This window comes from Ambystoma mexicanum, chromosome 4p, assembly GCF_040938575.1.
Source record: "Ambystoma mexicanum isolate Mex_15411 chromosome 4p, UKY_AmexF1_1, whole genome shotgun sequence".
NCBI lineage: Eukaryota > Metazoa > Chordata > Amphibia > Caudata > Ambystomatidae > Ambystoma > Ambystoma mexicanum.
Window position 1 is genome coordinate 321,250,997 of NC_090927.1, and position 144,179 is coordinate 321,395,175.

A 144,179-nucleotide genomic window follows, 5' to 3' on the forward strand; every position below is an offset into this window, starting at 1 on the left:
GTGGGGGGCCTGGTGGAGGGTGCCCCTGGATGCTGGGGGGTGGGGGTGCATGGGGACATGAGTGGGGGCCTGGTGGAGGGTGCCCCTGGATGCTGGGGGGTGGGGGTGATAGGGGACATGAATGGGGGCCTGGTGGAGGGTGCCCCTGCACTGCTGAGGGGTGGGGGTGGTGGGAGACATGAGTTGGACATGAGTGGGGGCCTGGTGGAGGGTGCCCTGCACTGCTGGGGGGTGGGGGTGGTGGGAGACATGAGTGGGGGCCTGGTGGAGGGTGCCCTGGATGCTGGGGGGTGAGGGTGATAGGGGGACATGAGTGGGGGCCTGGTGGAGGGTGCCCCTGCACTGCTGGGGGTGGGGGTGCAGGGGCACATGAGTGGGGGCCTGGTGGAGGGTGCCCCTGGATGCTGGGGGGTGGGGGCGATAGGGGGACATGAGTGGGGGCCTGGTGGAGGGTGCCCCTGCACTGCTGAGGGGTGGGGGTGGTGGGAGAAATGAGTTGGACATGAGTGGGGGCCTGGTGGAGGGTGCCCTGCACTGCTGGGGGGTGGGGTGGTGGGAGACATGAGTGGGGGCCTGGTGGAGGGTGCCCCTGGATCCTGGGGGGTGGGGGTGATAGGGGTCATGAGTGGGGGCCTGGTGGAGGGTGCCCTGCACTGCTGGGGGGTGGGGGTGCAGGGGGACATGAGTTGGACATGAGTGGGGGCCTGGTGGAGGGTGCCCTGCACTGCTGGGGGGTGGGGGTGCAGGGGGACATGAGTGGGGGCCTGGTGGGGGCTGCCCATGGTGGCTGGGGGGTGGGGGTGGTGGGGAGACATTAGTGGGGGCCTGGTGGAGGCTGCCCCTGCACTGCTGGGGGTGGGGGTGGTGGGAGACATGAGTGGGGGCCTCGTGGAGGGTGCCCCTGGATGCTGGGGGGTGGGGGTGCAGGGGGACATGAGTGGGGGCCTGGTGGAGGGTGCCCCTGCACTGCTGGGGGGTGGGGGTGGTGGGAAACATGATTCGGGGCCTGGTGGGGATGCCCATGGTGGCTGGCGGATGGGGGTGGTGGGAGACATGGGTGGGGGCCTGGTGGGGGCTGCCCATGGTGGCTGGGGGGTGGGGGTGGTGGGAGACATGAGTGGGGGCCTGGTGGAGGGTGCCCCTATGCTGGGGGGTGGGGGTGCAGGGGGACATGAGTTAGACATGAGTGGGGGCCTGGTGGAGGGTGCCCTGGATGCTGGGGCGTGGGGGTGCAGGGGGACATGAGTTGGACATGAGTGGGGGCCTGGTGGAGGGTGCCCTGCACTGCTGGGGGTGGGGATCCAGGGGGCCATGAATGGGGGTGGAGGGTGCCCCTGGAGGTTGGGGGGTGGAGGTGATAGGGGACATGAGTGGGGGCCTGGTGGAGGGTGCCCCACACTGCTGGGGGTGGGGGTGCTGGGTGACATGAGCAGGTGTGCAGGGTAGTCCCTGTGGTGTCGGCTGCCTGCAGGGGCCGTGGAGGGTGTACAGGGAATACCTGGGAGCACACAGCCATATCGCGTGTAGAATTTCCCGCGTACCCCTGAAATACACGTACCCAGCCAAATCGCGTGTGGAAATTCCCGCGCACGTACCCGGCCAAATCGCGTGTGGGACTTCCCGCGCACCCCTGAGATCCACGTACCCAGCCAAGTCGCGTGTGGAAATTCCTGTGCACGTACCCGGTCAAATCGTGTGTGGAACTTCCTGAGCACCCCTGAAATCCACGTACCCTGCCAAATCGCGTGTGAGACTTCCCGCGCACCCCTGAGATCCATGTACCCTGCCAAGTCGCGTGTGGAAATTCCCACGCACATACCCGGCCAAATCGCGTGTGGAACTTCCCGCGCACCCCTGAAATCCACGTACCCTGCTAAATCGCGTGTGAGACTTCCCGCGCACCCCTGAGATCCACGTACCCAGCCAAGTCGCGTGTGGAAATTCACGTGCACGTACCTGGCCAAATCGCGTGTGTAACTTCCCGCGCACCCCTGAAATCCATGTACCCTGCCAAATTGCGTGTGAAAGTTCCCGCGCACCCCGCAATACACGCACACGTTATTTTTCAGTCAGCGGGTGTCCGTGTTTTTGGGTACCCCTTTGCACGTCATTTGTCCTGGAGGGCCAGAGTATAGGACATTCGTCATAGCTGTATATAGGTGCTATTTGTTGGCGCACCTTTTGGCGCACATTTATTACAGGCGCAGAGACGCTACTGCCTGCTTTCTTGTGGCGGTCGTGTTTGTGCCTGTGCGCTGGTTTCACTGTGCGCTTTTTTGCCCTATTCGATTCCATGAATACGTGTTGTAGGCGAGCGTGTGGGCGTTCCGCGCACTTGCACCCTGTACTTCCCCCGTGACGCCCACATTTTGGCAAGTTGCTCCCCATTCCGAGTGTTACGCCCAGTGTTCCGCCTACTTTTGTTGTGTGCGCCGCGCTATGTGCGATTTTCGCTGTGGCCTGTGCGATTTTTGCTGTGACCTGACGCATGCTGTTAGATGGCCTGTGCGCCAACGTGCGCCACGCACTTTTTTAGTGCACATCCGATGGTTTTCTCGCGCACGGCCTTCCATGAATCGATGTGCGCTGCTTTTCGTGCGATTTTCGCACTTGCACTGCAATTTTCGCTATTTCACTGCGAATCGCACGTTTTTGGCCACATGCGCCGCGCTAATTATTCCATGAATCGGCCTGATAGTGTTTTTGGAATAAGACGACAATTGGACTACTGTGCTGGAATGGTGAAATTCACTATAAACTCACAGGAAGATCCACAAGAATTTCTAATGTACTTACTACAAGTACTGGAAAACAAAAACATACCTATAAATGAAATCTTTACAGATTTCATACATGTGGAAACATACATGCACTCTCTGCAACAATGTGACACAAGAAGAAATCCCCAATGAACGCTTCATATATATATCAATACCAAATTGTGAATCCATTCCATTTCAGCAACTTGTACAAAATGCAAACCATGGTAGATTATGCTCTACCTGCAATTCAGATAATCGCTCCACGTTAGTAATACAAACACATAGTAAATACGTAATACTAATGCTTCTACGTTACAATGCAGATGGTACCAAAAACAACTGCAAGCTGACTGGATTCACACATGGTCAAATATCACTTGGTAAGAAAACCTTCACAACAATAGGTATAATCTACCACGCAGGAGCCACAACCAATTCAGGGCACTACACTGCATATATAAAACAGAAATGTGGATGGTTTGAATGTAATGATAGTACCATTACTCTAAAGCAGAGATTACCAGCAAATCTTACAAACGCTTATTTGATGTTCTTAAAACCAAAATCTGATAAATAAACTGTATTTAAACCTTTAAGTAAATTTGTGTTACAAAAATATAAACTGTTAGAATACTCCAAAAGCTATCTAACTGCTCAAAGATTCTACAACAACTAATCAGATAAATGAATACCACTAAATTAGACCAAAAATACACAGTTAGAATACGCCAATTGGTATCTAACTGTCCCAAAATTATAAATTTGTGTTAAAATAATATAAACTGTTAGAATACTCCAAAAGCTATCTAACAGCTCAAAGATTCTACAACAACTGATCAGATAAATGAATACCACTAAATTAGGCCAAAAAATACACAGTTAGAATACGCCAATTGGTATCTAGCTGTCCCAAAATTTAACAATATCCAAATAGATAAATCAAAACCACTAAAATATATTAAAAAATAGACAGTTAGAATACGCCAATTGGTATCTAACTGCTCCAAAATTTTATAATATCAAAACAAATGAAGAATCTGTTACTGCTCCAAAAAAAATACAACAAAGCAAAGTATAAAGCATTAGCCAGAAACAACAAGTGAACACTGAAAACAAACAAACAAATAAACTGTAGCATAACAGAAAAAGGTTTTTCTTTTAATCCAACATGGATTTTTTTTCTCCCACAGACCCAATGATTTTAGCAACAAATACAGAAACTGAGCAAATTGCACAGTACTCTGATTTGTACTCTACTAAATATGAGGGTCGAAAAAAAATAAAAGTATATTGCTTATACAATGTAATAAGTCATTACAAAATACTAATACTAACATGCTATTTTCTTTTATCACAGAAATGAAGAAGAAAAACATGGACTCCCATTACTAGAACAAACAGTAAGTATACAATAATAAGGACAACCATAGCAGTATATCACATCCATAGTATCTAATACCTTTGTTCCTTATACATTTGTTTTTCACCCAAAGTTATAAGCAAATATGAATGTGATATGCTGCAGTGGTTGTTGCCAGGGCATACAATCTTGGGTGCATGGCCAAATGGCCATGCACCCAAGACTCTATGCCCTGGCAACAACCACCGCAGCATATCACATCCATAGAGTCAAACATTTCAACTATGATCTATGGGAAACTTTTAATGTCCGCAAACAATGTGAGTGTTCTTAGACACTTTGAACTTGCCAGCAAACAATACGGACACCGTTTCCAGGACACCCCCTACGAACATTTCAGAACAACGTGATAGTTCTTACAACACTTTCAACTTAACAACGAACAATACGGACAGCGTCCTAAGGACACCCCCTACGAACATTCCAGGACACCAGGAGTGTTCTTAGAAGCGTCTTCAGAACACCACCATCTTGTTTATTTGCGAACATTTCAGGACACCGCGAGTGTTCTTAGGACACATTCAACTTGACAAAGAACAATACAGACAACGTCCTCAGGACACCCCCTACGAAAACTCCCCGGACACCGGGAGTGTTCTTAGAAGCGTCTTCAGAACACCACCATCTTGTTTATTTGCGAACATTTCAGGACACCGCGAGTGTTCTTAGGACACATTCAACTTGACAAAGAACAATACGGACAGCCTCCTCAGGACACCCCTTACGAACACTCCCCGGACACCGCGAGTGTTCTTAGAAGCGTCTTCAGAACACCCCCATTTTGTTTATTTGCGAACATTTCAGGACACCGCGAGTGTTCTTAGGACACATTCAACTTGACAGAGAACAATACGGACAGCGTCCTCAGGACACCCCCTACGAACACTCCCCGGACACTGCGAGTGTTCTTAGAAGCCTCTTCAGAACACCACCATCTTGTTTATTTGCGAACATTTCAGTACACCGCGAGTGTTCTTAGGACACATTCAACTTGACAGAGAACAATACGGACAGCGTCCTCAGGACACCCCCTACGAACACTCCCCGGACACCGCGAGTGTTCTTAGAAGCGTCTTCAGAACACCCCCATTTTGTTTATTTGCGTACATTTCAGGACACCGCGAGTGTTCTTAGGACACATTCAACGTGACAGAGAACAATACGGACAGCGTCCTCAGGACACCCCCTACGAACACTCCCCAGACACCGCAAGTGTTCTTAGAAGCGTCTTCAGAACACCCCCATTTTGTTTATTTGCAAACATTTCAGGACACCGCGAGTGTTCTTAGAACGCATTCAACTTGACAGAGAACAAAATGGACGGCGTCCTCAGAACAACCCCTACAAACATTTCAGGACACCGGGAGTGTTCTCAAAAACGTCTTCAGAACACCCCCGTTTTGTTTATTTGCGAACATTTCAGGACACCGCGCGTGTTCTTAGAACACATTCAACTTGACAGAGAACAATACGGAGTCCTCAGGACACCACCTACGAACACTCCCCGGACACTGCGAGTGTTCTTAGAACAGTTTCACTTTGCTTGCGAACAAAACGGACACATATTTACTCCTTAGAAAACCCCCTAGTCAGTTTATTTAGAACATTTCAGAACACCCGTGATGGCCGCAAACAAATCGAACACAAAAAGAATGTCTAACACATAAAAAACACAACTTTCATCCTATCTCATACACTCCCACCCTCCCCAAACACACCTACACACCCACACACTCTACAAAATACACATTTTGAACAAAGTTTCACCGCGCTGTCCGGGGACGTCCGCAAATCCAATATGGCGGGAGCTACCGAAAAATCTGACGCGCTTCACGCTCCACACCGTCCAATCAGCGAACACTTTGCATGTCCGCGAACATCACGCAAGACGATTGTCCAATCAGGACACTTTCCGCAGAGCGAACAGGGAAGTGTATCCGCAAACCGAACACAGATATCACTAATTTTTTTTTACCTACTTTTTGGTCATTTTAAAAAAAACTACTGGACGGATTTTCACCAAATTTGCAAAAGCACGCTTTCGGGACCAAGCCGCTGCTCCTGATCCAAATTTGGTGGAAATCCGTCCAGCGGTTTGGGCTGTATGCGCGAGCAAAATATTTTTCCCATTCACTCTATGGAGAGTGAGTATAATATATACAAATATGAGCATATAGAGAGAAGGTAGAGTAATACAAATAAAACTATGAGAAAGTGCTCATAACCATAATGATTATCTTCATGCACAGAAAGGATTGCTCTCTTTCAAGCCTGTATCTTCCGCTATGTAAATGTTTCATATGATGTGACAGGAACCTAAGTCTACAAATATAGTACCTTTTCAATTTTTACTTCCTGACTGTTACTGAAGAAAACTATGTGGCTTCGATATGTCAGTAAAGGATAAAAAGGGAGAGCCAGCCATGTGATGTCATCAGTGATGTCATCAATGACATTTGTGATGTCATCTTTGATGTCCTGGGTGTTAGTGTTAGCAGTGCACGGTGGCGCGAGTTATGGTTGCTTATGTTACCATAACTGGCGAATTTCAGGAGTTTTTCGGTTTTACTTTGAGCCATAACGTCCCTTTAACAAAGTTTTTTTAATATCACGCAAACAATATACAAACATGGCGTGCAAAATCCAACTTCTACAGATGGCTTTACACAGAATGTTGCAAAGTAAGAATTTATGCTCGTTCACAGTGAAGGTCAGCTGCTTCCACAACTTCTACAGATGGCTCTACACAGAATGTTGCAAAGTAAGAATTTATGCTCGTTCACAGTGAAGGTCAGCTGCTTCCATTTTTTTCTCGGGCCCCGGAGAGGCTCACGAAGCAGACTACAAGGTTGTATTGTGTTTTGACCTTGACAGACAGAGATTGTGATGAAAGACTTCTCTTGAAGGAGTGTTGCTAAAACGTAAGAGAAGATAAAGATGAAATTTCTGAAACAAAACCACTTTTATATATTATATCACTATACGAAAGATCGTTGGCACACGCAGAGTCGTATTTTGGGACTGCACCACTCGTAGACAATGGAAATTGCAATTTTACTGTAAGTAACCCTTTAGATTACTTTATACCAAATATAATTACAATAGCGTAGCATTAAAGACCGCTCAAGTTGAACTTGTTCGTTGAAAATGGCATAATGTTTTCTACCGCGCACTATCACCGCCGAATTGATCCCCTGTCGTTTAGAGGGCTCTGAAAAAGGCAGACGACACAGGGCGGGTTAATAGAAATAATTTAACCGGTCTTTAGGCGGTCAAGCGCTCTACTCGCTGTGCCACTTCACTGTAGCCTGTCAAGTGGCACAGCGAGTACAGCGCTCGCTTTGACATCCGTGCACAGCTTGCTATCGCAAGTTTGAATCCCGGCAAGGCCAAACTCAGCCTTTCATCCTTCCGTGGTCGATAAATGAGCACCACACACGGTGGTTAATAATAAGCACCGCTTACATACCTCACGGTTCTTAGCGCTATATGAATGGGAAAATATTATTATTTTATTATTAACATACTCTGTTGCACTATCTTCGATAGCAAATAGTTTCACGCCCTAATAAATAAAATGATGATTTTTAATGAAGATCGGCTGGTGAGACTAATTTATGTTTTTTAAAACAGGTACGTGGCCCCATTTTGTCTATGTCACGATTTACAGACTCCAGTGGATGGGGTCTTCAACTGCCAGGTGCAAGTCCAAATATGCAACTTCATGACCCTCACCATTTTATGGGACAATCGCCAAGGACCAATATGCCCTTATGCAGTACTAGCGGCTACAAGCAACATACCAACCAATAAGGTGGTCTAATGGCTCGTTTTTGGAGCAACCTTCCGATTATCAGAGCGACCATTTACTGCTTTTATCATAAACCAACAGCCTATCTACCGCAAAGGAACAATGCGTGGCTCCAAATAAACTTTTGCTGATCGACAGCAGAGACAATAGCAAATTGCTGAATATTCACTAAACATTTCATGTGAAATAAATGTACTTTACCAAATGTACAATCCTGCTGTTTACTTTTAAACCACGGTTTCATATTCCGAATAGTGGCGCACTGAGTTGTAAGCTGATCTAACACTCTCTGTACCGCAAAGGAACATCGCGTGTCTCAACATGAACTTTTGCGGATCGACAACAAAGACAAATGCAAATTGCTGAATATTCTCTAAACATTTGATGTCAAATAAATGTACTTTACAACATTTACAATCTTGCTCTTTGCTTTTAAATCACAGTTTCATATTCCGAATTGTGGCGTGCTGTGTTGTGACATAATGTGTGTTGTCTTCCGGGTTCTGTGTAAAGTCGCGTAGTACTAGAGACGACTGGGTGCGTTTCATTAAGCACCCTGTAACGTCACGGAGAAAGGCGGGGAATATGAATGCTTTGATAATATCAGGCTTAGGGGCGGGAGATATGATTTAGTGTCGCAAAAGCAAGTCAGCCAGGTCAATAGCGCCAGTCATAGGATTATCACATAATGTCAGCGCACACCAGCCGGATTTATTGTTTCTTTAGTGGACAAAAAGTCAGTTGACGCCCCTAGGAAATTGTTCTATTAGCGAATAAAAGGAGTGCTCTTAAAACACTTTCACCCTGACAACGAACAATACAAACAACGTTCTCAGAACACCCCCATTTTGTGTAATTGCAACCATTTCGCGACACTGCGAGTGTTCTTAGAACACATTCAACTAGACAGATTAGAATATGGACAGCGTCCTGAGGACACCCCCAGTTTGTGTATTTACGAACAATTAAGTACACCGCGACTGTTCATAGCTCATTTTTACCTTCCTTGCGAATAAAAATGACACATACTCCGTCCTCTAAACACCCCACCATTTAGTTTATTTACAAAATGTCAGAACAGCCGTGTTCTCCGCAGACAAATCGAACGCAACAAAAAGGTCTAGCATATAAAAAAACAAAACATTGAACCTATCTCATACTACCCCACCCTCCCCAAACACTCTTACACACCAACACACGGCACTAAATACAATTTTTTATCCACGTTTCACTGCGCTGTACGCGGTCGACTGCGAATACAAGATGGCGGGCGCCACAGAAAATCTGACGCGCTCCACGCCCCTCGCTGTCCAATCAGCGAACACGTCGCATGTCCGCGGACATGACGTAAGCCCATGGGCCAATCGGGGTGCTGTCCGCGGAGCGAACAGGGAAGTCCGTCCGCGAAGCGAACGCATATATCACGAATTTTTTTGCCTTACATTTTGGTCATTTTAAAAAAAACTACTGGACAGATTTACTCCAAATTTACAAAAGCACGCTTTTGGGACCAGGCCGCCGCTCCTGACGCAAATTTGGTGTAAATCCGTCCAGCGGTTCGGGCTGTAGCCATGCGCAAAGTTTTTTCCCATTCAGTGTATGGGAAAAAAAAAAGTTTTGGGACCCCCCCTATAACTTTTCCCCCCCTGGACGAATCCTCACCACACTTTGCAAAATAATTCAGAGTGACCCAACTACTTTTTTTGCAAAGTTTGGTGAGGATCCGTCCAGGGAGAGCGAAGTTATAAGCCGCCCAAAAAGTGCTCTTCCTATGGAAACAGCAACTTAACCATAACTATATATATATATATATATATTCGAAAAAAAGGAAAACCAATTTCCCAGAACCAAGATGGAACCGGGAAGCGCTGACCAGTGGAATGCACACCCAAGAACAGCAGAGAAGGTTGTCGGTGACTCTCTGCACAGAGGCAAAACACAATCCAAAGTTTTATATAAACAGAATCATGCACACACACAAGAAGACACACATATACGCTCATTATAACTCCTAATAACAAACACAATCACATTGCTTAACATTTGAAACATGCATGCATGCATACAAACAATTTTGAACGTACGCTCACATGGATTATCTGTGGCTTTAGAGGCTTTAGTCACTGGAAGGGGATTGGGAATCAGTACTCGAGATGAAGGAAAAGGAAGAGGAAAGGATCAGGAACAAATTGGACACATTTTGCAGGGGAGAAATCTGCCAATTAGAATGTGTCGACTGCAGGTTGCACTCAGCAGGTTACTACCATGTGCAGTTTCGTAATACGGGTATGACCATGTAAGCTTCAGGCTAAGCCCAGGGGACATTGGGGGCACTGGGATGGAGGAGGGCTCACATGTGTGCTAGTCCCCTCCTATGGCCCCCAACTGCAGCACCAGCTCTGCTTTATTACATTGAAATTATATTTTTTCGTAAGTGTGTGGCATACTTAAATCCCCAAAAATGCAGCACTTGGGATCTTATACAAAAAGCTGCATGTCTTTCTTACGCAGGATCTGACAACACCAAGGGGGTAATTCATGGAATTTATGCGCCGAAAAACGGGGATTTGTGCGCCATTCTGCCCGCAAATCCCCATTTGTGAAACAGGGATTTGCGGCCAGAATGACGCACAAATCCCCGTTTTTCAGCGCACAGATTCCATGAATCAGCCCCTAAATCTTCTGCAAGCAATCACATACTTTGTTTAAATACTTTTAAAAAAAGTTATATTTGTGTTATGGTTAGACAAACAAACCTTTCACAACACAGGACCATAATAAACAACAAGTTGAAAACATTTCATCACACATTCGATTTAGGAAATGTACAAAAATACATTTATTTATTAAAGAGGAATGATCGATAAAACAGTTTCACAATACAAATGTATACAATGGACGACAATATACAAGACTTCATCCACACATTCGATTAGGAAGAATATGAAAATACATTAAGAAATATTCAATAAAACACCATCTAGATGTCAAAAATGTATTATTGAATAAAATGTCAACTTACTGAATACACTATCTTTAGTGTGCATATTAGCGACTTACAACACTCCCAGTCCCCTTTAGTTTAGAGATTATCATAGTATTTATTGGGGGGAAACAGAGTTCAATAACCTAATGTCATCCAATGATAATGAAATCTGAGAACCCCCTGACTCATTGTATCATGAGGGGAAATAGCTTTATAATCACTCAGGGCATGCTCAAAGTGTAGCTGTCTCAAATCAGATAGCCCTTGGCACTCCACCAACACATGCTTCAGAGTCTCAACCTTGTTTACATTGCTACAAAAATGACAGCTACTGAGATTTCTGTCAATCTTTAAATACACACCCAGCACCTCATTTGTTGGAAATAGGTTAAAACACAACCTGAGAAATTGATCCCTCCGTGAAACATTTGGAAATGTCCTTAAATTCTCTGGAATGGTTTTAAGTGTTTTCTCTGTGCCAATATGATGAAATAGCCTACATTTTTTATATTCAAGGCCTTTGCTTATGCAATCTTCATACCAGAGCTTATGTTTGACAGAAGAAGAATTTGCAATAAGCATGTCAAATGTTGTTTCAATAGAAGTTAAAATATTGGAACAATGCTCCTGGCAAGGAGATACAATCTCATCTTGTTTTCACTGAAGTAATGTATTTATCATTTCAGGCATTGAACCCTCCTCTGCCATTAAACATCTTCTAGATAGGCAGAATATGTTCCACTTTACCAAGGCTACCAAAGATAACAGCCCCAGTTTGTATCATTTAATCAGTGCTGGCACCACTGTTGAAAGATGGAGCTCTCTTCATAAAAACAAGCCCTCAAATGGTCCTAGAAGGTATAGTAGAGGTCACTAACAAGGTTTGTGCTAAATGTGTTAAAATTGGTACAACTTAAGTTTTTCAAACTTCAACATTGGGACACCAGAAGACCCACCAAAATGTGTATTGATCTTGCTGGCTTGGGAAGCTAAACATATCGTCTTTTTCTATAAAGAAGCTATCAAACTTGAATTCTCACACCTCCCGCTGTTGTAAACCCCAAATACATAAAAGACAAAACCATTTCAAGTGTGCCTGAATTTATATGCCACTTAAAGGAGATAGTTCTCTTTTTCGGAGATCTCATAACTAAAATCTTTGTCTTGGCAGTGTTAACCAGATAATTTTTTGGGAAATAGAGTTGTAATTAATTTAGCTGCCGTTGCAACCCAATTGGAGTCTGGTTTAACAAGACCACATCATCTGCATACAGTGCCATCTTATCAGAGTGTTTCCCAGACATGGCGGGAAGGCTCTTGCTTTAGTTACAAATGCACCTATATCTGATATAAATAAATTAAAAAGAATAGATGCCAAAATACAGCCCTGTTTCAGCCTCCGCTCTTTGGGAACTTGTGCCCATAAACTCCCTTCCTTGTTTAATCTAACTCGCAGCTAAGGATCCATATGAGAGATTTAATAATCTCTAAAAAATATGGGGGGCAGCCCCATGTAAGTAATTTGTGCCACAATAATGATGTATTAATAATGTCAAAAGCTAACGCAAAATCAACAAATGCCACGTACAATGTGGAACTTTTAAAAAAAGCCCTTTCCTTAAGGAAATGTACTAGGAACCCATTCACAGCAATGCTAGAATATTTCACAAAACCGGAATGGAAAGGATCAGATTTTGAATTCTATGATGCCCATTTGAAAAGTTGAATCTGCACCAAGGAAGCAAAAACATGCCTGGTACGTCGAGCAGCACAATTTGGCGATAGTTCCTTGGATTAAGCCGGCCACCCTTTTTAAAAATAGGAAGTTTTCACAAGAAATATGGACTTGTTGATCACTTAAGATTTGTTTAAAAATTACGAAAAAAAATGTCTGCCCATAATGTCTGCCCATAATGCCCCGAGACCCTTAAAAGTGGCATTTGATAGGCCATCAAGTCCCAGGGCACGAGAACCTTGAATTCTAAGGATAAGAGAGTAAATGTCATCAACATCAAATGGAAGTTTCCCAGAAGAAGTGGTACAAGTAGTAGATTGATACTCGAACACTGGCCCCTTTGAGTATATTTCTTGAAAATGTGATACCCACACCAATTCCAAAATTAGTGTTAAAATTAAGAATTTTCCATAAATCAGAGGAATATTTGGAGGACAATGCCCTCAACATGGACTCCAAATCTCTTTGAAGTAATAAGGCTTTATAGCCACAAGCCACATGTGTACAGATCCGTTTCAGCTTTTTAGATTTAAGGTAGGTTGAAGGCGAATCATCATGTACAAGTGGCCCTTAGCAACCTCTTTGGTCTTTGAATTTCACAATCAAAAATATGCTTCCGTTTAAATTGCAATTTTCCTGGGCCCTGAACACATATGTAAAAATCTACCAGCACAGTGGAGTCATTCCTTGGACTAAAAATACACACCAGGTCAAAGTCAACCATTGCAAATTCAAGGTGACTGTTAAACTTCTTTATAGTTCTGGGATTACATATTATTAACGTGTTGCCCCCACTACTTCTAGATTTGGGGCACACGTTCATTTTAATGAACCCTGCGCCTGACATAAAATACTCCACACCGTTTGAAGGATTGAATGATCACTTAACACATAAGCACAGACCCCGAATAATACACATTTTTGAAAAAATCCCCTCTGACACAAACATGTATTCTATAAGGGCCTTCTGCTGCCCACGACTCCAAGTGTGCTGAGCCGGGATACCACCGCACACATTCCCATTTAGTTTGTGAAGGCTCCAGGTTTTCTTAAGAGATAACCAAGCCCTCCCCTGTTTTAGCAAGGTTTTTCTTTACCCATAGGGCCACTCAAGAAATCTTTGTTCATCTCTGAACATTTTGAATTTAAATCCCTGCACATTAATATACTATTAGAATTACGGTAACCATCCACTGATACAATAAGCCCTTAGTAGTGTCTAGAAAGTCCTGCTGCTTACACTATTTGGGTTCTGATAAACATTCACCAATAAAGAAAGACTAATTCCAGGGAAACATAACTCATCCCAAGATAATTTGATGGCCTGAGTAATAGGGTTGGTAAGGACCCAACAACATGCAGTCAAACCCAGGCCATTTCAAACTCCCACTAAGAGGCCCGCCGAAGGTTGAGCTCTAAGGCTCTTTATCTCAGGATTAAGGCATACCATATAGCCATCCACAAAGGGAGTTGTAGTAAGCCAAATACTTTTGTATCAGGCTGAATTCATTTTATTTCCAGTTCAAATTAAAATATATGCTGTCATCAACTTCCTTACGTTCTGCTATATGACTGAACAGTGCAGACTGCAGCAGAAAAGGGCAAGCAAAAGACAAAACAAGACACAGGTCTAGTGTTCAGCTAAAGGAAAGCTGTCAGTTTTTGTGGGACGAGGGGGAGAAGTGATAAGAGAGAGCATGTCCATCTGTGTCACAGCCTTGAGCGGTGCATATTCTAATGCAAATGACCTGTACACAATTCTAAGATTTTAATCCGAGGGATCCAGGTTGACAACATAGTATGAAGATAGGGACTTTCCTTTCCTTTTCCAATATCTGTCACCATTGGGAATGATTATACAAAAGCTAAATGTTGATCTGAACCACTTACTAAATGTTACCAAGTGGACAAGGATAACCTGCAATTTGATGCTTGGTCCAGAGGGTTATATCTTGTTTCCTGGAGTTGGGCTTGGGTATTAACGGGTGTATTTTGGTGGGGGGGCTGATGATGCGCATGCTGCCTACAGTGCACCTTCTGTTCGATGCCCTCACCATATTGACTTTTTGTTTACTATTGGTTGCCATCATGCAGTGAAGGAACAGTGGAACAGATGGCCTCAAAATTCTGGAGACAGTGATCAGAGGGTTTTCAGCAATGGGAAGGTCGGATGTATAGTAGAGAATGCATACCATTTGATGTTACAAATACCTTTTGCTATTTGTTGTATGGGCCGCATGGACAGAACTTCTGCCCTTCCCATAGCACAGCTCAGCATGGCTAGATAAGTAAAGAGTTTGCAATATATTTATTCCACAGGATCACTAGGAAAATCTGGTGAAAAGCTTCTAAGAAATTCAGAACTAATACACTCAAAAAGAAATGAAAAATACTGGCCACCCTAAGCCACGAAGGAGGGCAGATCTGAGACCCACTGTGTCATTGAAAGCAGCTAAAATATAGGAGATCTTTGCAAAAGTGATTTTCGATAAAATGATGTCGGGGCTGAAAAGAGCCTTCTTAGAGAGTGAGGCAGAAATGACTCTGAAATAAGGGGCAGACAATAAAAAAGGGCCATTTGGTGGAGGGTGCCAGTGCCACTCACCAATGTGACCACAGTGATTAAACTAAGACTGACCGCATATCCGAAACGCTCTCTGTCTGTGAGAAAACACATGACTGGCTCATGGAAAGCTTCAAACACACATCTATTTATTTATTTGTAATGCACCTGAGCCTGCATGCATCAGGGCGCAAAAAGAGTGGAATAAATCAATTCTGATACAAAAGTTCAGGTCAAAGAGTCATTCAAAGACCACTGTTTTCAATCGTTTAGTAAACGTCACAGGATTTCTCTCTGCACACAAATCTTTGGGAAGACTATTCCAAAATCCTGCTGTTTGTGCTTGGAATGACCTTCCAAGGCCCTTTACCCGTTTGCTCGGTGGGATAACCAAACAAATAGAGTCAGTGAATCTCGTCATTCTCTTAGAGCAAGAGACACTGATGGATTTCTTCAAATATGTTGGTGCATTGCTGTAAAGGTATTTACCACAGTGCAAACTTCAAAGCGATTCCTAGCCTCCACTGAAAGCAAGTGGAGGTTTTTACAGTGCGTTGAAATTTGTTACCTCTTTGGCATATATTTTGTGATGAGCACTGCATCATTTTGCATGAATTGGAGTTTTTTTGACAACCTTTACCTGCACCAGCAAATAATGCACTGCAGTAGTCTATTTGTGGCATAATCAAAGCACAGACTACTGTAGTGCAGTTTGCCTCTGAGATGATAGGCTTCACTAAACTAAGTAGCCTCAGGTGATATTGTGCTTTGTTTGTAACATTATGCACTTGCACATCTGCATTAAGGGAAGCTTCAAGCACAACTCCTAAGGTCTTAACCAACAGTACAGACCTGATGAATTAAAAAGCCTGTGTATTTATCATCAAGTACAGTACAGACCTGATGAATTAAAAAGCCTGATATTTATCATCAAGTTTCGAGCGTGCCTTTGAAGAGCCAAACATTAATAGCTCTGTCTTGGCAGCATTAAGGCACATGCCATTATTGGTCATCCAACTTTGAATGATGCCATAGATCAGAGAATTTGTATTAGAATCTTTTTCATAGTGTTTTTTATTCTTGTAATCTTATTGAATTGTTTTATTGTTACTGCTTTTACTGCTTCCTTTCATGCAATAATTGTGTGATACTTCTAAATGTGCTCTGTGCAATTTGAAACAGAAACCTAGTTGCTGCATGCACGGCAGGATGCTTGGGAACTACAGTTCTTATACTTCTGTAGTTCTTAAATTCTGAACACAGGCACAAACGCATCTGGCGCTAAAGGGCCAGTTTGTGCTGGGTCATAAAAGAAGAGGGCAGGAGAGCCCAGATAGACCATGCTTTTAACTCTGGTGCGGCTAATATCATAGAAAGTCTCACCTTTTGTACTTATAAATCTTATCATATCCTGACAATATGTCACAGAATTATCTAATTAAGCACATTCAGCGTAACCGCCTAACACGGCTGCAAGCTGAAAGGCGTGACCACGCCCCAGATCCCGCTTCGACGGTGGATACCTTCCACACTAATGTCCTCACTGCAGAATCACTGCAACTAGTAGTTGAGCCATGAAAGCCTATCACCATAGAGGCGGCGAAAGATGTTTCCCATGACCAAATAAACTCCAAGTCTATAAATAGCTGCCCTAGTGCAAGCACGCTCAATACAGTGTTACTTAATACCCGCTAGCAGGTCATGCTACAGAGGTAGCTACAGAGGTAGCTGACCACATTCTGGCAGGTGATGTAGATATTATGCTACTTACTGAAAACTGGCTGACTGAGGATGATTTACAGTCCATACGACTAGCCACACCGGTCGGCTACAAAATTTGCACTCAGACAGGTTAGGGCAAAAGGGTGGAGGGGTGGCAATAATTTATAGGGCAAGTCTTAGCTTTTTCACATCTAGTACCCTGATACTAAATGGCTGCGAGGGATTACTGGTTAGGCTTCATCTAAGCCTGACCTCTACTTTCAGCCTTCTCATTATCTACCGTCCCCCCACCACCCTACCTGATTTCCAGGAACAATTTCTAGGTTCTCATATTAAACCTCAGACTCCCTTTATAGTGGCTGGAGATGTTAACCTACGGGCAAATGATTGCTCTAATCTGGAGACAGGGAGTTTATTGAACCTTCTTGAGAGTGTGGGTTTTTAAAAACATGTTTATGTCCCGACTCATCATGCAGGTAATACATTGTACTGGATACTGAACAGAAATCAGACTATCTCACCACTAAATGTTAAAACCTGCTGCTGGTCTGACCACCACCTTGTCTCGTTCTCTTTTCTAACATCTGGCCATGTTATGGAGAGCACACATGAGTCTGAAACCCATTCTATGCTGATGTACCGGCAATGCCTAGTATGAGGCCTTTACATCTATCACTTCCCCCCAACTTCGGGCTATTCAGGACACTGATTCATTGGAATCTTACACAGTTCGGCTATGCAATATTCTAAATCAAGCTAGAACCCCTCAAACCCTGTCACTGAAAGAAAGAAGTACCTCTAAGTGCTAGACAGTGGTTCTCTCCAGATGTCCTGGCAGCTAGACAGCTTAAACAATCGACCGAAAGAGGGTGGCGGGAGTCTCCAACCAAAAACACACTGGGCCTTTACAAAGAGGCAGCTAAGTATAATTGAGACACCATTCTGGAAGTAAAAAAAGCTACATTGGAGGAGCGTATTCTTGGAGCCAAAGCTAGCACTAGACAATTGATCAACATGTTAAGTGAGCTTAAGGCGAAAAACTCAGGAATCACAACTCATTGGACAACGCATGGTGCCAGAAAATCCATGCTACCTTTGTGGATAAGGTCACCAGCACCAACGGCTTATACCACCCAACTCGCACAGGCATCAGGCGGTTGGCACAGAAACTAGTTCCTCCAGCAAAGATGCGAATGATGGAGCTGACGTCTTTTCGTTTAAGCAGGTTACAGCTGAGGAGCTATCTGCAATTGTTGAGAATTTCAAACCCACCACATGCATGGATGACATTCTTCCGGCTTACATGTTCAAAAAATACTTCCCTAGCATAGCCGCCCCAGTTACACTATTCATAAATCTCTCTTTTAGGGAAGTGAGATTTCCAGAATGCATTAAGGAGGCCTAGATTAGACTGTTACTAAAAAAAGAAGGCTTGGATCCATTGAATTACCACCCATAACTAATGTCCCTTTCGTCCTTAAGATTATTGATGAATTTGCATTTATGCAATATGATACTTTTGTTGTGGAGAGGGGCCTTCTGTCTAATGGACAGTCTGTATTCCAAAAAAAACACACAACTGAAACAGTGTTGCTGGCGGTTAAATCGACCATCTCTGAAATTGTTGATCAAGGGAAAGTGGTCATGCTGCTCCCCTTGGACCTGTGTGGCGCCTTTCAATTTAGGCGACCATGGCAGACTGGCAGTCAGGCTAAATAGGGTGGGCAGATGCTCCAGATTGGCAACCAACTGGTTTAGATCTTTCCTGGGACCCAAGAGAGCTAAACTAGCTTGAGGAGACTCCAAGTCAGAGGCGGTTTCCCTCTGCTGTGGTGTCCCCAAGGGTGTAGTGTGTCCCCAATTCTTTACAATATCTATTCCAAGTTGGTATTTGATCTCCTGGATGGTCTGGGTGTCAAATATGCAAATTATGCACACAACACTCAGATCATCCTGGACCTAACTGGCTCCTATGATGCTGACTCACAGTTAGTCGCAGGAGTCTTCAATGTCATTAAAACGTGGATGAGAGATAACTTTTTGGCATTGAATGACAAGAAGACAGAGATTCTGATTGTTGGCAATGTGGCTAAACTTAAGACTCTAGGTCCCAAGTATGAAGCATTTCTGGTCCGAGGAACTAACATCCAGGTCTACAGCCATGTTGAGACACTTAGAGTGGTCTTTGATTGCAATCTTAACTTCAATAAGCATGTTGCCTATGTAAGCTCTAGTTGTACACACACAACACACGGTGGCAGATTCGCCCATATCTTTCAGAAGCCAATAGGGCTGTGATAGCAACAGCAACCATTAATTCTAGGTTGGACTGCTGCAATGGTCTACCGGTTGGCACTACATCAGCTAATATAAAAAAATTACAGACAATACAGAACAGGGCTGTTAGAGCTGTCTGTGGTATAAGATGCAGGGACCATGTATCAAAAGCCTGTAAAAATCTACATTGGCTCCCCGTTCAACAAAGAGTCCAACTTAAAGCATTCTGCCTGGTATATAAGTGCTTTGAAGGCATTGCCTCCAGGTATTTGCAATCACACATCAAGAGACTGCCACAAAGACGAACACTGAGATCCAATGACAAGGACCTCTTGTTTCTATCACGTTTTAAACTGAAGAAATACGGGGACTCAAGCATAATGCATGGGGACCAATGATTTGGAACAATCTTACGCTGTCCATTAGGCAGCTGCCTTCCGCCACTCAGTTTAGGAAAGCTCGTTGAAGGAGGAATTTAGGTATTCCGGCTCCTCTCTATTTCTGATGCAGACCATACTATTCTTATAACCCGCTGATCCAGCGGTCCATGTTTCTTGTTTGTACTGTCATGTGAGGGCTCTGAGGCCTGCGGGCAAGTTGGCGCTTTATGAAAATTTAATAGAGTAGAATAGTCTCCACTAATATTTATAATCAGCTGAGTAGCATCAGCATAATTAGAAAAGCTTACTCCTAACGTAACTAGGAGATTGCATAGTGGACAACAGTATACGTTAAAAAGGGCTGGCGAGAGACATGCGCCTTGTGGCACACCATACTCTAGCCTCTCTGGCTTGGATAACATACTAAACATGCAACAGAAAATATATAATCATAAATCCCGGAAAAAATAAATGGCCAATAAAATCAGTATTTTGAAGCATGGCATTGGAAATATTGACCTTGAAATAAGCTGAAAATACAGGGCTCATCAGAAAGCTATTAGCCATGGAGCCAACAAACAACACGTAGCAAAAGTACCAAAACAGGGGGTTAAGGCATGTAGGGTGTCTACAGATACAAAGGTACCAAAATGAGTGACAATGCAGAAAGCAAAGGTAGCACAAAATAGAGGCCCTAAGCAACTCTTTGTGCCTAAAACATACATGGCAATGGAAAAACCGTCCTCTATACAAGGTTCACAGCAGCAAAAGACTAACTCATACATTTACTACTGTAGCAAGCCGGGCAACAGATAAGCCTCAGTTGACCTTGACAACAAATTCATCACAACATTGTGTAGTGTCAATGGACTTTGTCACACTCATTAGAACATACAACACCCCAGTGGTGCATTTCCCAAACCTGTCACACTTAGCACAACAAATTTGGCACTAGTGTTTAAACAAGGGATCACTTTGATTGCACAACGGATACAGAAACTGGTATAGGACTTTTCTCAGTTGGTCACAGACAGCCATTAGCAGTTTAAGATGCTCCTTCCACCTGGCACTTTATATGACGATATTGTTGAGGCAAGCTCCTGTGAAGGTGCAGCATGGGTCCAGGACTCGATACTTAAATCTTAAATACTGCTGTGTCTCAGTGGAGATGAAAGGGCAAGACAGTGAACCGAAACAGGCCTTCTGGAGAGGAGAAGGCAGTTTTGAACTTTGATTCTTTGTCCAAAGGTACATAGCAGTAGCCCTTTATTAGGCCGAGTTTACAAATACATATTGCTTTGTCTAAAGTCTCGACCAATTCATCTATCCATGGCATTGGACAAACATTGAACTGGGAGATTTCGTTGAGGTTTTAGATGTCAATGGTTTGGCAGACTGCAATCAGGACTATTGGTGAAGTTCAGTCACTGTATGACTTCTTAATTACGCCCAGTTCAATCATCTTTTTCTGTTCCTCACATATTATTTGTTTTCTAGCCTCTGGTAGACGATAGGGCTTTAGACTTATCACTCTCCATTGAGGTGTCTGGATTTTATAGATTACTCCTCGCGCTCATTTGGGCTTCAGGGGGAATACAACTGCCATCCCTTTAATCCCAGTGACCAGTTGTGGACAGGCCCACTGGTATGTTTACCCCATGAACTTTGATTGGCAGATATGTTTCTCTGGTGTTGTTGGCATACATTAGTAGTAGTTGTGAATTGCTGTTTTCTTTCCAAGATCTTAGTTTATTTATATGATATAGCTGGAATGTTTGGCAGATCAGATTATTGGACTAACTAGACTAGTGGGAGCCAACTTACTTGATGACATAGGGGCAGTGCAACCACAGCAGTAGTTTAATCCCCCCCCCAACACCCTGTAAAAGGTGGGTGTTGTGGCTTCCATGTTGTAGGCCTTTCCTGCCTGGTCTGAGCTTCTTATAGATGTGTTCTTCTTCGTGAACTCTTGTTTGTTCTCACCTTGGGATGGTCACTGGTCTTCCAGCTGCTGGCTCCCTTCCATTTTACCCGCAATGGCGTTCAGGACATTGACAGCTTTATACAATAGGCCAACTTGATCAGTGAGACACCTATGGATGATTGCAGGGTTTTTGAGACTATGAACAGAGCCCACAAGACATCCCAATTGTGTCCTATTTCAGTGACCAACTTCCTTTATAATGTTGTCAAACCTCTCAACTAAGCCACCGGTCTCAGCACAGTACATAGAGAACCAGATAATTTTATATTCATCATTGTCTTCATGTTGCCCATTACTATTACAGCATATAAAGTGTGTTTTCTTCAAAGTTTGTGCCTCAGCTTCTGATATCAAGTTCGTCTGAGATTTTCTAGATGCAGATGCATCCCCTGGACTTCTGCAAATTCAATGGAGGGAGGTCCCTGGAGTCCTCAGAATGGCACTCTTTCTTCATGGACCTCTGCCATTTTGCTAAACCTTTCCTCTCCTCTTTCAGCGGGTTCCAACATCTCCACCTCCTCAATAACCAGGACCAGGATTCTCTTGCATATCAGATGAGCTATGGGTTGGCCAGATCCCACAATGTAAGAAGTGTTCCCAAGGTTCAACACATTCTCTGTCAATAAATCCTGCTCCAGCATCAAGGGAATATTTATGGGCCAACCACAACATTTTGGCTACTCTTCCATAGGTCCCTTCTGGTATCTCCAATTGTAAACTGGTATGGACAATAGATTCCCTTCTCTGTGCGATGGTGACTTCTCACCTCACATTAATCACACATGCTGCATCCGGAGTTACTCTTTTGGGGATCTGGGCCATATTCATAAGTCATACAACCTTTAAGATTGTGAATGGTAGTGTGTGACCACTCTATCAGTTTCTATAGGATTACACAATGTTACCATGTGTCACAGATGGCTCAAGAAATACTCTGCGCTACAGGGATGGTTCAGAGGTTTTTATTGAATGGTTTCGCCTAGTTTTATGGCCATCACACTCTCTCATCTAAAAATCACCAATCCTTCCTAGACCTGGTGTCCCTACTCATGAGGATAGTATATACCTACTGTCAAGGTTCTGTCTTCACTATATGTAAACACCTAAAGGGTACTGTCATATCTCCCTAAACTCCCCCAGAGACTTCCTATACTAACCTTACACTATCAGTGCTGTTAGGTGACAAAACACAATTATTGGGGGTGCCTTTCAGACACACTGCCTGATTCGATCTTCTTACTATCACTCCCATGTACTCCTCTCCCCCTCTCTCTCTCTCTGATGTTCCCCTCTTACACTCCTTCATCCAACTTTACCCACCTTCACCACTTCCACTCTCTGAATATGTCTCCGTTAACCCTCCAATGTCTCTCACGTCTTCAATACCATGCCTCCAACCTTGATATCACTTCTTTCTCCAACAGACTACTAATCCTTCCTCCACACTACTATGCCTCCTCCACAGTACTACTCATTCCCACCTTCTTCTCCAGTCACTCTTTTCACTTTCAAAACTATTTCACATTCACTTCCTTTGCTCCCACCAATATGTTCACTTGTTAGTATCACAAGCACACTTACAGCACAGTACCACTTGCACTTACTAACCAATACCTCACCTGATTTACCATTTTCTACCAAACCTTTGAGTATCCTTCTTCCTTCTTCTGGTTTCTTGGTCTGTTACATCCTCCTCCTCTGAGCTCATCCAAACGACCCACAACTTCCTGTTTTGTGTGGTCCCTTTTAGCCCTCTCCCTGTCCCCTAGCCCTGTCTTCCCAGCCAAGAAGGTGTTCCATACAAGAAATGCTTCATGTAGCGCATTAAGCCAAGCCCCTTTTCTCCATTGGGGCCACTGCAGGACAACAACCGTGGTTCATGTTGTACAGTATACATGTTCATGTCACATGGCCCTGGCCTGTCATTAGCCAAATTAAGTACAGTCTTTGTGGGGTTTTGGAAAAATGCTTTAATCCTTGATTGTTTAGGGGTTTTTCAGCTTTCCTGCTGCTGTTCGATTTGGTCCTGGGGAGTGTTGCATGGCATGTCGGGCGGCAACATGGGCTCTCCACTGTGCTTCCATCCCTCGCTGGTTCCCCACTATATAGCATATGTCATGGAGCTCTGTTGAGTTACACTTCTTCTGATGGTCTCTTAGTCCGGCTGCTAAGTTGGTTTCTAGGCTGGAACAGAAAGAAAGGACCTGGCAACCATTTATGACAGGAGGCATTGCTGATGAGGATGAGTACTGCCCAGGTGTAAGCAGCCACTTGGGGAGGGGAGAGGAATTGGGGCCCTCTAAACTGCCACTGAAGAGGAAGTTGGAATCTTGCCACCACCCTCCATATCAAGTTCATGACAAGATGGAAGACCAGAAAACATTGCAATCACCCATTCTATTTTGGACGAATCCCAAGTGCGCCAATGATAGATAAGTACACTAAGAGATATCCTCTCAGTCAGCCATACCGACCTGGCACAGTGCAGATCTATGCATTTGTGAATGAAGAGCCGCAGGCCATGGTCAGAGACACCTATATGGACAGACTGGAGTAAGCACTGAGAAGCCATGTTGCTGACGTCATTAGAGACACCACAACATAGCAGCATTAGCCATGAAGCACACATGCCATCCGCACTTCGTGACACAAGCACACACTTGAATACATGAAGAACACAAGCGTACAGTTCTATAGTTAGAGGACAGATACATATAGATACTGTCATTGCTTTTATTACTGTTGCCATTAGCCAAATGCAGCAACGTAGAAACCGTGAGGCACAAGAGAACCTGAGCAAAGCTTACAGATGCTTAAACGTGAATAACCCTATGGAACTTCAGGAGCTCCTATGGGACTTGACAGAGCCAAGCGTGACTAACCTATGAAGAATATAGTATAGCATGGACATTGTAGAAATCACATTATAAGGTTTAAGAATATTACAGCAGTCCTCAGACCTCAGTCCTCACTCCTCAGTCCTCAGACCACTGAGCAAGGGACGCTCTGAGCTGATCCAAGCTGGACAGAGAGCAAGATGTGTGAGACAGGACCCGCAGCCAAGGTCAAGAGATATGGGAGACATTCCAATCCCCAGAGCAGAGCTCAATTTTGTGGTCTCCAAACATGTGACACTAGACAGTAATCACTGGTGAGAACAGAGCGCCGATCCCAGGCAGCCAGATACAGACTGCAACAAGTATGCAACAAGTGTTGCGCCGAGCAGGAGAATATTCTCATAAGGCAAAGGTGGTGCACACAAGTTACAATACAGACACATAATTGTTCTCATAACCTTGAAAAGGTGCACAGTGAGCTGAGAACCATGTTGGGTCACAGGCCTATGGATGCCAGCTCTAGCCAATCACAGTTTAGTACCCTAGGGGTGGGTAGCAAAGGGCAAGAACCAATGGTAAAACCACAACACTGCAGCAATGTTATGGTTAGTGAATTGGGGATGGGATACGCCAGCCTTCTGACATGGAAGATCCAACAGAATATCATGTATAGGTACCCATATAGGTTATCATGCTCCTGGCTGCCAATGCCATGCCACAATAGGTTTTTGGAGAGAGACCCATGTAATGACGGAGCAGTGACATGTTTCCCAGACAAAAGTGGCCTGCGCACCATTTCCTGTGTGACATGCTGTAATCTTTCTGAGTTCTTGTATTGATCCCTTTTTGTTTGGGCTGTAATAAACCCCAGTTTGAACTTGCCATTGACTGAGTCTGTGTATTCTGGGGGAAGGAGTTGGGCCACCAAGTCCTCAAACTTCCACTATTGCTCTAATATACCTGGGGTTTCTCCCCAACACCACCATCTCCATCTGGGGAATGACTGGCTTTATATTTCTCCAGGTAGGCCTCCCATCCCAGGCTGAGAGGGGTTCCTTTCCCCTCTTGACAAGGGACAAGGGTAGTTTACTGACCTTATCACATATGCCTGGAAGTCATGTGGTCTCAACAATATTGATGCCAGATCCTCAAAAAGTGCAAAATGTAAAACAATTTACACTATTGATGTTATCCTTATCATAGGCAGAAAATAAGAAAGAACAATAGTACAGCTATGATCTTGGTGCATATGCACTATGAGTGAACATAGCAGCAAGTCTATTATAAAGTCAGATATGTCTCATTGTGCATTGTCACAAGGTATGGTGCAACAAGTGAAGGAGCTCTTACCAATTTACATAGCGCCAAGACCGCTTGGGGGTCAACGTGAAATCCACAAATACATGTTATGTTTGATGCTACGTGTCATCACACATACTAGATGCCATGTTCAGCACATTGCCTTTATCTCCATCAGTTTAGCCCTGTCCGCACCATGTCTTGGTATAGACACAACGGACCATATTGCAATTCTGTGCATCATTTGGCACACAGCACTAAAGGCCCACTAGATGGTTATGTACGTTATGCCATGTTGTTTTCTTGGTAGGTGTTAACTTTGAGTGAGCAGCGAAGGATGTTTTGGCTATATGGAGGTATCTGTGATCCATCACTTGTGCACTATGTGCAAACAAGCAACATTTCTTGACACTTAAAGTATCCCCAGTGTCATTTCTTCAGGCAAATAACATCATTGGGCTTATTAAACATTGCAATATTTAAAAATGAACAATAGAAGTGAGGAGTTCTACACAATTGCCATAGAACCGGAGACTATGTTCAAAAGAAGCTGACAGCTTGTTCAGAGTATTCTGGCTCCCTGTATATGAATACCATGGTTTTCCTTATATTCGGCAAAGATGAATTCACCATATCCATCTTTGACAAGCATAGGTCACCAAACCCACAGACTACTGACTGGCCTGCACAGTAGACACAGGGCAGGCAAAATTGCTGACCACTTTCTGTGTCCAGTGGTCATTGCCTAGAAACAGAAAGTGAAACGTGGTGCGTGGTATGGCAAGAACGTACATGTAAGGAGATTATGGGGGCTTGATGTGGGGGTGTGTGGTTGTGGGCATGGAGTGTGAGGGGACGAGTTGGGTTAGGGTCCATGGGGCGGGCTCGGCATTTTGCTAGAAAGCATGGGACTGGAGCTCCACACAGTGCTCACTTTAGGGCGGTCAGGGGTGTAGAGGGGAGTGTGGGGGCAATAAATGCCCCATTAGCAAAGAGAGCAGGTGATGGGGTCAACAAAATTGATCTCCACGGGTGTCAATGCAGGAAAGGGGTTCAGTGGGCAGGATTCCGTGGGTGGCATTTGACACATGGGATATTCAGGATGGTGTGCTCCGGTGGTAACATATAGAACATAATACTATGGCCCTGATTCATGGAATTATTTCTGTGTAAAACGGATTTATGTGCCATTCTGCTCGAAAATACCCATTCGACAAACAAGGATTTGTGGGCAGAATGGCACGCAAATCCCCATTTGATAAGAGTATTTCCTATTATTATGGGATTTATTGCACAAGACCTAGCGCTGAGAAGAAGAGGACTGCTTTACAGAGGTATACAACAATACAGATACACAGCGGAGTGCATAACAACAGAACAGATACACAGCAGGGGTAGGATACAGAGGGGAACAAGGAGGGATACAGTTGTATAGGATGTCAGGGAGGAGAGGGTTGGATGATGTCTAGCAAGTCAGGTGTCATGGGGGGACACATGATGGCCTTGGTGTTGAGGAAGATAGACTCCTTGAGGAGGTGGGTCTCGAGTTCTTGTCTGAATTGTATGAGCATGGGGCAAGTCTGATGCTGATGGGGAGGAGGTTCCATAGTCTTGGGGTGTAGGAGAAGGCTTGTTTTCTGGCCCTTTCCTTTTTGCAGGGGTGTATTTCAAGTCTGCACACAGCCTGGCTTATGGTGGTGTGCTGTCTGCAGGAGATGCTGAGTTTCTCTTTGAGGTAGCTAGGTGACTTGAGGTTGAGTAGTTTATAGCCAATGCAGCAAGACTTGCAGGCAATTTGTGCATGCAGTGCAAGCTAGTGAAGGTCGATGAGGGCCCTGGTGATGTGATCATATCTGTGTAGACCCTCAAAGAGGCCTGTGGCCACATGTAGGACACATCTCATGAGCACAAGGGAGGGTGAAAGGAGGCCTTTGAGGGGGGCATTGCCCCATCCAGGTGGGATAGAACTGGTTCTTGTACAGTGGATCTAAAGCTGTCCAGAGGGAGGAAAGGCTTGTCTTTCCACAGAATGGAAAGCTGATACCAAGCTGTTTTCATAGCTATGTGTGTCTTGAAGGGGAGGTGTTTGTCAATTTGGAACCCAAGGAACTTGGCGCAGGAAGTGAGCTTGGGTGTGAAGCCTTTAGGGTTCATAGTTGATAGCCAGGTATGTATATCTGGGTGTTCAGTGTTGTTGGTGAGGAGTAGGGATTTCGTCTTGGAGGGGTTGAGCTTCAAGTATGCACAACACATCCAAGAATGGATCAGCGAGAGGCAGGTTTTGAGCATCTGGATGTCCTTGATGGAGTCGATCTTGAGGTATAGCAGTGTGTCATCAGGTGTATGTGGATGTTGTGTGTGGCTATGAGGGACCCTAGGGGCTCAGTTTATAGACTGTAGGTCACTGTGGAGAGGATCAAATCCTGTTGGACTCCACTGATGACTGGCAGCATTGGAGATCTAGAGGAGTGCATCTGAACCAACTGCTGGTGATTGGTGACATCGAACTTGAACCAACATAGGTACTGTTGGATTGGTTAACACCAATGGTGTATAGCCAAAAATCTGTTATGAAAATGAAGAGTGCAGTAAGGTCTAGTAAGCAAGTTGGTGTTGGGATATAATGTAGTAAAGGACATGGCGCATTGGTTGGCAAGTGACCCCTTGCATGACCCAGCGATTTAGGTGAATTGGGGTTGTCTGTTGTGGTTGGGGGTTTCCATGGTTGATTGGGATTGTTATTGTTATATCTGTTGTTGGTGGGACGCTTCATACCAACAACCTTAGGGACACTAGGGAAGGTATAAAAATAGGGCTGCTTATGGTTCACTATTGTGATGTGGGAGGCATGCAAGGTAGTACGCTAATGGCCAGTTATGACTTATGGGAGGCACAGATAGAAGGTGGAGTATCATTAGGCTGGGCATCTGGAAGATCAAGGGGGCCAGCCATCCACATAAAGCCAGACAAATAATACAATATCAGCACAGACACAAGATTAATGTGGCTTTCCTGCAGGAGATGCACTTGACGACTTCCACAGAGGCAGGATTTTCGCAGCAATGGGGATGCCACAGGTACTACTCCTTTATCTCCTCATATGCACAATTGATGACACAATTGATGACACATTGATCACATAGCTGTTAGCTTCCTGGCATGTTATGATCCTAACACTGATTCTCCAGAGTTTTATAATTGGGTACTAGACATACTGCCAAGGGTGTAGGGCTCTATGGTAATATGGGGAAGGGATTTTAACATAGCTCTAGATGTGCAGACAGACAGGTTCCACATGAGTACCCATCAGGATACAAAGACGGGCCAGAAAATTAAGCAGATATGCAACCTTAACAGTTTCCCGTGTGTGTAACAAATTGAGCCTATGTCTCAAAAAGGATTTTAAATAAGGACTAGCTGGACATTAGATAACATAAGGTGGTAAGGTCCCACCTCTCTTATTTTCTAAGCCTGTATCATGGCAATGCTTATACAAAGACCTGCTGTCACATGTTTTCATCCAATCTAACTTGTACAATTTCTTTTTCACCCCCTCTGGATTCACCATGATATCCTGGCTGCTCATATTCAACTCAGACAGAACCTTAAGGCACTTGATTTTAGCCAGACAGAAAGAGTCTGCTCTTTCCAGCTCAGTTGATAGAACATAAAATAAGGTATTTCCAGCCCCATACATATATTTCTATACATACTAATAGCCTTCCAAATAACTATAGTATATACAGAAAGTAATCCAATTCAAAGCTAACTATCACAGCTGGCGAACAGTTTGGGAGATGCAAGGTTAGCGCCAGATTTTCCCCTGCAATTTAACAAAGCTAAAATCTTCAAAGGAGGCACTGATCTCAAGGCCATACCAAACAGCTGAAATGACCTAGAAATTACAAAATGTAACAAGAGGAACCAGTGTGAACCTACAATACGTTTGAACAATAAGTTCCATCTGTGCACCCAATTGTGCGCCTTTCTCATAAAGCTTAGAATATAAATTAGCATGCTGGGACTCATTTGCTGAAAGGAATCTCAGGCTCCTCAAACTCTGAGCAACCTCCATATTAACACCCCCTAACATCAGGCAATAATTAACAACCTTGGTCCTTGGGCCCTTAAAACACATGACATTTTGTTTTGATGGTTAGTTTTTATGTCATTCATGACAGTATAGTTATTAAAAGTGATAAGCCGTTGCAATCCTATTTGAGTTGATCTTACAAGAAGGTATCATCACCATAGCTTAGCCATGCTAGTTGCTCCCCTGCTATTCTTGGTGGCACAAAAGCAGCAGGGTTCCGATGATCCCCCAAATCTGATAAGTACAGGTTGAACAAGCAGGAGGCCAACACGCAACCCTGCCTGAGTCCCCTGCTAGTTGTTATCTCTCCTATCATGGCGCCATTCATATCTAACCTCACTCTTAAGGAAGACTCAGCATGGAGTTGAATCGAAATAGCCAGTAGTGATTCTGGGGACTCCCATTTTTTCAATTTACCCCACCATAGCAAAAGCCTGTGCTAAGTCTACACAGTAAATAAACAGGGGAGGTGCACCCTTCTTACAAGCGCTTTGAATAAGCACATTTATGATGAGACTACTAACCGCCGTACGCATGCCTCTCTGGAATCCGGTCTTGAATTTCAAAATACAATTTGTTTTTGCCTGCCAGTCTTCAATTTTCCTCAAAATAAGGATGGAAAATATTTAAATATTTTACTATCACCATCCAGTGGCAATGGGACGGTAGCTAACTACGCTGCTGCAATCTCTCTTTTTAAAGATAGTAATATTGGTAGAAGATTTTCATGTCACAGGTGTTTTTCTGGTTTTCAAGTTGCTTTTAAGAGGTAAAGAATATGCAGAGGCCCAGATTTCAGGAGCTTCCTTCATCACCATTTTGCGTAAACCCCTTAGGAACGTGGGAATTTGAGATGGTCTTTATCACTTTCAAAATTCTTATTTCAGAAATGGGTAGAGTCCAGCACACATCAATGGATCCCAGTGGGAGATTCCCCGAATTCCCTTTATATAGTTGGATAAAGAACATCGGCCACAGCTCTTCCGTAATTGGATTAGTTTGCATGTGAACTTGGGAGCTATTCTTATTCTGAGCAAGAGCCCAAAAGTTCCAAGCATTATTTGTCCGAACAGCCTCTAACAGGCACTCTCTGTCTTTCTGTATCAACAAATAAATATGAGCCGTGGCACAATTTTTGTAATTTTGCTTTTACTTCCTTATTTTGCCCTCTTTCAGCACTGTAGCCACATACCTGTTATTAATTAATTGAATCTCCGGTCTCAGTATCCTTTTACCACTCTGCCAAGCTTCATCATATTTGTGAATCTGAGTACTAGGACTATTACGCTGCCCCTCTTTACTAATTTCTGTGATGCCATTAAAGATAAAAGTCGAGAATGTATCAGGGGAAAAGAGAGTCAATTATTGCAACAGTGTGTTAGATACCAAAACCTGCAGATCCCTAAGTTAAAGACATCGACCCGCTTTGGATTCCAAGTAACTTGAATCTTTCTCTGATTAACCTCTAGATTCCTGCAGGAATTGGAACAATATGAATTTGAAACTCATCGAATGATAGGGATCAAGAGGTGCCGGCAATAGCTGATTTGATAGGTACAGAGAAGGCCTTCAATCCAATCAAATGTCCATTCCTGTCTGGGGCTTTGAAAAAAGTGGGTCTGTGAGATGGGCTTATCTCCATGGTGAAGATAATATATAACTCACCAAAGGCCAGAATAAATATTAATGGGTGACTGTCAGGAGCCTCTCCTCTGAACTGAGTCACAAGACAGGGGTGCCCTTTGTTGTCACAGCTCTTTGCACTGGCACTGGATCCTTTGGCAGTCCAATTGAGGGAACAACACATACATAGAGGTTGTACACCCACACATTAATAATCTCCTTGTTTACAGATGACATGGTTTTATTTGTAAAGAACCCCCAAGAAAATCTGACTCCCATAATGCTCCGATCGATTTTGAGAAATACTCAGGGCTATGAATTAACTGTGACAAATCTATAATTTCTTCACTAACGGCCACCACACTGCAGTTTCAAGATAACCTGGGATTCATGTGGGAAATTAAGTGTGCTTGCTATTTGGGTACAGAGATAGGAAGAGACCCTACCCTGCAGTAGGAAATTAATTATTGGAAGGTATTGGGGGCCCTTAAAACGTACAAAGATGGAGATGACTACCCCTGTCCTTGATTGGAGGAATAGCGGTTGTCAAGATGATAGTGTTGCTCAAATTTCTCTATTCACTTGGTCTTGCCCGGCACCTTTTTAAGTCAACTTTGAAGCACACTGCTGGAGCTAGTAGGGGCTGGTAAACAGGCATGGGTAGGTTGGAATAAAATGGTAGCCCTTTGAGTGTTACGACTTGGTCTCACAGGCCCACTTCCTATCCTTTTGGTACCCTGAAAAGTCAAAATGTCCTCATGTACAAAAAGAAAGAACACTGGTTGCGCCGGCGATCTTGAGATCCGTGATAATATGTGGGTCAAGAGGGAGGCGAGTATGATAAATATTATGATATGCACCCTCAGGGCATGGGATAAAATGGCGAACAACGCTGGCATCACGCTCCTCTATCCCTTGCTTTTGCCTATTAAGAACCTGTCGAGAAGAGAGATTATACATGAGAAGAGCTGAATAGAGCTGGTCACAAAACTACGGTTTTCCATAATAGGTGATCTTTTTCTGGAGGCAAGATTCATATCGCTGGAGGCCTTTAAAGCACACTGTGGGGTGTCCCCACTGGATACCTTTATGTCTTTCAGCCTAAAGAACATTTTCAAAAACCTGTTTCCAACATTTCCAGCCTAACCTCCCACATTTACGCTATTTAAGCAATATGACCCGAGCGGCGGGGCCCATCGCGAGGGCCTTAACGAAGGCCCGGGGGCATTACCTGAGTCGGTGATGCCCCCGACACGAGGGTCATATTGCTATTCGTACCCCGGCCCGCAATATTTGTGTGGCCAGGGCACTAGAAGCAATTTTTTCTGTCCCGAAACGCTGCAGCGTTTCGGACAGAAAAAAGAAATGAAACAACCAAGAAAATGGCTGCTGAGAAAGGTAAAACGGAGTCCATTTTCCCTTTGCATTGTGGCCATCAGGAGCGGATGCGCTGAGAACAGAAGTGTTCCCAGTGCGTCCGCTCCCGAAAATAAAAAGAAGCAGAAGGTATGTGGGGTTGGGAGGGTGAAAGCGAGGGAGGGGAAAAAATAAAATAAAAACGTACCTGCGTGGAGGCGAAAAGCGGTTGGCCACGCTTCGAGTCTCTACACTGCTGGAGCCTGCCATCGTCCCCCAATGGGGACGCAGGAGCAAGAAGGTAAATGGGGTGGGGAGGGCAGGGAAGGTGGAGGAAAAAAAAAAAAAAAAACTGAAAAAGCTTACCCGAGTCCCGGGGAAGGCTCAGAGCGGGTATGGCCCCGCTTCGAGCCTCGTCATTGGCTGAGGGGCTGCCACGCCCCCGCCGAGGACAAGGTGGCTGGAATCTCGGCCGATAATCGAAGGATGCTTGGCCGGGTAAGGACCTGGCGAGAGCCAATCAGAATGCTTGTTGCATTCTGCTTGACTCTCTCCAGGTACTAATATATGATATTGTTGGTTTATTAGGGGAAGGGAAGTTGATTTTGGGATTGTACAGGAAATTCATGCAGTCCACAAACAACCACAGGGAGGAACATAAACACCACCAGTGGGAAAAAGCCCTGAGGCTGGATCTCAAAGGGGCGGACAAGTACTACATTAAGGCCCAAACCTAGTATGTAGCACTTAACATCAGTTACAAACTGATTCATTTTAAATTCCTATACCAGGTGTATTATACCCCAGGCAGATTAGAGAAATGCTACAGTCACACTCCGCATGAGTGCAAGTGCTGACAAGCCCCACAGGAGGATTTCATACACTTGGCGTGGCATTGTGGTGACATAGCGGGGCTTTGTGCACAAGTGTTTGATATAGTAAAAGGCATGATTAAAGAAGATATGGAGTGGTCCCCTGTACTGTTGGGGACAACGTGATTGAACCCCACATATTCTCAGAAACTGGTGAATTTGCTATTGGTGCTTGCGCATGGAAAAGTTGTGATGGCGTGTGGAGGGGTTCAGCACCTAGAGATAAGGACAGGCTGGAGGATGTGGCTTACTGTCATGACATGGAAATCGCCTATATCAGAACTATTCTTGCAGAGTCCTGGCACACAAATATATGGGCCCGGTATCAGAACCTTTCACTGACTGTTCCCCAACACCCAGGAACTTCAAAGTTACACAAATGTACACAATATTTGGATGCAAAGGTGGACCCACTGAACCTTAAAGTATAATCATAGGAGGGTTACCACGGTTCTGTACCCAGATCGATGTACCTCTCAGATATTGTGTTATGTTGTTGTATGAAATGCTAATAAAAGAAATATTTTGTTTTCAAAACTGGAGGCTGGTGACCCCCGAATGTTTGGACCCAGAGGTAGGTAAAATGTAAGGGCACCTGGAACTGTCCCCACCTCTGAGCTCGGACCCAGTATATGTAGCTAGGTGATCATCCCCATTTCAGTGAAAAACCATTTATCTGGTAGCTTGGGGTGGTGCCAAGACCTCTGGCCATCCCACTAGGAACGCTCAGAATCAGGCAGCAAGCTTTGCTAGAAAGTCTATACAAGCTTCAGCTATGCATGGTATATCACCTTGTGCTCAGCTGAATCTTGAGAATGTCACTGGGTGCTTACCCAGCCTGACATTAGATAGTGCATATTGGGTTCCAAAAACTTGCCCCAAGGAGTGTGAAGAGACTGGAGAGGTGCACTTATTATATTAGCAATGGACACACGTTAAATACATGTTTGGGAGGCCTCTTGCCGATGCAGTGCATCATATTGGACAATGGGTACTCATGTTACACTTGTTAATGACAAGAACTGTATTCTTGAACATAGCAGGGCCAGAGAGAGAATTTGAAAGATTCAAGATTAAGACTGGGCTTCTGAAAATCCAGTAGCGCTGTCTCATTATACGCCCCAGGCCGTTCGTAGTCTAGTCTAGACTCACTTCCCTTTCAGAAGAATCTTTCTTTCCACACGTAACTGACTCCAGATGAACAACTCTTCAGACATGAGTCTGACATGTGACTGGCTCACTGGCTAAGCAGATGTACTAAAGGACATGTGACCGGTGTCGGGATGCATGTACAGATTGGCGCCCATCCAGACTATTTAGATTGCAGAAAATATACTAAAATATGGTGAATGGGTGCAGGGAGAGGTTGCTGTTTTTCGCGGATGGGATTAATTGGCGTGAATGGAGAATTGCATAGGGGTGGGATTAACCAGTAGTGTTGCAACACAATCACATAACAGATATTACATATATATATATATATATATATATATATATATATATATATATATATATATATATATTACACGGCCCATGGTAGTGGCTGTGTAGTTATGGTTCACTTGTTGTTTCCATAGGAAGAGCACTTTTTGGGTGGCCTATAACACCGGTCCCCTTGGACGAATCCTCACCAAACTTTTTAAAAAAAAGTATATGGGCCACTCTGATTTTTTTTGTAAAGTTTGGTGAGGTTTGGTTCGGGGGGGGCAAAGTTATAGGGGGGGTTCCAAAATGTCTTTTTTTCCCATAGACTGAATGGGGGAAAAACTTTGCTCACACCTACAGCCCAAACCGCTGGACGGATTTTGACCTAATGTGAGGCAGGGGCAGTGGCATGGTCACAAAAGCGTGCTTTTGTAAATTTGGAGAAAATCCATCCAGTAGTTTATTTTAAAAATGACCAAAAAGTAAGTTAAAAAAATAGTGATATCTATGTTCGGTCCGCGGACACTTATCCCTGTTCGCTCTGCGGACAGTGTCCTGATGGTCAAACGTCTTGCGTCATGTCCGCGGACATATGACGTGTCCACTGATTGGATGGTGAAGAGCCTCAAGTGTGTCAGATTTTTGGAAACGCCCGCCATCTTGTATCCGCGGACGTCTGCGGACAGCGCAGTGTCAAATGGTGGGGAAATACAATTTTGGCAAGTGTGTTGGTCTATAAGATTGTTTTGGGATGGTGGGGGGTAAGAGATGGTTCACATATTGTATCCATTTAGGTGGTAGGCACCCCTGTTGTGTTCGTTATGTCCACGGACAGTAGCACTGTCCTTGATGTCCGCAATCATCCCATATGGGGATGTTCTAAGGACACTATACCTGTCCGTGCTGTGTGTAGGCAAGTTGAACTGTTCTAAGAATAGACACGGTGTCCGGGATGTCCACAAATAAATGAAAATGGAGGTGTCCTGAGGACACTTTACCTGTCCGTATTGTTCACAGGCAAGTAGAAACTGTTCTAAGAACACACGCGGTGTCTGGGATGTCCGCAAATAAATGAAAATGGAGGTGTCCTGAGGACACTATACCTGTAACTACGGCATTAGGGCTGCTTTTATTAGAATTGTAGTTAAGCTTTTATTTTAATTTTAAAGGGGAATCATAAAAGGGGAATTTTAAATTGTTTCATTATTTTGTGTGTATTGTATGCGATCCGTTGCTATCAGATTTCATTTGAAGCACTAGCAAGGTCTGCACGAGTGATACTTTTCACCTCGCTCTCTTTCAAGCACCGCGTTACTAAGAACTACATCTCCCTTGTTATCAGTAGTTCTTCGCGCGCAGCAAAGGACACGTCAGGCGCGTCAGCGCCGGCGCGTCTAAGCCGGTTTACTCTGGTTCACTACGGTGAGCTTCAGCTTCGCCACCCCCGTTCTCGGTCCCTTTGTTCTTCCGGGCACTTGGAGCCTCCCTGTGTTTAGGTAAGCCTGAACTAGCAACATGCTAGTGTTAGATGCAGAAAGGCAAGTGGGATCGCAGGAGGGGGCTAAAAACAACGAGGTTGAGGGAAATACTAACACTGAACCACCACAGGAGTCTATGGAGAAGTATTTGCATCTAAACATCGGTCTGCTTAATACACGTTCTTTAACAAAACATGCTATTAACATCAAAGACATGATTACCGCTAACAACTTTGACATTCTCTGTGTAACAGAAACCTGGCTTAAGGACCCACTGGGGCCTACATGTGAGCAGGCTATACCAGAAGATTACACTATTTACTTTGACAATAGATTGCAGGGTAGGGAAGGTGGGGTGGCAATCATTGCTAAGGACAGCCTCAAACTTTTTAAGGTGACTCTAGGCTTTAGTGGGTGTGAAGCATTGCACCTGAAACTGGTGTTCTCCCCCAACAACTGCCTAAACCTAATAGCTATCTATAGACCACCGGCGCTGGTCTCAGACTTTTCACTGGAACTTTGTTCATACATAAATACTGTAAACTCCGTTAATGTGTCCACGGTTATTATGGGAGACCTTAACCTCTGGTGAGGGAATAAGAAGGACAAAGGAGCCATTGTTTTGGAAAAATCCCTGAACAATCTTGACTTTAAAGTTCTTAATGAGGACCCCACTAACCCTCAGGGAAACCAGTTAGACTGGCTGTGTGGATATAATGTATCCCTGCAAGACTGCAGAACCACACCCTGCATCTGGAGCGACCACTACCTGGTATCTGCTAATTTAAAACTGCCATTTTACGCACATCAGCATAATCCCCACATCCAAGTAGTTAACAGAAATTTTAAAAATCTGAACAAGGTACAGCTTAAGTCATGTACTGAGAAAATACTGTGCTCTTTTCAGGATCACGATTCGGGTGCGAATCTTCTAGAAAAATACAATAAGCATGTTCTAGAGTTAGTGGAGACAGAGGCACCCCTCATAACCAAATTAGCTAGAAAAAATAACAACAGCCGAAAATGGTTCACCACAGAGCTCCACTCATTAAAGAAGGAAAAACGGACTCTGGAGAGATAATGGATCCTAGATAAATCTGTGGTTAGTAAAAATAATTGGAAAACAAAGGACAAGGAATACAGAGATATAATCAAGTCAGCTAAGGCTGATTTTTTCAATTCAGAAATTGAGCATGCAGACAACAAGACTAGCAAACTCTTCCATATACTGAAGAGTATTGAAAAACCTGCAATTCTTACCCCCCCCATTTACGCCAACAGAGGAGGATTGTAATACTGTTTCAAATGCTTGTCCAGCCAAAACAGAAAAAGCCCGACAAAACATCATCAAGGCTAGAACTTCTGTTAAACAGGATACTCTATCCATAGAAGCGGAGGCAACTGCTAGAGAACAGCTCTTTAAATTTGACTCCATTACAGAGGCAGAATTGTTAGAGGTGTTGAACAATATGAAACCTACCACCTGTGTAGAAAACATTTTACCTCCTAGTATCATTCTTCAACATAAAGACATTTTTGCTCCCATCCTCCTGAGAATAGTGAATGCTTCGTTTCAGGAGGGCTCAGTGCCCAAAGAACTGAAGAAGGTCACCATCACCCCACTTGTAAAAAAAGGCCGGCCTGGATCCCAAGGACCCAGCAAACCTTCGCCCAATAACTAACTCGAATTTCGTTCTTAAGCTATTAGACAAGGTAGCAACACAGCAACTGTAATGTTTTGTAGAGACCAGGAGGCCTTGCACCAGCAACAATCAGGCTTCAGAGTGTCCCATAGTACTGAGACAGCTATGCTGGATCTGCAGAATCAGATGCTGAGCTTGTTAGACAAGAATAAGTTAGGGATGCTGATGCTCCTAGATCTAAGTGCTGCTTTCGATCTGGTGGACCATCATCTCCTCATTAAGGCACTCAGAGAGAACCTGGGCTGTTGCGAAGGAGCTATTGATTGGCTACTGTCATTTCTATCGAACCGCCAAGCAAGAGTCCATTGGGGCAGCAATTTTTCTGATCCTTGTGATATCCTTTTCGGAGTTCCCCAAGGGGCCAGTTTGTCACCGATGCTGTTAAATATATACATTCGCACATTTTGCAGCATATTGGTAAAAGCTGGAGTGTCGTTTACAAATTACGTGGACGACACCCAACTTATTTTTGAATTGGCGGGGTTTCATCACGCCGCGGATAGCGAAGTGATTGCAAGGGTTTACAAGACAATAGACGACTGGATGCAGGCAAATTGGATGTGCCTAAATGACACAAAGACTGAACTGATGTTGTTCGGTTCCAGTCGTCAGTTGGCCAATCTGGGGGCAGAGTATAAATCTTTCCAAATCAAGAATGCCACCATCCTGGTGGCCCCTAAAGTGAAAACCTTGGGCATGATGGTTAACTCTGCGGTCGATTCTCATGCACAGACCAGCTATCTCCAAAAAAACACGCCATACTATCTTAGGCTAATGAAATCAATCAAGCCGTTCCTTAATGAAGGCAATCTGGCCACGATAGCCAGAGCCATTATTCTATCACGGCTCGACTATGGTAATGCTCTGCTGTTAGGGGCCTCATCCAAGGACCTATCTAGATGCCAAATGATCCAGAACAATGCGGTTAGGCTAGTCAAGAACTTGAAGAAGAAAGACCATGTTACTTCAGATAGAATATCTCTTCATTGGCTTAGAGTAGAGGAACGCATAAAGTTCAAGGCCCTCTCTTTGGTACACAAGTGCCTCTATGGCAAAGCACCAGATTACCTGAAAAAAAAAGCTTAGTGCTCTATACACCCAGGAGAAGATTACGCTCGGAGGGAAAGTGTCTTCTGGTTGTACCCAAGTTTAAGCTGAAATCTGGGTTGGGTAGATATTTTCTGGTGCTGGCTCCTAAATTGTGGAACAGCCTCCCTGAACTACTGAGGTCTGAAGCAAATCACCTTGCTTTCAGGAAGCGGTTGAAGACACACCTCTTTAGATAATGAATTGGGGCGAAAGCCGTTGTTGGGTTTTTGTCAGCCCGCAGCACTTGACATTTAATGACTGTCGCGCAGCTTCTGTGTTGTAATGTTTAAGCGCCCTGATGCCCTCGGGCTACCAGCGCTATACAAAAATAAATACATACATACACACATACCTGTCCGTATTGTTTGCAGGCAAGTAGAAACTGTTCTAAAGACACCCATGGTGTCCGCAGACATAAAAAATGCCATGAGGCCTAGGCCCTGGCTTCAACCACTGCATATCACAGCCATAGATCACACCCATAGAATCATGGGTGTGATGTATGGGTGTGATATGTTTTGACGTTGTGGCCAGAGTGTACCCAAGACCGGAGTTATAAGTACTGACTTTATAAGCTACTATGGGTGTGATATGTTGTGGTGGTTGTGGCAGGGTGCATGGGTGAAGGCTGTAGGCTGTAGGCTGTATACTCAATACTCTAGGTCCTGACCACAACCACTGCACCATATCACAGCCATAGATCACACCTATAGATTTGATTATCTTTCAAATGGTTTCAATTATATTTACTGCATGATTTGTTGACATTCGATACATTTTTTACATGAGTTTGCTACCTGGAGGAAGTATTCTTTTTCAAGTTCTGTGATACAAGAAAAGAGCATGTTAGTGTATGTATTCTATACAGACGTATTACATTTCATAATAGATATTTCAGCTTTTTTTTTAACCTTCATATTTGGTTTACAAACCAGCGTACTGTACATTTTGCTCAGTTTCTGTGTTTATTTTTGAAATCATTGGGTCTGTGGGAAAAAATAAATCCTTGTCGTATTAAAAAAACCTTTTTTGTTATGCTACAGTCTATTTGTTTGTTTCCTTTCAGTGTTTACTTCTTGTTTCTGGTTAATGTTCTATCTGTTGGATTGTTGCAGATTTCTGAAACAGTTAGATACCTATTGGCGTATTCTGTCTATTTTGTGTTACAATTTATTGGTATTCATTTATCTCTTTGGTTGTTATACAATCTTGGGCTAGTTAGATACCTGTTGGCGTATTCTAACTGTTTATAGTTTTTTCATTGATTTTTTTTTAATGTTGAAGTACAGATTAATTATTAAATTTTGGTTTTAAAAAGATTAAAAAAGCATTTGTAAGAATTGCTTGTAATCTCTGCTTTACAGTAACCATCCACATTTTTGTTGCAGATTTCTGAAGCAGTTAGATACCTGTTGGCGTAGTTTAATTGCAATTATGATTTCTTTTTATTTAGTGATATTCATTTATCTGTTTGGTTGTTGTAGGCCATGCACCCAAGACTCTAGGGCCTGGCCGCAACCACCGCAGCATATCACACACACCCATAGATCTTGTTGCAGAATTCTAACTGTCTATTTTTTGTTATAATTTAGTGGTATTGATTTATCTGTTTGGTTGTTGCAAAATCTTGGGGCGGTTAGATACCTGTTGGTGTATTCTAACTGTCTATTTTTTGTTATAATTTGTGGTATTGATTTATTTATTTGGTTGTTGCAAAATCTTGGGGCAGATAGATACCTGTTGGCGTATTCTGTTTTTTTATTGTTATAATTTAGTGGTATTCATTTTGGTTGTTATAGAATCTTGGGGCAGTAGGATACCTGTTGGCGTATTCTAACAGTTTATAGTTTTCTAATTGAAGTTTTGTTAATGTTTAAGTACAGATTAGTTATTAAATTTTGGTTTTAAGAAGATTAAATAAGCGTTTGTAAGATTTGCTGGTAATCTCTGCTTTAGAGTGATGGTACTATCATTACATTCGAACCATCCATATTTATTTTTTATATATGCAGTGTAGTGACCTGCATTGGCTGTGGCTCCTGTGTGGTAGATTATTCCTATTGTTGTGAAGGTTTTTTTACCAAGTGATACTTGACCATGTGTGAAGCCAGTCAGCTTGCAGTTGTTTTTGGTGCCATCTGCATTGTAACATAGAAGCATTAGTATTAAGTATTTACTATGTGTTTGTATTAGTAAGGTGGAGCGTTTATCTGAATTGCAGGTAGTACATAATCTGCCATGGTTTGCATGTTGTACAAGTTGCTGAAATGGAATGGATTCACAATTTGGTATGGATACATACACAAAGTGCTCGTTACGGATTTCTTCTTGTGTAACATTGTTGCAGAGAGTGCAGGTATGTTTCCACATGAATGAAAGCTGGAAGATTTCATTTATATGTATGTTTTTGTTTTCCAATACTTGTAGTAAGTACATTAGAAATTCATGTGGATCTTCTTGTGAGTTTATAGTGAAGTTCACCATTCCAGCACAGTAGTCCAATTTTTGTCTTATTCCGTGAACACTATACGTGTTGTCAGGATTGTTTGTTGCGTTTCTAAGAAGGACTCACATTTGCAAACACAATTGGTCTGCACTGTGTAAGTAAATGTCAACAATTGGTGGCAATTGAAATAGAATATTCTTTGCTACATTTGCGTAACAACTTACACCAGTTACATTTGAACATTTGAATGGACCAGGTAGTTCTGTGACCAAGTCATTTTTTCGGAGTGTATTTTGCCTCTCTGAAGAAGTACCTGAGTTACTTTGACTAATAGGTTCTTCTTTACTTATGGTAAATGATGAAGTATTAGCTTCCTTTACTCTCTTTGGAGGATTTGCAGTCAGATTATGTTGCATTTCTGTTTGAATTAGTTTTCTTTTACAACATTTTCTTTTTTGTGGAACAGGACATGCTTTTATATTGGGGGTGTATAGTGAACATAGTCTTTTGTATTCTAGAATGCAAGGAATATCAGAGTTGACTTTACTTGCATCAAAGTTGATTAGAAATAGACCGTCAAGTGTACGTACGCGTGATAGTGCTACATAGCTCATGCCTTCTTTAAAGACTGTGTTACCAATATCTGTCAATGCTTTGTCTAGAGTAAGACCTTGGGATTTATGAATGGTGACTGCATATGCAAGAGTTAGAGAAAATTGTTCTCTGCGTACATACATGTCTTTGAAGAGAAGGAATCGAGCTGTTGAGCCCGCTATCCTTTTTACTTCTGAAAGTTTGTCAAAGAGTATACTGACAAACTGAATGTTGTTGTCACATAGGTATGTTTGAAAGCCAACAACTGTACCCAGTGCCCCATTAACTAGTCTTTGCTCCACGTCCAGGATACGTTTAAGCATTACTCTACGGTTTAAGGATAATTTTCATATTTTTTCAAAGCCAGCTGTGTTGGAGATAGAATTTTCTGAGGTATTTAGTCTTGTTGTGGCTTGTTGACACATTGGTAGTGTAGTCCCATGTACGTCCAATTTGTCTGTGGAGCACATTTCAATTATTGGTTGCATTTCTTTTTTTACACTGTTTCATTGAATTTGGAACAGCTTGCAAGAGTTGTCATTAAGGCCATACAATTGACATTTTTCTGCGCTAATTGTTCCATAACATCAGTAGCACATGAGTTATCGCCATAAAGTGCATGGATGTGCCAGGTTTTTAATATTGTTTGCACTTCTTGAGATAGTACACCAACTCTAATACTTTTTAAAATGTTGGCGTAGGTGAGGTCTGTAGATTGGCGCATGTTTTCTGTTAATTCTTTGTATTGGAAATGTTGCCAAAGGTTGACATTTCCTATGCTGCCAATAGTTTTACGCCAGCGTTTGTGTCCTAAGGTTTTAAAAATAGGTTCACCTTTCACTGGTGTCAATTGAAGATCTCCGAAAACAATAATGTGTTTTCCTCCAAAGAGTTCTTCGTAGTTTGTTTTAAGTACTTCTTGCATTCTGAGATGAATCAAAGCCAACATTAGGTTGGAGACCATACTCAATTCATCTATCAGTAGCATTTTAATTTGTTTTAACACTCTTCATAGTTCCATTGCAGCTTCTGTAGAAAGTTTCTAATAATCTAATTTGTTTTGGTGTTCTACTGGAAAGAGTAGTAATCGGTGTAAAGTGACACTGCCTATGTTGTAGGTATCTAAACCTGTGGGGGCAGTTACAACAGCTGACAGTTTGTTGTTTGTCAATTGTTGAAGGAACTTGCTGATGATTTTGATTAAGAATGTTTTGCCTGAACCAGCTTCACCACTGACGTATAGTAGTATAAGTTTGTAATTTTGGCAGGTGCATTCTTTATTTTCATGTTGCACACCATGTGCAATTTCTTTTGTTACTTCTTCAAAAATGGTGTGCTGCTCTTTGTTTGGTTTTGATTGTAGTGCAGTTAAGTCTTCTGTATCTTCTTCATCGTGACACATGGTGTTTTCCACTTCTGTCATAGCTAATTCTGCTTCATTTTCTATTAGTGGCTGTCCCAGTGGTTCTTGGCTTCCTGTTACAGAAGGTTGACTACTGTCAGAAGTGTCCTTATCTAGTTGGGCCTGGAGTTCTTCTTCATGTTGCTGTTCATTTTGCAACATTGTTTTGTACTTTATAAAGTTTACATCAGTGATAGTGCTTTCCTTTGCTTTGAAAGCGTCTTCGTAGCAGTCATAATTATCTAGTAACTCTTCTTCATTTCTCCATGGTTTAAAAAGTTGTAGGAGGGACATGTAATATAGTTCTTTCTGTTGAGGAGTTTTTAATGACAATTTGATATGATTAATTAAACTTGGTTTGGTAAGTTTTACTAAGCTGCCTTCACAATCTCTCACTGTATATCTAACTTTGTTTTCATCAGGTTTTATATTATTTTTGTATGCAAAGTTTTGGGCTATGTGGTATAGACACATGTTTTCCAAAGTGGTACTCCTGTTCAGGTAGTATGTGTCTAGTAAGCTGTTTTTCAAAAGTCTTGGCTGTTTGGATCATTTTTGGCTATTGTTTCTATGTCGTCATATGATTTGAGAACTCTTTTTCTAGATTTAGCAGGACCAAGACTTAGACATACTATATTTTAAGATTTTCCATACAAAGCAGTACCGGTTAAACGATCTGCAGCTTCGTAGGCACCACATTTTCTATGAGAGAGCATTTTTATGCCTAAACTGTACAATTTCTGAGATAGTGTTTTAGTGATAGGGCAAAAACAAAGAGGTGATGGCTGGAAGGTTTAAAATTAATCTTAACCACTGGCGTTGCTCTGGGCAACCCTCCAGACCATCGTTCTTCACCTGCCAAGCTATTACAGAAGGGGAAAGACCATATGCAAATCAGACTTGGCCCCACCCCAAAAGGGGCAGTCCAGCCCGACTGCTAGGTCACATCCCTTCTGCACGAGACCACAGACATCCCCACTCATGTTTCGGCCTTTTTGGGCCTCATCAGTGAGGAGTAGCTTGGGTCTCTAGGCCCAGCAGGCACAGGACCCACATCTGGGCATACCCATCCCACTCGGGGTGACATAGCAAAAACAAAGAGGTGGTGGCTGGAAGGTTTAGAATTAATCTTAACCACTGGTGTTGCTCTGGGCAACCCTTCAGACCATCGTTCTTCACCTGCCAAGCCATTACAGAAGGGAAAAGACCATATGCAAATCAGACTTGGCCCCACCCCAAAAGGGGCAGTCCAGCCCGAACTGCTAGGTCACATCCCTTCTGCACGAGACCACAGACATCCCCACTCATGTTTCGGCCTTTTTGGGCCTCATCAGTGAGGAGTAGCTTGGGTCTCTAGGTCCAGCAGGCACGGGACCCTCGTCTGGGCATACCCGTCCCACACGGGGGGACATAGCAAAAACAAAGAGGTGATGGCTGGAAGGTTTAGAATTAATCTTAACCACTGGCGTTGCTCTGGGCAACCCTCCAGACCATCGTTCTTCGCCTGCCAAGCCATTACAGAAGGGGAAAGACCATATGCAAATCGGACTTGGCCCCACCCCAAAAGGGGCAGTCCAGACCAAACTGCTAGATGACATCCCTTCTGCACGAGACCACAAGCATCCCCAAACATGTTTTGGCCTTTCTGGGCCTCATCAGTGAGGAGTAGCTTGGGTCTCTAGGTCCAGCAGGCACGGGACCCACATCTGGGCATACCCTTCCCACTCGGGGTGACATAGCAAAAACAAAGAGGTGATGGCTGGAAGGTTTAGAATTAATCTTAACCACTGGCATTGCTCTGGGCAACCCTCCAGACCATCTTTCTTCGCATGCCAAGCCATTACAGAAGGGGAAAGACCATATGCAAATCAGACTTGGCCCCACCCCAAAAGGGGCAGTCCAGCCCGAACTGCTAGGTCAAATCCCTTCTGCACAAGACCACAAGCATCACCACTCATGTTTCGGCCTTTTTGGGCCTCATCAGTGAGGAGTAGCTTGGGTCTCTAGGCCCAGCAGGCACGGGACCCACGTCTGGGCATACCTGTCCCACTCGGGGTGACATAGCAAAAACAAAGAGGTGATGGTTGGAAGGTTTAGAATTAATCTTAACCACTGGCGTTGCTCTGGGCAACCCTCCAGACCATCGTTCTTCGCCTGCCAAGCCATTACAGAAGGGGAAAGACCATATGCAAATCAGACTTGGCCCCACCCCAAAAGGGGCAGTCCAGCCCGAACTGCTAGGTCACATCCCTTCTGCACGAGACCACAAGCATCCCCAAACATATTTCGGGCTTTTTGGGCCTCATCAGTGAGGAGCAGCTTTGGTCTCTAGGTCCAGCAGGCACGGGACCCACATCTGGGCATACCCTTCCCACTCGGGGTGAAATAGCAAAAACAAAGAGGTGATGGCCGGAAGGTTTAGAATTAACCTTAACGACTGGCGTTGCTCTGGGCAACCCTCCAGACCATCGTTCTTTGCCTGCCAAGCCATTACAGAAGGGGAAAGACCATATGCAAATCAGACTTGGCCCCACCCCAAAAGGGGCAGTCCAGCCCGAACTGCTAGGTCACATCCTTCTGCACGAGACCACAGGCATCCCCAAACATGTTTCGGCCTTTTTGGGCCTCATCAGTGAGGAGTAGCTTGGGTCTCTAGGCCCAGCAGGCACGGGACCCACATCTGGGCATACCCGTCCCACTCGGGGTGACATAGCAAAAACAAAGAGGTGATGACTGGAAGGTTTTGAATTAATCTTAACCACTGGCATTGCTCTGGGCAACCCTTCAGACCATCGTTCTTCGCATGCCAAGCCATTACAGAAGGGGAAGACCGTATGCAAATCAGACTTGGCCCCGCCCCAAAAGGGGCAGTCCAGCCCGAACTGCTAGGTCACATCCCTTCTGCACATCCCTTCTGCACGTCTGATGATAGGTCATTCCAGAGGTCTTGAAGCTCTGTTTTTTCTGCTTTTGTTAAGTATGCTGTAACATATCGTGCAACTGCAGTTGAATTGTCTGCAATGTACTGCACATCTATGTTTGCATTCCATAAGTGGGCAATGATTTCATTGTAATCATTGATATATTTTGATTCTTCTGTTCTTTTTATGTAATACATGTTCTTAGGTGATTTACCTTTAACACTATGTCTCACTGAAGACATGAAGTTGTTTACTTCACCTGTTTCTGTAACTGGTCTATGGAAAACAAACCGGCATTTGGTGTAGTATTTCCCTTTCTTTTTGTATTTGCAACAACAATATTGGCCACATTTGTGTCTTTGAAATTGTACAATTTGTGCATGAAGGTCACTGTTTGTCATTTGTGAAGGGATTTCACAAGTGACATATTTTTGGATGAACTGCAAAACAGTGGCATCACTGTCCTGACCAAATTTAGGAGCATCTTTAATCCATAAAAGCATGTCAATATGTGGTGCTCCTTTGGCTTGATATTCTTTTCTCCAAAAGAAGTGTTGCACTTCTCTGAGTGGAGGAACAGTTTTATTACAAATAAAGTGAAGCATAGCAATGAAACGATGGTGGAAATATCTTGAAACATTAACAGGATCTAGAGAGCAAAGTTCTCCAGGTGTTAGTATATCTGTTTGTTTTGTTTTTGTTTGATATGCGTAGGAAATCATGTAAATCTTCCCATGCATATTCTGCACAACTTAATGTAACAAACCAAGTGGGTGGTGCAAGGTTTCTGATCATACAACGTACATCTCTGTGACGTCGGAACCAGTATTCTTTTGTACCACGCATGTTTGCAAACAGATTTGTAATACTTGATTGTACAACCTCATCTTTTTCTTGCACTTTTTGTATTAATTGCATAGCTGACATATTTGAAAGTGGGCTCCCGATTTCAATATGTGTGCAACTCCGTAACATAGAGTTGTTAGTTCACTTTCATTTCATTTTGTCTAAATCTGGGATCTTCCGAATACATTCGTAATGAACGATATTCTGATGCTGTTATTTGAGTGGGTCTGTCATCGTATCTTCCTCCTTTGCCAGTAGGAAATAGTAGAGGAAAAGCATGTGCTTCTATGCTTTTTTCCCATGTGCTCATTGGTGATCCTTTGGTTTGTCGCATTTGGTACGTTTCTAGTGCATCATCTATGCTGTCTTTAGAGTACAATGGATGAATTGTATAATGGTCTACAATATTGGATACTGCAGCTGGATCCAGAAGTTCAAATTGACCAGTTTCTCGTGACTCATGAATTATTTCAGTTGTTCCCCTTAAGTTTTCTTCAATATTTATTTCTTTGTAGTACTCATTATTGTCTTTTAGATATTGCAAGGCTTGTCTACCTTTATGTAAGTCGACGAGTTGTTGCCAAATTATTTTGTCTTTTGTTGGTACACCATTTACTAAGATAATTAAACATTGTTCTATTGGACGTTGCACTCCTAGAGTGTGCACATTTTCTCTCAGATCTAATGGTAAACTACTTTGCCACAAATGCCTTTCACCAATTCAGAGGGAGGTAATTTTGCTGTTTTTGGTTGAAGACGTATTATTGCTTGAAATGGGTGTACTGTTTGAATTATGATGCTCTCATATAAATTAAATTGTTGTAGTTTTGTAGTGCAGTAACTGCAAAGTATTAAAGGGTCAGTTATTTCGTATTTGTTTTCTGCTATTAGGTAGAGAGCTAATTGAAACCATTTAGAATCTTCATTGTCGTCTATTTTGTATGTTATGTCTATAGTTTTTGTATTAGTTTTATAAAAAGTTCTGCATCAACACACACACATGGTTTGGTATTTCTTTTTTGTATGTGTGTAGTAGAAGGTTGCCATGTGTACAATTGTTGCTAGTTTGTTGTAAAGGTATTGCATTTTCTAAGTGGCTTTCACTTCCAAAATATTTCTTCTGGATATGGTCAATTTCTTCAAGTAGTTCTTTGACTGTACCATGTAGAAGATTGTTATTTAAATTGGCTAGAGCTAATGCAGGACTTTTAGCACAGTACAGTTTATAGACTAGATTTCTTATAGTTGGATGATGTGTTGATATCATTTTGATATGATGGAAGGTGCTTTTGCAAATTGGTCCTGAAATGCAGGTTAACAAATGTCCTTGTAGCCCTGTGTATTTACGCACTGGGCAGGTATCCATATTTTGCAGCAGTTTCATTTTGATATTGTCTTTGCCTTTCACATATTGATTGAGGAATTGGGGTAAAGATTTGAAAGATTTTTTGGGAATGTTACACATTGACATGCATGACCATTTGTATACTGGATGTTTTCGTCCACTCAATGGGGAGGTAATTCTGAGTTTTCAGGGGATTTTTTTGTAAGCAGGATTTCTTGTTCCATTATGGTATTATTAATTTTTTCATAACCTCGTCCACTGCAATGTATAGCAATTGTATTTGTTTGCTTTTGTTTGTATGCTTCTTCATTAAAATATGGTTCTGTGTTTATGGTGTGACTCCATTCACCTCCAAAGATATTTAAGAAGTTATTTTTGTTGACATTCCGTTTATTGAGAAGTCTTTTTTGTAATTTACTAATTAGTTTTGTTAGTGGTTTCATTCTTTTTAACACTAAAATAAATAATTTTCTTTTGAGTAGGACTGCACTGTCTATCAAAGCTTTTAATATTAATTTTCTACGGTAGGTTTTAAGGGTTGTGTATGATTTCTCTCCTGTTTTTAAAAGATTTTGAAGGACTCTGTGGTGGAACATTTTTGGTAAAATATTTATTTTGGTATGCTTACTTGCCATTATAGCAAGATTTATAGGAGCAGTTTTAGCAGTCGTAGTAGCTGATTTCTTGATAATCGTTTTCTGTTTCATTTTACATTTCGCTAAATGACTGTATTAGCTGTTTTGTTTGAACTTTTTGTACAAATTCTGCTAGAGATGGATGCTTATTTTCGATACTTCTTTTTTCATTTGTTCTACTTCTACGTTGTTTTCTACGGACTTGCTTTTTGGTAGGCATTCTTTGGGGTCTATTGAAAAAAATAAAGAAGGTATGGGTTGGGTTGTTCTGCGATGCATGTGTGCTGTGTGCATGAGTGTCTGAGTATGATGGTATAGATGTATGTGATAGTGTGTGATTATGTATTGGGTAGCTACAACTAGTTGGGAAGGCTATTCTTCTATTTGTGTGTTACTATACTGGGGTTCAGATGACAGTAGAAAGTAAGCTAGTGGTGAGGAGAAGCACAAATACTAAATCTAATGGTATAGCATTAAAACAGTTCTTTGTTCTGCAATACTAACATTCTAGAGGCTGAGTTATATCATTTGTGTGCCGAAAAACAGGGATTTGTGCGGCATTCTGCCTGCAAATCCCTGTTTAACAGGGATTTGTGGGCAGAATGGTACACTAATCTTTTGGTGCACAAATACCATGAATCAACCGCACAGTGTGTTTGAGTAACAGTAAGAATACTATGGTAGTATTGTACTTATTTTTTGTGTGGAAAGATTAGGTTTCTTCTGAGTTGTTGTTTGTACTTCGAATTCTGCTGCTTTTCAGGAGAGTCGTCTTCACTGTAATCGTAAAGGAAAGAAGTTAGTAATTTTGTGTGTATATAGTATGTAGTTTCCTTTGACTATGTGCAGCCTTTATATTATATTTGATTTTATTTGCATTATGTTAGTTCAACATGTTATGCAAATGAGTAGAATAGAAAGTGTATAAAACACGCTTGGTTGCTTAATGCTGTGTTATTGGATGTTAGGAGACAGAAGAAATAATGATATACTTAGTTTGCAATTTTTATAAGGTAAATGGCAGATACTATATGGAAAAGCAAGGAATGTATGCATTTGTGAAGGTGTGGGTAGTACATCAGAAGGATGTGATTTACAGGTAGTGGTGTTATTGCAATCTGGAGTTTTTCAATGTTAGTGTCTATCTGTGTGAGTGTATGAAGGTGCATGACCTTATCCTGGCTGTGTGTAATTTTAAAATACACTATTTAGTGTTTTTATACAATTATACTGTTATTTCTCCCATCTTCTAATATTATAATGTTTTAGATAGCTGTGTGTGTAAACATTTGTTTAGATAGCAAACAGGTTTGGAAGTGACAGTTCATTATAGCAGATGGAAAAAATGACAGTAAGTTCATTTTATAGGTTATACAGATTGAGTGACAGTTACTCTGTTTATATGCATTCATAAGAGTTATACTTGTACTGTGCAGAAAATATGCATACCTGTAGTTTGCATTCATGCATGTGGATATGCATGCACCTTCAAGTAGAAATCTTGGCAACTTGTACAGTAGTTTTTGTAGTAGGTGCTTTCCAATGCTATGAGACTTGTACTCAGAGTAATCTACAGTACATTTGAAGTGCTGAATTCTGATGATGCAGTTAAATGTAGAGGTCTTGAATGTGATTGGTGGATGGTTGTGTGACTGTTTAGCTGTATCCAATGAGGGAATGGCACAGAGAGTGAAGTGGAAATGGTAGAAGTGCTGTCTAGGTTACGATATGTCCGTGGACATAACGGAAGTCCGCAGACACCGCGTATTACATACAGGGATTTTGGGGTGGAGAGGCATGCAAATGAGAATGAGCAGAGGAATTGATTGGTCAGTTTGGTGGGTGTGTTGTGTAAGAAGACAGTTTGTCAGAAGGTCTTTTTCCTGAGAGAAGAACAGTTAGCTATGGCTGTGTGTTTCAGAAAACAGATTGTCTGGATTTTGGGAGACTCATGGATACATTGGTTGGAGGTGCATGCACAACGCTGTGGAGTAGCTGCAGATCTTGGTTTCCATCATGTGGAAGTGCACTGGCATGGAGTACACGGAATGAAGTGGCTAGACTTGCTACCACTCTGTGCTAGTTTGCAGACAGAGCATCATCCAGATATAATTATAATTCATTGTGGAGGGAACAGTTTGGGACATGTGTCAGGAGTTTCCTTGCAATTTGTGATGAAAGAAGGACTTGGGATGGTCATGGATATGTTTCCAAATTCCCAAGTAATTTGTTCTCGTATTGCACGAAGACAAATTTGGCTGCGTTCTTCTTCATTTGGTCCACAAATGGAGAAATCGAGGCGCAATGTCAATAAGGCTGTTTGTGCCTTTCTAAAAGATGTTGGCATGTCCTCTTTTTACAATGAAAATATTATGTTTCGTAGCACAAACATTTTTGGTAGAGATGGAGTCCATCTTACTTATGCTAGTAATCAGATTTTCTGAGAAATGTACAAAATGCATTGCATCCTTTTGTGAAATTTCAGCCAGCTTTTTCAAATGCAAAAAAATACCACAAAAGACTCTTTTCAGAGCCACCACTTCCTCCCAGAGAAAAGTGCAATAATTTTGATGCGGCAACACCCCAAAAACGCGGACTTCTAAAAAAAAAAAAAACCAGGAGCCTGCTCAATTATTTTCCCACTTCTATTTTTTGACTGTGAAAGGTGGCTCCAAAAAGAGCCTTTTTTAAAATTTTTGTTGTTTTGTATTCTTTTTGGTTTTTTACACACAACACACTAGGAGAGGAGGGGAAAGGAGGGTAAGATGGGACACCAACCACAGGGATAAGAAAGGGCGGGTAGAGAGAGTAAGATGTATGGTGGGCCTTACTTAGGTAGTGAGCAGTTCTTCTCGTGCTCTGAGACCAGAGTCTCAAAAGCACTTCAAAGTCTCTCCCCCCTGCAGAGTACTGCGTCGCAGTACATATACAAAACTGTGACCCTCGAAAGGTAAGGGTCATAAGCATTGTGAATGGCCTGTGAGGCAGCTGGAGGGAGGCGCTCTCTCACAGGGGTGTCTCTTGTGGTGAGAGGAGTGGAAACAGAGGATGAAGTAGAGGAACCCAACCTACTACGTGCGTTGCAACGTACAACCTTACGAACGGTCTGGCCCCACCGTGGAACGACTTTAGGTGACGCTTCATAGTAGTCGTACCAAAGCTGTACGAACCAAGCCTCCCACGACTCAGTACCATTTTGCACTCATTGCAGGTGAGTTTGTTTGCACGTGCCTTGCATACGTTACCATTAATGGTAAATAACCGCCACACCCAAGACTCACGGCGAGTGCTGGTAGTAGGGACTTCCACTACCTCATCCTCGTCATCCTCTTCTTCCTCCTCTGCATCCTCACGCCTGTTCCCCTCTTCAGGCCCTTGGGGAGGTGGTGGTGGTGGATGGGGTGGGGGTGGTGCCTAGGCAGATGTAGCACTAGGTGGCAGTAGAGGATCCATGGATGCCATCAGGATTCAGAAGAAAATCTGGAAAATTGGCAACAAAATGCACCGTGTTCTGTAAGGTAGCCAGAAACACAATGAGGATGAGCTCTGGGGTGTGGCCTTTTATATGGGTGCTGGTACGCGGTTCCTGGACACCCGCGCTGTCCGCGGACAGGACGAACACCCAAAAAATGCTCAAAAAGTTCTAAAAAATATGTAGAAAGTCCGGGTTATTGTCTGGGACATGTGCACATGTGCTATGGTGCATTTTTAGAATAAAATACTGTGGATTGCCCGAAAAGGTACTTTTAAAATGTTCGGGGACCCGGACAGTGTCCACAATTCAGGACACACGCTCAGCGTGGGTACGGTCACATGATGGCATCGCGAACATGTCCGCGAACGGAAGAGGTGTTTGCAGGACATCAAATGCACGGGAACGGTTGTGCGCATGCGCGTGGGTGTTCTACGGACAGTGTTCGGGTCCTGAAATTAATTAAAGTGCGACACAAGCAACGCAAACACTAACGGACAGGCGCAATGTTCGGAGAATTTACAGGTGTGGTGCGCATATGCGTAGATGTTCTTTAGGCAGTACGGACAGGTATAGAGTTCTTAGAACACCTATATTTTGGTTAATTGGACATCCCAGACACCGAGTGTGTTCTTAGAACAGTTTCAACTTGCCTACGAACACTACGGATAGGTAAAGTGTCCTTAGGACACCTCCATTTTGATTAATTGCGGACATCCCGGACACCGAGTGTGTTCTTAGGACAGTTTCAACTTGCCAGCGAACAGTACGGACAGGTACAGTGTTCTTACGACACCTCCATTTTGATTAATTGCGGATATCCCGACACCGGGATTGTTCTTAGAACAGTTTTGACTTGCTTGCGAACATTACGGACAGGCATAATGTTCTTAGAACACCTCCATTTTGGTTAATTGCGGACATCCCGGACACCTTGTGTGTTCTTAGAACAGTTTAAACTTGCCTGCGAACAGTAGAGACAGGTATAGTGTCCTTAGGATGCCCCCATTTTCGTTTTATTGCGGACATCCCGGACCCCGAATGTGTTCTTAGAACAGTTTGGAATTGCTTGCGAACATTACGGACAGTCATAATGTTCTTAGAACACCTCCATTTTGGTTAATTGCGGACATCCCGGACACCTCGTTTGTTCTTAGAACAGTTTCAACTTGCCTGCGAACAGTACGGACAGGCATAGTGTCCTTAGGACGCCCCCATTTTCATTTGATTGTGGACATTCCGGACACCCGCACCGTCCGCGGACACCTCAACTGGTTTAAAAAAAAATAATCAAAAACAAGAACTGAATTAGGACACATATAATAATTTTGCTTTATTATATATAGATGTGACATTTATGAAAGAGAAGGGGAAGCAGAAACTGAGACAAACACAGGAGAATTGGGGTTTCAAGAGGATTGATAGGAGGTGAAGAAGGGATGGAAGTCTCATCAATACGTTTTTGTTCATGGAGAGGGTTTGGGGATAATTGACTGGGATATGGAGAGGGAGGACAGGTACGTGTGGGGCAATGGTATCTCATTTTTTTCTTTCAAGTGATCCTCCACAAAGTTTTTCAAATTGTTGAAATTTGCCACGAGCATGTCCATTTTTTCTACCATGCGCTGGAGAGTCTTATCCAATATATCTTTTGGTGTACAATTTTCAATGTTTGTATGGTCTGTACAAAAAAAAAGATGTATATGTTAAGTGTATATAAAGTAATACTTATTAATTGGTTTATATAGAGAAGTGTCTACCATTAGGTTCACTATCTTCAGACATTTCCTCACGTGGGAAATTCTCCTCAAGCCACCCCAAAGTACTGGACATTTCTGTGAGAAAAGAAAATGATATCACTTTTTTTGTATCTAATACAGAAATTTTACAAATATATAATAAAAACGAAGTACACTTACTAGATTCTGGTAATTTGTGTTCTTACTGGTTTGTAGCTCTGCTGTTGCTACTAGTTGTGCAGTTTCTGTGAGGTAATTATGTTGGAAGCCTATCTTTCTTCTTTTGGTATATTCCATTTTAGTACATATTGTATTTAAATGAATGGTTGATGTGTTACATATATAGGTTACACTTCTTATTTATTACTACATATAATGTGTATGTGTGCTGGTTTGTGAACTTGTGCAGTGTTCATGTGGCATGATATAACAATTTAAGATACCCACTGACTATTTGGGTACTGTTGCTGTTGTCCGCCTCTGTCCGCGGACATACGGAGAGTCCGCGGACATCAAATTCAGTAGCAGGGGTTCAGTATGTTCTATGTTACATGTATATAAAGTCAGGGATATTATGGTCAAGCTGTGCTACTAAAAACCTATGGAATTCAGTAAAAAAACTTTGTTAAAGGGACGTTATGGTTAAGTTGCGCTACTAAAAACCTATGAAATTCAGTAAAAAAATGTTGCTAAAGGGACGTTACGGTTCCAAGTAAAACTGAAAACCCCCTGAAATTCGCCAGTTATGGTAAGTTAAACAACCATAACTCGCGCGACCACTGTGCACTGCTAAGACTAACACCCAGGACATCAAAGATGACATCACAAATGTCATTGATGACATCACTGATGACATCACATGTCTGGCTCCCCCTTTTTCCCTTTACTGACATATCTAGGGCACATGGTTTTCTTCAGTAACAGTCAGGAAATAAAAATTGAAAAGGTACTATATTTGTAGAGTTATCCCTCAAGTATTTTCTTACAGTAATTTTCTTAGGGTCCAGTCATATCATATGAAACAGGCTCGAAAGACAGCAATGGTTTCTGTGCATGAAGATAATCAGTATGGTTATCAGCACTTTCTGATAGTTCGTTTTTTTTTATTACTGTACTTTCCCTGTATATATTCATATTTGTATACATTGTACTCACACTACTTTCCTTAGGGTGCAGACACATCATGTGATACATATACATAGGGTAAATTGCACCTTTGAAACAGAGCAATCATTTCCCTGCATAAAGATAATCAGTTATGAACACTTTCTGCTACTACTGCTGCTTTTTTGCTTACTTCACTTTCCCTGTATATACTCATATTTGTATGTGTTGTTATCTCTTTGTGTTTTGTCTGCAATAATGCAATTATATAGTAAGTAGGTTTTATTAGCTACTTATTACATGTTTGACAGTATGCAAAGCTGTAATAAGAAAGTAGTTATCATTTCAGTATTCAATATGTCACAGTTATGAATATTGCACCTCCATCATGTATGCTGCACACAATGCCTATGTTTCTACATGAGTAGCTTAGTATACTTGATAGAATTTCATAATAGAATGCTATTCATATCAATGTATTGATTAATGCACTAAGTAGCTCATGATGTTTATTCCAATGATCCTTGACACTCTTTTGTGAACATTATAATAAGAATCCATTGGACAGACTTTTTATGAAAAGTAAATGCACATGTGATATCATCAGTGATGTCACATTTGTGATGTCATCTTTGATGTCTTGGGTGTTAGTCTTAGCAGTGCACAGTGGTGGCGCGAGTTATGGTTGTTTAACTTACCATAACTGGCGAATTTCAGGGGGTTTTCGGTTTTACTTGGAACCTTAACGTCCCTTTAGCAAAGTTTTTTACTGAATATATATATTCAGTGGCTGTGCAATATATATATGTATATATATATATATATACATATATATATTGCACAGCCATGGTATGGTGTTGGATGTGTAGTTATGGTTAAGTTGATAATCCCATCGGAAGAGCACTTTTTGGGTGGCTTATAACTTCGCTCTCCATGGACGGATCCTCACCAAACTTTGCAAACAAAGGTTTACGGGTCACTCTGAATCTCTTTGCAAAGATTGGTGAGGTTTGGTCCAGGGGGGGCAAAGTTATAGGGGGGGTCCCAAAATGTATTTTTTTCCCATAGACTGAATGGGGAAAAAACTTTGCTCCCGCCTACAGACCAAACCGCTCAACGGATTATCACCAAATTTGCGCCAGGAGCGGAGGTTGGTCCCGAAAGCCAGCTTTTGTAAATTTGGTGAACATCTGTCCAGTATTTATTTTTTAAAAAGATCAAAAAATAGGTCACAAAAAATGTGTGATATCTATGTCCACTCCGCAGACACACTTCCCTGTTCACTCCGCGGACAGGACACCGATTGGCTAATCAGCTTGCGTCATGTCCGCAGACATGCGAGGTGTTCGCTGATTGGCTAGAATGAAGCGTGAGGTGCGTCGTATTGTTTTGATGCACCCGCCATCTTGGATCTGCGGACATCCGAGGACAGCGCGGAGACGAACGGGAAAGAAATACAAGTTTGGCAAGTTTGTTGGTTTGTAAGAGTGCTTGGGGAGGGTGGGGGAGTAAGAGATGGGTCAAATGCTGTATTTGTTTAGGTGGCAGGCACCCCTCATGTGTTCGTCATGTCCGCGGTCACCGCGGCTGTCCGAGGACATAAAAAAATATAAGGTGGTACCCCATATAGCCAGTTAAAATGTTTGATTCTATGTGTGTGATCTATGGGTGTGATATGCTGCGGTGGTTGTGGCCAGGGCCTAGAGTCTTGGGTGCATGGCCGTAGGCCGTAGGCCGTACTCCTGTGTAAGTTCGCGGACACCTCTGCGTTACTGGTTTGGTGAAAAGCAGTTCTTTGATGGTTTAAAACTTAGGCGCCACTTAATGGAACTGCATGTAATTTTGCAATTATATTCCTAACCTGATCCCGGATGAGTCTGCAAAAGTTGGTGGGATCATGTCAAGAGGGGGCAAAATTAGAGGGGGGTCCCAAAATAATGTAAAGGCTTATAAATGAGGTGCCATTTGACAAATATACACTTAATTTGGCGAACTGATAATAGAGGTAGATAAAAATGTTTTTGTGAAGTTCGGTAGGATTTTGTCAAGAGGCGCAGAATTAGAGGGGGGGACCCAAAATATTGTAAAGGCTTATAAATGTGGTGCCATTTGACAAATCTACCAAAGGTTTGCAACAAGATTATAGATCTAGATATAAATGTTTTTGTAAAGTTTGAATGGATTTTGTCAAGTGGGGGCTAGGTTATATGACGATTGTATGTGCATCATTTGACACTTTTGAAAAAATAAAACATGCGTGGATTTCCAGCAAACTTGTGTAAGGAGCATTGAGAAGGACATGAAAGCATGGTTATGCAAATGTGCCCGTGTTTTATTTTTTGACAAGTGTCATAATGTAGGTACAAAAAAAAGCGATATACCTTGTGTGTCTGAGGTATAGCCTATGGCCATGGGCAGTGCCCAGATTGTCCGGGTCATGGAATAAGGTCATGATCCGGACAATCTGGCTACTGGCCATGACCATGAGCGTCAAAACATGGGGTTAAAGTGGCCATGTCCACCTGGGACTGGCTTTGTGGTAAAGTTATTCGAAATTGAGATAGATTTGAAAAGGAAGAAAAGTGTGCTTGTGGTAATATGGTCATAGAGTTCTCTTTTTGCCTTCTGCAGGCTGCCATTCAACGCGAAGAGGGGCCCTGTATGCAACCCTGCCTTCCCTTTCCATGTTGGACATCTTGGAAAAGGATTTTCAATCCTACACCGGGACGCCTTAGGAAGAAAAATCCAGCACCCTGGGTTCCCGATTTGGGAACCTAGGGTGCTAATGGCCTTCATCCCCCATTACAGGGGCTGGAATGGCAGGATAATGGTCCAGAGAACTCTCTATCCACCATCGCTTCGCTTGGGCTGATAACTTGGGCTGCCAGGACGGTATCCACCGGTCCATCCCTGGAACGGAGGATAAACGACACAATATTGCCATTAGCATAACACAAAATGCAAATGGAAATGTTGGAAAATCTTATTGAGTCTATTTACTTTACTGAGAAATATAAAGTAGATGAATTTTTTGTTTAGTTTTTTAACTGTGAAAGGTGGTTCCTAAAGGAACATTTCTTTTATTGTTTTTGGATGCATTTCTTTTTTTTTGCCAGGAGAGCTTAGAACAAAACGTGGGGAGGGAAATGACGGGAGAGGCCCCAAACACTAATATGGGTGGTACGGTGGACAGGGAAAAATGTTGCACATGTGTTATTTCTAAGGCAGGGGGCAGTGTTTCTCATGCTCCTTGATTACAGCATTGGTCGTGTCTCTTGGGGAGGAGGGATGGCATTACCTGATTCCATTTTAAGATAAATAGCAGTTTTGCTAAAGGTATGTACTGTATACTAGATTGTTAATGGATAAGTAGGAATAGGTGTTGGAGCTGCGCAAGAGAACTTTTGAAGTTGAAAGTTCCTAGATAAGTAGAAAATGCAGTTCCGAACAGTCCGCGAAGCACAGATTTTATCGTGAAGGACGGACGGGTTCTCGGACACGTCATCATGCCACGCGCCAGCATATGGTCATGTGGCACTTTCCGGAAGGTCTGCAATGAAGTCAGATGTTCGTAGACGCTATGGTTAAGTTGCACTAATTAAAACCTATGAAATTCAATGAAAAAACGTTGTTAAGTGGATGTTATGGTTAAGTTGCACTAATAAAAACCTATGAAATGCAATGAAAAAACTTTTTAAAGGGACGTTATGGTTAAGTGTGCTACTAAAAACCTATCAAATTCAGTGAAAAATCTTTGTTAAAGGGACGTTATGGTTACAAGTAAAACCGAAAAACCCCTGAAATTCGCCAGTTTTGGTAAGCTAAGCAACCATAACTCGCGCCACCACCGTGCACTGCAAAGAATAACACCCATGACATCAAAGGTGATTGAAGATGGACAAGAATGTTACCCACGAGAAGACAGCAGATCCAATCGGAGAATGGGCTGTATGTGATTATTAGCATGTCTGTTGTAGGCGGTAGCCAATGCGGGTGGGGGCTTAATGCTGAACATCGAGTGCATCACCTCTGGCTGCTCAGTCAGACGAGACTGCGTTCCGCTTTGCAGCCAGGCCCCCGCAGTCTCGTCTGACTCAGCAGCCAGAGGAGACCCTGCACGCACACCACTGCAGACAGGCTGCTTACTCTGCAGCTTTTACAGCCGTGCAAGCAGTGTCCTCTGTGACACCACCCTGGATCAGGCTTTTCGACCCAGATACCTCAAGCGAGAGGATTACACAGAGACCAGCCCATGCGGCTAGCGGACCTCTATTACATTGCCTGTGAAATTTATTAACCCATAACACAGATGTCATTCTGCACAGAACTCTGTCCTGAAGAAGGCCCTGTTAAACATGAGGCACACCTAGCCCTCCTAGAAACGGCTGAAACACCTGGTGTAGACACACTACTCCCCTAAAACCACAGCACATGAATGCTGTCCACATAAGCAAAACAATTGTGTGTTTCTATAATGGTTCTATGTGTTTTTACAATGTTGATTTGAATATGTACACTGCATTATGTGAATTTCTTGACAAATCCTAGTAGAGGTTGGATTTGTTGTACAGACACTATTGGAGATTGTCCCAAAAATGTTTTGGTACTGTGTGTGGTAAAGATTTCTTTGTCTGTTTGTTCTGTTTTAGCAAACCATTTTCATGTCTTTTTTCTTGAATTGTTCATTTATATCCTGATTCACACAACGTTAATATATAAAACAAATGAGATTTATCTCTAAAATACAATACTGAAGAGTGATTCCTTAAATGCAGAGGTTGACAATCCCTTGGGAGTTTCTGTTATGAGCATAGTGTCCTTGGACCTATTCATTTGTATGCTTTGTTTTCTAGTTAACCCTCATGGGTAGAATATGTTCCATACCAGGAGCCCAACCTTTTGATTCCAGAGTATGAAGACATGTTTGACAATGTTTGAAAGTATTAGAATCCTATGAGCTCTTCTCTCGCAACGTAACCTTGATCTAATACATATGTACTATATAATGAGAATTTTTTTTGCTTAAATCAATAAAGTCAAATTACAAAACAAATAAATAAACAATTCCAGAACGGTTTCTTTCTAAAAATAAAAGTATAGGAACAGTAAAACAGCTCCCGCCTACTTCAACCACTGCTAATAACAAGTAAGTGCAAACAGGTAAGACAAGCCAGTAATGGTACAGAAGTGCAGAAATCCTATGGTCAGTGCAGCACATAATTGTGCAATGTTTTCTTGCAAAGGATATCACAGGTTTAGGGTCGAACCATAGCAGTTCAAAACCAATGATTTCTCGGTGGCAGCATAACAAGGACCACCATTATCAACTGGTCAATTATCCAAGATCAGCATAGGCATCCGGATGGATAGCTTGACATGGAGAGTCTACAGCGTATTTTTTTTTCTTTTTGTTTTTAACGAAGCTGTTTATTCAAGTACCTCAGGAGAATAAACAGATTGTTCCATGGGGAAACTGTTGTCTAGGTTGATTATTCTATATTTGGGATCGCAATTCACATTGCCTTATGACTTCCTGGACAACTTGTTATTATGTCGGAAAGCTGCTGAATATGTAAGCGTTCTGATGTGTGTGTGGATACGTTCATCGTGTACCTGCCTGATTAGTGACCTTGCCAGACAGTTCATTCAATCGTGCATTCAGTAGCTCTCTTTTTCACTTCCAGATGTGCCATCAGTGACTTTTAAAACTCTGCCTTCCAGCGCCGCTCTCCATGACGCTGACGTTCACAGCATAGTGTGGTCAGATGACACACATGATATGTCAGTTAGTAAACAGTCATCTGTGAGGAGCCCGCTGCCACTTCCGTGGCCTCCTGGTACAGAGGCCTGCCCATCTAAGGAAGGGCAACATATGATACAGTTGTTAAGGCGTTTTTTTCAGCTATTTGCTACGCCTTTAATGTCGCAGCAAGGCTCCAGGTGAAGCGACTGGGGCAAAGGCAGCTGTAACTCTTGCAGCGAATCAGAGCGCCATTTATCTCTCTGCTCTGCTCTGCCTGCAGCCCAGGCCTTGATCCAGCTGGCGGCCAGCCCCTGGCAACGAGCGCAGTGTATCGGCTGTCGCCTGTACCCACTTTCAGCTTTCTTCCTAGTATCTATACAGGTCAGTACGTGCAAACGGGGTTTCAAAAGATCGCTCTTCTATAAAAAACAGAACGTGCTCTGTATATCATGGGGTCGATTCATGGAATTAATGTGCGCCGAAAATTCCCGCGCAGAGGTGCCAAAACGTGCGAATCGCAGGAAAAGTGCGAAAATCGCAGTGCAAGTGCGAAAATCGCAGGAAAACCAGCGCACAGCGATTCATGGAAGTCCGTGCGCGAGAACAACATTGGATGTGCGGTAAAAATGTGCAGGTCATCCAACAGCGTGCGCCACGGCCACTGCGAAATCGCACATAGCGCGGCGCACATCACAAAAGTAGGCGGAACACGGGGCGTAACACTGGGAATGGGGAACAACGCGTAAAAATATGGGCATCACAGGGGAAGTACAGGAGGCAAGTGTGCGGAACGCCCACACGCTCGCCTACAACCCGTATTCATGGAATCGAATAGGGCAAACCAGCGCACGGTCAAAGACGCGCACAGGGCCAAACAAGTACGCCACAAGAAAGCAGGCGGTAGCGCCCCTGCGACTGAAAAAAATGTGCGCCAAAATGTGCGCTAACAAAAAGCACCCATATACAGCCATGATGAATGGCCCATACAGTGGCCCTCTAGGACAAATGAGGTGCAAAGGGGCACCGACAAACACTGACACCCGCTGTGTGAAAAATAGCGTGTGCGCGTGTTCCTGGGTGCGCGGGAAGTTCCACACGCGATTAGCCTGGGTACGTGTACTTCGGGGTGCGCGGGAAGTTCCACACGCGATTGGCCTGGGTTGGTGGGGGTGCGTGGGAAGTTCCACACGCGATTGGCCTGGGTACGTGTACTACGGGGTGCACGGGAAGATCCACACGCGATTGGCCTGGCTAGGTGGGGGTGCGCGGGAAGTTCCACACGCGATTGGCCTGGGTACGTGTATTCCGATGTGCGCGGAAGATTGACATGCGATTTCTGCAGGGTACGTGTATTTCGGTGGTGCCGGGGAATGCTACACGTGATTTGGCCATGTGGGTCCCCCCAGGTTTTCCCTCTACACCCTCCACCGCCCATGTAGGCAGCCCACACCACAGGGTACTACCCTGCACCCCTGCTCATGTCCCACAGGCAACCCATCCACCATGGCCATGCCCACCAGCCAACCCACATGTCACCTTGCACTACTGATCACCAACACATGTCTCCCACCACCCCCACCCCCCAGCCACCAGGGGCAGCCTCCACCAGGCCCCCTCTCATGTCCCCTATTACCCCCACCCCCCAGCAGTGCAGGGGCAGCCTCCACCAGGCCCCCACTCATGTCTTCCACCCCCCTCATCCCACAGCCACCAGGGGCAGCCTCCACCAGGCCCCCGCTCATGTCTCCCACCACCCCACCCCCCAGCAGTGCAGGGGCATCCTCCACCAGGCCCCACTCATGTCTACCACCACCCCCACCCCCCAGCCACCAGGGGCAGCCTCCACCAGGCCCCCACACATGTCCCCTATTACCCCCACCCCCCAGAAGTGCAGGGGCAGCCTCCACCAGGCCCCCACTCATGTCTCCCACCACCCCCATCCCACAGCCACCAGGGGCAGCCTCCACCAGGCCCCCACTCATGTCTCCCACCACACACACCCCCCAGCAGTGCAGGGGCAGCCTCCACCAGCCCCCCACTCATGTCTCCCACCACCCCCACCCCCCAGCCACCAGGGGCAGCCTCCACCAGGCCCCCACTCATGTCTCCCACCACCCCCACCCCGCAGCAGTGCAGGGGCAGCCTCCACCAGGCCCCCACTCATGTCTCCCACCACCCCCACCCCCAGCAGTGCAGGGGCAGCCTCCACCAAGCCCCCACTCATGTCTACCACCACCCCCACCCCCCAGCCACCAGGGGCAGCCTCCACCAGGCCCCCACTCATGTCTCCCACCACCCCCGCCCCCCAGCAGTGCAGGGGCAGCCTCCACCAGGCCCCCACTCATGTCCCCTATTACCCCCATCCCCCAGCAGTGCGGGGGCAGCCTACACCAGGCCCCCACTCATCTCTACCACCACCCCCACCCCCCAGCCACCAGGGGCAGCCTCCACCAGGCCCCCACTCATGTCTACCACCACCCCCACCCCCCAGCCACCAGGGGCAGCCTCCACCAGACCCCCACTCATGTCCCCTATTACCCCCACCCCCCAGCAGTAAAGGGGCAGCCTCCACCAGGCCCCCACCCATGTCTACCACCACCCCCAGCCCCCAGCCACCAGGGGCAGCCTCCACCAGGCCCCCACTCATGTCTCCCACCACCCCCACCCCCCAGCAGTGCAGGGGCAGCCTCCACCAGGCCCCCACCCATGTCTACCACCACCCCCACCCCCCAGCCACCAGGGGCACACTCCACCAGGCCCCCACTCATGTCTCCCACCACCCCCACCCCCCAGCAGTGCAGGGGCAGCCTCCACCAGGCCCCCACCCATGTCTACCACCACCCCCACCCCCCAGCCACCAGGGGCACCCTCCACCAGGCCCCCACTCATGTCCAACTCATGTCTCCCACCACCCTCACCCCCCAGCCACCAGGGGCAGCCTCCACCAAGCCCCCACTCATGTCTCCCACCACCCCCACCCCCCAGCAGTGCAGGGGGAACCTCCACCAGGCCCCCACTCATGTCTCCCACCATCCCCACCCCCCAGCAGTGCAGGGGCAGCCTCCACCAGGCCCCCACTCATGTCTCCCACCACCCCCACCCTCCAGCAGTGCAGGGGCAGCCTCCACCAGGCCCCCACTCATGTCCCCCTGCACCCCCACCCCCCAGCAGTGCAGGGGCAGCCTCCACCAGGCCCCCACTCATGTCTCCCACCACCCCCTACCCCCCAGCAGTCAAGGGCACCCTCCACCAGGCCCCCACTCATGTCCCCTATTACCCCCACCCCCCAGCAGTGCAGGGGCAGCCTCCACCAGGCCCCCACTCATGTCTCCCACCACCCCCATCCCACAGCCACCCGGGGCAGCCTCCACCAGGCCCCCACTCATGTCTCCCACCACCCCCACCCCCCGCAGTGCAGGGGCACCCTCCACCAGCCCCCCCACTCATGTCTCCCACCACCCCCACCCCCCAGCCACCAGGGGCAGCCTCCACCAGGCCCCCACTCATGTGTCCCACCACCCCCACCCCCCAGCAGTGCAGGGGCAGCCTCCACCAGGCCCCCACTCATGTCCAACTCATGTCTCCCACCACCCTCACCCCCCAGCCACCAGGGGCAGCCTCCACCAAGCCCCCACTCATGTCTCCCACCACCCCCACCCCCCAGCAGTGCAGGGGCAGCCTCCTCCAGGCCCCCAATCATGTCTACCACCACCCCCACCCCCCAGCCACCAGGGGCAGCCTCCACCAGGCCCCCACTCATGTCCCCTATTACCCCCACCCCCCAGCAGTGCAGGGGCAGCCTCCACCAGGCCCCCACTCATGTCTCCCACCAGCCCCATCCCACAGCCACCAGGGGCAGCCTCCACCAGGCCCCCACTCATGTCTCCCACCACCCCCACCCCCCAGCAGTGCAGGGGCAGCCTCCACCAGCCCCCCACTCATGTCTCCCACCACCCCCACCCCCCAGCAGTGCAGGGCCAGCCTCCACCAGGCCCCCACTCATGTCTCCCACCACCCCCACCCCCAGCAGTGCAGGGGCAGCCTCCACCAGGTCCCCAGTCATGTCTACCACCACCCCCACCACCCAGCCACCAGGGGCAGCCTCCACCAGGCCCCCACTCATGTCTCCCACCACCCCCACCCCCCAGCAGTGCAGGGGCAGCCTCCACCAGGCCCCCACTCATGTCCCCTATTACCCCCATCCCCCAGTAGTGCAGGGGCAGCCTACACCAGGCCCCCACTCATGTCTACCACCACCCCCACCCCCCCAGCCACCAGGGGCAGCCTCCACCAGGCCCCCACTCATGTCTACCACCACCCCCACCCCCCAGCCACCAGGTGCAGCCTCCACCAGACCCCCACTCATGTCCCCTATTACCCCAGCCACCAGGGGCAGGCCCCCACTCATGTCTCCCACCACCCCCACCCCCCAGCAGTGCAGGGGCAGCCTCCACCAGGCCCCCACCCATGTCTACCACCACCCCCACCCCCCAGCCACCAGGGGCACCCTCCACCAGGCCCCCACTCATGTCTCCCACCACCCCCACCCCCCAGCAGTGCAGGGGCAGCCTCCACCAGGCCCCCACCCATGTCTACCACCACCCCCACCCCCCAGCCACCAGGGGCACCCTCCACCAGGCCCCCACTCATGTCCAACTCATGTCTCCCACCACCCTCACCCCCCCAGCCTCCAGGGGCAGCATCCACCAAGCCCCCACTCATGTCTCCCACCACCCCCTATGCCCCAGCAGTCAGGGTCACCCTCCACCAGGCCCCCACTCATGTCCCCTATTACCCCCACCCCCCAGCAGTGCAGGGGCAGCCTCCACCAGGCCCCCACTCATGTCTCCCCACCACCCCCTACGCCCCAGCAGTCAGGGGCACCCTCCACCAGGCCCCCACTCATGTCCCCTATTACCCCCACCCCCCAGCAGTGCAGGGGCAGCCTCCACCAGGCCCCCACTCATGTCTCCCACCACCCCCATCCCACAGCCACCAGGGGCAGCCTCCACCAGGCCCCCACTCATGTCTCCCACCACCCCCACCCCCCCGCAGTGCAGGGGCAGCCTCCACCAGCCCCCCCCACTCATGTCTCCCAGCACCCCCAACCCCCAGCCACCAGGGGCAGCCTCCACCAGGCCCCCACTCATGTGTCCCACCACCCCCACCCCCAGCAGTGCAGGGGCAGCCTCCACCAGGCCCCCACTCATGTCCAACTCATGTCTCCCACCACCCTCACCCCCCAGCCACCAGGGGCAGCCTCCACCAAGCCCCCACTCATGTCTCCCACCACCACCACCCCCCAGCAGTGCAGGGGCAGCCTCCACCAGGCCCCCACTCATGTCTACCACCACCCCCACCCCCCAGCCACCAGGGGCAGCCTCCACCAGGCCCCCACTCATGTCTCCCACCACCCCCACCCCCCAGCAGTGCAGGGGCAGCCTCCACCAGGCCCCCACCCATGTCTACCACCACCCCCACCCCCCAGCCACCAGGGGCACCCTCCACCAGGCCCCCACTCATGTCTCCCACCACCCCCACCCCCCAGCAGTGCAGGGGCAGCCTCCACCAGGCCCCCACTCATGTCTCCCACCACCCCCACCCCCAGGCACCAGGGGCAGCCTCCACCAAGCCCCAACTCATGTCTCCCACCACCCCCAGCCCCCAGCAGTGCAGGGGCAGCCTCCACCAGGCCCCCACCCATGTCTACCACCACCCCCACCCCCCAGCCACCAGGGGCACCCTCCACCAGGCCCCCACTCATGTCTCCCACCACCCCCACCCCCCAGCAGTGCAGGGGCAGCCTCCACCAGGCCCCCACTCATGTCTCCCACCACCCCCACCCCCAGGCACCAGGGGCAGCCTCCACCCAGCCCCCACTCATGTCTCCCACCACCCCCTACGCCCCAGCAGTCAGGGGCACCCTCCACCAGGCCCCCACTCATGTCCCCTATTACCCCCACCCCCCAGCAGTGCAGGGGCAGCCTCCACCAGGCCCCCACTCATGTCTCCCACCACCCCCTACGCCCCAGCAGTCAGGGGCACCCTCCACCAGGCCCCCACTCATGTCCCCTATTACCCCCACCCCCCAGCAGTGCAGGGGCAGCCTCCACCAGGCCCCCACTCATGTCTCCCACCACCCCCATCCCACAGCCACCAGGGGCAGCCTCCACCAGGCCCTCACTCATGTCTCCCACCACCCCCACCCCCCCGCAGTGCAGGGGCAGCCTCCACCAGCCCCCCCACTCATGTCTCCAAGCACCCCCAACCCCCAGCCACCAGGGGCAGCCTCCACCAGGCCCCCACTCATGTGTCCCACCACCCCCACCCCCCAGCAGTGCAGGGGCAGCCTCCACCAGGCCCCCACTCATGTCCAACTCATGTCTCCCACCACCCTCAACCCCCAGCCACCAGGGGCAGCCTCCACCAAGCCCCCACTCATGTCTCCCACCACTCCCACCCCCCAGCAGTGCAGGGGCAGCCTCCACCAGGCCCCCACTCATGTCTACCACCACCCCCACCCCCCAGCCACCAGGGGCAGCCTCCACCAGGCCCCCACTCATGTCTCCTATCACCCCCACCCCCCAGCAGTGCAGGGGCAGCCTCCACCAGGCCCCCACCCATGTCTACCACCACCCCCACCCCCCAGCCACCAGGGGCACCCTCCACCAGGCCCCCACTCATGTCTCCCACCACCCCCACCCCCAGCAGTGCAGGGGCAGCCTCCACCAGGCCCCCACTCATGTCTCCCACCACCCCCACCCCCAGGCACCAGGGGCGGCCTCCACCAAGCCCCAACTCATGTCTCCCACAGCCCCCAGCAGTGCAGGGGCAGCCTCCACCAGGCCCCCACCCATGTCTACCACCACCCCCACCCCCCAGCCACCAGGGGCTCCCTCCACCAGGCCCCCACTCATGTCTCCCACCACCCCCACCCCCAAGCAGTGCAGGGGCAGCCTCCACCAGGCCCCCACTCATGTCTCCCACCACCCCCACCCCCAGGCACCAGGGGCAGCCTCCACCCAGCCCCCACTCATGTCTCCCACCACCCCCTACGCCCCAGCAGTCAGGGGCACCCTCCACCAGGCCCCCACTCATGTCCCCTATTACCCCCACCCCCCAGCAGTGCAGGGGCAGCCTCCACCAGGCCCCCACTCATGTCTCCCACCACCCCCATCCCACAGCCACCAGGGGCAGCTCCCACCACCCCCACTCCCCCGCAGTGCAGGGGCAGCCTCCACCAGCCCCCCCACTCATGTCTCCCAGCACCCCCAACCCCCAGCCACCAGGGGCAGCCTCCACCAGGCCCCCACTCATGTGTCCCACCACCCCCACCCCCCAGCAGTGCAGGGGCAGCCTCCACCAGGCCCCCACTCATGTCCAACTCATGTCTCACACCACCCCACCCCCCAGCCACCAGGGGCAGCCTCCACCAAGCCCCCACTCATGTCTCCCACCACTCCCACCCCCCAGCAGTGCAGGGGCAGCCTCCACCAGGCCCCCACTCATGTCTACCACCACCCCCACCCCCCAGCCACCAGGGGCAGCCTCCACCAGGCCCCCACTCATGTCTCCCACCACCCCCACCCCCCAGCAGTGCAGGGACAGCCTCCACCAGGCCCCCACCCATGTCTACCACCACCCCCACCCCCCAGCCACCAGGGGCACCCTCCACCAGGCCCCCACTCATGTCCAACTCATGTCTCCCACCACCCTCACCCCCAGGCACCAGGGGCAGCCTCCACCAAGCCCCCACTCATGTCTCCCACCACCCCCAGCCCCCAGCAGTGCAGGGGCAGCCTCCACCAGGCCCCCATTCATGTCTCCCACCACCCCCACCCCCCAGCAGTGCAGGGGCAGCCTCCACCAGGCCCCCACTCATGTCTCCCACCACCCCCACCCCCCAGCAGTGCAGGGGCAGCCTCCACCAGGCCCCCACTCATGTCTCTCACCACCCCCACCCCCCAGCAGTGCAGGGGCACCCTCCACCAGGCCCCCACTCATGTCCAACTCATGTCTCCCACCACCCCCACCCCCCAGCCGTGCGATTTGCCTGGGTACGTGTACTTCGGGGTGCTCAGGAACTTCCACGAGCGATTTGCCTGGGTACATGTACTTCGGGGTGCGCGTGAACTTCCACGAGCGATTTGCCTGGGTACATGTACTTCGGGGTGCGCGTGAACTTCCACGCGCGATTTGCCTGGGTACGTGTACTACGGGGTGCGCGGGAAGTTCGACACGCGATTAGCCTGGGTACGTGTACTTCGGGGTGCGCGGGAAGTCCCACACGCGATTGGCCTGGGTACGTGTACTTCGGGGTGCGCGTGAACTTCCACACGCGATTGGGCCTGTGAGAGTGGGTTACATGTATTCCAGGGGTGGGCGGGAATATTTACCCGCGACTGTGCCTGTGAGAGCGTGCTACGTGTATTCCTGGGGTGGGCGGGAAGATTCACACGTTCGCCTACGACGTGCCGAAAAATGGTCCAATTCTGAGACACGTACGCCAGCATGAAGCAGGCGTACGTCGACCCGCGCAGCATAAAAGTGCGCGCAAACAACAAACAAGCTCATACGCCAGGATGAATATACCGTTCCTAGCAGCAGTGGCCGTGGGTTACCAAAGGAGGAGGAGGAGGATAGTGAGGGCCCGAATTTTCACTCCCAGAACCATCCTTTTTGGGATGCCTGATGACCAGGTGTATGGGAGGTACAGGTTTCCCCCACACATAATACTGGACCTGGTCAGTGAGTGGGAGGATGACCTCACATCACCCACCCTGTGCTCCCAAGCACTCAGCCCCCTGGAGAAGGTCCTCAATGTACTGCACTTCTTGGCCACAGGATCATTTCAGCGCACAAGTGCCATAGTGGGTGGGGTGTCACAGGCCACGCAGTCACGCTGCCTACACCAGGTATTGAACATCATCACTGCACGCCCATCAGTCCGTAGGCACATATACCTGCCCAGGACACCTGCAGAAAGGCAGGCTGCCACCCTCGATTTCTACGGTGTGGCACAATTCCCAAAAGTGCTAGGTGCCATTGACTGCACCCATGTGGCACTACATCCCCCCCAGGGCATCTGAGCACATCTATAGGAACCGCAAGCACTGGCATTCCATCAACGTGCAGGTAGTATGTAATGCTAAGGGAATCATCACCCCAGTATATGCCAACTATCCAGGGTCCACCCACGACAGCGTCATTTACCGAATGTCTACCCTAAGCCGGGACCTAGAAGCTGGGCGGCATGGCAATACATGGCTGCTTGGTGAGTATGAATGCCACTGCACATGCATGCATGTCAGATGCAGAGTTATGTCACTACCCCACTAATGATACCCATCACCTCCTCACCAGGGGACAGTGCCTACCCTCTGAGCACCCACATGATGACGCCAATTCGGAACCCCATCACGCCTCCAGAGGTAAGATACAACACAGCCCATATTGCAACCCGGGGCATAGTGGAGCGCACATTCGGAGTGCTCAAGCACGCTTTCGCTCCCTTGACCGTTCTGGCGGGCAGGTGTTATATGCGCCCCCAGTAGTGTGCAGGATCATAGTGGCAGCATGTGTCCTGCACAATGTTGCAACACGCCGGGGCCTGGCCGTGGACATGGTGGTGCCCCCACATCCCCAACCACATGCACGCCTGCTGCACATGGGAGGGGAGAGGGCACGGGGTGAGGCAGCCCGTACGCAGCTGGTGGCTAATTACTTCACATAGAAATCACACCCCAGTGGAGTGCACACAGGCCTGGCACATACCATCTGATAAGCAATGATGACTCGACCTGACAATTAAGACGAACAAAGGGACTGTCAACTGTCAGAACCATAGCAGCCTGAGATTGTTCATGTGGAAGTGTCACAATGTGTGCATCCCTACCTACACAAACACCACCAATGCAGTGTCATGAAAAGACACTTCCATGCTGCAGAAATGAATACCCACTTGCAAAATATACATGAAAACAGTGCCATGTCACCCACCCCCTCCCCGGCACGGCCACACAACACACCATGGCATGTCATGCAATGTGAGAGGAAAGAAATTAATCCCCACAACATGCCCCAAGTGTCAGCAGCTACAGTGTCCCTAATGGAAACATGTCCACACATGAAATGCTCACAGTAATGAAGGACCTACAACCCACATTACCAAATACTTACCAAGAATACCAATCACCTACACAACCTCCAACCTACCTTAAACATGACATTACAGACTTAAAAATTAGCTAGCCTCACCACCTGATGATGACAGCCCTCCGAACACTTCCAAGTATACAGTGTTAGCGCCACGCAAGAGTGTAGGTGCACTGCTTACAACATGGACTCCAGTTCCAAGGTGGACCGCATTGTGAAGACATGAGGAATGGACCTGCAAATATGGAGGATGAGATGGATGCAGAGGCACATATCAATACACCATGCATTGTACAATACAACAACAATATGCACTATGAATGTATACACAGTATTGACTACAGGCTGCCCACACAGCTCATGGGAGTCCAATGTCACCATGTACATCAATGTCACTTGGGCACACCCTTTGCAAGCCCATGGAAACGGGAAGCAGGAGGGGTGTGTGTGACAAAAACAAAAGCATCTGAACCAAATCCATGACAAGCCTGCATGTGCCCAGCCACAATGCAGCGTATGCCCACGGGGGCCACACAAGGCAACACACTGTCCCAAAAAAATAAATAAATAAAAAATAAAATATCAAAAATGTCCATTAATGGCCCCGGCGGGGTTGGGGAGGCCACCCAGGAGGTCCGAGGACAGGGTGCACACCAAAACCCACCTGTGTGGATCTTGTGAAAAAAAAAACACCTCCATGGGCTCATGGCCTACACGGCTACCCTATTGTGGGAGTATCACTGCTGTCGCTATCCTCACCCTCTGCAGCTGCATCCGGAGGTGGTGGCACTATGGGAGGCAGCCCACACAAAGCCCTAGTCTGTTCCTCCATGGCTGCAAGCATGCGGGTGTGGTAGGTCTCGGTCTGGAGGATAAGTGTGCGGAGGACCCCATGCAAGAACTCACGGGATGCCCGTACCTCCACCCTAGTTGCCTGCATCTCAGCTGAGAGCGTACGGGTGAGACGCTCCAGCTGCTGTTCTGTCCTTCGGTTTGTTGAAGCCTCAAGCTCAACAAGAGTCGTCCTGAGGTGAAGGAGTTCCAGCCTCAGGGCTTCCCTGTGGCCCTGGGACTCTATGGAGATGGCTTCCTGCAGAGTCGCCAGTGCCGCCTGCCTGTCCCTGTCGGACGCCAACATGTCCTCCCTGTGTGACTGGCAGATGGAGTCGGTTGCCTGCTGTAGTCGCTGTATCAGCCTTTCGGGGGGGACAATGGAAGTGGCCACCCTATCCATGGCCTGAGCCATCATCTCTGATGATGCTGCCTGTTGGGTTGCCATACCGTAAATCGATTGCTACCATGCGGTATTGCCAGGTGGCGTACGGCCACCACGTCGGCGGGCACCACACCTGTCTGGGGCAAGGTGAACTGCGCCTTTCTGTGCCGGCACTGCCTGAGGCTGCAGGACTGCATTCCGCCTCTGATCTGCTGGCCCAGGAACAGGATCAGATGTCGCTGAGTGTGAGCCTGCATCCGTAACCACCAAAGGCGTACCTGCCAACACTGACATCCCCATTGAGGGTTCTAACCCTGGTGCAGGTGGGTCGGACAGAACAGAATCCCTCCCAGGAACACTCACCTGCGACGGCACGTAGGTCTCATCATCCGAATCAACACCTGAGTACAGCTCGGGGGAGGTGTAGCCAGAGACACCCCTTGAGAGCACGACCTGCAGCAGTTGTGGGTTCTCACCCACCACCACACCACGTCCCTCACTGGTGGTCGGTCGGCCTTCAGACCCCTCCTGGGTCTGCACCATCTCCACAACCCCCGCAGTATCAGGTGCGTCTTCCCCTGCAAAGACATAAAAGAAAACAAATGGAAACAGGCATTAGCACTATGGCACACAATGAGGGCTGAGAGGCTACAGAAACAGTACTTGATTGACACATGTCCCACATGACTAAAACACTCCCATGCATGCACCATCACTGCGTGTGATGGGGAGGCAGATGGCACACATTGATGACACCAAGGTGGAAGATGAACACATTTGCTGCATGCTGCCTAGCAGTGGCATCACACATTGGCCAGTGATTGGCAGGTCAAATACACATGCCATCACACAGATGGCATGTACCCTAGCCATGAAGTGAAGAGGGAGAGGAGGTCACCAATTGTTCATTCAGTCCAGTTTGTTCATATGATTGATTATTTTCATTGTAATGGTTCAAATGTTTAACATGCAGCTGCCAGTCAAAAATGGTCTTATAGCACAGGGACATGTCCAAACTAATCATGTCCACGAAACTGAGCCAGTCCACTGTACCATAGCCATGTCAGACATGTGACAATAGGACTGAGAAATCCTGAGTAAAAGTGGTGGTATGCAAACAATCTGCCTGAATAAACAGAGGTAAATAAGCAACAGTGTAGTGGCAAGATAACACTCCAAGGGCAACTGGCGTGGTGTTGGGCTGGATGTCTAATGTTGGCCGAAGGGATGCTGCTATACCCAAATGCTGTTGCCAAGAATGTATAGGAAGAGGCACATGGGTGAGCTGAACCACTCAGGCACACACACCCTCCCCTGGCACCCAAAAAGAAGCCCTCCCACACACACCATACACATGGATGACACACACATGCATGTGCACTCACCGGACAATCCCTCGTAATCTGCCACTTCTCCCACGCCTTTGATCTGTTCCTCTGTGACGTAGGTCCCAGCAACCTGCTCATGTGGAGTGAGTTCTATGTCGTCTGCTGGAGACCCACCTCCAGTCACTAGAGTTGCGGCATGACTTGAAGCCAGCTTATTCTTTGCCCTGCGCTTCAGGTCATTCCAGCGCTTGTACATTCATTAGCTGTGCGCCTCACGATAACAAGGGCACTTATGATGTCCGCAATCGTCTGCCAGTGTGCCTGACGTTGTGCAGGTGTGGTCTTGGATCCTGCAACAATCACCATTTCTCGGTCATGTGCGGACACATACTCTACAAGTGCATTCAGTTCGGCCTCATTGAAGCTGGGCTTCCTTGACGGGCCGGACTGTGTAGCCGTGTCTGGGGCATCAGCCTCTACTGGACGAGCACTCTTCCTCTTCCACTTGGAAGGTGGTGGGGATCCGGAGTGTCCTGCGCCGCTCTGGACACTAGGGGCAGGAGCGTGGGATTGCACACTCAGCATGGGAGTTGGTGCAGGCATTATCTCAAGTGTGATGGTGTCAGGGGGAATGACAGCATGATGGACTTGGACCGACACTGTCCTGGATGGGTGTGTGAGAGGTGGGGTGGATGGAGCCGCAGCTGCCCCTGCAGCCTCCCCAGCCTGCCTACGCGGGGCAGCAGATGACCTAGCTGCCCCTGATCCACGTGGCCTGATGACACCAACGTTCACCGGTGCACGTGGCCTAGACCTGCTGACCTGTAAGTCAGCCATGGAGTCACCCTGTGCCAGGTCTGGTTCCACAGTGGGCTGGTCCAACAAGGGCTGAGCATGGATGGTGTCAGCCACGGTAACCTCAACCGGGGGGGGCATGGGTGTCCCTGACTGCTCCTCCACACATGGGGGGCTAGGGGCACCCTGCAAGTCACGGCCACGTCCCCTACCGGATCCACCACGGCCACCACTTGGGGCTCGGCCACCTTTGCCACCCTTACGGCTTGTTCGCCTCCCAGCCATCGCACTGATGTTATTGTGCGTATGGGAGTCGATGTGAACTATTGTCCTGGGCAATTGGGGGTCAAAGGGGTTGGGTACCAGATGGTAATCGTACCCTAGTGCTCTAGCAAGGCTGTATGTCACCCCTGGGGAAAGATGACGGGTCACGCAACGCACAGGCACCCCAAAAAAGCGAAGTAAGGTGCACGCAACCCCTCCTAGACCAGGTGCGTGGAAAAATAAACTTGCACTATGCTGTGGCACCCAGGAACACAAGAATGAACGTATGCGTGTCACACGCAGCCTAGAATGACCTCTGAAGGGGTACGCGACACACGGGGCAAGCACAGATGTTAAATACATGCGCGACTCACCGTCCGCCAGGTGCAAAAGCGTGAAAAATATGCGCGTGTGCGCGTTGGCAACACCCCCGCCAAAAGAAGAATTGTACGCTGTCTGAGGAGACAGGACAACAGTAGTAGGGAACGCTGTTTGAGGAAACAGGCCCAGGAAAAAGAGGAAAAGAGAAAAAGCTGTCAGAGGTAACAGGGAGTACGAACTGGAAACACTGTGAAGTAAATCGCGTGTGAACCAACAAGAAGTACAGATTTCACCCACTCGCTCTCCACGAAAAGCACGTACAAGGCCACAGACGCGCATACGCAATGAGGCCATTTCCACCAATTACGCCCTTTGACACTTGGACGTGTATCTCTTCATTTTTACACGCGCCATTCTCTACGGCCATGCGCGTGACATCACAGCTGCGCATGGTAGCCTTTGGGCCAATGAAATCGCATATGCGAGCACACGTGGTAAAACTGCACGTCCGAGTGTCATCGCGTATAATCGGAGAGAAGTGAGCGTACACGCGATTGGCTTGGGTACGTGTATTTCTGGGGTGCGCAGGAAGTTCCACACGCGATTGGTGGAAATCCATGTGTGCTCTGTCATCACGTGTAATGAGGGAAACACCCGCGTGCCTCACGTCACAGACGCGCTCATGCGCTAAGGGCCTCTGGTCCAATGAAATCGCATATGCGTGCTGATGTGCATACGCGCTAAGGGCCTTTCCTCGATTTACACGCAGACGTGCAGGATTTTCACGTGCCAAATCACTCCGTATCAAGCTGGCCACGCGTAAGCACACGGAAGACCACGCTCCTGCCCAAAAGGCCGAATTACTGCCCCCCCAGAGCCCCAAGCAGCCTCCCACGAGCCATCTGCTGCTGCCTGCCTGCCTGCTGCCACCGTGCCCTGCCATTTGGTGCCTGCACATCAGCCATCTGCAGGGGTCCATTTGCTGTGTCCACCCCTGCTGGAACAGAAGACACCCGACTGGGATACCATCTCTCCACAGCCCAGCCCCAGGACCCAGTTGCCCACCCACTCCTGCCTCTGGGGTTGCCATGTTGGGCACTGCAACATCTGGCACCACTGGCAACCCCCGGCCAGAGAGGCAGAGGGGCACCAGCTTTACTGCCACCGAAGTTGGTGTCCTGGTGGAGCAAGTCCTGGGGCAGTATGATGCCCTCTTCGGAAGTAAGCGTGCCAACGGACATCGTGACTGCCATCAACGCGGAGGGGGTGGCAGTCCGCGACTACCAACATGTCAAGAAGCGCTAGGATGACTGCAGGTCCAGGACCCTCGTGAAGGCCCGGCGCCTCGTGGAGGGGGGCCGGGGCCGCATGAGTACCATCCAGATGAGGGTCCTGGAACGCATAGGCCCAGCGCTCCACGCCCAGATCCTTGAGAGGCAGACCCGTCTAGAGTTGAGCGGTAAGTGGCCAAGCATTGCTGTGTGAGACAGGGCATGTCGTAGTGTGCTGCTTGTCTGATACTTGCCTGTATGTGTGACATAGGCCATGCATGCATGTGTGTGTGCAAGGACGTCATGCATGTGAGACCAGTAATGTGTGAACTACAGGGTTGGTGCATGTGTTCAAATGCAACATGGGTTGCCCTATGCGGAGTGGCCACATGAAAGCATGCCAGTCTCTGTTCCTGGACATGGGTGAGGGATGGGTGCTGATGCCATGTACATGTATGCTGTCCATGTCTGTGTGTCTGACCTGCGTGTCTGTGACTTGTGAATGGCAGGGATGCATGACACATGTCTGTCGCAATGTTCAGGTTCACTGATGCAGCCTAGTCATCCTTGTATCCACTGTGTCTGTGGTGTACGAGGCCAGATGGATGAAACTAGGGTGAAGTGTGTGCATGTGATAGGCATGGCACATGATGCATGTGAGTTCCAAAACAACAGTGTATGTTTCAAGAATCACTTGGACATGTATGCTAATGTCCATAGCATGTGCCATGCCTGTTACCGCATGTGTTTTACCTGCACTGAGCCATTTGTTGTGGAGGGACATGATGGAAGTGATCTTTGACAGTGCCACTCATCTGCTATTGCTTCCTGTCTAGGGGACCATTGTACAGTACCCTGATGCTTGTGTTCTATGTCTCCCTCTACACAGCGCCACGTGAAAAAGAGGGCGGAGACGGCTCTGTGGAGCAAAGCGGCGGGGATGCCCCCACGGCTGCAGCGGAAGGGGTGGGTGAGCCCCCACAGGGGCTTGCAAAGGCGGAATACGGGGTAGAGCCATCCAGGTTGGTGGTTTCCACAGAGGAGGAGAAGGCCGCTACTGAGGCGCACATGGGGCCTGGTGGGGGCATCCCTGCTGGTGCAAGTGTTGCAGTCCAGGGGCAGGAGGCAGCACAGGTCGCCGTGGAGGGGCCTGTGCATGTCACTGGCCCTGACACTGTGACTGCACCACCATGCACCAGCAGGGATGCCCCATCCCAGGCCCGTCCGCAGGTAGGGGGGATGTCCATGTCATCTGACTCCCCTCCACCTGCGTACGAGGGGACCCCTGGCCGTATGGAGAAGGTCCAGATTGGTGTCGCGTTGCGCACAGGTGCAATTCGTGATGAGGTGCGTGCTTCCCAGGAGGAGCATGTATGTCATCACGGAGAGCACCGTGCCGACGTGGCCCAGTTGGGAACGGCCATTTCCTACATGTGTCGGCCAATCTGGCGACCCTCTCCTCCTCTGTGGAGACTATGCAACAGTCGTTCTCCATGCCGTCTTCCAGCCCAGATCCCACCAGGGCCCCCTGTGGACCTGCCCCGACCAATGCAGCCGGCTCGGTGGGGATCCCATCCCTGCCACAGTCGGGAGTCGGAGGTCCAGCAGGGGTGGACACACCAGCAACTGGACCCCAGCAGATGGAGGATGTGACGGCATCATCGGGCGGGGCACGTGCACGACGGCGTCGGCGGATACCGTCAGCCTGGATGCCGTCGTGCTGGCACAGGCAGTTGCATCGGAGGCAGCGACAGGCTCGACGTGGGAGGCATCATGGCTCGGGGCCATCAACATCAGGGGTGCAGGCATCGGCCGGAGGGCAGGAGAACCCTGGAATGGGAGTGGCTTCCATATGGGAGCGGTTGGGCCAGCAGATAGGTGCGGAGCGGCAGCGGGCAGAGGAGGAACGGCTCACAATGGTCAGGGCGGAGAACTCCATGCGGAGGGCGCTGAGGCGGGCTGAGTGCCTCGAGGGTCTTCGCAGGGAGTTGGAGCTGGACACTGCTTTATCCCTGCGAGACCTCGGGCCAGGGAACATGCCCGCCTCCAAGCCATTGAACAGGTGTTCGATATTGCCCTGGCCCATGACAACATCCAATGAGCCGTTGGACTAGCCCGCTGCCCATGTAAATAGTTATGTAGTTAGTGCTAGGTTTCCTTTGTTTTTGCATTTTCTTTGGACCTTTTGGACAATGGGCCACATTTTTGTATATAGTTATTTTTTATTAGGTAGTGTTGTTAGATAGGTTTCATTTCTTTTGTTGGGATCATGGACCCTGGCTTGTTCACCTGTACATAGTTCACTGTTGGATTTTCTTTTCTTTTTACAATTTACCCATGGAGCAATGGCTTTCAATTATAATTTCCCATTGGATTTTCTTTTCTGGACTGTGACTTTGGACACCATTCCTTTGGATTCTGATTTTGGTTTTACATTTTTTCATGGACATGCTTCTTTTTACTTTTTTTACATTCCCATTTCTGTTAGTTTATTTTTGATTCAATTCATGTTTTCTTTAATACATATGTTTTGATCAAACTTCAATGTGTAGTATCATCTCATTGGTTTCATGCATATCATGATATGGGTTTTGAGATTCACTGACATCCATTGGGTGTATGTGAGGGGCATGTGTTCGTTTCCAAACTTGCAATTGCAGTTCTATCATGTTATTGCCATTTCTGAGTGGGTGGATGCAATACTCGGGTGGGTGTTTTGCATTTGGAGGCTGACCATAGGGACCGGGGATCTAGATTGTGATGACATGTTGGCTGGGAACATGAGTTGGACATGAGTGGGGGCCTGCTGGCAGGTGCCCCACAGTGATGGGGGGTGGGGGTGCAGGGAAACATGAGTTGGACATGAGTGGGGGCCTGCTGGCAGGTGCCCCACAGTGCTGGGGGGTGGGGGTGCAGGGGAACATGAGTTGGACATGAGTGGGGGCCTGCTGGCAGGTGCCCCACAGTGCTGGGGTGTGGGGGTGCTGGGGAAGATGAGTTGGACATGAGTGGGGGCCTGCTGGCAGGTGCCCCACGGTGCTGGGGGGTGGGGGTGCAGGGGAACATGAGTTGGACATGAGAGGGGGCCTGCTGGCAGGTGCCCCACAGTGCTGGGGGGTGGGGTGCAGGGGAACATGAGTTGGACATGAGTGGGAGCCTGCTGGCAGGTGCCCCACAGTGCTGGGGGGTGGGGGTGCAGGGGAACATGAGTGGGGGCCTGGTGAAGGCTGCCCCTGCACTGCTGGGGGGTGAGGGTGGTGGGAGACATGAGTTGGACATGAGTGGGGGCCTGGTGGAGGGTGCCCTGACTGCTGGGTGGTATGGGGTGGTGGAAGACATGAGTGGGGGCCTGGTGGAGGCTGCCCCTGCACTGCTGTGGGGTGGGGGTGCAGGGGGACATGAGTGGGGGCCTGGTGGAGGCTGCCCCTGCACTGCTGGGGGGTGGGGTGGTGGGAGTCATGAGTGGGGGCCTGGTGGAGGCTGCCCCTGGTGGCTGGGGGGTGGGGGTGCAGGGGGACATGAGTGGGGGCCTGGTGGAGGCTGCCCCTGCACTGCTGGGGGGTGGGGGTGGTGGGAGACATGAGTGGGGGCCTGGTGGAATCTGCCCCTGGTGGCTGGGGGGTGGGGGTGGTGGTAGACATGAGTGGGGGCCTGGTGGAGGGTGCCCCCCACTGCTGGGGGGTAGGGGGTGGTGGGAGACATGGGTGGGGGCCTGGTGGAGGCTGCCCCTGCACTGCTGGGGGGTGGGGGTGCAGGGGGACATGAGTGGGGGCCTGGTGGAGGCTGCCCCTGGTGGCTGGGGGGTGGGGGGGTGGTAGACATGAGTGGGGGCCTGGTGGAGGCTGCCCCTGCACTGCTGGGGGATGGGGGTAATAGGGGCCATGAGTGGGGGCCTGTTGGAGGCTGCCCCTGCACTGCTGGGGGCTGGGGGTGGTGGGAGACATGAGTGGGGGCCTGGTGGAGGCTGCCCCTGCACTGCTGGGGGGTGGGGGTGGTGGGAGACATGAGTGGGGGCCTGGTGGAGGCTGCCCCTGGTGGCTGGGGGGGGTGGTAGAAATGGTTGGGGGCCTGGTGGAGGCTGCCCCTGCACTGCTGGGGGGTGGGTGTGGTGGGAGACATGAGTGGGGGCCTGGTGGAGGCTGCCCCTGGTGGCTGGGGGATGGGGGTGGTGGTAGACATGGGTGGGAGCCTGGTGGAGGCTGCCCCTGCACTGCTAGGGGGTGGGGGTGCAGGGGGACATGAGTGGGGGCCTGGTGGAGGCTGCCCCTGCACTGCTGGGGGTGGGGGTGGGGGTGGTGGGAGACATGAGTGGGGGCCTGGTGGAGGCTGCCCCTGGTGGCTGGGGGGTGGGGGTGGTGGTAGACATGGGTGGGGGCCTGGTGGAGGCAGCCCCTGCACTGCTGGGGGGTGGGGGTGGTGGGAGACATGCATTGTTGATCATTAGTGCAAGGTGACATGTGGGTTGGCTGGGGGGCATGCCCATGGTGGATGGGCTGCCTGCGGGACATGAGCAGGGGTGCAGGGTAGTCCCCCGTGGTGTGGGCTGCCTGCAGGGGCCGTGGAGGTTGTAGAGCGAACACCTGGGAGGACCCACACGGCCAATTCACGTGTAGTACTCCCCAGAACCCCTGAAATACACGTATCCTGCTGAAATTGCGTGTGGAACTTCCCGCGCACCCCTGAAATACACATACCCTGCTGAAATTGCATGTGGAACTTCCCGCGCTCCCCTGCAATACACGTACCCTGCTGAAATCACGTGTGGAACTTCCCGCGCACCCCTGGAATACACGTACCCTGCTCGCACGGGGCCAATCGCGTGTGGAACTTCCCGCGCACCCTTGAAATACACGTACCCTGATGGAATCGTGAGTGGAACTTCCCGCGCACCCCTGAAATACACGTACCCTGCTGAAATCGCGTGTGGAACTTCCCGCGCACCCCTGAAATACACGTACCCTGCTCGCACGGGGCCAATCGCATGTGGAACTTCCCGCGCACCCCTGAAATACACGTACCTTGCTCGCACGGGGCCAATCGCATGTGGAACTTCCTGCGCACCCCTGAAATACACGTACCCTGCTGAAATCGCGTGTGGAACTTCCCGCACACCCCTGGAATACACGTACCCTGCTCGCACGGGGCCAATCGCGTGTGGAACTTCCCGCGCACCCCTGAAATACACGTACCCTGCTCGCATGGGGCCAATCGCGTGTGGAACTTCCCGCGCACCCCTGAAATACACGTACCCTGATGGAATCGCGTGTGGAACTTCCCGCGCACCCCTGAAATACACGTACCCTGCTGAAATCCCATGTGAAACTTCCCGCGCACCCCTGAAATACACATACCCTGCTTGCACGGGGCCAATTGCGTGTGGAACTTCCCATGCACCCCTGAAATACACGTACCCTGCTGAAATCGCGTGTGGAACTTCCCGCGCACCCCTGAAATACACGTACCCTGCTTGCACGGGGCCAATCGCGTGTGGAACTTCCCGAGCACCCCTGAAATACACGTACCCTGCTCGCACGGGGCCAATCGCGTGTGGAACTTCCCGCGCACCCCTGAAATACACGTACCCTGCTGAAATCGCGTGTGGAACTTCCCGCACACCCCTGGAATACACGTACCCTGCTCACACAGGGCCAATCGCGTGTGGAACTTCCAGCGCACCCCTAAAATACACGTACCCTGCTCGCACGGGACCAATCGCGTGTGGAAATTCCTGTGCACCACTGAAATACACGTACCCTGCTGAAATCGCGTGTGGAACTTCCCGCGCACCCCTGTAATACACATACCCTGCTGGAATCGCGTGTGATACTTCCCGCGCACCCCTGAAATACACGTACCTTGCGGAAATCGTGTGTGGAACCTTCACGCGCACCCCTGTAATACACGTACCCTGCTGGAATCGTGTGTGATACTTCCCGCGCACCCCTGAAATACACGTACCCTGCTGAAATCGCGTGTGATACTTCCCGCGCACCCCTGAAATACACGTACCCTGCTGATTTTGCGTGTGATACTTCCCGCGCACCCCTGATGCACACTTACACAGGACAATCGCGTGTGGAACTTCCCGCGAACCACTGAAATACATGTTCCTCGCTTGGCGTTTGCTGTTTGCCAGCCCTGTGAACTGGTCCAGGGTTAGCACAGCCCTTTGCGATTATTTGGGGATTTTGAAGGCTTTTCCTTGTGCGAGGGCGTTCTTGGGGGCGTAACTGGCGCTGCTGCAGGGTCGCTGCGCCACGCTGCGCCATGGCTGGTTTTGGATGCGAAAATCCATGAATGTGCTGTGCGCGGAAATCGATTTTAGCGCACGCGGCTGGTGCAGACATTCGCACGGGCATGCTGTGTGCCAGTCGCGTGCCCCACTTTTGTGCGAATTTCTATGAATTACCCTGCATGTGTGTTCGACGAGGACCTATCACAAATGTTCCATTTGATACAGTGCCAAAATAAAATTGCACATAAATATGTACAATTGACGACATCGGCGTCGTTCAGTCCTTGCACCACCTATTCTACCACATGCCCATTCAACTTTTCACGGGTGGCCAAAACAAAACAAGTCAAATGTTTCTTTATTCAGCCACTATGGAATGGATTCTGAATTGTAGACCTCATCTAATCTCGCAGAAGTACACATGGCTATGAGTCCAAAATTAGGCCAGGGGCCAGCAATGGCCACAGCAGTTACCTGACTGCATTTTTTGTTAAGCAAGCAACAAGCTAAGGCCAAGAGTATGTTCAGGCTACATTCTTAAAACAGTGCAAGGTGTATTTCTCTAGGAAATAACTATCATGATAATTCTATGTCTGTCATGTCACCACGCCCCACAATTTGTAATCAGACAATCAGACTTCATGGGGGAGCACACAAAGGAGTAATTTTATACTAAGTGCAAATTGAATGCAGATGATCGCCAATGCACTTGGGTCCCCTATCTACACTTGTCGTCTTTAACAAGGGTCATACTACAGAGTAAAACTAGGCATAGTACTGTTTACTCATTAGTTTTCCTCTCTGTCTTGTGAAGTAATAGATACTGCCTCCCTTTTGGCAGATGGCATTTAATAATCGATATCTTTATGATTCGCCTTGTCATTACCAGCTGCTAAACCGAGGCGGATTGTATATGAAATCCATTCGTTTTGCACCTGCATGAAATTATCATAAAGGTGTAAAACGAGAAACAATGCCAAGACCTAACCCACATTTAGTTTTCTTAATAAATCTGAACTGGAATGAAATCGTAACACACTGCATTTTTGCTCTTCCTGATGATGTAATACTGCTTTAGACAACATTTTCAGAAGAAATCTGTAATGGGGGACCAAAGGGTGCCATGGAAGAACTACGGCTCACAATCAGCTTTTAGAGACTGCAGAGTCTCTGCCCTGGCTCGCACTGGCCCACAAACGCCCAGTGATTGCTCAAGATACAATAAAGGAAGACATGGAAAGGTCATTAAGAGCAAAGTCCACAAGCAATGCAAACTGTAGATATATGCAAGCAGGCAATCATGGGTTAGTCTTTGGTCAAGTTTACAGATGGTACAAGGATGTCATCATGGTATATACTGGCAGGGTTCATTGAAACTTCAGGTTTTCATATTAAAATCTGAGGTTCAGAGATACCCGAGGTTTGGGATATGGACCCTAAGATTATTACCTCTGAAGAATTGGTATCTACAGTGACAAACAAGGAGCGAGCTGCCACCCACTCTTAGTTATATACAAAACTACAAAACAACAGACCCTCCAAGGCCAGCAACACTCCCTAACCCATCCCAGGATGCCATCTCCTTCTCCCACAAAGAGAAACGCAGGAGCCCCGGGGCTCCCTGTCTGCACTCGACCCCAATTCATATAAAAAAATAGCCTAAGTACCCGGCTTTGCCCAGGATGTCCATCTAAGAACTGTTTTCATATTCCGCCAAAAAAGATTAACAAATATTGTTGTCAACGTGATACATGTTAATTTTACAAATTAATTGAACACCAAATATTCATTTATCTCAGATTTAAATTCTCACATGAATTTTATATTTGTATGCTTACTCTGATTATTTGCATTGTTGTTAGCATTGGTGGCCATTGTCGCTGCTAAACACACACTCCAAATAATCAGACTAAGCATACAAATAAGATATTCACGTGAGAATGTAATTCGGAGGTAAAAAAAAATGTGGTGTTAAATTAATGAATGAAATTAACTTCTATCGAATTCATTGCAAAAGAAATCAATGAAAAGAAAGACACACTCACTCTCCTAAATAAATCAGAAAACAAAAAAAAGTAAGACCATTTCAGCACAGACAGCACGATGATGAACACTTTCTACAAATGACCTGTAGATGGCACTCAAACACACCACCAAACGTAATGCCAAAAATTAAAAGAATAGTTAATTATCTCAGGAATGGAATAACCTATCAAGCTAGAAATAGTTGCATTAATTTGGGAATGAAATAAAGAATATTCCATGCACATGAGGAGCTGCGTTCCCAAGATCAGCTCCACGTACAAACCCACAAACAAACATGACTTTGTTTTATGTATATAGATAGGAAGAAAAAAGACCCCTTCCCAGGGCCAGCAATCCCTGAAAACACTCACAGGCATGCTACTCCTACTCTCCACAAAAGTCTCTCGAGCCCCAAGGCTCCTCCCCTGCACCGCCACCCTAACTCATATACAAAAGCAAAAACAGGTATCCTATACCTCTCAAGAGCCAGCAAACACCTTAATCCCTCCAAATCTCCTACTCCTGCCCACTCCATAGAGAAACTCAGGAACCCAGGGCTTACCCCATCCCCATTAAAATCCCCCAAAGCACCCAGCCCCACCAATATCAGCCCCCTCACACTCCAGGGGCCCCAACACTCTGTCCCTGCCAATGATTTCTGTTCCCCCTTGACTGATGTGATTCCCCTGTACCACCATGCTGTAACCTAATCATACCGTGCCACTTAATTCCCTCAGGCTGTGCATCCCTACACTCTTATCTTCACCCATGTTCCTGACACCACCAACCAGCTATAGCTCACAGTTGCCTCCAAACTCCCCAGCTTGCCCTTGAGTCACATCATCCTCCTCCACCCCTGCTCCAGTAGAAATGATTTGCCACTCCAGCAACTCAAACCTGTGACCCATCCAGCACCTGACAAGCTTCCACTGGCGTCTTCAATGGCCATACACCTGGACCATGTCCTGCTGGCAAAAGGAGCTTAAACTCCTGGTGGAGGGAGGAATGAAGGATGAGCAATGCATTACAGGTCCCAGCCACCACAAGTTGTCAGACTCCAAGAGCAATCAGATCTGGGATGCCCATCAACCAGATAATTGCCCTTTGCCCACCTGACGCACCCTGGCTGAGGTCTAGAAGAACTGTCAGGACCTATGGCGGTATGCCCACAAGCTGGTCAGCTACCATCGAAGTGCCTGCATGGCCACAGGTGAAAGTGCTGTTCCCCCATGCCCAGAGCTCAAATACCTTGTTTTCAACAGAGGAGTCGAGACAGGAGTTGAAAGTAATCACACAGCATACATGCAGATGTATATATGCAGCCCTGTTGCATTTGGATGTGAGTGGGGAGAGGACAAAATAGCAAAGCAACATGGCAAAATGTCTTTGTTCCATGCAGTGCCACCATTCCTGCTGCGACATGTTGAATAATGGCATGGAGTGACCTACTGTGCTGACCTCCATCTTGGTGTCAGACTATCTTATCCCTGTTGAAGAAACATCAATTGATCACCTTTGTGTGTGCTGGTGGAATGAATAGGAATACAATAGCAAGTGGTGGCTAGTCACATATGCAAGATGGATCACAAAGTCGAAGAGTGGGGTACAGTTGGCATGGCAATACCCTTTTACATTTCCAGTCTTTTGTGCAAATGCCACAACGTAATGGAGGGGAACCAGTGTGCTGTCCCATGCATGCAGCATAAAAGGATATGCAAAACACGCACATTAGTGTCCCCCATGGCCCATGTCCTTCATACATTGTGCAGGTCAATGAACAGGATCAAGCACATTAAACTTCTTCTCATCACACCTCCAAGACACAATGGTCGCTCATAGGAATGGCATGACTTCTTGGCACTCTGAGCCCGCTAAGCAAACACAATTTCTGCATGCAAAAGTGAGGCAAAATATGATTTAGGGAAACTGACAACTTTGGCAAAAGAACAGCATAGCATCTGTGGTGCATGCACACCAGCACAGTAACAGGCCCACCCCTCATATGATGGTATTCATGCATGCCTCAACACTCTAGCAATACACACATGGATTCGCAACAGGTCGCTCGCACCAAAAGTTGACATTGTACAGATGGGGCCAGTACAGTTCTGTATCACATAGTGTAATTTCCCCATAAACTATAAACACAGTTACTGAGATACCATGGTCATTGAATTGGTAAAACATGTCAAATCTGACAGTACCAGTCTGCCCACTGCTCCATCCCATGTAATCATTCCCAAAGCAGACTAATAGGGATGCCCATGTAATCTGCTGCCCGGTACTATGGGTGGTGCATAGCATGGCAATCCATCCTTGCACCCCAATCCATGATTGCACCCCAACATGCACATCTGGCATGATTTATAATCACAAATGTTACATCTAGAATAGGTTGAGCAAAGAGACAAGAAATTAACTGTTTATAATCACACTGAATGCAATGTAGTACAATAGTCACAAGCACAATGGCTCCACAACACATCAACAGTCTGTTGCCCATTACACATGGGGACATGATACCCATCTGTCCAGGCAAGGGTGCTGATGACAGGCCATCCTGTGCCACATCCAACAATAGCCCAGGCTGATCCCCACATACACACTGTGTGCCCACAGGAGACACCTGCAATGTGCATGGGACAGGTATATTTCCTCAAAATATTGGCAAGGGTATATCAACGGAACCACAAATAGCCCTTTTGTGTGGTTTTTAGTGATGCCTCAATGCCAGTAAGTAGCAGTAACACATTGGTAGCATGACCAAACGTTGTGATCCATGTACACAGTGCAATAACTCTGCAAAAACCTACCCCACATCCCAGACTATGTCATGGTTTTGACAAATTGGATTCTGCCCGGCAGAAGTACAAGGATGAGTAGAGTCTAAAATGCCCACTCATCCTCACTCTGCTATAAATCAAGAGCCAATACAAAGATAAAGGTAAAATAGGCACAGTTAAGAGATATACCTCCTTTGCCTTTTGTGGGAACATGGGCTGAGTGAAGGCTAAACTCTTCAGAGGGGTGTGAATATGATCATGTAGAGACCGAAACAACACAGCAACAAAGTCCAAAATAATGGTAATTTCCAATCAAGGTTCTATAAAAATTGATCTATTTTAATCATACACACGATCTGCAAGAAAACTAATTAGAAAACCCTGTACAAAATCTGCCCTTGTGGAAGAAAAAGAGAAGATGCAACAGATAGAAAAATGCAGCACTCCGAGAATGAATACAGGGGTGAAAGGCACATTATTAACCACAAAAATTATGTCTTTGGATGAAAAAGGTGCAAATGTGAACTAACCAGTCTCTATGGTCAAAAATGGTCGTTATTGGTTCACAGTACATTACTTTGGTTCTTTGGAAGGTCAATTGTGTTGAACCTGGCTTCAAGCAGTGGTGCGAGTGGATTGAGCTCAGTTTGGGTTTGTTGGATCATGTGTGCCCAAGTGGCAAGGGAGCGTTGAGCAGTTTCGGATGTGGTAGCTCTGTGTAGTTTAAAGGCGACTTGTGACCACTGGCATAGGTCAATGACTGATGCTCTATTGGTTCAGGTTGGCTGACAGCAGCGATTCAAATTGGTGATCCCGTTGCTCCAGTGTGCGGTTTGGCAAAGTGCCAGTTTGAGTGCGAGTCATGGTGTAACTCCCGGTTTGAGTCGGCAAGTGACTCTGCAGAGGTTCGAGTTGGATCCCAGCATTGAGCAGTTGATTCAAGCCTATCAGGTGAGGGGCTCATGAAGGGCACAGTGCAGCATTGAGGAGATTGCAATGCAGTCACGTGTTCTAAGTTTCATTGAAGTGCCCAAAAGTAGCACTGGTAAGATACATCACCATCAATGGTGTCAGCTCAGCTTCAACTGCAGTTAGGCCGGTTCAGAGTCGGCAGAACCAAGACCCTTAGCTGATCTGGTCGCCCAGCTGCTGTGAGATCCAATTCAGGGGCTCAAGGACAGGGTGAGTCCTTTCAGGGTCTGCTCTCCCAGCCCAGGGGGATTCTGGAATGGCAGGTCCATAGCAAGTGACATCCCAATGTGCCCTCGAAGTGAATAGGGGGACAAGATTTCCTCTGCATTGGACTGCTCCTTCTTCACCTCAGTGTTTGAGGGCTTTGAAAAGTGCAACTCTCCATAAAGAGGGGCAGTGAATTCTTCTCAGTTGTTTGTTCCAGAGTTAATCAAAGAAGTGATGTGAGCCCCCTTAATTTAAAGGTAAAAACCCACGGGTGATTGGACTAAAGCTAGTCTGCCTTAGTGGTCCAATCCATGTCTTTAAAGGAAGTCAACTTTGCCCATCAGGCATCACACCCAAAGTGCCTTGTTACAGAGGAAGTGGCGGAGACAGCAGCAAGGATAGAGAGAGGCAAAGAGAACAAGATGGTGGAAGTGTTCCCCATTCGCCCGACTGGGATCAAAGGTCTTTAGAAATGCAGGACCCTGGTGTGAGGCTGCTCCATATGAAAGGGTGTGCTCCTTTGATGCCGTGGCCCATAACAGATGCCTGTTATGTCGCTGTATCTGGAGGGGGGTGTTACCTACCCTCACAAAGACATCAGAAAAGAGGCGTGACCATTCAGGTTCCTGCCTGGTACTTTGGCAGGGTCAACCTATCTGGCCAGAATACATTATCATCTTCCACAGATGAGATGGCTCACAGGAGCTGACACATGTGTGATATCAAATTGAATGCGGCTGTAATGATTATGCCATGCACCATAATGTATCCCAGGCACAGCTTATATTTATATTTTACCTTGCCACCAGCATGGGCTACTTATGATCATTATTTTTATGGGACAGAGGTACATACCTTAAATGCAGCCCTGTTGCTGCAGACACTTGGCTGTCAATTCAGCTGTCAAATGCTCAACTGTGACCTCTGAAGTTGCTCTTTGCCACTTGTATAGCAGGTATTGCACATCAGAATACAGAGTTAGCAAGGCATGGGTACATAGTATGTTTTTGGCCTGGAGTTTATGAAAGGGGGATCTGATCAGCATATTACCCTTTCAGAGACAAAATTACCTGCACCATTTTATTAATTTAATCCAAATAAAAAAAAAAAATGGGGCTTTACACCCTTGCCAGATGACAACCCCTCACATGCCCCTTAGCCAAAAGGGTTGAGTTTGATCCTTCTAAAGGTCTGGGTCATCATCCTGGTGAAAATATCGACTGAGGCTATCTGCATTGAAGCTTTGCAACAAAGGTTTGTGTTGGATGTCCATATTCAATCCCTGTACAGATATGGAGGAATGCAGTAATTTGGGATTCTCTCTGTGTCTGCCCATAAATCACCTTAGAGGTTGGTGGCCTGTTGGACAATGACTTGAGACCCAAACATGTAGGAATGCAGCTTGTGTACCACCCATAACACCACACATACCTCCTTCTCAATGGTCATGCAGTTACACTCTCACTTGGACAAGCACCTACTCAGGTACACACAAGGCTGTTCTGCCCCTTCAGAAGTTAGTTGTGCTAGCACTTCACTGATACCAAATTCACAGGCGTCTTTCTGAATAATAATTTCTTGCCCACAATCTGGAATCTTCAGAACTGGAACCTGCCACAGGCCATTCTTCAAGCTCTGAAGGAGGACTAGCAGGTACGAGTCCAGGAGAACTCCTTCCACAATTTCTTTGATGTCACATTATTTAGGGGGAGGGCAAGCAAATCATACCCCTTAAATAAAAGCCTGTGATAACTCTTGAGGTCTTGGAAGGCTCTCGGTTGAGTCTTGGTGGTGGGTGCTTTGGTCGGCAGGCACTTCTTCTTACCGCAACTCTCTTGAGGTCCTAAGTAAGTCACAGTCCCCTGCACTAACTCACACTTGGGAGCCTTGACAGTCAAGCTAGCATTCTGCATTGGTTGAGGCACCAGTTTCAGATGGTTTTGCAGCATGTTTTAATCGGGCAACATCAAATTTATGGGAGCTTTCCACACACCCCCAGGCACACAGTATTTTCCTTTTTTTACTCAAGTTCTTCCTATGAATCTGGGACCCCCATTTTAATAACATCGATTCCTTACAGCTTCCCTCCCATCCCGGGACAAGGAACACAGAAGGGTTACACAGAAGGTATATTTATTAACCAAATAGAAATAATTGAATCGATTTAAAGACAAACAAGTTATAATTGCAGGAGATTCTAATGCAAAAGATGAGAAATAACCAACAGGCTAGTAACCTCAGTTTACAATGCTACAGTTATAGAAATAGAGATGTTTGTATCACACACATCACCATAGGTGTCTATACACTTAATCCGCCCTATGCGCCCATACACCATGGGCAGAATGCACAAGAATTCAAAAGAAATCTTTAATTTGTTAAAAAGCAAATTATCTCAAAGTTCCTTCGCTATTCAATTCTCACTACTTCCCCTTTATTCCAAATAGATAATACCCTCTTATCAATGTACAGGTCCAAATTTCAACAGGATTTTAGACTCAATTGCAACAGACTACTAGCTGACTTGTCGAAAGGAAAATACATTCAACATGTATCTGGGCTAGATTCCCTTCAGTGATGTCTCTATGAAATGATCATGTAAAAGTGTACCTTTCTTACATTCGATGGGGAACTTTAAACAGCCAGAGAATGGTTAGTGAATAATCATCTCCCTTTTGTCTGGAACAACATTATTCTACTTCATGGTGTATTCAGTAAGTGACTTCAATTACTTTAATGGACTCGGTATGCATACAGTGAGATGTCCTATGCTCTTCTGCGCGTGTACATTGCACAGAAAAGGAGTCAAAGGATCTCCCTGTTTGCCGACCATAGGAACTATTTCTTTGATCTATAATTCCAGAAGCATATACTCTTAAGACATTGGTAGGTATGTTTGGGGTGACCAGGTGTAAGGGCACCGTTGACAGCTGCAGACTATTAGGAACTTTAGGCTACCCCTGTCTAGTGTGACAAAACAGATATTTAGATGTGTTCCATGTGCATGCGCCGGCATGAACAGGATAGCTATAACAGCATGACAAAACTCATAAACATGTATATGCTGAAATGGCGATATTTAGTCCATGGTCATTAATGATTATGCTGATACGTGTTTTGACCACATCAGTCTTTTTGGAGGCACAATATATAATCGGATATTCATATGTGCCCTGGCTAAATAGCCCAGATAGGTGTCTGATTTTGGTGTCAAGTCGGTTGCAGATAAACTGGCATATTTGCCATGAATATGATCGTTTAGAAATGAGCATACATCCTGCTGGTTGTCTTAGTCATTCTTAGATGATCTGCCAATGTAATGTCACAAGACAAGTCCAGAAGAAACCTCCTGTCGCAGTGGGGGACCACCAAACACTGGCTGGCCCATGTCTCATTGTTCTTGGGCTCACTGTACGTACAGGAGACCATTCTCCCAGTAAACTCTGAACATTCCAGGGACTTCCCCCTGGGTCTGCTTCTCTGCCTGCTCGTGCTGATCTGCCAAAGTTGCACAGTCACAATGTGATTGGGAATAGTTAGCCTGACTCTGGGCCCCCAGCTAAGGACATGTTACTTAATACTGGGAGACTCTAGAGGTGTGAACCTGAAGTGGCTTCCATCTCAGGTTTTGGTTCGATACCTGTAGGCAACCCTGAGTCTGATGCCTTTGCAGTAGGCAACTCAGTTCCATCTCCATCTCCAGCTGGAAAAGCCCCATGACCCATAGCCAATAGGGGGTGCATTCTGAGCTGCTTCCGCAGCCTTAGATACTGTCAGTACCTATTCCATTTGCCTTGTTCTTTGCTGAAATAAGGTTGGTCTCTACTGGAAGCCATGATGTCTCCAGTAGTTTAATACTGGAGAGCATGTGAAGTCCAAAGCGTCAGCCGAAGGAAAAGCCCACTGGGGAATAAAAACCTCTGGATAGCCAGGAACAAGATGTTGGTGCTGGATCAGGATGAATGGCAGCACTTAGAACCAGATGGACGATTGTTCCAGGACAGGATGGAAGGCTGCATCAGGATAGAAGAATATAAATGCCAGGACAAGATGAATGACTGCACCAGGAAGAGAAAGGCTGCATCAGGATGGAATAGGCAGCACTGGGAGAAAAGAAGAGGAACACAGGAAGGAAGGAGGTTTGCAACAACTGAACCCAAGAAACAGGGAACAGCACAAGGAAGGTAGCAGAATGGGAAGGAAGGTAACCTCCATAGCAGGCTGGACGAAAACAGGAACACATCGGGGGTGAATGTCCACAAGAACGTTGAGATGCACAGAGCAATGACCCTTACCTGCTAAATATTGCCGTCCTGCCAAATGCATGCATCAGAGCTAAGGCGACATCTTGTGGAGCACAGAGTATGTCATGACGTGATTTTGCAGCGTCACATAGGCAACATTTTAGGATGGGCATGTGGATACAGCGTAACACCGCCGTGCAGCATGATGACAGGCCCCATCTATCCCAGTGTGTTTTGTCCAAAGATGTTGAATTACTGTAGAGAATAGTAGATCATGTTTTATGAAGTCTTGTCGGGATGGTTGCAGCTGTCCACTATTGTGGTCGGCATGTGTTAGAGTAGAATGTTAGTTTTCATTTATACACATACACTAATAGAGCGTGCACTTTGAGACAAATATACATCTATGGGCAATCTCACTAAAAAGAGGCATTCTCTTTATTTTTCCAGAAGTTTGAATAATAACTTTGAGATTGCCTTGGAGCCAAATCTTAAATGAAATAACAACATTAAGTATTCAGATACATCACTAAAGAAGGTACTATTTTTAGTAAATATGTTTGTGAATACATTGTGTCAAGTAGTACATTTGATCAGTCGGTCAAAAGCAACCAAATAAATTCTGCAGAAGTAATGACTGGTGGGAATTATTACAGATTCCCACCCTTAAAAAGATCTCTTCATAAATGAGGTTTTTGGAATAAATAAGAAGATTGCTGTCAAGTACTAAAGAGCTTTACGTTCAAGGTAAAACTATTTTAGATGATCCCATAACCAAAATAAAGTTTGTACTTAAAACAAATTATTTCATGATGAGCATCTGATAAGCTCATTTATGTTATTTTTTTAGTTCCACAGTGAGGCTCAGAATCCTGAATTATTGGTTCCCCTGAAGAAGGACCAGCATATATTGGCACATAGGACTGAAACATGTGCATGTAGGGAAGAAAGGCTACTGCTAAAAGATAGGCAGTGTCACATGTTCATGAATAACAATTTGGATGTGTAGCTACACATATTATATGGGTAGGTTTGTTATTATTTGTATACATGGAGATGTCATTTATTTGTGCTTTGAATACAATTGGATGCGTAAATATTTGAGGTGTTTTTACACTGTGAGCAAAGGTTGAAACATATTTTGGGATCAATTGTGTCTTAAAATGAATGATAAAACAATACAATAATAAATGTGACATACATACAAACAATTGATGTTTTGCTAATAAAATGTGTTTTATGATTACACTAAAGTGTATGTAATCTTAATTGTTGATGCACACATTGTTCCAGAAGTAATATATTATTTCAAATATATTTTAGCACACTAATGATGCATTCCCAGAGTTAAATCAATTTCTGGAATGAGTCCATGGTTTCTGCTGTGGAACTCATGGCTCCAGGGGGAGCCACAAACGGTCAGGCATTTGTGGTGGAGGAGGAATACAATGTTGTCAGTTCAGTTATCACATAATGAAAGTATCCCTCACTGAGCCACTCATGCAAGGCAAAAGGGGGCGACAGGGCACATCAACACTCACTGATGTGAACCTCCAACCTCAATAATATTCACATGCAAGGTCAAACTGCTAGAGCCATGATAAGTAATCTCCCAGAGCAATCTTTGACCATTCCCCTGGCAGGGGGAAAAGAACTTGGTGTCATCCCCAAAACGAGCGATGCTCCAGGTATTCCAGCAGGAGATCTGTTGCCCAACATCCATCAGGGTGACAGCAACACTGCTCGCTCGGTGGGGAAAGGTGTCCCTAGAAGTGATTTGCTCTTTCGTCCACTGTAAGGTTTATTTTGTGTCCTTTGGGGAGTTCTCTATTCATCCTGACATTGATTGCCAATTCTTTCTTCCCACCCAAGTGCAACTATGTGCCTTCAATCCCTTTATTGTTAAGGCATTTTCCAAATTGATTACAAACTCAATGTTCACATCATGGCATTTTTGCTAAATATTGCAATGTTTCTATAGGAAACACATGCACCGCTTCTGTAAGCCCTTGTGGCTGCTGCGGATTGCAAAAGGTCACCAATCTACTCCACGTGGACTCCTGACAATTAGTGACTCCACAGAGGGTAAAATATCACGAGGATGCAGCCACTGTTATAGGACCTGGCAGCCTAGAATCTTTAAGGGCTGCAAATGCGGCATCCATGTCCAGAGGACACACTCATGATGAAAAATAAATGTCCTAATAGCGCCGGATCACGAGTTCGGCAGTAAAGTAATTCCCCATTCCCCATTGAGCCCATTCGGGAATGCCCCATTCCTTGATGGGTTTCCCGCCGGCGGTAATAGCGTGAATTTTCGGCGGATTTCCCCCCAGCTCAGAGCTGGGGCGAAATCTGCCGAAGCCCTGATTCGGCGGACCCTTAAATCCGGCGGTATTAGCGCTACCACCGGATTTAAGGGTTACCGCCGAAGTCGTGATCAGGCCCAGTGTGAGTATGTGGGCCAGGGGAAGCAATCTGCTACATGAAACAACTACTGGAAGTGGATATGGGGAATAACCAAATGCCCCTGACAACCCCCATTGTTTAAAAGGAGGGTGCAAAAGTTTACCAACCTCTCCAAGGTCCAATAAAAATCGGCCCAAATGTTTGTAAAGAACCCCCTCTTCCATGTTTTAGATACAGTGTGTGCGGGACACTCTAGTAAGAGGTTGGGAAGAAGAACCCTCTGAGTAAAGACCACAAAAGCTTTCATTCCTATTTCCACAAAACCCTCTCAAAACAGGCATGTTTTGAACTGCATTACCCATAATGCATTGATCCCTCAAACCTCAAACATAGAGCAGATCTGGAATTTCTATCAGAAGAAATAAAATATCTAAGCAAGCTCAGAATGTCCTGGTACCCCCCCCTTTTGTCACACAGGGTCTACTATAAGGTGTCCCCCACAACTCTCACGTTGCAGCAGCACCCACAGCATGTGCGCATGCCTTCACCGCTATGACATTAAGAAGAAAACAGTTGGAAAAGCCTTCTCTTCCAAGCAGCACAGCTACCCCCTGCAAAACACTTATTTTCCCTTATATACAGATTGTAGTCCCGAATTACCCATGGATGTGGAACGGGGCAGATCCCAAAACTAAAAATCAAGTACCTATAGAAAAGGTGGCAAACTGGACAGGAATAGGGATTTCTCTTTCATTAAACACTCTTTACAGCCACATCCACATGATAAGAATTCAATACGATCAGCTGGATATCAGTGTGGAAATACTCAGATCCCTGCAAGAGACCATCTGACTACCCAGACAATCAAGAAGCAGACAGCTGATCTGAGAGGAATACATAGAGATTGTTTCCATCAGTAAAGATTAGGAAAGTTTGCAGAGTTTTGGTGAATGTGCAGTAGAGTGCCAGTAAGCAGGGAAGGAAAAGAATGCCAGGAGGGAAATATCAGGATGAAGAAAGGGGAAAGGAAAAGCATGAAGGAGAACATGAAGCAGGAGGGAAGGTGAAGCAACAAGTAGAGAGGAAAGAGAGTGCCATCAGGAGGAAGGAGAGAGGAAAGACAAGGAAAAGGAATACATTGGAGAAGAGAAATGTTAGCTACAGTGGAGGAAAGAGGGAGGAACAAAATCACTTGTTAAATTAAATCAATCTGCAAATTGGACCATGGTAATGGAATCCCTCTTTTATGAAGAGGAAACCAGTGAGTTGGAGAACTCGATTGGAACCGAGCAAATACCAGACACCCCTTCAAATATATGTTTAAGTCTTAACCCCTGTGTGACCAATAAATCACCTCACGTAGGATCTCCATAATTTTTGTAATTCCTTGATGACCAGCTGTTGCTGAATCCTGGGCACGGTTTAACAATATGCTTTGGAATAAGCAAGGTACTGCCCACTGGTTGAAACCAGGTTGAGGTTTCCTAACCAACAACCCATCCAGAATGTTATACATCTTCTGAAATTGCATTAAACCTCTCACATCTTCCTCCCCCTGGTAGTCTTGTGCAGATTAACTAGAGTTTTCTGGATATTGTGGATATTTATAACATTTTCAAATGATTGTATCTTCTTCTCAATCAGGAATCAAATTGGCATTTGGAGCAAATAAATTCCCTTGAAGAGTAGAAAGTTTACTTTCAGTCCGATAATGAGAGCATGTCACTGTTGTTATATGTGATTTACACAGTGAGGAAGGCTTGATAAATGGCCATTCGCTCTGCCACATGACTACTTTGGGGACACATTTTATAAACAGCTGAATGTTCAGAGATATCAATGACCCGAGCATTTCTGACACCAGCTATTAATTCCTTCACATTATTTCCTGTTACATGGCAATAATATCCATACACCTAAGCTGTCTGTGAAGATCCCCTGACATGTGTTTTCTTCTCTACACCTTGTGAGAAGCTAGATATGCCTCCATTTTGTTAGTTATTTTCAAATATTCATCTTATAAACCTTTAAGTATGACACAACAATTGAGATTTATCATTTCTTGAGACATGAGGCTCTTTTTATTTTGGCCATATCTGATCTCTACAGGGCAGTCTTGCATAGAAGAAATGCCAGAGGTAATTCTAGATTTAGAGACATTCCCAGTCCATATCTGCTTGCTCTGCAAATATTACAGAGACTGGTGGGCGATGTCAACTATAGTATGTTCCCCAGACTATAGTGTTTCAGTGTCCATACAATTGCCAGGAGTGTTTTTTCCACATTCATAAAATTTTGCGTTGACAGGTGATAGGGCCTCATTACACGGGAGGCGGTGAACCATGGCGCTATTAGCGCCATGGTTCATGCCGGTAAAATACCGGCACCGCCTTGGTGGAAAGGGGAATTACCGCCCCATTCCAAGGTTGGCAGGGCGGTAATTCCCCCTTCCACCATTGCCCTTCCCCATTCCCATTTTTGCCCCATAGGGCTCTATGGGAATGGGGAAGGTGCTAATTACGGTACCGCAAATTGCGGTACCGTAATTAGCTCCACTGGTCCCTTTGCGGGTTGGTTTTTAACGTCTGCAAAAAGCAGGCGTTAAATTCCCCAACCCACAAAGGGACCTCGTAGTAAGGCGGTAAGGATTTACCGGTACCGGTAAAATACCGGTACCGGTAAACCCTTACCGCCTACCATGTAATGAGGCCCATAGTCTCTTACTTGCATATGAAAATACTGTATTAACCCAGTGATGCTTCTGATACAAGACTGCATTTAAACAAGTGTTGGCAAATCAATTTTTCTGGAAAAGCTTAATTTCAATTGATTCATAGCCTTGATTTGTGAGTCCCCCATCCCCACTTCACAACCACTTTCACTAGATGGACTAAGTGCTGAGTGATCTTTGCATGCTGCTCTATGACTTTGAAACTATATCTGATCTGTAGAGCCTTTGTAATTCTGTTAGATTTGTGGTGTTTTTCAAATTCAGTAAAGCATCATCACCCTTCTTATTCTGATAAGTAAGCCCTCAGCTTTGAATTCATGGCATAAGAAGTTCATTTTGGCCCTGCTCCATTGTGCTTTGTGGAGCTATATTTTCTCACCTGCATTCCTTAATTGTGTCTGCAAGTGGCAGATCCCCACCAAGTTTGTACAGTGTTTTCTGGGAGCATTGGTATTAGGATTTCCTTGTTGGAATCTCATCAACTGATCAGAGCTCTCCGTCAGTTGTTTCACCTGTTGCTCCAATTGAGTATTTACACCTGGGGAAAGGCGCGCAACCAATCAGGCAGCTGGAACAGGGGACGACGACACACTGTGTACTGCCCTCTGCTTCCAGTCACTTGAGGTCCTTCCCCGGGTGGTGACATCTTAATTGTGTGGAGGCAACAGGGAGCCTCACCTTGTTGCTTCCCCATGGCCCCAACTTGGGCCAGCCCCAAAAACAAACCTAAACATCCACTTTCCTCCCTCACCACTTACCTGCCGAACCAGTGCTATGTGCTTTCAGATTCCGGTATGAACATTCTCTTGGGTTGTGATTAATTCTCTCCAGTGGCGGAGTACAGTTGTAGCTTAGGATATGCCTGAACCTAATACTCTTGACTAAAGTAAATCTCTGGTTTATTTGGATCATTATTTTTCCTGCTAGGTGGAGAACTGGCTGCTTGGTTTTGAACAGAGGCTCTTCTCTGCCTGTTTGTATCTCTAACAGCAGGGGACTAGATGTTCAACTCCCCTGTCTCTAAGGCTAATATCGAAGTTCTCTTCACCTCAGCTACCTTAATACCAGCTGGCACAAATGTATGTTTGAGCTAGTTTTTGGGAGTTGTTTGATTCAGTAACACATAGATCCTTGTAGCATGGGTTATAATCCCATATGAAGTTCTCAAGTCATCAAAATCGCAGACTACTGAGCTTAGAAGGGAGAGAATGAAACTCGTTTCAAAGTCCTGATGTTCTGTATTGACATATTTCAGAAGGAGGAGCAAGAAAGTAATTTTAAAGGACCACATTCAGTAGCGACATGTCAAGAAATGTGGGCAGATGCATGCTTTCGCTTTTGAGTAAACTTCCTAGGAGATTGGTCCTCAGGGCACATTAAATAATGGGCTGACTTGGGGGTTTCTTGGGGGTGGGTATGTGTTTAAAAATATTTTCACATGGCTCCGGTGTACTGCTCCATTTTACAAGAAGCATTCATAATGATTTTGGTGTTCCAGCCTGGCAAAGAAACTAGAAAACTCTGGGGTTAAGTTCCACTTTAGACTCAGTATTGTTCAATCCAAATGATGCTATCATCTGTTTGTACAATTCTGTACGTCTCTAAATATAATAATTAGCATTTTGTGATAAGGGGCCATAAAGATTTTCTTGCCCTTGATCTGTTTGATTCGGTCACAAGGTTCCAGGCTTGTGTCCAGTATATCCAACCAGTCTTAACTGGTACAAACATTGGTCATTTGTATGGCGACAGAAGTCATCATAGGGGTGGAGGACATTGTACACCCCTTGGCCCATGGGGCAAGACCGGAAGGCCAACCCTGGAAATGTAATCTCCACCACCGACAGGTCACACTGGCACATACCTTCACTTCTTTTCATGAACTTCACGGAAGGACTTTTGTTTTAGATGAATGGGTCCATTGATTAGCGGGAGGTGGGATAAACATGCCGGAAGGCATAGGAAGAGGTTTTCTCAAACCATCAGGGTTGAGGTCGCTACATGAATACAAACATAATGGGCTTAGAGGGCCAGTTGGGTTAGTTTGGTTTGTCGGCCTGGAATAGGATGCTACACTCCTTTATCTGTAAGCAAACTAATAAATGCCCTCTATTTGCCATTTATTCAGATAATAGTGACAGCCTGATTTTCTTCGACAGCCGCAACATCCAAATCTATAGATAAGACTTTTGGGGGACTGTCCTCTCTGTCTTCACACAGGTCATGTATTGATTAAAACTCCCTGCTCTTCATTCTCTAATAGGAACTGTGACAGCTGACGTCTACATCGGTAGTCACAGCAATTATGGACCTTTGCTTATAGGTAACCCCTCAACACTGTATTATTCCTTCCAATTTCTTACTCAGTTTTTAGTTAAGTTCATGGGTATTGATATGCTCCCTGTTACGTCTCTAATCTCGTCCGAATCGGCGGCGGGGATTAGAGAGATGTAGGCCCGCGTGGGTAGGCCTCGATGCGCAGCTCGTGCTGGAGGACAAAACACACGGACACCGTCATGGAGTTAGCTTACCCCGGAACTGCCTATGCGGCGTGGGGCCTTTATTGAGTGCCATGCCTGTTGGGTGTCCTGACCCACCTTTGGACTATTATGCTGCAACATTTGGTGCTGTGGGCTTAGGAAATCCAAGATGGCGGAAAATCCCACATTTGCGCCAGAATCCTGGAGAACCGTGCAGTTTTGCGCACACCAAAATGGTCCCCTGACCTGCCACCCACCAGTGCAAAGAAAGATGGTTCTGTTCAAAAAACGTTTTTATTAATGTCAAAAATTGCTAAGATCATGGGCCCGAAACCACCAAACAAAAATCCAACTATGGTTAAGTGTTTTACTTTACTCTACTACAGATCCACATCAATGCCATGTCAAGCAAGGATCATATACTATCAAGTAAAATCCTTTCCTTTTGAAATGTATTAATTCAAGACAGCTGTCAAAAATAGGTGCAGTACCGGCATTGGACACTGACCGCCGCTGGCGCTCTATAAATCCTGAGAGGAGAGCTGTCTTGCAGAACTGTGCAGTGAACAGAAGGGGGTCTTATGTAATTAAAAGTTCAAAAGACTTGCTTTTCCTGAGAACCATTAACATCTCAGAGACACACACAACAGCCCAGGATATCACATGGCCCTGTTGATTGAGAGGGAGGAGTTTCCCCTGCAGCTTGCAGGACCCAACACAATAGACCCTTTCAATTGAATAGAAATGCAGATTAGGGTGTAGCTGGCAACAGCTGCCCTGCCAAGAAGGAGAGGCCTGTGATCTCTGACTCACCAAGCTTCTGGGGGCGGGCCAGACTGGATTGTGGATTCATGTTGCAGCAAATATATGTTTAAGTTAAATTGCTTATAAAATCTTGTATTAAGCTCACAGAAATGTACAATTTGGGGGTCCTTAATATGGAAAATGCTCTCACGATTTGAGACCAAACTCCACTTTGTGAAGGAACATCCAGAACTTAGACTCCAGATAGACTACAGAACTTAAAGCAAAGGCCTAACCCACAAGCTGAGAACTCTTCTCAGCAGGCCTTCAGAATCCAGCAATCCAACCAAACTATTCTACAGCCGGGCGAGCTGTTGGATTCTTTGCCAAGAACTTTTGCCAGAACCGGTAGCAGACCCAGAAAGAAGTGCCGACAGCAGAACCACAGACCAAACCAGAACCAGAGAGACCAGAACCAGAGAACCACAGACCAGACCGCTGTGAAGTGCAGAGCAAAGCTGACCCAGAGAGCTGTGACTTCAGAACCACCCGCCCGGAGTCCAGTCCAAACCTGCTGACCAGACTCTGACGGCCTATTTCAAATTCATAGTGTGAGTACTCAGCCAGAACTGTGCAAAACCATTCTCTTAGTTTAAAATAATCTAATTCAAACTATTTTAACCTATGTAGAACTGCATCATAAGAAATCGTGTGTCCATTCTGCAAAACTGTCATCTGTCATTCTGAGCTTTACTTTTATTTTGAGAATCTACCTCCATTAAATCGTCCGTATATTTTGAACCGTGTGCTAGGAACGTGGTTTAACTTGCATCTTAAAGCTAAGATTGTAACCTTTCCAAAAAGCCTAAAACCGACTTGCTACTCCTTATAGTTCCTCCATAATCGCGATCGACGATCGATCGGAAAAAAAGTGCAGCGAATTGACAGTTTGCTTCATTGCAACCACATGTAAAAATATCTGTCTTTTGCTTCAATTACTGAATCCCGTTTTCAACCTGATAACCATCCCTGAATCATTGGTAGGGCAGACCTGAACTGATTTAAAGTATCTCTCACTCACCCTGAACCTCTAGAGGGAATTAAAAGCATTTTCAGCATATTTTTCACTTCATTGCCACCACATTTAAAAGGATCTTGCCTGTTTTAAAATCATACCTGTTTTCCTCTAAGCTCGCTGGGGGGAACTGGAAATTTGTATTGCATTTTGTATTCCTGAGAATTGTGTGTTCTCCTTGTCTTGCATAGGGGGGGGATTGTCAAAGAAAAAGTGATCATATTATCTTTTGTTGAAATCATATCAAGTTTATTTCTGTGCTGCATTTTTCCCTCATTGCTTTTCCTTGAAACCATAAAAGTATTTTCTGCTACCTTATCCTTCCTTTACTAACTCTTCATTGATTGTAAAGAAGTGTGCTAGTATCAGATTATCTATTGTTGATCAACATTATATTCATAAGTGTGTTATCAATTATTAATTTATCCATAAAAGTGTGATATATATGTATCTTGTTTACTTTTCCAATCAATCTTTTTAATATGCAAAACAAACATACTTCTTGGCTTTGTGAGGTCAGGGGAATTCAAATAGAGGGGCGTTATATAAGGGTTTATCATCCAGAGTATAACTTGTCATAAAAATATATAAATAAGGGCTTCCCTTGGGCTTCCCAGACGAGGCACTGACTTAGTGGGATTGCTGAATTGAAGTCACTTAACATGCGTCACCACGTAGCGGGACGCAAGGCGGATATTCCTCCTTTATTATAACTGAACAACAAACAACTATGCATTTCTCAGCCAATGGGCTAACCCTTTCGCATCAAGTCTGTCATAGGGATTCTTTACCACTCATAGTCTCTGAGTCTGGTTGGAGGCCGGGTGGTAGTTCATAACCCATATCTTCCACCCCTGGGTATGGCCCCCTGTATCACCTCAGGTTGCTCACCTTCATTGTCCTGCTCACCCAATTCTGGCTCATCCCATGGTTCCTTGGCTTCTTCGTCCATTCCTTGTCTGTGCCTCGTCCACCGGCGGGTCCGCAATCAACAGATTGTCTTCTTCTTCTGGGGGGCACTCGCCGTCGGTCCACAAGTTCCTGGGCACTGCCTTGAAACAATACGCATTTCTCGTCACTTGTCTTTGCCCCCTTCTTGCAGTTATCATGGTGCCTTGCCGTCTGCTGATTATCCACAGGGCTGCATCATAACGAGTGTCCAGTTTGGATTTGGAAGGGTTCCTCACCATGACCACTTGATCACCATATCGGTGATTGGACTGCTTTGCATGCCTTTTGTTGCTCATGTGGGCATTGGCCCCTGTCCTCCTTGATTCGGTGTGCTTACGGTTGAAAATGTCTGAGCTCCTGCTCGGGTGATGTGGTATGGAGGAATTGATGAGTGTGCCATACATCAGGTCTGCCGGCGGTATCCCTGTCATGCTGTGGGGTGTGACCGTGTAGTTTCGCAGGAATCGGTATAAGTCCACCTGCCATGGGCTGGCACTGGCGTGTGACAGGTGCAGTACCTTGTTAATTGTCCGCATGAAGCATTCCACATCGCCGTTTGCCTGCAGCCATCTCGGCATGATGTGGTGATATCGTATGTTGAGTTCCTTAAGGTATTTCTTGAACTCTTCCCCCGTGAAGGGCGAACCATTGTCGCTCCTGATTCTTCTTGGTAGTCCATGCGTCGCAAACATTTTCTCGATCGCGGGTATGACGACTTCCGCTGCCGTGGAGTTGACGATCTCGACCTCCGGGTACCTGGAGTGGTCGTCAATTGCCACCAGTATGTGTGTGCCTTCCTTTATTTTGCAAAAGTCTATGCTTATGGCGTCCCATCTGGTGGACCCTCACACAGCCGCCTGAATGGTCTCTGGATTCGGCGGAGGCCCTGTTATTTGGCATGGGAGGCATGTGCTGACCAGCCTTTCGACTTTCTCATCGATCTGGGGGAACCACACACGGTGCCTAATACGGGCTTTGGTCCGTACCACCCCCTGGTGGCCTTCGTGTGCCAAAGCTACGATCTTGTCCTGTAGGCTGAGGGGGATTATGATGCAGGTTCCTCTTAGGATAAGTCCTTCTTCCGTGATGGAGAGGTCCTGTCGGACCGCGAAGATCCCCATGAGGAATTCTTTAGCTTCTGCTCTTTTGTTGTGTATGTTTCACAGGAATTACCTCCATTCAACTGAGATGATCGTGTCCTTTATCTGATCGCAGCATGGGTCTCTTTGCGTGGCCTCTCTTATGTCCTCTAGGCTGACCGCTCGAGGCATCATGACGTGTACCACCTGGCAGATATGCTCCTCCGTCTCTTCTGCTACATGGATCTCCTTCGGTGTTGCCACTCTCGGATGTCTTGAGAGGAAGTCTGCCGGGTTGCCGCTGCCTGGCTGGTAGGCCAGCTCCAAGTCATATTGCTGGAGGTGCAATAACCACTTAGTAATCCGGGCAGGGGGGTGAGATGATGTGCCTGTGAAGATGGGTAGCAGTGGTTTATGATCTGTGTATTTTTTAAATTTCGGACGATACAGATATAGGTGGAAGTGGCGGCAGCACCATAGTATGGCTATCGCCTCTTTTTCGATATGGGAATACCGCTGTTCACTCGGTGTCAATGCCCTGGAGGCATAAGCAACCGGCTTTTGCTCTCCCGTGTTCGTCACCTGTATGAGAATGGCCTCTAGGCTCACGGGGCTGGCATCCACGTACAGTTCAGTGGGGAGTGCTGGGTCGTAGTAGGCCATTGTGGTGTCCGCTGACAGTGACGCTTTGATTAGTACAAACGCCTCTTGGCAGGCGGGTCCCCACTCCCACTTCGTGTTGACCTTCGTAAGTTCTCGCAGAGGTTCCAAGAGCATGGCTAGGTTCGGGATAAACCTCCCACAGTAGGTGGCCATGCCTAAGAAACTGCGCACCTCCGTGGGTGTGGTGGGAAGTGTGGCAGCTTGGATGTCAGCCACTTTCTGGGGGTCCGCTGAGATACCTGTGCCATTGAACGTGTACCCAAAAAATTAGATTTCATCCTTCAGGAATTCACATTTTTCTTTGTGTATTGTCAGACCTGCATTTTCCAACCTGTTGAGTAGCATATGCAGCCTTCTCATGTGTTCTTCTTTGTTGCTGGCATGGATCAGAATGTCGTCACTGACATTTAAAACTCCCGGTATGCCTCGGATCACCTCCTGTATTGATTGCTGGAAGACCTTTGCGGCTGAGGAGATTCCAAAACTCAGGCGCTGTACCTGCGTAGGCCGATGTGGGTTAAAAATATTGTATGTACCGGGAATACCAGTGCAGCTTCAGCTGGTGATAGCCGGCATTCAGGTCGACCTTAGAGAATATCTTGGACCCGGTGAGGTCTGCCACTATCTCATCCAGGGTCGGGGTGACATGGCGCTCCCGCTTGATAGCTTTGTTGGGTAGGCACATGTCTATTCATATTCCGACCTTCCCAGGTTGTTTTGGCTTTTTTGTGATGACCATGGGAGAGACCCATGGCATGGGCCCCGTCACTTCCTCATTGATGCCTGCTTTCTCCAGTGCCCTTAGTTCCTTTTCCACTTGGTTGCGGATGTGGAATGGCATCCTTCTGTGTCGTACAGCTCATGGTTGGACTGACTCATCGATGTGTAATTTGATCGATTTTCCTTTCAGGCACCCTATACCCTTGAGTAGGTTAGGGTATTTTTCCAACACCTTCTCGACTACTTGCGAATCATTCACTTCACAAATGAAGCTTACCAGCCCTAAGTCCTCCGCTGCGTCTCCATTCAGGAGGCATGCAATGCCCGCATTCACCACGTAGATTTTTGCTTGCAGTGATCTTTCACCGTGGCTGATGGTGGTTCGGAACCTGCCTACTGTGGGCAGCGGTGCTTTCTCCAAATGCAAATAGTAGCCAGTCTGTTGCCTTCAAGTCTGGTGTGGGCATTAGTGTCTTGAACGTGGTTAGTGGCATCACGTTTACGGAAGCTCCGGTGTCTATGGTCATCATCGCTATGGCCTGGATCGCTACCTGGCATTTTCGTCTTCTCAATTTTCTCTTTGGCCTGTTTTTTCTTCTTACCCCCACTCCTGTCCTGGGATGCTTGTGATGTCTGTTGTTGCACACCTGATGACCTGCATACCTTGGCATAATGGTCATTCCTGCCACATTCACCGCATGTTGTTCCCTGAGCTGGGCAGTTGCGCCTTCTGTGGCGAGGCCCTCCGCACCACCCACATTCCGTGGGCCCAGGTATTCGGGGCTGCCATCTGGGGTGTGTGTAGTTTCCACTGGTTTCATCCCTCATGGGTTGGTGATTGGTGATCTGTGCCACGGTGGCCGATGTGAGGGCTGGCTGTAGCTTCTGAAGGGTTGTGCACATATGCGCTGCCCTGGCGTGTGCCAGTTCCCTCTGGCGGCCCAGTTCAAGGATTCGAGTCAAAGAACTGCCCTTCTCGCTCAGTACCATCCTTCTCAGTTTTTCTGACTGGATGCCGTTTATAAGTTGCCGACGGATTTATTTCTCAATGTCTGTGAATTCACACGATATAGCCAACTTCCGGAGTCGGGTGTGGTAGGTATCTAGCGTCTCCGCTTCTGACTGGATTGTTCTGCAGAATATGAATGTCTCGTAATCTGGGTTGAGTTGGCGGAGAAAATGGGCCGTTAGGGCATCCTTTGTCTGCTGGTAGACATCAAGGCTTCCGTTGATGGTCAGTGAGTTGAAGATGCGTAATACTTCATCCCCCACATTTAGCAATAGATGCGACTTCATCTTCCTTGCAGTGGTGATGTCTTTACATTCCATAGCCATCTCAAACTTTTGTAGCCACAATTGCCATCTTGGGCCAACTGATGCTGGGTCAGTGTATGGGTCAAAAGGATAGATAGACACTGAAGAGCCACCTTGTGGGCGGGTTTGTGGCGTGGACATCGACAGATTTGCGGCCATTCAGGATGGTGTGCCGGGCCTGGGGGTGAATGTGCCTGTCGCCATGTTAGAGAGACACTCGGCCAGGTGTGGGGGTCAATGTTTCACCTGGCGTGCCCCTGTGGGAGTCCTCGGCCTTCTTTGTGTGATTCCCCGTGCTGTGCGTGACAGAGTGCTTCTTCCCCTTCCAGCTACTTGCTTCACAGTGCAGATGGCCTCCGGCCCATCGTGGCTGCGTGGCGTGGTCAATCCGGCGTTGTAAGCGGGTTGGCGTTGTTATCGGAGGAATGATGTTTGAGAAGCAAAATTTTGAAGAAAAATAAACATTTTTTGGGGGGATTTTTATTTGGGGTGGGTGGGGGTTTGTGTGCCCCCCACCGTGTTTCCAAGAATTTGGCAGATGAACGAGGCCTTGATCAGCTGTTTGGCGGCGGCACGCGTGCCGTCGTGTTCGTGTCCCTCGTCGCCAGTGTTATGTCTCTAATCCCGTCCGAATCGTCGGCGGGGATTAGAGAGATGTAGGCCCGCATGGGTGGGCCTCGCTGCGCAGCTCGTGCTGGAGGACAAAACACACGGACACCGTCATGGAGTTAGCTTGCCCTGGAACTGCCTCCGTGGCGCGGGGGCGGGCCTTTATTGAGCGCCTTGCATCACCGCGTAGCGGGACGCAAGGCAGAAATAACACCCCACATGGTTCAGCACGTTCATGCCGTCGACTCCACTGTTGCTTTCACTCCCAGAGGCCACCTGGATCTATTAGAAGGTGAAGTTCAGTATTCACAACAAGGTATAGGCAACTTGAAATATCACATGCTCTAACAGGTGTTTTAAAACACCATGAACCTGTTCAAAAGAAGAGCAGAACAGCCTAGGAGTAGGGGCAACCTAAGACCATGAGTCCGGTGTTCCTGTCTCATCTGTTGGTCTTTTCTGTTTCCACAACAACACACCAATAAGTGTTAACCCCACCAAGCCCTTCAGGACCTAAGGCTGAATGCGTCCTGCCAACAAATTCTCTGGGACCGTCTTAATCAGCGCCTGATAGTTTCTAGAGAAATTACCAGAACCATTGTTTGAATATTTTAACATCACAAATAATATGATTGCTAGTCCAGCAATGAAAATCGCAAATTGATTAGAACAGAGGACATTTACCAAACCAGTATATAATATACATGTTACATATGTCAGGATTGAGCTGTAATTCCCAAACAATAAATGGCAGTAAAACAATGAGGCGTGCACACAAGCCTCTAAAGACATACAATGTATCCTGCGAGCAACAATAAACATTTTTTTTTCAACCTAAAAGGTAGCATGGCGAGCTTCCATCTTAACAGACTCATTCCGCACCCTGTCAGCTGCGTGGTTTCTTGAAAACCATGCTCAGTGGGACTCTTCCAGACTTCTCTAATTGAGTGTCAAGAGAGAGGGACCAAGACATCGACACCATTAAGTAATATATGGACCTGTGAAGACCAGTGTAATAAGCAGGGACAACATCTCTTCAACTGCAGGCTTTCTCTTCATAATATGTGGGATGGCCATGAAAACTTCCACTCACAAATGGACCAGGAAAGCACTCAGAAAAGTCGTTCTGCAGCCTGTCTTCAGGACCTCTTCATCAAAGCAGGACAATACGTGCCAGCCTTCATACACATTTCTACCAAATTCAAAGGTATTTTTTTCTCTGTTTTTCAGGTTCATATGTAAATCATGAGAGCATTTCCTGCACATGACACACTTTTTATTGCAAATGATGCATGTAGCACAACAGCATAACTTTCATTTATTTGCCATCTAATCGAAACGGTTAAATAAAAAGAATACTTATTGTGTCTTGAAGAACGTGTAGAACATCACATCGTGTTTCTTTTGTTTCTGACAAAAATACAGTTCCATGTTCTAGCCACCTTGCACCAAGAATTGTCTCTTAAAAAAACATCAAAATCTCCTCTGTCATTTCTTCATTTTCTGTCTGCAGAATAATTTGAGGAGCAATGCTTCGAAGAACGTATTTCTCCTACAAATTCCACTTAAAGGCATACACATATGTTATATCTCACATTGCATTACTGTAGTTGTAGGCAGTAGTCACACATGTACACAACTTTAGTCTGTCCTATATTTATGAAATGCAATTGTATTTTCTGTTTTATTTCGACAAGAACACGCCTTACTTTTCTTCCATGTTCCAACCTGATAATGTTGTGGTCTGCATTCACTTAATATGCCAAATGTTTTCAGAAATTACACAAGAAAACATTCAATTTAGCAACTCCAAAAAAAAGCTATTCACTAACCCAAGTGCTTAATAGAGAAGAGACATACACCAGGCGCCGCTGCTCATGTAATTCGTACCCAATTCGCTAAGAAAAGGCACTTAAGCCTCAGCACTCCTATTCCAAATGCTGCAACCATATGGGCTGACTATGCCCCACATAGAAAAAAAAAACCATTGATTTCCAAAACATCAAAAAAAGGAATTAAACGACAAACACATGTGTGCAATATGATTCTGAGATGGAGTTTTTGAAATGGGCGGGTCTTACTACCTTACCTCCCTTCCAGATACAACATTATTTGGATCATTTAATGTTTATAAAAATAAAAAAAACTTGGGCTAGCCAACCCTCCCCATATGGCAGTCTTTTAAAGGGACCAAAATAGCCTCTATGGCTCTTGATAAAACAAGAGGGTCAAGATTGCTGCGATGCCTTGGAATGACACCCATTGAAAATATGTGGGCTTAAGCCTACCGCTGCTTTCTGTGCTGGGTAATAAACCATTTATGTGTACAGATTGATGTTTAGAGCCCAATTTATTGAATGGGGCGCAGAAATGGTGCAAAGTCTGCGCACGGAGAAGAAACCCTGCGTGCGCTGTGGCGCAGAAAAAATATTGCACACTGCGCGTATTCATGGATTTCAAGGATCATTGCGCAAGTAACAACAAGCTGTGCGAGGAACGCCACCACACACACCAAAAAGCAAGTTCAAGGATTAATATGGCACATGCCTCATCGGCATCCCTGGCCCAGCATCCAGCACCCCACAGAAATGCGCGACAAAACCTTGCACTCCTAGGCCACACCACAGCGAAATTGCGTGACAAAACCTTGCAATCCCAGGCTGCACCCCAGAAAAAACACGTGCCCTCCCTCGGAAACCCAGCCTGTACCCCAGCGAAAACGTGTGACAAAACCTCACAATCCTAGGCCGCACCACAGAGAAAATGCGTGCCCTCCCTCGCAAGCCAAGCCCATACCCCAGCAAAATTGTGTGACAAAACCTCGTAATCCGAGGCCGCACCCCAGAGAAAATGCATGCAGGAGCAGTGGAATGAACACAAATCAAACATTTGCTGCATGAATGAAAAATCACCTGTGGCAAGAAATTCGACCGCTCAGATCCAGTTCACCATTCTAGAAGTGGAGAAACATCCACCAAGAGGTCGGCACTATAACAATCTACTAGCGCTACTGGATTGATCTGTTGGACACTGTCAAACCAAGAGGAATGAACGATGAGTTTTCATTAAATTGTTTTATTTAGTGGATGCATAGCAGAAGAGTTTGTTTACCTTCTCCAGCTCATAGCTACAGGCCTTAACATGTCTTCACTGATGAGATATATATTAGAGGATTTACTTAAGGGATACACACACACATGTACTTCTACATGGTCCCCATCAGGGATATTTGAGTTGAAATGTACTTACAATATGACTATGGTGGTTTGTTTTTACCTCCAGCAGTGTTGGAGCTGACTCTTGTGGTTTTGTGAATAGGACATTACTGATACCCTGCCTTTTTTATGTGGTATTCAGGACACATACTAGAAGGTTAACATAGGGTATACATACGCATTCACTTCTACATGGTCCCCATCTGGGATATTTGAGTTGAAACTCACCCATAATATGAATATGGTGGTTTGCTTTTACATCCACCAGTGTTTGAGCTGACTCTTGTGATTTTGCGAATAGGACATTACTGATACTCTGCCATTCATTTGTGGTACTTGGGACATGTAGAGAATTAGATATACTTTCCCCATTTGATTTAGCACATCAATATCTTCATTATAGTGATGAGAGGTGAAAGTCACATACAATCGGTATATTAAGCATTGGTAATAGATCTGTGCCAGATCTTGTAGCCTTTATATACTGTTATCCTGTATTCACATTTTGTGAACATGAACTGAATAGAAGTATGATAACATGCCAGTTGTTATATCTTTAGCAGAGACGTGACAGCTATTTAAGGATAGACACGTGATATCTCACATGACACGCAACGGAACTCGCCGTTACTTTCATTTTGGAACAGCGTCTTCTACCACAGAGGATACAGCACCTATAATCACAGAGAGAGATTTTGATCAAAATTAAGGTACATTTCATTGGTTGTTATGACCCCATTTGCACTAAGAACAGACTTGTTAAGCACTAGTTTAAATGAATGGTGCACATAATGTTAGGCTCTCAATTACTTTGGTAGATACTTGGTTGTCATTAGAGACATGTCCACGGATCGACCTCCAGCGCGGTGTGGCTGTTGGAGTCAAGACGTTCATAGAATTTCCTCATAGCAAGGCATCCTCGATAGATGAGCCAATCCGGCGCTTTGAAACCACACCTGTGGACACAGGTAGGCTCATTTTTCATTAAGCTATTGTATTGCTATAGCAACATCTGCATTCCTACAGTAATAAATGATTTACGCGCTTTACATCTCTACATAGGTAAACTTAGTACGGGTACCACTCGTGACTGGACCTTGAGGTATGATCAAAACTATTACTGTTACCTGAGTGATAGGGTACATAGTCACCTGCCACTCTACTTGTTGTTAACATAGGCATGAATCACTAGCTAAACAAAGCACAAACATAGACACGAACTACTAGATACAAGTGTATGGATTGCCTATCCCCTGAGAGCATGCTCACTAATGGGAAAATGGTTGCACACTCATGGAATGTTGCTAAGGTCAAAATTATGTTGTTGAATAGAGATGCATGAGTGGGGTGAGAATATCTCTGAGGTGCAGGTCAGGATTTCACAAATGTTCGAGAATATTTAATTAGTTTGATGATCTGGGACTGAATTTGTTCTATTATGTATGTGATTTCAGAAAACATTTGTTTGCTCCTGAAAAAGAGGTTGACACACCAAAATTAATTGAGCATGAAGTCTTTCATCTGACAGATTGATTGAATTGTGATATATTTTTTGTGCTTATGAAGAATTGTAATCTTGCGGCATTTGAGAAACCTTGTCATTATTCAGTTTGTAAAATTCAGCTTTTTTGATTTTTAAATTAAAAATATATATAGTTTTATGAATTTTTCACTGTATGTTCAGTTAGTGGTGTGCAAGGTACGGAAGTCTCTAGAGTTAGACACTGTGGGCCTCATCACGAGTTTGGCGGTAACCCTTAAATCTGGCGGTCGCGCTATTACCGCTGGATTTAAGGGTCCACCAAATCAGGGCGGGAAATCCGCCGGCGGTAAGAGCGCGAAAATTCCCCATTGAGCCCAATGGGGAATGGGGCATTCCCGAATGGGCTCAGTGGGGAATGGGGAATTCCATTACCACCAAACCCCGCTAATAGCGCCGGGGGGTTTGGCGGTAGGGCTAATACCGCCGGCAGTAATACCATCGGCATTACCGCCAAACTCGTGATGAGGCCCTGTGTTTGGTAGATTCCACCACTTGAAGCCATCTTTGAGCCTGAATCAACCATGTTCAAACACCTTCGAGGCATTCAGGACCCACTGTGCTGTTGGCAATCTCTTTGAACCTTGAGCATTGTTGCTTAGTCAAATCAGTTTACTGCTGCATCACGCCAGCAGAGTGCAGCATCCCTCGCCAAAGAGCTCCTTGACCTAGGCTTCACACAAAAAGTCTCTAGCACAACCCACTCCAAAGGCCGCACCCTGGACTGGGTTGCAGACCACAATTGCCTTACCACCATCACCTCCAATACATCCATGCCTTGGACAGACCACAACTGTATTGAATTCTCCCTTTCCATCACCGCTATCTCTAAAACACCCAACCCTGCCACTGCAGCTAAAGCAAGAAACTCTAAGAAACTCACACAGGAAAACCTCCCCCCACACTTTAATATCCCAGCACTTGCCCCCCCTTCTCCAGCAACCCCAACACTCTAGCAGACATTCACAAAGACACTCTCACCAAAGCCATCAACGCTATAGGCCCACTTGAAAACAAAAAAGAAAAAAGTCACTGCACACCAACTCTTGGTTCACAGGAGAACTACAAACTCTCCGCTCCCACAAAAGGGAAGCACTAAAAAAATGGCAATCCAACCCCAGCGTCACTACCAAAAACCGCTTTAATATAATCACTAACCAATACAAAGCTTCCATAACCAAGGGCCAAAGCAAACTCTTTTAATGCCTGCATCTCAAATGTTAACTCTCATTCCAAAGAAATCTTCACCATTTTCAATGAGCTTATTTCACCTCCCAACTCCCCTGACGAGATCATCAAAGATGAAGCATCCCAGTATTTAATTGGATATGCTAAACAAAATTGATCTCCTGCACAAAAAAATTCAGGACCACTGTAAAACCCTACCTCACCACACCGGACCCAAGCAAACAGTCGCCACCCACCGTCCCACCAACATCATCAAACCACTTTTTTCTTTCATCGACATCACTGAAACAGAAGTTATCAACCTACTTAAAAACCTAAAACCGTCCCCATCCAAAGGAGACATATGTCCACCTAAGCTCATCAAGGAATGCGCTGACATTTTTGCACCTATTCTTACAGCGTTCATCAATGCCTCATTCAGATCAGGCATCATCCCAGATAGCCTAAAAGAGGCCTGGATTCGTCCCCTCCTAAAAAAACACACTCTAGACCCTACGCAGCCCAAAAACTACAGACCCATAAGCACTGTGCCCTTCCTCCTCAAGATCTTGGATAAAGCCGCCCATAGTCAGATCCAACATTTGCTCGAGGCTCATTCCATCCTCGGAACTAGACAATCTGGCATCTGCAAAGGACACGGCATGGAAACAGCGCTGATAGATTTAAAAAATCAGATCACCCAAATCATGGACAAAGGAAAATCAGCCCTACTGCTACTCCTTGACCTCTCGGTCGCATTCAATTTAGTGGACCACAAAAATCTCACCTCGCACCTTACTCATTCTGCCACCTTCTCCAAAGAAGCAGCCCTTTATTCTGTAATATAGCCAACGCAGTCCCCACAATCATCCACTGTGGAGGCCCACAGGGCTCCTGTACAGCACCAACACTGTACAACTTGTTCACAAAGTCCCTTTTCGACAAGCTTGACTCACTGGTTATTGCGTATACCAACTACGCTGATGATACACATGTATTTCTCCCACTCACCGGTATCTACAACAAAGATTCCTATGCACTCCACCTAATATACTCCACCATCCAGGCGTGGATGGCAATTAATGGCCTCTGCTTCAATGGGGAAGACGAAAATCATCCTCCTTGGTTTAAAAAACACACTAGCCAAACTTGACAAACACTATGCTAAATTCACAATTGACAACACTACTTTCCCTGTCTCCACATCCGTGAAGACTCTAGGGGTATACATAAACTCCACACTATCAATGACTAGATAGGTTAGCGCCATCACCTCCGCCTCAGCACACACCACTAAGCTAATAAATGCCATAAAACCCTACTTATCTAAGCCCAACTACCTATCATTAGCCAGAGCAACTATTGGTGCCAAATTAGATTACTGTAATGCTCTTCTAGCTGGTACATCTGAAAAAAACCTCCAATGACTCCAAGTCATACAGAATAATGCGCTTCGAGCAGCCTCAAGCATCCCCAAAAGGGAACATATCTCCCAGGCCAGACAGTCAGCTCACAGGCACCCGGTCAAAGAGCGCATCACATTCAAAATCCTCACCCTCACTTACAAATGTTTCACCTTCTCAGCGCCTTCCTATCTATCAGAGACTATGAAGATAGCCACATCCACTCGGCCCATCAGAACTCAATACACCAACCAATTCCACACCCCACGCATCAACATATCAAAAGCTGGTGGGCTAGGCTTCCCATACATTGCAACCAGATTATGGAATGCACTACCCACTGACATCAGTTCAGAAAACTCACGCCTGGCCTTTCAAAAACAACTCAAAACCTCCCTATTTGCCTAAACCCTTGATTGCCTGCTCTTTCCTATGCCTGTAACACACACTGTTTTTTCTCTGTCTTTCTTTAGCAACTATGAATTCTGTTCTATGACAAGCGCCACAATGCCACGCTATCTTTCATGTGTGTATTGTATCATGTCTTGCTGCACCTCATAGCTCTCTCTGTAACTAAGAAATCTGTCTGTAACAAGCGCCACAATGCCTACGGGCTGCTGTGCGCTCTACAAATTCGAAAAAATAAATAAGTGAGTCACCTGCTTCAGCTCTAACACGAGGTTAACTGCAGTGGACACCTTTGAACTGTCTCATCTTCAAATAGCATCTCAGACCACCAGAATCTTTGAATTGAATCAACCTTGACCTTGGCTCAACTGCTGGAAGTATCATTTTGCCCAACGACTCCACATAGTGGTACTCAACGAAATAAAATGGTTTGACTGTTGAACATAAACTGGTGGACTATTCGAACTGCAACATTTTGATGCTGAATCAAACCATACAGAGCTTCACATTGAAAGAAACTCAATGCCAACTCGCTGCCTGGATCACTGTGACCTGCCCCACTTGATCTCTGCTAGACCTGCCAGCACAGCACTGGGAAACATAGTTGCTCAAAGGCTGCTGGACCACCAAGCAAGAGTAGGTGGTTTTGAAAGGGCCAGGCTTAATTTTGCAGGCAAAACTCCATTTAAATTTCACAAAATGATGTCAGTTTCACATGGACACAAAATACAAACATGCACTTGGCTTTGTTGAACATGACATCTCACTTGTACTTTCATTTTCAAATAGAAAATACTGTGCCATTTTATCTTACAATAATTATGTGTCACTTTAAAACTCAGTCCTCTTTATGCTCCCAGACCATCCCTTATTGCCAGGGAGTTATCATAGACAATACTTTAGGGCAATCTGGAGTTAAATCGGGGTTCAGTAGTTACAATTTGAACTGGGCTTCTCTTTTTTGGAAATCAGCATGGACCCTCTGAATTGGGAGTTCCTCCAACACCACGGTCCCTTTTAGCTGCAGTGATAAGGCTGATATGGACTTGCCATCTCCTTGTGACTAGAGACATCTGGTTGGTTCCTATATGGAAAATAAGCACTCCAGTTAATGCCTGTTGTCCCCTAGCCAGTCAGTTCCCTCCTGTGATATCCAGAATAATGCCGACAATCCCTTATCTGTGTGCAGGTATTTTATAATCAAATCTCCTCCCTTTATCTTGTGACTAAGTGGTGGAGGGCATTCACTACATGCTCTGTGACTGGCAAGGTAGGACTATCCAACTAGCTTTGTGAACTGAAAGGAGGGGCTGCTCCATCCAAGTGATGTGACTGGACGAAGGAAGGGGGCAATCATAATCATATGGAGAGGCATTTCTTTTTGTAATATAACATTCAATATTAATTTGCTAGTTTAATCAAATAAAGATAATTAAAACCTTTTCATCTGAACAAGGAATGTGTGAAATTACATGCCTCTGTGTGGTGTATATTTATATACTTTTTATACATTCTATAATTGTACATCAGGTGAATTTAATATTGACTGGCAAGGTATATGTTTACCTATCAAATTGTTTTCAGTTCCCTAACCTTTTCCACGCGAAAGTAACAGATTTCTGAATAATTAAATACATTTGTGACTTCACAAACTATAAAGCCTTTGTTTATCTTTGACTTAAATGTATCTGAATAAAATACTGTGTTTGGCCAACAGAGATCTAGAGCAGTACAATGCTACAAAGAAAATAATTTCCATAATACTGCCTTAGGAAAACTCCAAAATATGATTTTCTCTTCAGGCAAAACATGTCTCAAGATCAGAGGCTGGAAAACCTGTTTGCATGAGTTTCAAGCAGGTGAATCGTACAGTGGAAAAAAGAACAACCTCCTTATCTGAGTCTTTTGACACATTCCTTTGGTGGGGCTTGCTATGTCAATCTGAAAAAACAAAATCCCTAACCGTCGTCTTGCCCCCTCCTCCCCCCCGGACAAGCACGCTCCGGTCTCAGACATTCCCTCGACAGCCTCCTAGGGGGTTATGGATCACTATACCCCCCCTTGCTGCATTCGTATCTCATGCCCTATGTGCACTGTGTTACTCCTATCTTACTACTGCGGACACAATAACAAATAACATAAAACACCACACAAAGAAAACACAAAGAATCGATTCAATTTATAACAATGGGATACATTTATTTATGATCACGCAGCTAAGCATAATAATGCAGAGCATAACAATGCAGGCAATCCTAATGCTATGTCTAATTTGCACCTTTTATACTTCTGGTACAAAGCTACCATGTAATGACTATAAGCCTTTCAGGTTTCTAATGCAAGCCTGTGCTGCAAGTGTGTGGTTCTAATGCAGTCTAATGCAAGTGCTAGCATCCATCACCTCCATGGGCAAATCCACAATCCACACCACTCCAAAATCCACACCAATCCACACCATCCTTCACACTCTAAACCATCCCTGTCTGGTTTCCCCTTCTCCCCTTATGTGAGTGTCTGTTCTAATCAATCAGTCAGTCCATACAAAACCATACTTCCCATTTTCATGTGTTTCCAGCTCTGTCTTTGCCAGGTCAGTCAGTGTCTGCCTCTCAAGATCTGGTCACTCGAACTCCCAAGCTCTCAATCTCATCAGAGCCTCATCAGGTTCTGCTGCACGAAGACACCTCTCTCTCTCTCATCTCGTCTTGCACCATCTCCAGCCAACTCTCTGCAACTCTCCCGAACTCCCTCGAACTAGCTCACTCCTTTCTCTCCAACCCTTCTGGTTATAGTCTCCAATGACGCACATATCTCTCCATGGTTACATACATTCCCTAAGCTAAAAATGTCTCCTTCTGTGTCAGCATATAGCAAAATGCCTGCCAGTCTGTGTTTGCGTGTTCCTTGCACGGCATGTCCTGTCACTTCGTGTGCTGTCAGCGTGACATTTGAACATCATATCTTTCTTTCATGGCCATTCTGTGTGCAGTGAAAAACACCATCTATTCCCTATTTCTGCATTCACTCCACTGTAGGCTCTCTCTGTATTACAAAATGCTCTCTTAGGCCCCGTCTCTCTCATGCAAAAGCACTCCCTCCATGTGTCCATGTTGCTCCCTTGGCTCAGTCCCCACCCTCGTGTTGTCTCCGTGAAGCACAGAGCTCGAGCTGATTAGCCTAGGCCGTCTCTACTTGGACAAGGTTCATGTTATCTATGTCTCTCTGCCAATGTTTATGAATACTTTCTTTCACAGTGTACCATAACATTTCTTCGCACTGAGCCCAGTGCAAACCCAACTTCTGTCTTTCTCCATCAGAAAATGGCTCAGGCTTCATGCTAAATGCTTCCTAGCGTTTACGCAAATCCAAGCACTATAATACAAACTAATTCTAAGTGACTCAACATACATACATACCAAACATATCTCTAAATGTGTCTCTATAAAGCATACATGTGTACTAAATGGCTCTTCATGTCATTTCCAAATATGCCCGTGTGTGTCATTCCAGGCCTAATTCGTTCTGCTCTTTATGCTAATCCATAATGCAATAACATAACTTAAGCAAACCCTTCCTATAACAGGGCCTATCTCTCTCAGACAATGCATAACATGTAAATCTATAAGCAATTTTGCAAATGCATACAAAGGTGGTAGTCTAATAATGTGGATAGTGTCTACTTCAGCAATGTACTAATCAGAATGCAATAATGGAATGATTCCATAGCAAAGAGTAATGATTGGGAAATGGTGATTCTAATGATTCTCTAACAATGGGTCTTATGATCCTCTATCATTGGGTCGTATGATTCTTCTAATGATAACAATCCAGGCTCCTCATTTTCACCAATTCCACAACTACTCTAAGCCAAACCCAGTTTGCGTGTAATCAACCCAGTCTCAATCTGAACAGAATGCAGGGTAATGGAGCTACAAATGGGGCTTTCTTTCCTCATTTATGAATACATTATTTTCCTCTTGAAATTTTTTATCTGACTTTATAATTGGAAACAAAGAAGCACATTTTAAAATTACAAATGCATTTTCCATACACATTTTATCCAAAATATGTCAACCGTGTGAGAAATTGAGTTCTTTTTTACTCTCCAAAGCTACAACAAGAACGTTCTGTGAATCAGGCTAATTCCTTCAGCTGTACACCCGACACTTGGGCTTTAACACTTTTAGATCTATCTATGTTCATATTTCACAGATAGTTCTAATACACCTTTTTTTCCATGGCATCAACCACCATGTTTCTGGATACAATCTACTTAAAAAGCCTTAACAATGGATACCATGTGTGAAGTTCTTGATTACTTTGTTGAAAAATGTATCAAGCAGGTGAAGCCTTTTTACCACAGTAACAACCACTTTATCATGGTATCATGGTAGCAAGTAGGAGGCTTTAATCTGGCATTAAAACCGACTCTTTTGAGATCACCAGGGAGCACAGGCTTAATGCCAACCTGAAAGTTGAGCTGCCCAAGCAGCAGCCACACCACGTGAAATCCCCCACACTGCATGTGTATTGGCATAAGTGGATTTGGGCGGTGGATGAACCATTTGGTGCGCACTGTAAAAAGACCAATGGTTGTAGCTCAAGAGATGAAGAGATCCATGAAAGGGACCCTCCCATCCACATTAGCAAAAGGTGGAGAGGGAGAAAGAGTGGGCCTGTGCGACTTCAGGAGGTATCTGAGGCATAGCATAGCCAAAACAGAGATACAGAGAGGATGGTGCCACACCACAGAGGCCTGCTGGGGTCTGGAGAGGGGGTTCTGGGAATGCCGCAGCAAGAGGAAGGAGTCACTGAGTAACGACTGGAGAGGAGGTGACAATTCAGTCCCTTAATTAATTGGCTCACTAAAGGTGATAATAAATGTATATACGGATATTGATTCTCCCTATGAAGCACTGCATACACTGTATCAGACACAGAGGAGGCCTGAGGGTGCTCAAGATACTCCCAGGTAGATCGAACCTCAAGGAAATTGCATCAGATAAAAGCAGGAACATTTTCCCCTGGCTTTCCCAGGATGGGGGTGCAGAAGAAACTTTATATTTCGAAAGTCACCCCAAGCCTGCGTAAAAGCGTAAAACATCATGATTATTAAAAGGAGTGTGTTGAATGAATTTCATGTTCGCAAGTGAGGGGGATAGAGAACAAAACTATGTCTTGAGGGATTTTAATTGGAGAGAAAAGATGGAAGGTTTGAAAAAGATACAACACTTTCATATGTGGAGGCAAGCTTGAATGGGGGATGTGACGAATCTCAAGATGACATCCTGACAGAAAGCGGTAGGGAGACGACAAGCAAAGAAATGTGGAGGGTAGAAGCAGGAGGGAAGTAAGGGTGGGTGAGAGAAGAGCAAGAGTGCAGCTGGGAAGTGGGTTTGGGGTAGAGAGGTGAGCAAAGAATAACAAATGAGGGAAGGATGGGAGAGTTACACGTGGAGAGAAAGAAGGAGGGATCAAAAGAAGGGATGTTGACGGAGAAATACTGAGGGTCATGGAGGAGTGAGAGAGATTAAAGGAAAAAGGAGAAGAGAAGGGGAACTATTACCCTAGCGTTTAACATGGAAACTGTACACTACAGACCCCTGAGTAAGAGCCTGTGAGATGAATATCTGCTAATCATGGCCTAGTCATAAAAGGAGTGTGCCTTTTATTCAACATATAGGCATTAATTAAGCTGTAAAAACACATTACAAACTCAGAGCATAAGAAAATCCAGGCAATGATGTGGTAACATCAGCCTACTGATCCTCTTTTCCTATTTGCTCTCCCCCTTCTATTCCATCCACTCCCCCTTCATCTTAACCCCCAGACACCTTACGTCTGCTCCTTCTCACCACCGTTCCAGTTTACCACAACTCTCATGCAGTAGGTGCACCAACACCATGTCTGGTTGGTATGTCTCGGGGGAATCAAGGATGAGGGATCCACTCCTCTATGAGAGCTGAGCAATGTGTCCCTTAGCCCTTATTCTATCATAGATTGAGAGGATTCCAACAATGCCTCTATGAACACTGTGGCTATCCCCGGCAGGCCGCAGAGGATGGATATGCGGTCCTGGCACCTTGTCGTGAAAGTCTTGTAGGATTAATGTATACAATTTTGTATTCCAAGTAGATTAAATGGAAAGGGTCAACTTATTTCAAACTAATGGTAGTACTGAACTAGTCAATTTATTGAATGTTTTTTTGTACAATAATCAGTTCATAAATACATTACACATTTCTTTTTTAAACGGTTTGTTACAAACCTTTAAAATGTACTGAACATATCAAATATATTGCGATTTATCATCAACTTCAATCAAAGAAATCATCAACAATATTTTAAAAGTTATAAAAATTGTTATGCACTACTTCAAGATGAATTTCTTGCTCCGAAACGAATGTTGCAATTCACTTCAATCCTTTTCATCCGTCAAATGCATTTCCAATTTCTCCAAATAAAATGGCAGTGCAAAAGTCAGTTCTTTGTCGGAGCCTTCTGCCATATGCTTCCACCAGTCTTCACCACTCCAGTGGTCCCACTTTGCAAATATCGTACCCATATGAGCAGATCTTAAGTCTCATATTTTCGTACAGTATAACACCAGATGCTTTAATGTTTCATTTCCTTCATCACAGAACCTGCAGGAATCATCATCTGGGCCCCCTTTTGTTCTCAGCTTCTTCACTGCTTTCGTCTGGAACAGATTGAGCCGGAATTTCTAAAATGTCCTCCGCTTTTTCCCACATGGGAAGATGTTTAAATACTCAGGTAGCGTGTTCATCGCTCTTGCCTCCGCTGCCACTTCGGCCATACATCTATGTCGTGCCTTTTGCTTTGAGTTCTCACACCAATCATGCATCCATAATGTTTTTAAAGAGCAGTTGGATTGTGAATCAGGGTTTCGATATTCGGCTGCAATTGGTCAAGAATGGAGTCACCCGATTGTTTCCACTTGTTTAGGATTGATTTGGCTATTGTTCTTTGACATGCTGTGTTCAAGATTTTAAATTGCGGCATGTTATCTGCTCCACATACTTTCCTATAGAACGCGAGCGACTGCCATGTTACATATGCATCTATTACACATTTTAATCATACACAATTCCAAGAACATAGGTATAAATACGAAAAAGAAAAGGATCAAAGAATGAGGTGTACGTGTTTCGGAACATAAATCCCTTCAGCAGGAGCTACACTCCTTGTCTTACTTGTTTTTAAATTCTTTCAATTCAATGTATTTCAATTCTGTGATCAATATGATAACGCGCAGAGCTTATCCTTTGATCCTTTTCTTTTGATTATTCTACAAAAACAATGAATAAACTGACTAGTTCAGTACTACCGTTAGTTTGAAATAAGTTGACTATTCCCATTTAATCTACTTAGAATGCAAAATTATATAAATTAATCCTACAAGATTTAGGACTGAGGCTATACACAGTCCAAAATGGTGTGCATGGGACGGGAGCGTGCTAGAATGTAGACACTTGTTTTTTTCTTATAGTTTATACTGACTTCATGTGCCAGAATCATGTTGGTTCTCCAGTGCACCCTAAATTCAAAATACATACCTTGATGTTCTAACAAGTAACCTTAAGAAAGAATTTGATGCTTGAAATCAGGTGTGCAGGCCATATCCCAATGTACTACCTTGTTGTGAAAGTCATGCTCATACACCTACTACAGCATTGAATGGAACAATTTGTGACTTAAATAATGTCAGTTTGCAGCACAGAATTCTACTTTTTTAATGCATTTTTGCAGCACAATATCGATTGCGCTCAGTGCGCACGTTGGTGCTAGTATGCAGGTGAGAGACAGGGTGACGCTGCAATGGGAAATATAACCAATATCCTATGGGTGGCATACCTATTTGGAAACATCTAATACCTTGTTGGTGAAAATGAATGGTCACTAATATTATATATGGAGCAAAACGAGTCAAGGAAACCATGAGTGAGGCTTTTTGGAACAGCATAAATCACGAACTGAATCACTTCTAGGGGCAACTCATTTTGGTAGGGCACAGTGAGCCAGGTGAATGAGGAGGCAAGAAAAGGGGCTGTTAGTTTAACCCTGAGTGCACCAGAGCCAGTATGGATCTTCTACTAGCCCTGAGTACTAACTCCCAAAACTGATATCATAGGTGCTAGTTCCCACTACAAGAAACGCTTGGCCAACAGATAAAGGGAAATCGAGGAAGAAGCATGGGAAGCCTGGGTGGTAGCCGCAAGGGATAACGACACCAAATTGTTCTGCGAGATCGCCCAGTGGGGTCTCTATTGTAAATTTCAGATGGACACTCCAATTATTAATGTACCAGATAAGGCATGGTTGGAGCATTTCTCGGCACTTTATAGTGCGGAGAGTGGGGTCGAAGGGCAGGTGACTAGGGGCAGTCAGGTATGCAGTAAAGGATGGGCACTGAAGCAAGTATTGTGTTCTCTTTAGATAAAATAAAAAAGGCCATTGGTTTTCAGCACTGTAATCAAGCTGTGGGCCCAGACAATGCCCCAGCTGATCTGTTCATTATGGCTCCGGATCTCTGGGCATCAGTACTGACACAAGGGTTTAATGCAAAACGTGCAGGCAGGGCCATCCCACCGTCATGGTTCATGGCAGTCATTCAGCCAATATCCCAGAATGGATCCCAGGCTTCCCCAGCTTCGTAGAGACCCATATATCTCTTGGACTCTCTGTTCAAAATATTAGGTCATGCCATTTTGGCCCAACAAGAGAATTGGGTTGTGAACAGCGGGGTCCTCTCGCAGGTCCAATTAGGATTTCAGGCAGGGCTGGGGACAGCTGAACAGGTTCTCAACCTTTATTTGGTAATGGCACACTCACTCGATCTGAAAGAGGAGCCAATTTACCTGCCATTGATGGATCTGAGCACAGCATTTGACAACATCAATTGTGCCTAGTTATGGCACATGCTCAGGTCCATGAATTGCCCGAGTCCTTGGTAAATCTTCTAGCCACGTTGCATGGCTCCACACAAGCATGTGTCAGGAGTGGCACACATGGGCACTGTACGAGTTCTTTCCCTGTGGAATTTTATGCCAGGGATGCGTTTTGCTTATATATAAATGGCCTACATAACCATCTCCTAAATTCCTCTCTAGACGTACCAAAATTGGGTGGCCGGCCCTTACCGATCTTAGTGTATGCAGATGACACTGTCCTGAATGCTCACCCACCCAGAGCTCTGCAGGCCCTTATTTCAGAATATGCCAACTTTATGGAGGGGCTGGACTTGGTGGTAAATGCAGCAAAGTCGGCAGTGATAGTCTGTTGGAAGGGGAGGCGTAGGATTAACTTCAGAGCTATGTACTGCAGAAACAGTGTTATCCCCAGGATCAACTCCTTCAACTATTTGGGGGTAAGATTCTCTGCTAATGTTGGCCCCAAATCCCATATAATCAAACCGGCTCTGCAGTTCAAGCAGTCCCTGATTGGGGTCTCAAGGGCCATGTCCATGTTTAGATTTAAACCAATTATCCAATTGCTGCAACTGTATAAGGGCAAAGTGGCCTCTGTTGTAAGGTTTGGGAAGGAACTGTGGGGGTATTCAAACTTTAAAGAGGTTCAGACCCTGGAAAACCAATTCCTCAAGAATCTGGTGGGGCTGCCAGTAATGGCTCCGGATTTCAGAGTACACATGGAATTGGGTTGTACACCAATTGGGGATGTGATCTCCCTGCAGCCAGTACTGCACTGGCTCAGGTTATGGGGCAATGATAAAGCGTCTCTTACTCATGAATTAATCACCTTCATGATAGGTAAGGACGTGGGAGGTAAGGTCCAATGGCTGTCCCATATTAAGAAACAGCTGTGGGTGATTAACACTTTGCATTTATACTCTCCCAGTAGCATGCTGTCTCAGGGAGGGATAAAACAATGGACGGCTTGCTTATATGAGTCTGTGAGAATGGAAAAAGAAAACACAGAAATATTGAAGCTAAAGAACCATGGGTTGATGACAATTATGTCCCTGGTCACCCAGCGCTATTTGCTATGGACGGAGCTCCCCACAAATCATGTTCTTGTAACAAGGGGAAGGTTTAACTGTATCCACCTAAGGGCTGTGGTGGCAGCATGGCCCGGGGCAGGTACAGATGGATCCTGCCCGATGTTTGATGCATCTTGGAAGGACCCGGCACATCTGATCTTTTTTTGCCCTGCCTATGCACAAGCCAGAGGACGGCTTATACGACCTCTATTACAGGAATTGAGTTTGTACATTATCGGCCTGCCCTAATATATCTGTTATTGGTGGACTCAGCATGTGTAGGCTAGTCCTTACTTACATATTTGAAAATTGCAAATTGTCTCACTTTCACTCAGGAAACGACTGTTACATACTTTTCCTAAAAAGGAGTTTTATGTACACTTTTTATGAATTATATCTGTGAATTTTCCCTTGAGCTATTTCTAATGAGGTTTGCAAAATCATATGTTTTATTGTGCTAATTGGTATGTATTTTTGTATTTGGATTGTTTTTATGGATTGTTTTTATGCATACATGATATATATATATTCATACGTGAACAATCGCTTAGTAGAGCGCAAACCGAGATGCGTAACAGGACTTGCCCCATGGTGTCCTGCCTCTGTTGTTTTGTTGTTGCTGTGTTTTTAAAATCAATCAAATAAACTCGTAATCATTTTGATTTGGGAGTTCTTCATTTTTGGTGTGGAACTCATGGACACTCTTTGAATGTGGTTTATCTTCCTCCTTTTTTGTGCATTACACAGCCACGGTAGTGCCCGTGTAGTTATGGTTAAATTGCTAATCCCATAGGAAGAGCACTTTTTGAGCAGTTTATTACTTCGCTCCCCCTGGAAGAATCCTCACCAAACTTTGCAAAAAAAGTATATGGCCCACTCTTTGCAAAGTTTGGTGAGGTTTGGTCGAGGGGGGGCAAAGTCATAGGTGAGGTGTAAATCCGTCCATCAGTTTTTTTTAAAATGACCAAAACGTAAAGCAAAAAAAATAGTGATATCTATGTCCGCTCCGTGGACACACTTCCCTGTTCGCTCCGTGGACAGCACACCGATTGGCTAATTGACTTGCGTCATGTCTGCGGACACCCAACGTGTTCACTGATTGGTTGGCGTGAAGCGTGAAGTGCGTCAGATTTTTGTAAACGTCCGCCATCTTGGATTTGCGAACATCGGCCTATGTGCGTGGACTTCGCGGTAAAAACATATTAAAAAAGACAACATTGCACTTGTCAAATTTATCAAATAATCTCTGGGGAGGTGAGGGATGATAAGGATGGGATGCAAGAAGCAAAAAAATGTGTATTTTTCACCACAAATGTACAGTCCTGTGAAAGTTCGCTGACACTTCTGCGTTACTAGTTTGGTGAAAAGCAGTTCTTTGATGGCTTATAACTTTGGCGCCACTTAATAGAACTGCATGTAATTTTGCAATTATATTCCTAACCTAAGCCCGGATGACTTTGGTGGGATTCTGTGAAGAGAGGGCAAAATTAGAGGGGGTCCCAAAATAATGTAAAGGCTTCTAAATGAGGTGCCATTTGACGAATATACACTTAATTTGGCAAACTGATAATACAAATAGATATACATGTTTTTCTGAAGTTTGGTGGGATTTTGTCAAGAGGGGGCAAAATTAGAGGGGGGGTCCCAAAATAATGTAAAGTCTTATACATTAGATGCCATTTGATGAATCTACACTTAAGAATCTACACTTAATTTGGCAAACTTATAATAGATCTAGATACAAATGTTTTTGCAAAGTTCGGTGGGATTTTGTCAAGAGGGGGTAGAATTAGAGGGGGGGTCCCAAAATATTGTAAAGGCTTATAATTGTGGTGCCATTTGACAAATATACACAAAGGTTTGCAACAAAATTATAGATATAGATATAAATGTTTTCGTAAAGTTTGAATGGATTTTGTCAAGTGGGGGCTAGCTTATATGACGATTTTATGTGCATCATTTGACACTTTTGAAAAAATAAAACATGGGTGGATTTCCAGCAAACTTGTGTAAGGAGCATTGAGAAGGACATGAAAGCATGGTTTTGCAAATGTGCCCGTGTTTTATTTTTTGAAAAGCGTCATAATGTAGGTACAAAAAATAGCGATATATCTTAGGTGACTGGAATAAAGTCATGATCCGGACAATCTGGCTACTGGCCATAACCACGAGGGATAAAACATGGGGTTAAAGTGGCCGTGTCCACCTGGAACTTGCTTTGTGGTAAAGTTATACGAAATTGGGGTAGATTTGAAAAGGAAGAAAAAAGTGCTTGTGGTAATATGGTCATAGTGTTCTCTTTTTGCCTTCTGCAGGCTGCCATGGTAACCAAAGAGGGACCCTGTATGGAACCCCGCCTTCCCTTTCCATGGTGGACATCTTGGAAAAGGATTTTCCTTCCTACACCGGGACGCCAGAGGAGTCCCGGTGTAGGAAAAAAAATCCAGCACACTGGGTTCCCGCTTTGGGAACCTAGGGTGCTAATGGCCTTCATCCCCCATTACAGGGGCTGGAATGGGGGGATAATGGTCCAGAGACCTCTCTATCCACCATCTCTTTGCTTGGGCTGATAACTTGGGCTGCCAGGCTAGTATCCTCCGTTCCATACCTGGAACGGAGTATAAAGCCACAATATTGCCATTAGCATAACACAAAATGCAAATGGAAATGTTGGAAAATCTTATTGAGTCTATGTACTTTACTGAGAAATATAAAGTAGATGGAGCCTATAAGTTTTTTTTTTGTTCTATTTTTTATCTCTGAAAGGTGGTTCCTAAAGGAACATTTCTTTTATTGTTTTTGGATTTTTTTTTTTTTTTTGGCAGGAGAGCTAGAACGAAACGTGGGGAGGGAAATGACGGAAGAGGCACCAAACACTAATATGGAGGGTCAGGTGGACAGGGGAAAATGTTGCGCATGTGTTATTTCTAATGTAGGGGGCAGTGTTTCTCATGCTCCTTGATTACAGCAGTGGTGGTGTCTCTTGGGGAGGAGGGATGGCATTAGCTGATTCCATTTTAAGGTAAATAGCAGTTTTGCTAAAAGTGTGTACTGTGTACTAGATTGTTAATGGATGAGTAGGAATTATTGTTGGAACTGTGCAAGGGAAATTTTGAAGTTTAAAGTTCCTAGATCAGTAGAAAATACAGTTCCGAACTGTTCGTGAAGCACGGATCTTATCGTGAAGTGTGGACGGGTTCAAGGACACGTCATCATGCCACGTGCCAGCATATGGTCATGTGGCGCTGTCCGGAAGGTCGGCAATGAAGTCAGATGTTCGTAGACGTTATGGTTAAGTTGCACTAATAAAAACCGATGAAATTCAATGAAAACACTTTGTTAAGGGGACATTATGGTTTAGTTACACTAATAAAAACCTATGAAATTCAATGAAAAAACTTTGTTAAGGGGACGGTATGGATAAGTTGCACTAATAAAAACCTATGAAATCCAATGAAAAAACTTTGTTAAAGGGACGTTATGGTTAATTTGCGCTACTAAAAACCTAGCAAATTCAGTGAAAAAGCTTTTTTAAAGGAACGTTATGGTTACAAGTAAAACCAAACAACCCCTGAAATGCACCAGTTATGGTAAGCTAAGCGACCATAACTCGCACCACCACCGTGCACTACTAAGAATAACACCCATGACATCAAAGATGACATCACAAATATGAATGATGACATCACTTGGTTGGGTTTTGTAAGACAGTATTATCAATATCTGCTAGTGCAAGGCCGAGGATTAGACCATGTCACCATGTCACTGTACATTGGGTATTAGAAATATGATTTCTCACAAATACATATGGACCTAATTCTGAATACTACACAGACAATGCTTATCTTCTCTGACCTTCGGCGTCAGATGCTACTCATATGCTGACGACACTCAGATCCTGATCTGTTTAGATCTTGATCAGGATGAGGTGTTGTCGTGCTTGCATAGGTGCCTGGCGGCCGTGGGAGAATGGATGAACCACAACTGGCTCAAGTTGAATGGAGACAAGACTGAGGTGATGGTGGTGGGTTGTCCCCCCCGATCCTTCACTCTGGGTGTCCTCCTTCTGGCCACTCTCTCTGTGTCCCCTCCCCACCCCGGTGGACCAGGTGAAAAACCTAGGGGTAGTACTGTCTGCATCCTTGTCTATGGATAAGCAGGTTACAGATGTGTGCCAATCTCGCCACTTCCAACTTAAAACACTTAAAAACGTGCTCCCCATGATACCAGCCCCCCTTTGTCCTCTTGTGGTGGCGGCCATGGTGATATTGCGATTAGATTATTGTAACTCCCTTTACCTGGCGCAATCAAAGGGCATGATCTATCGGCTGCAACGACTTCAAAATCTGGCTGCCCATATTGCCACTGGCTCGCCATAAGGAGCCTATGTTTGACCAGTTTTCCGAACCCTGCACTGGCTCCTGGTGATGTATCATTTACTGCGCTCTCCATGGCCAAGGTGCTCAATATCTCCATGCTAAATTTGTCACCGGACATTGTGCTCTGCCTCTGCTGATCTGTTAATGGTTCCTACTATTAAGCAAGCCTGGATTGGAGGGCGTGCTTTTTCTGTTGCAGCAGCAGAGCTGTGGAATCAAGTCTAAGTGGCTACTAAAAAAATCCCCTACTATTTGGCCTTTAGAAAGGCAGTTAAAACTCTCTTATTTTAGGCTTTCTGGCTTTGTTCCCTGCCAGGATTATTTCACCTCAGCGCCATGATACCTTTGGGTGACAGTGTGCTTTATAAATAGGCTTAACATAACATAATATACAAGGGACATTTGTGGATATGTGTGTGTCTGTTTGAAATGTTCAGCATACTCCGAACATACTGCACACCTGAAATCTGGCCTGTGGGTAGATTCCATGGTGTTGATAATGTACAAAATATAAAAGATACATTTTAAAAAACTTTTTTGTAAGCAGTGTGCAATGCTCACCCCTGCCATATGGCTCTCCACACTGTAGTTCTGTCGTAGTTCTACATTCACTGTTCCTAAAGATCAGCATTTCATGAAGACATCAGCAGGTCATTGCTCCAAACTTTCCACACTATCAGCATTCTAGCTGACATTAGTGGCACTCACTTTTGAAGTCATGCGGGTGACACAAAACAGTGTTTTGTAGTAATTTGGGTGACAGGAAATGGTACATGTCTCTTCAATACTGTCCGCAATGACGTTGACAATCACATTGTGGCACATCTCACATGATAATTACAGAAACTTCATTTCCCAAGGAAGTTGATGAATGTATGCTATGTCAACAGTACAAAGCCTGCATACTTCAGACGTACACGTATCGGTATGGCACTTCAAGCTTACACGCTTCAGCCCTACAAGTATGGCACTTATGTTGAGGTTGTTGCAGCCTTGGCTGTAGATTGAGACACCAACAATGGTGCTGCGCAATCTCAATACTCCAACTCAAAGTAGCTGAAACCGATTTATAGGATTCATGCTTTTATCATGGTCAGCTTTAATCGGCATGCTCCAAACAAAGGAAAGACCAGCAATATTGTCTGCAAAGAAGCATTGGTTTAGTTCATTAAATAAACTTCAAACTAGGACTGAAGTAGGAATTGTCGCGCAATGCATGTGTACACCTGCTAGTTTGCAATATTTGCAAGATGTGATCCACCTTTTCATAAAATATTCAGGGCATCATGTCAACCGCTGACATTTTCAAAAAATGCCATACCAAAATGTTGAAGAAATGCACAGACAGCTTTATTCACATTGTTTCTGGCTTTTTAAATTTGTATAAAAAACAATTTTGACCTTTACCACACTTATATTTGTGTAATTTTTGAAAAATCAAATGTGGTTTGTGGAAAAAGTGTCATCAAAGCTGTAAATGTACCTTTCATGGCAAGCTCCCAAGTTATTTCAGTAACACAATGAACAATAACAATTTTTTCAGAGAAGTAATTAATTAATTAATCTTGTGTATGTGCTTAATACCGGAGACCATTCTCTAAGCACGGAACTAGGATTTGAACACAAGTGTTTTCTGCCTTCACTTGCTTCCAAGATAAACGCTTTGTATCTGTGCTATCATCCCACTATTTATGGGTTCTTGCAATTCACCAAGTCTTTACAGGTAGGTAACACTTTATAAAACTTCATACCATAAACTTCCACAGCACCTCAACATTTTAAAAAACAAGATTATATGAGATACATCGCTGCTTTACATATATCTCCAAGCAATAAACCCATGAATCTCCAGCAATCCAAGCAGTCTTTTTGTTGAACTCCATGCTTTCAACAATGAAAAAGAAACAAAGCACTTGATTTCTTTTCATATGCAGTCCAACTCCTCTTTTTCTTTCAGAGATTTGTTTTAATTCAGGACCCAAAATAAGAAATTAAAGAGTTTAAAACACATAAGCTGAATTTGCAAACTCTAAAAAAAAACAGTTATTCAAGTGCCAGCCCTGAAACTTCCCCAGGGAAAGAAGACACGCCATAAACTTCGAAAATGAACATTGCCAGCTTGAAAAACTTTGAATGGGCCAGGACAAAGAAAGTTCACATGATCATCAGACATTCGTCTGTACTCCAGGCTGGGACAATGGAAGTCCTGGGACACTAACCTGTGAAGTGTGAAGGGGTAATAAAAACTTCAATTAAGCTGAGAAGCCCCCACCATGCTGAAGGAAATGACAGTTGGCAGCAGTTGAAGTTAAAGAAATAAAATGGACAAGGAACAAAGAGACTGCCATTTGTTCACAAAGGCTGTTTCAGAAATAAACTTTAAAGACTTTTTATCTCTGCAACAAGAATTAGTAAAAATGTAAAAAGTTTGCAGTTTCAAATATTATTTTATGGGCTTTCTTTTAAGACTTGTTAGAACTTGTTACCGCATGGGGAACAGAAGTTACAAAATATTACAAATTACAAGAAAAGCATCCTTGTTGCAAATGTGAAATTGTGTTCATACATCCCTGGGGATAATTTGCATCTGTGTACAAAGTTATGGACATCTTCCATGTTTAAAATTACCAAAATGTATCAGAAAGGCGAAACAAGGTCACACAGACTGGAGGATTGGACTGATATGTGCTGCACATAATATGTAACCTGTGTGTATATTTTGCCAAGAGATTGCAATTGTATAAATGTTTTTTTTGGCAAAATCAGATTTTAAGTAAAGTAAATGTGGGAGTTTATGGACATTGTAAAGCTCGCCTCATAAATTTGACATCATTTTCCTGAAGTCCGACCAACTGAGCGCGAGGCGGAGACTAGCACCCTTGACTAATCCCTTTGTTAGGGGTGTGTTTAGTTAAGCCTGCCCCAGTCATATACTTAGATGATGTCACTAGGCATTATAAATAAGGGTCACTAACAAGACACAGGAACAGACACTCTTCCTGATTTCCTGTTCTGTGTTCCTGTACCCATCATCTTCCAGATCCAGACTCCAACTAGAAGGCCAAAGCATTGCGGATACTACTCCAGGGCCAACTGCAGCACCCAAACAGTGCTGATCACATTTCCAGCAAGGCCTACCACATAAAATAAACCTACTAAATTTCCATTAACAAGGGGAAAACTGTGATACCTTTGGCATCCTGATCCAGCCTGGCTTGCTGCCACAATCCTGCCATCCAGATAACCTGTGCCATCCGGTATCCAGAACAATCCTTTGGTATCCAGTCCCTGCCCAGCTGATCCTGTCCCCCTGATTTTGTCCGGCTCTCCTTTGTTAGACCAGATCCGTATGGTAACCAGAACTCTGACTGTCCAAAATCCTAACTAAAGTGACCTGTGAGTATTAATAGGAATCCATAGAAATTCATAGTATTCCCTGCCTTGCTTTGTCCTATCCCAATCTCTAAGCTATCCTATTCTGGCCCCGATATCTTGTTAAAATTGTCAGCATTATCTGTGAAACCCTGCTTTTCATTACTAGTGTCAGCGCGGATTTTCTCTTCATTTTTGTTTCGCATAAAACATAAGCCATTAGCGATTTTGATCAAGTAAATTAATGTTCATAAGCGAAACGGGGTACACCACGTGAAGGGTTACAATGGCTGCATAACTGTGGAGATTCACGGGTGGAATTCTATTTTTCTTAGTCATTAAATCCAGTTTAAGTAAAATGTGCAATCCATTTTAAAGCTGCTTTTCTGTTTTTCACTGCTCTATTTTCCTAAAAACGAACCACACTATATTTTTCATAACTCACTCAATTTACCAGCTAGAGACCTAATTTCACATCCATAGTGTACCTATGATCTATAGCTACACCCCAACACAAAAACAATATTTCACCCATTTTTATTAAAAAACATTTGGGTAATTTCAGGCAGGAATTGCAAAGTTTGAAAATTTCCAACGTGTTATTTGCTGCAATCCGTTTTAAATCTTCCACTCACTTTTTAAACTGTATGCTCTTGCTAATCCATTGCTTGTGAATGTTTGTACCTTGACATTGTTGCTTTGGTAAAGAACTGTATTTGTTTCAAGGTTCTTGCACACATTCATTATTTTATTCATCCATTTCTGAGTGTCATTTTTAGCATTGCCAGGGTTTAAAATCCAATTTTCTCTCTTGGGGAAGGAAGGTCAGATTATAATTCTGTTTCCTATGTGTCATTCCTGATTACCTGCTGCTTCTGTTTATCCTCTTAGAATTGATTATTTGTCGGTTGAGGGAATATTGCATTCTAACTCAAGTGCTATCTTACCTAAAATCAGAAAGTGTTCCTATTCCCTGGTGTTTTGCAAATGTGTCAATAGAAGGTTAAACTAAGTGCACTGCTTACGTTCCTATTGTTATTATTATCCCACTGGTGATTGCTGCCCCATATTAAAAAGTGTATGATTTCTTTTAATTTTCAAATAAATAAATAAATATTGTATTTTACCAACAGCCTGGTTCATGGTCCATTGTGACCGGGGGTATTTGAAAAGGAGGTGTGATATGAGTGGTGTACCATGTCAATATTGAATCTAATCTAAAAAATAAACATTTCAGTCGGGCACTGCATACTGGGCCGAGACAAAGGTGTGCACCACCTGATTGAAATCCTTAACAACATAGACACTCATTAGTGGTTGGCACTATCTTACCAACTATGGACATTCGGCTCGTTCGGAGCCCATAAACAACGAAACCCAGGTTCAAGGGAACAACATCAGGCAACTACCTTTATAAGCTAATTAGTCTACCATCTCTCATCCCTTAGGCCCTACGCCAAGGCTTCTACTTGGTAGTTGACCTTTCTGACTGTTCTCTTCCTCAGAACTTGAAAGGGAGTGAAGGTGCATTGTTAGCTTCGTCTGGAGCTTCAGGAATAGGCCTTGTTTCCTGGTCTTATATACCACATGTGAGGAGACCATAATTATGTCTGTTCTGTCCTTCTATTTAGTGCTATTTGATTCAATTATATTGGGTGCTATTACTCTTCCTGGCCTCTGGAGACTTGGTTGATCCTCCTGCATGTGCTTTGTGCATCTTTATTTGAACCATACTTGGCTATCCCAACTGTTCACTTCCTGACTTAATCAAAGCGAAATATGTTCTGAATGTGTAGCTTATCCTCTTTGACTCCTTTCATGCCTTGCAGTTGCTTCTTGCTGTGACATCCTTGATTATGAGCCAACCTAATATCCTTTGTTCATGAATCAATATGAATTTCAGTGCCTGTTAGCACTGCAGCCTTGCTTTTATACGATGCCGACATCCATTTTCCCAACATGGCTGCTTTACATGCGTTCTATTTTCTACTTTAGCAAGCTTCTATGTTGTCTTATCTACCTTGCTTTTCTGCATGAATACATTAATTACATCTCTTATCACTTATCTTCTTAGAGTATATGGTTTTCCTTTTCATTTGCATATGTGTTTACTTCATTGCTTCTATTACATCATCATTCTTTAGATATCCGTAGATCAGGTTTAGTGCGTCGACATATCTTCTCTCTTTAGTGGCATCACTTTACATCCGTCAGACTTTACTTATAGTTCTTCTATATCCAGTGGTGTCTGCAGACTCATGTCTACCACATCAGTTCGAGGGTACATTTGATACGGTTGTTTGAGTGCATAAAGTCTTTCATACCTTCAATACGGTATTGGGATGATGCAAGGAGTCAAAAACATTGATTTCTTGCTGTTCTTCCAATATGATGGAGGTGAAGGGATGGGCTTTATAAATGACATATATGCCTGCATCTCCACATAGGTATATCAAATGGAGTATTTAAAACCTCTTCTGTTTACATTGTTACTGTACATTTCCTATGACATATGGCAGCGCTCTATTCCCTAATTGCCAAATTGTTCAATTAGCAATCTATAGTAGACAAAATAAAGCTACCATTTCACATATAAATTGCCCGGATGCACTCATGGAGAAGGAAGAGGAAGAAATAGTCAATGTGGGCATCTTAGACAATGATTTCGCGTTCGGCCGAATGTACCCTAGAATCCATGAGCGGAAAAGGTAATGGGTCTCCCAATGAGGTCCGGTTCCTACAAATACAGCAACCACGTGTTGCGCAATGGGAGCAGAGACCCAGCACTTTGTGATGATGCTGTGAGTGTCACTGATGTTGGACGAAAGTGGGTACGAGAGGACCAGATCATCCATGGTCGTCCCAGACTAGTGGACTAGGGACTCAGTGGTCTCACCTGATGCCAACTGGTTTTAGTGGAGTTCAGTTGTAGGGGGGAATCCTCATTCCTGTTAAAAATGCCATTTAAGTAGACGATCTGCTGGGAAACGATGAACTTGACACTGAAATCATTGCTGCAGTGAAACGGTGTAGGGCAAAGGTAGGCAGATAGGAAATCAGTCCTGGTGGCCGTGGGACCAGTGGCTCTTATGGCAGATGATAGCAAAAGACTGGCTCAGCCGGTACTACCGAGTCTGGATTCTGAGTTCACAGTGACACCTGCTCCTGCCGGAATGGGTCTAGTGGCCACGTAAGTGCCTGCTGCCTAGCACCCATGTCAGGGACCTCATTGTTGCCTACAGGTATAGAACCTGAATCTGAGGTTTAGGACACAGTTGCTTCAGACCATAAGGGTCTTCCCAAGCTAAGTGACTTGTCCTTAGCTGGGAGGACAAGGCAGGGTGAGTTTTGTCAGGCGGGGTAGCTCTAGAGAAGGGTATCCATGTCATATGCTTGGTGGGAATACCAGATTCCCCCAATGTGGTTTTCACTGGTCCCAAAGGGGATTCCCCTCCCATGAGAGCCAACTGCTGAGTACCATCCATAGGGGGACTATCTGGCAGCGGCCTCACCACCATGGCCTCATAGGAAGAGGCTCCCCTTTGGAAGCAGTGACAACATCGTGGTATTCGTCAGAGGTGGCTCTTGCCTCTCCCTGAGTTGTTGCCAAAAAGCAAAGGCAGTTTGCCAGACTGTTCTCACACACTTTCAGGAAGATTGATTGGTATGTCCATTATATCGACACTGAAGAGAGTAAACCAGTGAAAAGCAGGATTCACTGGATGTCCGACAAGGATAAATATACCATCAAGAAGGAAGGCTCCAAGATGTTGGCCTTGTGGGTAATCAAGCTGTCCCCGGCCCCAAGGGCTAGCCCAGTGGTACTGGTTCCTAAACAGTCCAGTTGTAGGAAAACTGAGGTCTGCTTTTACGTGGATTGTCCGGGGCTCAACTCTATCATGAAGACAGGCCCATACCCCAGCCCTTTGGCAGAAAAACTCATGACCAGTTAAGTGCTGCAAGTTCATGAGTACCTTTGAGTAGGGTAATGTGACAATTCTCAGGGTGCCGTCACTTCTCCCCAAAGGGAAGCCCTTTTCCATGAGGCTAGGGAGGTGCGGCCACCACCCAATAGTCCCCCTAAGGGTGGTTTAATGTGGGTGGACCTCATGGGAAGAGGCTCCTTTTCTGGGCACAAGGACGATCACCTAGGATACAGCCCATTGAGCAATGCCACTCGCCAACATTCACTAGCCCCCTCCCCATTCAGAGCCATTTAATTGAAATTAAACTCATGTATGTTTTCAGCACATGGAATTTAGCTAAAAAAGAAAGTTCTAGGACGAAGAAGCGCACAGAAGACATAAAGATCACTGACTGTGCTACTACTGGTAAGAGGTGGCACATAGGAGCCATTTTAACTTTGTATCTTAGTTGTCATTTATATAGCGCTTTATGCCAAAGCGCTGTACAGACAAATCTTACAGTACAATAAAATGAGGGTAGAAGACTATACAAAATGTACTTAATTTTACATCAAGACTGAAGGAAGTAGCTCTTAAGAGTGAATGATATAGAGAATAAGAGGTAACAGAACAATGAGGGAGAGGGTGAGCATTCCAATTGGGATGGGCGCTGTAAGGAACTCATGGTGGCAACAGTAAAGACAGACACAAGTGATCACAGTTCAAGGGCATTAATTAATCTTTATGCAGGTTGGAAAAACACCTAATCTAAACCTAACTCTAAGATGGAAGCAAGCGTCAACCATCACATGAAAATAAGGCAGTCACTGTGTCAAATAAAATGTGCCAATACTAAGAAACCCTTTGCCAAACCTTACAACTAATACAAAAAAGGGTGTAGAATGGTTTTCGAGAAAATATAGAAGTGTTCTCAAATAATATGTCAGGATGCAGTAGTTTGGATCTCCCTTCCCCACATGTTGAGCACTGGGTAAGATGGGATCTTGGGGCACAGTACACACTCAAGCTTTCCCAGCACGAGTCAACAGTTTCACTTGCAGCTATCAGGACCATTGATGGCCATGTCTTGTTTCTCTTGAAAGTCTCTTGTCTTCGAGGGCCTGATGTTTTCAACAACAAAACAAAGGTTCCCTCAGCAAAATGAACGTTTGTTTTCCTAGTTTTACTTAGGGTGAGGGTTCTTAACCCCTGGGTCCCCCTCTTCCGGGTAATGACCCTTGTTCCTCATAGTGGTGGGTGATTGTTTTCCACTCCTCAGATCTCCCTCTTCCGGGCTTGGATCCTATTACAGATCTTATCGATATCAAGGCCTTTGCGGTTGTGTGTTCCTGATCCTGCGGGCCAGATAGGTTTCTCAAGAAAAACATCAAACAAACCCAATGTTCTTTTCTACATATTTCTCGGGTGATGGATTCACCCTTGGGTCCCCCTCTCCCGGGCGCTGATCCTTGTTCCTCATGATGGTGGGTGATTGTTTTCCATCCCTCAGATCTTCCTCTTCCAGGCTTGGATCCTATTACAGTTCTTATTGATATCAAGGCCTTTGGGCTTGTGGTTTCCTGGTCCCTCCGGCCTGATAGGTTTCACACAAAAAATAACAGACAAACCCAACGTTCTGTTCTACGTATTTCTCAGGTGATAGATTCACCCCTGGGTCCCCCTCTTCTGGGCGCTGACCCTCCACAATTTGTACTTTGCAAATCAAATAATAGTTCCTTCACTTAATGGACTTTGGGTGATGGCTTCACGCCTGGATCTCACTCGTTCCGGCTCGGACCCTAATAAAATCAATGAACATTTGGGTGATAGCTATACCCCTGGATCTCCCTTGTTCGGACTCGGACCCTTCTCAATCAATGTCCTTTTAAACAGTTCCAGTGGACATCCCTAGGTCAGTTTCACCTTTGTCAACACACTGTTTCTTGGGACTTTAGACTTTGCCCCTTCTCGTCAGCATCCCTCTTATGGGTTCACACTTGCCAACTTCACCTTTACATTCAATGTCAGTGTATTCAGGATTCACCTCCCTTGCTTTCTCATGTAGCAGAATTCACTTCCTGTGCTTTCTTTATAATGTGTAGGTCAAAGGCTTTCAACTGTGTAGGGATTTTGCTTGACCTCCTGTATGACCACTTTGACCTATTTTGGCGGCTCTCCTATGGCCTCCTTGTCTCTGTAGTTTTACTCAAGGGGGATCGACCAGAGTCTCTCGAGTTCACACCCATGTGGTGCCGGTTCCTCTACCACTGGTCTCCTCTCAACACTTTTACAGTTCTTTGAACTTGCCATTTTGCATCTTTCATTCACCACAGCCCAGCTCTTATCGGCTTGCTCCTCGACTAACCGGCTGTGATGAACCACTTGGCTTTCCTCGTAACTGGAGGCAAGGCTGGTATCATGGTAGCATGAGTTTCCCTTGATCCCACTTATCAGCGTTGACATGCTCCATGTACCATTGACATCTGCTGCAGCACACTCGGGCTATTGTCCACAGTGTTACGTTTCTCTCAGCAGCGGGTTTGCAGGGTTTTGTCAAAGAGGGCAAGGTCTTGTCTCTCCTCGTCAGCCTCTCGATGTATGCCGCCTTTCTCCTCCTCTTGAACTGCCGGGTCTGGATAGCTGTCTCGTTATGTGGTCTGCCTTGCTCGTACTGTGCTCTCTTGCTCCACCTTTTATTCCTGTGGGGAAAGGAAAGCGTTGTCATGTGTGTGTGATTCAGGGAACTGCCTGACTTTGCCTGACGCTCGAGTTGGGACATGGTAGTCCTTTGGTTTTCATTTCGGGGTAAAGTGTTTGAGTTGGGAAAGGGGAGAGCTAGAGTTTCTCAGTGCTCTGCATGACAGAATGGAGCAGAGGTGTTATGGGAAATGATAGCCTTACTCCTAGGGGGATAGGTGATTTCGAAAGGGTAGGTTTTGGAGGGTTTGTGGGGCAAACAGGAATAATCGTGAAATGAGCAAGGCGGATTGTGGGAGCAGTACCTTTCTGTCATAATGGATTGGGTGTTTGGGAAAGAATAACCAGAAGGACTTGGAACTGAAGGATGGAGAGTATTTGAATGGAGACCGGTGAAACAGAGATTCTGGGAATTATGGGTTTTTGGAGTAACGGGGTGGTAGGATGTTGTTAAGGGAACTTATTTCGATGGAATGGAGGTAGATGAGGAGTAACCAATGAAACCTCAGAGACTTCGTCCCCCTCACCCTCGGTATCATACTGCGTATCCCTTCGGATATTCCCCCGAGCCTATCCTCAGGCTCCATTATCTAGGTGATCCTCCTTCACTCGTCCACTCCCAGGATTGAGATCTGAGAGTGCCAGCCCTCCCCCAGCCACCTGAATAAGGGTCTCCCGAGGTCTACTTTGGAGAATACCCTCAGGTTTCTCACAGCAAGCAATGAAAAAGAACAGAATTGTGATTGGACACACAGAGGATGGAGTACTGACAATAAGAACTGAGACTGAAAACCGAGAGACCGAGAAGGAGCATAAAGAGACATAAGAGATGAGAGATAAGAGGGACCAAGACCATAGAGAGATTTAAAAACGATACAGAGAAAGTTGAATTTGAGACGAAAGTGAAAAGATAGCCATTTAAGAGAGAATAAAGACAAGGAAAAAGAATAACAAGAGGAAAGTACGTATAAAAGACAAACAGGCAGAAAAAGCAGATCATAAGGGCGCTATGTGAGAAATAGGAAGACAGAACAAAAGAATCAACATGAGAACATTTGTGATGAAATCAAGAGTTTAGTGGCTTTAAACGTAAGGCAAGCCACATTTTTTGGATATTAAAGGTGTGATAATGACAAGAATGTGAAATAGTGGAAATGTGATCAGAAAAAGATGTCAATATCAAAATAGAGACCAGGATTAAGAGCAGTAGAGAGATAGGAAGTAGAGAAGGGGGGAATGAAACACAAGGAGGACGGTAGGGTGGAGGAATAGTGTTAGTTGGGAAAAAGAGAACTTCTGTTTTAGTGTCATTCTGAACAAGAAAATGATCCGACATCCAAGATTTAATGGCTAAAAGAAAAAAGTAAGCTTATCGTGAATAGAAGATGTAAAAGAAGAGAAGTACAGAAAATGTCAGTAGCAGCAGCAAAGGAAGTGATGAGATATCTCAAAAGACGAAACAATTGCAAGAGGGGCCGTATAAAGAGAGAAAAGAAAAAGGCCTAAACCAGTATCAGAAGAAGTTCCAGCCCAAGAAACCAAATATGTACGTTTTGATAGATAAGAGCGAAACCAAGATAAAAAAGAACCAGAAAAAATAAAAGAATAGAGGGACATCAGAAGTAAAACATGATCCACCGTGTCAAATGCAGCTGGTAGGTGCAATAGAATGAGAAGAGAAGAGTGTTTAGAATAGCGAGCAAAAAGCTGTGAATCACAGACAGAAAGGAGAGTAGTTTCAGTGCTGTGAAGATGACAAAAAAAAGACAGAAAATAAGAAAGAATAGAGTTTTCAATTAACAAAGAGGAACCCTAAGATAGACACGTAATTTAGAAAGATATGGAAGAAAAGAAATAGGTTGGAAATTTGAGGGAGAAGAAGGATCTAATGAAGGTAGTTTCAAATTCCGAAGAATAGAAGCATGCTTAAATGAGCAAGGAAATTTGAAGTAAGAAGCAACATTTTAAGAAGACAGGTATGATAGGAATTCAGAGAAGAATACACTTTTAATATAAGAGATGAGAGAAGAGGATAAAAGGGAGAAAAGTTTGGGCACGCAGTAGCAAAGAAGAAGTATCAGAGTTATAAATCAGAGAAAATTATGAAATGATCAAAATTGAAAAAGAAGGTGCAGGAGAGAGAGGAAGAAGACATAGACAGAAAAATTGAAGCATAAAGAGTGGCCACCTTTGAAGAAAAATAAGTGGCAAAGTCAGCCAAGTTAAAATAGAATCAAGTGAATAATCAGTTGAAGGAGGAGAAAGAAGACACAAGAGATTGAAATAGGTGTCTAGGATATGCAGATTGAGCATGTAAGAGATCAGAAATAATATGACCGTTTGGATGAAAAAGCACATCCTGATACACAGTGTGATAGGAGGAAAAGGATAAATGATGAGAATCTGAAAGCTTTTTATGCTAGCACCAGTCAAGGCAATGAAGGACTTGTCGCATTGAGTGAAGCTAAGGGAGTAAGCCACAGTTGGGGTCTCTTCAGAGAAGGCGAGAATACAAAAGTAGGATATAAAGCATCAAGAGAGGAGGAAATAGAAAAAAAAGAGTAGGAGCTGTATCATTTACAGAAAGAGAAGTGAACAAAAGATGAGAAGGAAGACTAGAAATACACAATGATACAAACAGAGGAATGTTGAAAGCACGAAGATCACAACATGAATATATAGGTGCTTCAGAATAGGATGAACTAGAAGTTGAAGTAGAAAGGAAAATAGAAAAGAGTAAGAGATGGTGATCTGAGGAGTAAACAGGGTGAACAGAAGCACTGGATGTGGATAAAGATGAAGTAAGAATAAGATCAGGATAGGAGCCAGAGACATGAGAGGGGGGAGTAGAAAAATAGAAAGATGATAAGAATCAAGGATTGCAAGAAAAGGAAGAGATGCATGAATAGAATAAAGATGGCGATTAAAGTCACCCAGCAGTATAAAAGGGGTTGAGCACAGTACTATAACACCAAGCAGAGCATCAATACCATCGCAGAAAGTAGTGATAGAACCTAGAGGACGTTAAACCAATACAAAATTCAAGGAATAAGGCTTAGAGAAAGTTGTTAAAGAATATTCAAATGAACCAAAGGTGGGAAGAGAAATTGGAGAACAAGTAAATGAAGAACAGTAAAGATTACCTGCCCCATGAAGATCAACCTGTGGTACTGGCAACAATATTAAAAAGAGACAATGGGATTGTTAGATTACTGCACAGCATATTTGATCGAAGGAGAATTTGTTTCATTTTTTTGAGACAATTGCTGCATATATATCTTGAGGGTAGGTTTAGGGAAATAATTATTTTAGGTAGGTTAAGTAGGGGTGCGGTGGGTCTCCCTGCACATATATGCAGGAAACTCAACCTGTCAATAAAAAAATCAATGTATTCTCATTCAACAAAATGTATTCGATCAAATCACCCTAAACTGAGAATATATATTTATTTATTTATTTGGATTTATAAAGCAACTTACAATGTTCTATAGTACCTATTAAGCCCAGCAGGGAGAGGCAACAGGCATCAAAACTAACAGGTGTTTCAAAAGCTGTTGGCAGCCAGAGTCTCAGAAGAACTGGAGATGCTGGCGAATCGCTGAGGGAGGTCTCTGTGGGCCCAGCTGGAGCGGACCCAAACGCAAAGCAGGAGAGAAGAGCAAAGCAGCACAGCAGAGTGCAGAGCCACCACTGTGCTGGCGAAGACAGAGAGAAGCACAAAGAAAGAGAGAGAAAAACCCCAGTCCCAGGAAGTCTTGGTGGTGTATGGCAGTCCCTCAGAAGGTTATGAGAGACACAAAAGACACACAGTGGGCAAGGTGG